The following is a 144179-nucleotide window of genomic DNA, read 5'->3' as shown; positions in this document are numbered from 1 at the left end:
AGCCTTATGAAGTAGATATTATTGCCATTACACAGATAAGGAAGCTGAGGCTTAATGAGAAAGAATAAGTTGCTCATAGTCATGTAATTGGTGCATTTGGAATTCAAACTCAGTTTTAACTCCAGGATCAAGGTATTATCCTATCTCCGCTCATCACAGTAGTACAGTTTTTGGTTGTCAGGTCAATATTTATCTCCAAAAGAACTCTTGTTCTGATTTTGGAGTGGACATCGTCATAAAATCCAACATTAGTAACTCACAGGCTTGTCACATGCCTCTTCCAGAGATCCCTGATCTGGTTCTGAGATCTTCCTTCCCTTGATGAGAACTTCCCTGTAATGAAGCATATGCTTAGGAAGGGAGAGCAAATTTCTGTCTGTTTTCCATTCTTTTTCTTACAGAAAAATGCTGGGATGAAATTTCTTCGTTGCCAGGTTCTAGAATGAGGTGGCGTCAGCTTGATTTAAAGTGCATGCCATCTGTTTTGTGCCTAAACGTCAAAACCATAGCCTCTGACATTAAAATTCAAGAAAAAAGATTTACCTGATCCTTTGACCTGTAAAAGTACACTGCTTTCAGATTATAGTGTTGAGGCTGTTGGTGCTTGTAAATTAATATAAAATATTTAAGCTTGCAGCCATCATTTGGGATCCTCTGCTTAAAAGGACGTCATTGTCTGGTTCTTTATTTAATTTTTTTGGATACGATATATTTGTATATATTTATGGGATACATGTGAAATTTTGCTACATGCATAGAATGTGTGATGATCAAGTTAGGGCGTTTAGGATATCTATCACCTGAGTATTTATCATTTCTATGTGTTGGTAACATTTCCTCTCTTCTGGCAATTTTGAAAAATACAACATATTGTTCTTAACCATAGTCACCCTACTCTGTTATCAAACATGAGCACTTATTCCTTTTATCCAACTGTATGTTTGCAAGCATCGACCAATCTCTGTTCATCCCCCCTCCACCCATTCCCCCTTCCCGGGTAGCTCTTTCACATACACCCAGAGCAACTTACCTTTTCAACTTGAGTATAATCAATTTTTCCGCGACAGGAAGGCAGTCTTAAATGCCTAAATTATCCCACATCCTTACCGTCAATATCTATTTTTAGTAAGAGTTAGTTATTGGGGGAAAATGTGCTGTTTGAGACTCGATCTGACCTGGAAAATGAGGAGGGCGGCTTAGGCTGCTTTCACACCATTTCTCAACAATATTCTTGACACATGTTGAGTGGGATAGGACTGTCCTGAGAAAGGGTTATCTTGGTGGAAGATGCCGTGCAGGGAAGCTCATCTGATTTAGAACTTCTCTGGCCAACCAGGAGAGAGTTCAAAAAGAGAAAGAGGGCAGATTGGGAAAGGGGGTTGGAGAGCTAAGATGCAGACTAGGAGCCCAGGAAACCCATCCTGCAGGAGGGATCCAAGCCCCGGCAGAGGGGAGTTCACACCTATCAGGAGCAGATGAAAGCGGTGTTTGATTCTGGATCCTGGCTCTGCTGCTGGCCCTGGTGGCATTATTCATTTAGTGCCGTTCCATACTTCGCAGGAAAAGCACAGCAGGCTTATAATGCTTGAGTTTTTAAACATTCAGAAGACTGTGATGCTATAAATAAACTTCCTGTGTCAGAGATTAAATCAACCAAGATGCCTGCCATGCCAACTTTATTTCTGAAACAACGTGTTTTCAACAGAAATCAAAATACATGTTAATCCTTCCCTTCTGACAGGCTAATATGAGCCTTGCAAATCACAGTGGAGAGCTACCTAGAGGACGTTAAGTAGCAGAAGCCGTGTCTGCACGGCTTATCTGTTGGAGAAGTCTGCGGCCATCCCTTGATTTGGAAGTTTTCTGCCTGGACTTGTGGCTTGGGTCTGCAGAATCAGGTTCAGGCTGGACTGTTTTTATCAGAAAAGACTTGGCTATTGTGTTTTGGCTAAAACAATACAGAGGTTGTGTCTTTGAGATGAGTAATAACAGGTTAGCAGACAGCCATCCAGTTCAACACCTATTCTCCTTTCTTTGGGTAACAGCACCCTGATTTACTATTCTCCTTTCTTTGGGTAACAGCACCCTGATTTACTATTCTCCTTTCTTTGGGTAACAGCACCCTGATTTACTATTCTCCTTTCTTTGGGTAACAGCACCCTGATTTACTCTGAGTAACCATCATCCTTCAACTACTCTTAATCCATGAGGTTCTGTGTGGGGGACTCCATCTCCAGCCCCTAAGGCTGGGCTCTGGGCTAACCAATCAGAGCCATCCACCTCCTTCCTTGGCCATGGAAATTGGTTCCAAGGTGAGGCAATGTCCAAAGTGGGATGATGGTGTGAATTTTGACCCTTGGCTGGAACTCCTGAGAAAGGGAAGCTCCTTTTTTGCTGGGGTGGCTAGCTTAGCACTGCCGAAATTCATCACTGTGACCTGATCACCTGAGATTGATGCCCACTCAGAGTAAAGCAGAGATGAGAGACAGAGACAGATTCCTGATGATATTGTTGGAGCACCTGGATAAAGCCCTGCTTGAAATTAGAAGCCCTCCTGGACTTGTTTACATGATTAGATTCTATTCTTTTCCATTGAGAATGAGCTGGCTTTCCGTTACCTGAAATTGAAATAGTCCTGATTAATTCAGTGGTCCAGCTGGTGAATTCAGCCAACTGGTCAATTCTGTGACAAAAGGTATTTATGGATTTATCAACTTGTTGTTAGATTAGATTTATTCTAACTTAGTGAGATTGATGGTAGGGCAGCCCAGGGCTGGCTCAGCTCTAGTAAAGAGTGTGGCCTAGGATCCCCAGCAGAGACAAAGAGTGGCCCTGAAAAGCTGGGTATGGCGGCTGGTGAGTTTCAGCTGGAGGCTGTGTTTCTAGAGAGAAGTGACCTCCCATCAGGGATCCTTGGCCTTCTGAGTACCTTTAAGGATGTGAGGAGGCTGTATTCTTCTCCCTAGAGAGATTTACACATGCTCTTTCCCACCAAGTTTTCCACATAATTTTAGGTGATTCTCTGAATTGCAGAAAGCCAGCCATGGGCCCCTTGGGGATTCCAGGTTATACAGTAGGAACCTGGACAGGTGACTTGCTTTTTACATCTTACAGGGTCTCTCATGGATGCTACAAATATGCTGGCTAAGATTTTTGAGTACTCACCAGGTCTCAGCCACTACACTTAACATGTAGTATTTACTTATATTTTTACAATGACCCTACTGGGTAGATGTTATCATTATCCTAACTTTACAAATGAATAATTTAAAAGATGAAAAAGTTAGGTATCTTGCTCAAGGTCACCCAGCTTATAAGTGAGTAAAATTTAAATCTCCGTCTAGAAGACACAAGAGACCACATTCTAAATCACTTTAGTGACTTTAGAAATTACTAATGGATCACACTGACTACCAGTCCGTAATAATTTGGATCCTTACATCTAACTTAAATCCACCACGATGTAGTGTAAACCCATTGCTTCTTGTAAGTCACATGGGATTACATTGTGCCAATCTCAAAACAGGCATGTGATTTACAGTAAATTAGTATCTGAGACTCAGGTTCTTTATATGGGAATCATGGTTAGTAAATTATTATTTTATTTTTTCATTTTCTTTACTTTGTCAAATTTTTGAAAATTACAAAAAAAAAACATGCTTATAAAAACTTGACACAGAAATAGAGAGCAGTGAGTAGGAACAGCATGAAAATTCCCCTCAGTGGCTTCTGCTATGGATTAGTTTTAAACTTGGGTGTATAATCTCCCAAACTGTGTCCATGGATTTACAGTCTTCTTACAGCACGTGTAAAGAGTTTCTTTTACTTTTTCCAGTTTTATTGAGGTATTATTGACAAGTAAAAATTGTATATACTGAAGGTGTGTAACTTGATGTTTTGATGTACATATACATTGTAAAATAATCACCATAATAAAATTAATTAACATATCCAGTACCTCACATAATTACCATTTCCTTCCTTCCTTCCTTCCTTCATTCATTCCTTCCTCTTTCTCTTCTCTTCAATTTTTTCTTTCTTTCTTTCTTTCTTTCTTTCTTTCTTTCTTTCTTTCTTTCTTTCTTTCTTTCCTTTTTCTTTCTTTTTCTGTCTTTCCCTTTCTTTCTTTCTTTCTTTCTTTCTTTCTTTCTTTCTTTCTTTCTTTCTTTCTTTCTTTCTTTCTTTCCTTGTGACAACACTTAAGATCTACTCTCAGTAAATCTCAAGTATACAATACAGTATTGCTAACTATAGTCACATTGCTTATACAGTTTATTTTAAAACAAAAATAGAATCATGTTTTGGCATCTTTCCACGTCAGGGTACATATAGATCTACTATTGTGCTTTTGATAACTACATTTAATCCACAAATATGAGCATATGTATTTAGTATTGTCATTCCCTGACTGATGGACATTTCAGTTGCCTCCATTTAAAAAAAACTATTATTTTAAATTCTGCTGCAGTGAATACACTTGTGTATATATCTTTGCCACAAGGCTAAATATTTCTATAAAACAGATCTCTAGAAGTAGAATTGCAGGGGCTAGCACACTTCTCTATTTTAAAGTAAATGCATGAAAGACCATTTTTAGCACCATTAAAGGGATTCCAGTGAAATATCCTAGAGCTTGTTAAATTTGTCTGTTTTTCCTGTGCTTAGGATCATTTGGGCACGGAGACAACGTGCCTTCTTGGTTGCGCTGGTTGTCACACTCCCGCTGGAGCCTCCTTTATATTCAAGAGCTCATCTGAGTCCCGTCTTCCCTTGAGCGGTCCAGGGCTTAGGTTTATTGTGGCAGATTTGGAGCCAGCTTCCCAAGCTGTGCACATCTGTCCTCTGAACACATGCTGGCTACCTGCAGACATCAGCTGGGGCTTGGGAGCCACTGCCCAACAAGCAGTGACTGGTTGTATCCTCAGCGATACCCATGGCCAAAGTCTGAAACCACTGTCTGTTAAGAGTACATGGGATCCAGAAGAATGGTTGCCTGAAATGGAGAGGCTGAAGGCTTACAGCCTTTGACAAAATCTCATTAATTGGTTCCTTCCTTTAACAACTATTTTTTGAGCCTTTATAATGAGCCAAGCACTGTGGCCAGAGTTAGAGATACCAGAGATCACCAAAAACACATGCGGCGACCCTTCTCTCATGGTGACTCTAAAACATGCCAGTTAGGTATATTCTCTTCTCCTGTACAAGTCTGGTTTTATGTCTGGGAAACACTTCAAATGAAAAGTAGGTTTGAAAAGGTATTTTAGAAGCCAGAACGAATCAACCCAAGCTGGGTGACGACAAAACTTCCTTAAAAACTGCAGCAGAGAGTTGGCAGGACACTGGGATAAAAAAATAAATCAAATGCTGTTAATCATTTTGCCTCCATCTCCCTCTCCTCCCTCCTGTAGCGTTGTTTCCTCCACCCCAGCTGAGTGAACTATGTGACCACTTTACTCCCAGCACAGCTGATTGGACCAGGACTGAAGCCCTGACTCAGGCTCAGTCAATCAGATCCTCTCTTGGGGTGCTGATTTTGTAACGTCATGACTCAGGACAGGTTTTTTAGGGCAGCCTAATTGGAAAGCATTACAAAGGTGGAACCCGTGGTGAGATGGAGCAGAGAGGACCACACTGCAGAGAAAGCAAGAATTAAACTGGTAAAAGAAAAGAAGCAGGGAAGCAAACCATGAAGCTTCTGAAAGAAACAGAGCTGGAGTGAGTATCTCCCTTTATGTCAGAATTATCTCCAGAGATCCAGAGCACTTCTTATTCTTGGATTCCCTCAGCCTTCCAACCATTCCAACAAATCCCAATTTTTTCTTGAGCTAACTTGATGGCTCCTCTTTCTGATAACCACCCTCATCCTCTGGGATAAGACAGTATTTACTTCCTTCTTTGTACTATTGAGAAAAAGAGCAATAGAGAAGCTTCTTTTCATCCTGTTCCTCAAGGCTGAACTTGATATGTTCTTGGGAGATATATTCTCTCTGACTCTATCTGCCATTTTTCGAATGGCCTGATTGTTTTGGAGACATGATGAACTCTGTCCTCAGGGACTCCCTAATGAAGGCTCAGCCTGGAGAATTCATGAATCCATTTGTTCATCAATTAGGGAGCCCTGGAAGCAGACACACTGGGCGAGAGGCTCCTCACTGCTCTCTGCTGGGTGGAGATGGGAGACCAGGCACATCCCCTAGAGAAGCTTCCCCAGAAATGTGGCTCACTGTGGAGGCCAACGAAGCCTCTGCTATTTTCCCCTGGAGAAACTGACAACATGGACAAGCCTGTGTAACCAGAATTATAACGTAAATCCAAGCCTAGAGACTCAAAGTCAGTGAGGAAATAAGCAAATTCCCAAAGAGTTTCTGATCACTGGGTGGTGGTGGAGAGCAGGGAACACAGGACTGTCCAGAAAAATACTTCCCTGACTAGGGAACCCCAGAGAGATGAAAACAAATTCCTATTTTTGCTTTAATTACACACAAATGTACGCATACACAAACACACATGTAAAAAATTTTATTGCTGGATCACTGTGGAGTGAAACATATACACACTTATCATAGGAAAGCTGGAAGAAACTGGATTAAAAAGAGTGGCTTGTGTGGCTGGGTGAGTTAACAGTTAGGTTCAGTATCCCCATGAGAATCTCTGCCAAGATGAATCTCTCCTTTTCCCAGAAGCTTTGAAAGAAACAAAAACTTAATAATCTTGATAGATGAATTTGACTCAAAAGACCTGTTAAAGGACAGGGAAGCATCTTCTCTTGTCTCCCCAACCCCGACTGCCTTGTCCTTTGCCCATGCCAGTTGACAACACAAACCCCCTCTCTCTACTCCCCTTGAGGATTCAGCCTGGATGCCTTTGCCCCCTAAATTTCCATTGCCTCTAGGTCTCCTTTGTGGTTTTTCTCACTCAAACTGGCATTTTGCATACAGTGGAGAGCAGCAGGGAACTCAGGCTGGCATTAGGAGCAAATCCGGTTTCTTTCTTTGTCTTTATTCCTCCACTCCCTTCCCCCCACCCCACCACCCCCTTCCTTTAGATAGGCGCCTTCAGCTGTGTATAAATTAAGCACATTCTTCTGCCTTTGCAGGTCACATCTGGGATATTCTGGACATCTCTGGTATAAACCCTAAATTTATGAAACCAGTAATTTGCTGCTCCCAGCTTATAATGTCTGACATTGTCACTGTTTGCTTAGAGTTTTGGTATCTGATGTTCTTAATGTTAAGGTCAATTTTATTGATACTGAACTCCATGCCCTCATTTTTTCCCCATTGCATTTTGTTTGAGGCACACGCAGAAAGGGTAACTAATCTTAATATCTTGTGTTCACAATTCTATTTAGCATGAAATCAGTAACTGACATATTAATTATAATAATCTGTTAAATATACTTTACCTACATGTTAATTATGGGAGACCATTCTCATTTATTTCTCTGGGTAGCCTATTAATTCAACCCAGATGGTACAGCTTTGTGAGACGGTAACACTGAGCATTTGCAGAATAAATCATGTTGCCAAGATACAGCAGCAAAACGTTATCACATCTGAATAAGCTTTAGGATGATATAACCATGAAAGAAAACCTACCTATTACTTGCAGACTAGAGCTTAGTTAAAAACAGGATCCATATACCAAATGTTTAAAAAAAATTTGAGGGAACATGCAATGGTTTCCTCCAAAAGAGGGGATTCTTTATTTAAGCCCAGTGCCCCATAAATAATTCCAAGAGGGAGAAATGGAATCCTGACCCAGGGAGTTCATCATAACTTGGGGGGAGGGGAAGGAAGGCAGCTGTGCTCTTCTCAGACATTCTGATGTGAAGGCTGGCATTACTGGGGGAAGTGCTTAAAGACCCCTTCCTGCTTTCTCCATTTTCTTGCCTTCTTTAAACTTCTTCCTGGATGTGAATAGAACTCTGGGCTTCATCTCTTGGAGGCTCTTTAGTTTGGACCATCTTTACATCTGGGAGGCTGACTTATCTCCAAATGGAGATGATTTCAATGATAAAGCTTGTGATCAGCCAATGGGATGCCAATATAATCTTTCTGGGGAAGATCTAGTTCCACTGGCCAGAGATACTTTCAGTTCAGCAATGTAATTCAACAATTTAATTGGCACTCACTCTTTATTTGTTTCTAAGTAGACCTGTGCTAGTTCTTGGGAGCTGGTGTGGACAAGCCGCACATGGGCTTTGACTTCACAGAGCTTAAGATCTGTTACAGGCAGTTATAATGAAGCATGATGAGGGAACTATGGCTGTTAGAACACATGCAAAGGACCTCAATCCAAACCTGGGCAGAGGCTCAGAGAATGCTTCCCAGAGCAGAAATCTCATCACTTGCCTCTGAAGGAGGAGCAGGAGGTAGGTAGTCAAGTAGAAGGCTAAAGAGTAACCCAGGTAGAAGCAACAGCATCTTCAAATAGCATATCATATGTTCATGGAACTGAAGGAAGCTGGTGTAAGTGGACATAATCTAGTGTGGAGAGGGGGGTTGTGGGGACTTTCAAGAGATGTGGCTGGATAAGTGTGCAGAGGCCAGATTCTGAGGGTCTCTGTGAACTATATGAAGGAGTTCAGCTTTCATCCTGAGGACAGTAGGGGTCACGGAAGGGTTTAAGCATTGAGGTGACATTGCCAGATTTATATTGTAGGAGCTTCATTCTGGCTTCACATAGGATAGCAGGTAGTAGGCTGGAGCTGTGGTCAAAGCTAGAGATGGTGGTGTCTTGGACCAGAAGAGAGACAGGGCCTTTTTCATCTTCTTATCCTTCTCAGCCTTACCTAAATTTCTTCGTCTCTTTCTCAAAGCCTTTCCTGACATCTCCAGTCTTCTCCAAGATCTTTATTTTTTGAACTTCGCTAGCAATGTTTTAGAAAGGATTTAATTTCAGAATCTCAACTTGCTTCTCCATTCCCTTGAACACTGGTACAGGTGCATCTATCTCTGCCATGATGTTTAAGGTTGCCTAATAACTTCTCTGCCCTATCTCTCCTCCATGGACACATGGCTTTTGCATTTGACCAACTCATTGCTCATGATGCCCATGGATACTTCTGCTACATATTTATTGTGAGATTATATTTCGTGCTTGCTCCTTGACCACTCAATCTAAAAACAGCTGTCTGTCGTTCTCTCTCAGATCTCCCCTGTTCCTCTCCTTCATAGCATTGACCACAATGTGCAATTACAGGTTATAATTTGTTTTGCTTTGCTCTTTATGCTTTTTTTCTGCCTCATCTGCTAGACTGATCCCATCAGGGCAGAGACCGTGTCTGTTTTTCCTCATTGTATTCTAAGCACGTAGCACAGAGTCTGCCTGGCACATAATAGTCGTGCAACAAACTAACATTTCTTGATTGAAACACGGTATTAGTTTTCTAAAATTGAAGGCCCTTTAACTCTTGAAGGGGAGCACTTGAATCTCAGAACACATTTCAAATGTGTGCACTTTTAAGCTTAGAGGAAGAAATGAAAACCAGGGGTGCAGAAATGGAAACCACAAGCCCAAAAATGTGGCATTGTCTCGAAAGTGGCCTTCTATAGCAATGATTAGAATGTATATGAATGACAGAATGACTTGGGCACAGGATAAATTTGACAAGCCCATTAGAGAGAGGTTTACCTGAAGAGGGAGACTATAGGATAGCTGAGAAATTCTAATCATCCAAATAACTACTATAACAAGCATGTGAATTTCAGAAGGACATGATTACTTTAGAATCAGTTTTGAGTTTTAGATTCTGTCTTGATTTGTTTTCTAAGAAACAACCAACCTTCCCTCCTTCAATTCTTTCTCCCACCTACCTACCTTCTTTTGTTCATCCATTCATTCATCAAATATTCCTTGAGGGCATGAAACATCCCAAGATCTTGCTGGAAAGTGACTATTAAAAAGGCAGTGAGTAAGCCTCAAGATACTGAGAGTGAAGTACACCTCTGTATTGAAGGGCCAAGAAGAGGCCTCAGTAGAAAGGTTCCCAGCTGAAAGACTGTGTTTAGCCAGGTTTGACCCCCTTGGCTTCTCTTTTGAAAAAGATATTGAGAAAGGATTGAGGGCTGACACATCTGCTGAACCCTCTGAAATCACAGCTGAGCCCCACTCTCTGGACTGAACATCAACCAGAATTCCACATCCACTACATGGTTAAGAGGAACTTCTAGCTGGGGAATATAAAATTGTAAATGGCACAGATAACGTCAGTCTGAGTTACTGTTTTCAGAATGACACAGATGTTAGGATAAGGGAGCATAAATGGAAATTAAAGAGAAACAAATTCAGAACAGATGTCAGGAAGCATTTTTTTTCATGCAGAGAATCACAAATGTGTGGAATGGCCTACCAGGCTCGATTGTTAAGGCAAAGACACAGGGGACATTCGAGGACTGATCAGATGGCATCACGGGGGAATTAAGCAGTAAAAGAGGAAATGAGCATGCATACGGCAACTGGCTTTCAGCTAATCCTCAACCATGTCAATGTTCTTATGTTCCTGGTGCTTACATACTTACCTTGGATAAACACACATAATTTCTTTGCTTTTAGTTTTCACAGATTGCACCAATATCCAAATGGATATTTTCACATCATAAAGATGACATTGGCAGAGAAGGGGAGAGAGAGAGAGAGAGAGAGAGAGAGAGAAAGGGAGAGAGAGACAGAGCCTTTCCTGCAGTTATTTTATTTTTGGAAGGAAGGTGGTGTTGTTCATGAATCATGCATGAAAAATAACATTTACAATGTATATCTCTATCTAGCACCAAAGATCACGGTTTGGTCATAAACCAGACAGGCCTGTGTACTGTCTCCTGGAGGTGGAGTTCTAATTTTCACTAAATTCATGGCCCACAAGGTGTCCCTTGAAGTCCTCCCCAGCTAATGGTGTCATGGTGCTCAAGTTCTTTAAAGAATATTATATGTAGGCTGGGCACGGTGGCTCATGCCTGTAATCCCAGCACTTTGGGAGGCCGAGGTGGGCAGATCACCTGAGCTCAGGAGATCGAGACCATCCTGGCCAACATGGTGAAATCCCATCTCTACTAAAAATACAAAAATTAGCTGGGCGTGGTGGTAGGCGCCTGTAATCCCAGCCACTTGGGAGGCTGAGGCATGAGAATCGCCTGAACCCGGGAGGCAGAGGTTGTAGTGAACCAAGATGGCGCCATTGCACTCCAGCCTGGGTGACAGAGTGAGACCCTGTCTCAAAAAAAAAAAAAAAAAAAAAAAAAAGAGTATTATATGTAAAAGAAAATGAAGCCAGTTGTCAGCATCCAACAGCTACTTACTGAAAAGAATTTGAACCAAGAATGAGGTAACAGGAAACCTGCAGCTCCATAGCCACTTGTCTTTCTTTGCATTGTGCCTTCAGAGCAGCCCTGGTGAGACTGTAACCAGGTGCCCCCTTACGGGAGTATCACTTGGAGGATATAGCTTATGATAATAGGGAAGGAAAGAGAGGAAAGCAAGGGATCTATGCCTCAAGGGAAGGTAGTTGAGGATAAAAAGTAGAGTAAAACCTCATTAATCTGGACCCTGCTAATTTGGAATGTATGAATAATTCAGACCCTCTGGCTGGGCTGAAGTTTACCTTTGTACTAGATATGGAAAAAAGGGTTTGCTAAGCAAATTAATAGTGTAAACAAGATTGAGGGTAGGGAATATATAACCTATTTGATAGAACAAATTGTTTTCACATACTTAGTAGAACCATCTGCATAGGAGCAATGAATAGGTCAATTATAAGTAATCCGGTCTATTCATTAATCTTGGTCTGCTGGGTATCCATACTTAGCAGAATTTTGTGAGCATTAGAGGGATGAAATTGAACAAGGTGGGGAGGGAGTTCTTGAAAGTTCTTATTATTTAAGGCATGATTTGGTTGATTTACATTGCCTTTTATGTCATAACTTACTTCAGATTTATAAGACCTTAAACAACTCTTGACAACCCTTCTTTAGATGCCGTCTGTCCCCTCTTTCTGTTAGAGTTGAGATGATAGAAAGACCAACTTGTAAAACACAGTCCTGAGTAGTTTTGGCACCAGGACAAGTAAGAAAAGCTTGTTTGGGCAGCTTTTGCTTCATAGCCACTTAGCAAGAATAGGGTGCCACAGGTTAGAAAGCCTGAGTTCTAGTCTGGTCTGCCAATAATTACCCATTGGATTTCAGCAGACCTTTTATTCTCTCTGGGGCATCAGTTTCCACATTTATACAGTAGAATAAGATTGATGGTATCTGAAGACTCTTTCAACCCAACAATTCCATTAAGGCCATTTATTATGTTCTCTGAGACAATTTCTCATCAGTAAAAAATATATAGTAATCCTCATGTTGTTTTGATAATCCAATAATACAGCAAATAAAGGGCAGAGTACAATATATAATATAAACATTAAGTAAGAAAAAAGTCAATCAGGGGAATTATCTCATCTCTGCTGCTGTCATAGGCTAAGAATGCACTCCTTTACCCTCTCCTTGGGACATGCTCACTGTCTTTTCTCCTTCCTTACTCGTGGACTTTTTTTTTTTTTTTTTTTTTTGAGATGGAGTCTTGCTCTGTTGCCCAGGTTGGAGTGCAGTGGCACGATCTTGGCTCACTGCAACCTCTGCCTCCCAGGTAGCTGGGATTACAGGCGCCAGCCACCATGCCCACCTAATTTTTGCATTTTTAGTAGAGACAGGGTTTCACCATGTTGGCCATGCTGGTCTGGAACTCTGGACCTCAAGTGATCTGCTCACCTTGGCCTCCCAAAGTGCTGGGATTACAGGTGTGAGCCACTGCGCCCGGCTCCATAGACTTCTTAATAACATTTCCCATTAGGTAAGACTGGAGCTTTCACCAGTTCCGCCCCCCACCCCCTAATTTCTTTTAGCCAGTTTTCTCATCTCTTCTGGATATGGAAACCAGAGAGACAGAGCACTTCATGAAATGCAAGATGCAGAAGCAGGAGGGTCCTCTTGTTCAGCAGATCAGTGAGTGGTGAATTGGAACAGGGGAGGATGGTTTTCTCTCAGCCAGAGGTCTTGTTGCCACTCCCCCAGCCACTCTCAAACATACTACACGGTTGTCCACAAACATATGAAAAAATGCTCGATATCATTAATCATCTGAGAAATGCAAATTAAAATCACAAGGAGATATCATCTTTCATCAGTCAGAATGGCTACTGTTAAAAAGTCAGAAAACAACACGTGGAGAAAAATGAACATTTTTACACTGCTGGTAGGCATGTAAATTAATACAGCCTTTATGGAAAACAGTATGGAGATTTCTCAAAGAACTAACAATAGAACTACCATTTGATCCAGCATTCCCACTACTGGGTATCTACCCAAAGGGAAAGAAATTATATGAGAAAGATATCCACACTTGTATGTTGATTACAGCACTATTCACAATAGCAAAGATACAGAATGAACTTAAATGTCCATCAATGGATGATTGGATAAAGAAAATGTGATATATACACCATGGAATACTACCCAGTTATAAAAAAGAATGAAATCATGTATTTTGCAGCAACACTGGTAAAACTTGAGGCCATTATCCTAAGTGAAATAATAGAACATCAGATTCTCACTCCCATGTTCTCATAAGTGGGAGCTTAAACAATGGGTACACGTGGACATACAGATGGAAAAATAGACATGGAGACTCCAAAACAGGAGAGTGGGAAGGAAGTGAGGACTGAAGATATCACATACTGGGTACAATATATTCACTATTTGGGTAATGGGTACACTAAAAGCCCAGACTTCATTCACCACTATGCAATACATGCATGTAGCAAAAATGCCTTTGTGCCCTCCAAAAAAAACCACAAAACACACACAAAAAAATAGTTGTGCCAATTTTAGTTCTAAAGCTGGAGGTGGATATGGAGCAGCCAGTTGGCACAAGTTTGGTTTCCAACTTCAGTTCATATCAGTCTCTGTTCCTCCCAGTCACTGACTCGTAAAGTGAATTAATCAATTAAATATTGATTTGATGTACCATTTCTATTTACATGATTCTCAAATAATGTTTGGTCACTGTACATTCAAAATCTTTACTGCTTAAACAAATCGTCAGCTAGATCTTTTCAAAGGTGGACTGAAAGACCAAGATCATGTTGGGCTGCCTTATCTGTGCTTGGCTGAAGACACTTATCTCCTTAAAAGTGTTTTTGACACATAAAATCAGTTCTTTATTCTGGTATTGAGAAACTCAGTAGCAGAATAGCTTCAGAGTTGCTAAAATCATACTAAATATCATTTGTATGAGTATGTGGAGATTATGTACTATGTGCAGATTTGGGACCCTTTTTAGAAAATGAGACAAGACTGAGGGAAAAATGTGGTGCGTGCCATGAGAAGATTTTATGGGGTGAGGGTTTTTAATCAGAGCCTCCAGTCCTGCTACATTCCCCAGGCAGTAGGACCCTGCATCGCAGTTACTGTTTGGGTGACCTTTATTTAAGTGAACACACAAGTCTTAGAAAGTCAGCCTCTTCAGAACCACAAACTTTGGTTAAGTCAAATGATTTTGGCGAAGTCATTTGACATCCTTGAAAACTAATCCAAATTGATGCAATGCCCTGTGCAATTGCTGTTGCAGCATTTGTTGTGTTTCTAACATTTGTCAGCAAGACTTACTTTATTTATCTTTTTTATTGACTGCTTGCCTTAAGTTCCACCCTGTGGAAAGTGCTTTAGGTTTTGCAGAAAAATATCTAGTTCCCCTACATTTTCAAAAGTGTACACTCCTGATGAAGAGCAAGGCACAGAGACCAAAGGCTGCAAAATGGTGGATGTGCTCTGCAGATGTATTTTCTTTGGTGTGTTTAGTCTCTGACCAAAAATAAGTAAATATATAAAATAAAAACTGTATTTTTTGTTGCCGATATTTAGAATTTGGGACGTTTCAAGAGTCCAAAGAAAATCAAGAGTAAGGCTAGTCTTGAAAAATATCAGATGATGAAGAAACACTCATTCTGAATTCCCTCATGGCAACGACCAGCTGGACCTGAGTAGTGGCCACTTTTATGTGCTGTGAAATATACTGTCTAGTTCACCACAGTCCCTACCACACCCTGTTGTCTTACTCCAGTCTGGCTCACTCATTATATTACCTGCCTTGCATTAGCAGGCATCTGTATTTACAATCCTTGAAATAGTTATTTAAGAAAGACACAGAAACAAAAATGTAACGAAGTATATGATTCCATGATCAAATGAATGGTACAGATAAAGACTGTGGGTTGGATGTTAAGATGATTGAATTATGTGACCTTATTTACTTGGAAGTTTCTGTTGGTCATGACTGGTTTGGGAGGTGTCTTGCAAAATGACTAATAATTAGGAATTGAAATTTTCAAATGCCTTGAAAAAAGAGAGAGAATTAATGCTGTCTCTTTAATAATATTGTTCTCTGTGGCTATTCCTGTATGCTTTGGTAAGAGAAGAGAGGGTGGCATTACAGCTATTGCTAATTTGGTAGTAATACCAAATTTTCGTGGGAAACGAGTCACTACATGTACGACTTCTGTCACGTAATATAGACGGAGAGGCTGAGGTCTTTGCAGTATTTAGTATCTGTGAGGCCTGGAACATGACCCAGGGATAGCCGTGGAACAGATACCTAGATTGTTTTCTTTCTTTTCTTTTTCTGTCTTTTCTTTTTTTCTTTTTGAGACAGGGTTTCACTATGTCACCCAGGCTGGAGTACACTGGAGCGATCTTCGCTCACTTCAACCTCCGCCTCCTGGGTTCAAGTGATTCTCCTGCCTCAACCTCCCAAGTAATTGGGAGTACAGGCATGTGCCACCACACCCAACTAATTTTTGTATTTTTAGTAGAGACAAGATTTCATCATGTTGGCCAGGTTGGTGTCGAACTCCTGGCCTCGAGTCATCCACCCACCTCGGCCTCCCAAAGTGCTGGGATTACAGGCGTGAGCCACCACGCCTGGCCTGTTTTCTGATGATTGGTATGATCCCAAGATCAAGCCCTTGTCGAAAAATCAAGTAGAAGATGGTCAGCTGCGGGACATGTGCGGGGAAGGACAGGTCAGAGGAAGACTGCGAAATAATTGTTACATTTGGCAATTAGGATAGCCACAAAGTGAACATCTGTTTTTTGTGTGTGTGTTTGACATGCATTCACTTTTCTTCTGGAAACAGTAGGATGGCTTTTCTCACTCAATTCATGTGGTTCAGGTGGGCTGACTTTGCCCCCATTGCACCAAGGATGGGCGTGTAATTCAGAATCGCCAAATGAGAACTTCTGTGTCTTCTTTCCTAATAGTTTCAGGGATGGACATGTGCCCAAGCTGGGACATTAAAAAGTCAGCCTTGGGGATGTTGCTAATGCTACCAGGAGAGAAGTGTTCATTCTACTGGGGTCATGCAGCTGGTAAGACCTCAGCCTGGAGTGCAAAATGTCATTCTTCTGGCCACTGGAGGAGGCTCTGCCCAACCCTAATGCCAATAGATGAAAGGAGAGATGGGTCCTGTTTATGCTACCTTGCTCCAGCCATGCCTAAACCAGACAGCTGTAGTCATTGTTTCTCTTCTTTGGCACTACACTACTCTGCTTTAGTTCAAGATTCTCCAACCCGTTGCCCATGGGCCGCATCCAGCCTAGGATGGCTTTGAATGTGGCTCAACACAAATTCATAAACTTTCTTAGAAACATCATGAGATTTTTGAAGAATTTCTTTTTTTTTTTTTTTAGATCATCGGCTGTGGTTAGTGTTAGTGTATTTTATGTGTGACCCAAGACAATTCTTCTTCCAATGTGGCCCAGGGAAGCCAAAAATTGAACACCCCGCAATTTGACTGGGCACTGCATTATCCTGCTGGAAGAGAACTTTGTCTCTGATGAATCAAGAAAATGCTTACTTTTCTGCTTACTTTTCTGCTTACTTTTCTACTGTTGCTTTATTTTTTTTTCTTCGAAGTCTCAAAAACTGTCACCTGGGCTGGAGTGCAATGGCGTGGTCTCAGCTCACTGCAACCTCTGCCTCCTGGATTCAAGCGATTCTCCTGCCTCAGCCTCCTGAGTAGCTGGGATTACAGGTGCCTGCCACTACACCCGGCTAATTTTTTGTATTTTTTTTTAGTAGAGATGGGGTTTCACTATGTTGGCCAGGCTGGTCTCGAACTCCTGACCTCATGATTGGCCTGCCTTGGGCTCCCAAAGTGCTGGGATTACAGGCGTGAGCTACGTGCCTGGCCTACTGTTGCATTTTGAAGCTCAATACATGTGCCTCAGTTTTCCTTCTGCTGCAATAACTCCTGGACTTCCCTAACCTGGGCTTTTGCCATTGCCTACAAGCCTCAAGCCAGTAATCCTGCAAGGTCCTTGCATTCACAAGCAGCTGTGTCTCCTCTTTCTCTCTCTCATGGCTATGGTGGAAGGAAGAATAGGCCACTGCCCCTCAATCAGAAATTGCTATTGTTTGGTCTGGAAGCTCTTTCCCGCACTTTGAAGTCTATGGATACTTTTTTACCAAAAAAAAAAAAAAAAAAAAAAAAAAGGGAAGGAGGTAATGTGGCTGTGGGAAGTTTCTGGAGCCAGGCAGGGCAGAATCAGAATGCCCTTTCTGTCATGTAATAACTCTTTGATCTTAGATGAGTTGCTGAACTTCTCTGAATCTCAGTTTCCTAAATCTGTAATATGGGAATGATCATAACTACTTTGGAGGGTTGTTTTGAGGATTAAAGGATTAAATCTGGAACTCACCACAAGGCAGCTTGTGATGGTTAGTTTTTGTATGAGTGACTAAGAGGAGGTACATCATTATAGCTCATGACACAGCTTCCAGAGTCAGACCACCTGGTTCTCATCTCATCTTCACTTCTCACATAGCATCTTTAGGCCTCATCTTTCAAAATGGGGATAACAGTAATAACAAAGTTTCTACTTTGTAAAGTTATTATGTGAATTAAATAATTTAATGCATGCAAAGCACTTAGTGCAGGGACATTGCAGCCAATAGTCTCCAATTTATTATAAGTGTGAGTCTCGTATTTAGTGGTGTGCCCAGTGTCTTTAAAAACCTGAAGCAGATCATTTTTAATCCCTCTTCTCTATACAACCATATTATTTTCAATGATAATTATGTTATAATTAGTAATAATCATTATTTTATGATTTTTTCCTTTAGCTTTAAAACAAACAACAAACAATTTTAAAAAATACATTCCAATTTTAAAGGTATTTTTCAATTCAGTAAAATATTTCACATATGAACTAAAGTTTGCTTTTACCAAACAAAAAATTACATCTAGTCATTGGTACTGTTTCATTATTTTAAACACCAATAAAAACGCCCATTGATCACCAAGGATGACAGAACTCAACTCAAATTTCTCATTTTTACATTTACTATCATTGTTTATTTTAAATCGACCTTATAAATGCAGGAATATGTCACACTACAGGGCTTAGAGACACAAACTATGCTGAAAGCAAGCTCAAGGGATTTTGAACCTTTACAAAATTGTCCCCTTGAGACATACTCTGTAGCTGAGTCCTCAAGGGACGGGGTCCCACTGCATAACTGGGAGTTCTCCAAATTACCTTGTATGTAGAATGCAGTATTTATTAAAGCATAGTGATAAAAATGTGCTAATTTGAAGCTTACATATATGCTGTTAAAACTTAACAGATAATGCAACAATTGTTTAGAACTTAAACTGAGAAAATTTTTTTTTCAGAGAGGAGTATTTATCACTGACACTGTTTAGACTGGATGGTACATGTTGATATGAAAAAAAAACACAACTTTTAGTCAGTTTTATTGTTGTTTCTAATATCTCTACAACATGTTTCCCTACAGCTGCACCCAAGGTGGGTCATCCCCACTGCCCTGCCCTTGGGACATTCCTGCTTGTAGATCATGGAGGTGGTCAGAGAACACTTTTCGGTGACACATTATTATTGGCCACTGTCTCTCACTGATCTTTGGGTCGTTTTCATTCTGGCTTTTTTTTTTTCCTTTTTGATTAGATGGAGGGATCAGTAGCTCGGCCATGAGTAAATAGAGATGGGGTCAAGTGAGTTTCCTTGTCAATGTCAGGAGAGAACAACAGGAAATGAGGATGCTAAAAAGAAAATCAAGGATGGCTGGCCTAGGAGATATCACACTCATGTTTTGTTCAGCTGTTATTGATCGAGTGCCAGATATGAGCTAGGAAGTATGAATACATACTAAGCAAGACAGGTGTAGTGGCCTGAGTGGTAGGCCCAAAAAAGACAGGTCTATATTGTGTTCTCTGGAACCTGTGAATATTGCCTTATATGGTAAAAGAGTGAATATTACCTTATATGGCAAAAGATGGAATCAAGGATATTGATAGAAGCTTATCCAGGTGGTCCTAAATCCAATGACAAGTGTCCTTCTAAGAATGAGGCAGAGGGGAGTCTTGACAGACAGAAGAGGAGGTTGCAGCCTGGGCGTGGTGGCTCACGCCTGTAATCCCAGCATTATGGGAGGCTGAGGTGGAGGATAGCTTGAGCTCAGGAGTTTGAGACCAGCCTAGGCAACATGGCGAAATCCCATCTCTACAAAAAGTTAGCCAGGCATGGTGACATGCACCTGTAGTCCCAGCTTCTTGGGAGACTGAAGTGGGAGGATCCTCTGAGCCTGGGGAATCACAGCTGCAGTGAGCCATGATTGCACTACTGCATTCCAGCCTGGGTGTCACAGTGAGACATTATCACCAAAAATAAAAAAAAAAAAAAAAGAAAAAGAAAACAACAACAACAAAAAGAAGTGGTTGCGATGTGACCATGGAGGCAGAGGTTGGAGTGATGCAGCTGCAGCCAAGGAGCACTGCAGCCACCAGGGAAGTGGCAAGGATGGGATCCTGCCTTGCAGGCTCCAGAGGGAATGTGGCCCTCCTCCATTGCTGGCCTCCAGAACTGTGGATAATTAATGTCTGTTACTTGAAGCTATGAAGTTTGTGGTCATTTGCTGCTGTCAGCCTCAGAAGACAAATCCAGAAGTTGTGTTATTAACTTCACAGAGCTTACATTCTTGTGGATAAAACAATTAACCTATCAACCAGTCCTCATAGTTTGGTGATTGTGTAGCGTCAGTCTCTCCCAGTAGACTGTGTTCTCCATTCAAGAAGAGACTGCATTTAGTTCTTTCTTGTATCATTCCATTGCCTGGTACATAACAGATGCCCACCAAATATTTATTGACATAACTAATAAAGTAGGGCAAGAGCCTTGATGAGGGAAATACCTGGTTCTAGAAGGTTCTAGAAGGGGCACCTAATCTAATCTAAGATTAAATAATCTAAATCTAAGATCAATTAATTAATTAAAAGTAGGGCAAGAGCTTTGATGAGGGAAATATCTGGTTCTAGAAGGTTATAGAAGGGGCACCTAATCTAATCTAAGAGAGTAAAGAGGGCTTTCCATGGGAAGTGACGTTTAAGATGAGCTTTGAATGATGTGTAAACATCAGGCCAAAAGGGTGAGAAGCAGCACTGTGACAGAAGAAGCAACATGCACATGTGCAGAGGCCTACAGGCAGAAGAGAGAGGATTATAATGTGTCTGGAAAGGTCAGGTGGTGGAGGGGGAAGGATGAAGACAGGGAAGGGAAGAGAGCGTGAGAGAAAAAAAAAATGAGAATGAGGCAAGAGCCAGGTCAAAATGCTTTGTGGGAAACTTGTCCTGAATGAAGTTTAGACATCATTCTTATGGAATTCAGAACAAGTTTTAGATATCATAGGTATTGTAGAAGGATGGTGATTAAGAGATCAGATTTCCTTTTGGAGGGGCCACTTTGACTGCATGGTGGAAAATGGATTGAAGAGAGAAAAACCTGGTGATTTGATAACTGGTTAAGAGGCCATTGGAGTAATCCAAACAAGAGACAATGGTAACCTATAAAGTGTAATGGCAGGCTGAGCACGGTGGCTCACACCTGTAATCCCAGCACTTCGGGAGGCCAAGGCGGGTGGATCACGAGGTCAGGAGTTCGAGACCAGCCTGGCCAATATGGTGGAACCCCATCTCTACTAAAAATACAAAAATTAGCCAGGCGTGGTGGTGCACGCCTGTAGTCCCAGCTACTCAGGAGGCTGAGGCAGAAGAATTGCTTGAACCCGGGAGACGGAAGTTGCAGTGAGCAGAGACTGTGCCACTGCACTCCAGCCTGGGCGACAGAGCAAGACTCCATAACAAACAAACAAACAAACAAACAAACAAAGTGTAATGGCAGGGGTCTAATCATGAGAAGATGGCTTGAGAGATATATAGGAAATAGAACTGGTGTGTGGTTAGGGACTGGCAGCAGTCAAGGATGGCTCCCAGGTTTCTGGCGCAGGCCATGGGCAGACCATGGTGCCAGGAAATGATGCCGAGGAAGGCATGAGGAGGAGCAGGTTTGGCAATGGTAATTGGAGTAGGGGGATGAAAGCAAGTTCACTTGTGGTGAGTTTGAGATGTCTGTGAGATATCTGGGTGGAGGTAACTAGAAGAGCTAGGTGTGTGCATCTGAAGCTGAGGACAGTGCTCTGGGCGGGAGAATCAGATTTGGGAGTTATCCACACACATGCATTGAACAGTGCCAGATAGAACTGACTAGGAAGAGCATATAGACTGAGAAGAAAAGAGGCCAAGATAGAACTCTACAGAACAAAGCCTTGTTGGGATAGGTATATTTCACTAGGAGGAGTGGGAACACCAAAGGTAAATTTCTTTTTGCTTTTTTCTAAGAGTAGTCATCTCTGTTACAGAGAAGCACTTGGGATTGTTTTGTAAGCGAAACTTTCAGCCACTACCTGTTTAGATGGATGGAAAAAATCTCCTCTTGAAGGCTTGCTGTAGTTATGTAAACATAAGGTAAGCAGGCACTCCCTGGAACAGATACTGCAGGATTTCTTCTGACCTGGCAAAGGCTGCTCCTCCAAAGAGTTTGTAGTGGGGAGGGAGGTGGGTATTTGGGCCATTGGGCTTCTTGGGAGAGAGTCGTGTTCTAGAAAACTTCATAGACACAACCCCCTTTGCGGTACAACATTACTAGAATCTGCCTGATAGTCTGGGATAACCCAACATGAGATCTGTAGGTATAACTCACCATGAGGCAAGATCACCTATGATCATATGAGCTTGGGGTTTTGCATGTATGTTTTTAATATATATATCACAATCTGACTACAAACTAGGTATATGATTTTGTAGAACTGGTGTTCAAGAGTGACGCTATTCCCATGTGACAAGGGGACTTACCTGATTCTCCAACACTTCCAAATAGGCCCTGGTTTTCATAGACAACTAAGTAGAAGCATTTAGAAGAAAATACTGGACTCCTTCTCAATATGAGTAGATAAATGCTCAAGCAAACATTGGCAAAAGGAAACAGATTACTGTTACTGTATTTGAATCCCAAGCAGGCCAAAAAGGTCACTGAACATGAAAACCATCATGAAGACCTTCTTCAAGATCACTGTCCCTTGTACTTTACCTCCCCTAAAACCTCAGTTTTACCTACATGGAAATCTGGCAAACATTTAACTTGGACAATATGGGGACTCTTGAATATAGCTAGGAATATATGGCAGACCTTCTTTGCCCTTAAATGAATCCCACTGGATTTTAGAGTACCTTTTTTCCTCTTTGTATGTGATCTCTGAAAATTTTATAAGTATTATCACACTATATAGGTCTTGGAAAAACCTAGAACTAAAAAATGGTGTTTTTTGAAGAAATTTCCTAGAGATGTGGGTTGTGTTGTGCAGTTTCAGTTACTGCTCCTTCACCCTTTGGCAAACCTTCTTAATTAATTAAAAAGAACTTTCTACTCTGACTTTTCACCATTTCTTCATGTAATGAAATATGACTGACGATTCTGAATGCATCATGGGACTATATGATATATCGTCCCTTATAGTTCCTTAATTAGGAACACACTGGAAACAATATTAATTCATTTTTATTTGTCTATAAACTTAGCGATCATTATTTATAGTACTTTTTTAAAAAGTTGCAAGATTTTTCATTGATTCAGAGAAAATGATTAGGAGTAATGCAACAGTTAAACTTAACAGATGTCCTTCTTTCCTCTGGGTGCCTGTCATTTCAACATTTTCATTTATTTCTACTAAAAATTTTAAAAGGATTTTTTAATTGTCCTTTGTCAGTAGTTATAATAGTCAAGATTTCTATTAGTTCTTAAATGTCCCATTTTATTTCCTTCATTTTTCTCATTAAAGAGATTGGCTTAGAAAAATGAATTCAATTCACTAGCCAACAACTGCTCATCCACTGTAGATTCCACATATAAATTGAGTGTTGGTTCTTGTATCACTCTTGAGACTCCAATGATAATCTTGAAAAATCAAAGTTGATTGAAAAAAATTATCTTTAAATGTGATTTCTTAGAGAATATTGAAGACCTTAAAGAACAACTTTAAAAACACACATTGGATAGGATACAATCAAGACAGTAGTTTTGGATTAATGTCATTTATTTACATATTTCAGCCCTGCAGTAGTTGAAAAACATTTGAAACCACTCAAATGAATATAAGAAATAAAATAAAATAGAAATAAATCAGGGACTTGGGAACTGTAGATATAATAAAGGATAAGAACTGGGGGGAAAGTTAATAGAAATAAACCATATTAAGATAATATGGTTAACAAAAGTGGGCCTGATCAGGGAACCAGTTTTCTCTGTTCATCCACTTTCCTCTCTATAACTTTTGTGGAGGCACAGCAAGAGAGCCTGATAAAATGGAAAGTGAAATCACCCAGTCTCACAGTGCCTAGAGGTAAAACTTCCACTAAAGAAAGAGGCCAAAAATAAACATGAGACAGGCTTCTGGCCTCAAGAAAATTGAAATTAGAGGTGGATTAAAACTAATTAATCCACAACTCAGCCATAACCCATCTTAATCCCTGATTGAATCAAAGTGATCAGCCTTCAACCCATCTCTTTGACAATGGAAAGGGAATACATTAATATTAATTCTACATACTTTTATATGAGCATCTGACATATAATAAAAATTGAACACATGAAAAGGAGAGGGAAAATATGATCCATAATTAAGAGAAAAAATAGCCAATGGAAACAGACCCACAGACGACTCAAATATTAGAACTAGCAAACAAGTACTTTAAAATAATGATTAAAGATATGTTGAAGAAAAATGAGAAAAGTGTAGAGAAATGATTGGAAAAATAGAGAATTTCAATGGAGGAATAAAATTTCTTAAAAAGAACCAAATGGACACGCTAGAACTAAATACAATCATCCCTCAGCATATGCAGATGATTGGTTCCAGGAACCCTTGCATATATGAAAATTTGTGTACATTCAAGTTCTACAGTCAGCCCTGAGGAACCTATGTATAGGAAAAGTCGACTCTCCATATACACAGGTTTTGCATCCTACAAATACTGTATTTTTGATCAGCATTTGGTTGAAGAAAATCCGTGTGCAAGTGGACATGCACTGTTCAGACTCATGTTGTTTAAGGGTCAACTGTAATACATCATATGAAATTAGGGATGTAATAGGTAGACTCAATAGCACACAGTAAACAACATGAAAAAGAATTAGTAAACTTCACAATAGGTTAAAGGAAATAATCTAAACTGAAGCACAGGGTGAGAGTAAAAAAGACAAAGTAGGAACAGAGTATGACAGACACATAAACCATTGTCAACTGGTCTAACATATATGTAATTGGAAATTTAGAAGTAAAGGAGAGAAAATGAGACAGAAGTAATAATGATGATATCTTTATTGACTAGGAATTTTCCAACATTTATGCAAAATGTCAATCCACAGATTCAATAAACTTAGCAAACCCCAAGCAAGATAACTACAAAGAAAATATCACCTTGATACATTACAGTCAATCTGCTGAAACCAAACAAAGATCAAGAGAGAAAAATCTTACAGGCAGGCAGAGTAAGTAAAAGAACATATCACTTTCAGAGACAACATTAAGAATTATGGCTGACTTCTCAGCTGAAGGTATGGAAGTCAAAAGATAATAGAATAACATCTTTAATACATGAAAAGGAAAAAATCTTCCAACTTATTCTACAGTAGCAAAAAAATAAATTCTTCAAAAATGAAGGAAAAGCTTCTCTTCTCTGAGAAATACCATTATGAAAGTGGAAGGAAGCCACAGACTGAAAGAAAATAATCATAATATATATTGGATGCAGAATATATAAAGAACTCTGACAATTCAATAATAAGATAAAGAATATAATAAAAAATGGGTAACATGTTTGATCAAACACTTCATAAAAGCATATGTGCAAATGGCTAATAGACATGGGAGAAGTTGCTTAACTTTGTCAGTTATTAGGAAAATGCAAATCAAAACCACTATTCACTCACTAGAATGGCAAAAATTAAAAGGACTAATACTATCAAGGGTTGATGAGGTTGCTGTACAATTGCAACTCTCAGACGTTGCCAGTGGGAAAGTAAAATGGTACAACTCTGAATAACATTTTGTTACTTTCTTATATATTAAACATGCAATTACCTGTCAGAAGACCCAGAAATTCTATGCTCAAGTATTTACCCAAGAGAAAAGAAGACATATATCTCAAGAGATATCACAAACGTTCATAACAACTTTTTAAAAATAACCAAAACTTAGAAACAATCCAAATATTCTTAAACAGGTGAAAGGATAAACAAGTCATTCAGGCTGAAGCAAAATATTTACAGTTGAAGGATGAACTGAGAAAAGGAACAAAGAACTCTCAAAAGGGTACATATGTAAGTATATGTAAAAGATTATGACTGCTTAAAGCAACAATAATAACAATCTTATGGCATTAATAACATAAGAAGTAAAATATAAAACCACAATACATAAAGTATGGGGTGGTAAATCAATTTTAAGAAAAAAAAAATATATATATATATTTTGAGATGGAGTCTCACTGTGTCACCCAGGCTGGAATGCAGTGGTGCGATCATGACTCACTGCAACCTCCACCTCCTGGGTTGAAGCGATTCTCCTGCCTCAGCCTCCCGAGTAGCTGGGATTACAGGTGCCCACCACCATGCCTGGCTAATTTTTGTAGTTTCAGTGGAGATGGGGTTTTGCCATGTTGGCCAGGCTGGTCTTGAACTTCTGACCTCAGGTGATCCACCTCCCTTGGCCTCCCAAAGTGCTGGGATTACAGGCATGAATCACCACGCCCTGCCAATTATAAGATTATCATTTTAAAATTAAAAAATTGACACTGAACCTCCTGGGAGTCAAAGCAAAATGTGAAATATTACTTTCTGAAATCATATTGTTCATTAAAAAATCCATTTTTATTCCTCAGAAGACATAAAACTTTCTTGTGATTCCTAAAATACAATTTTAATTTGCCATTTACAGAGAGGACAATGAATACAGTGGGTGATATATTCAAAACCCCTCCTATAATAAATGAAGTAGTGGATTTATTGAGCAGTTTATTGAAGCATCTCACAACATAAGTCAAGAGTGTAATGTCCAGGCATAACTAGGTGAGGGCTACTCTATTGATGGGCAGTAAAATGTAATTTATCACTCAGCCTGAAATTGTTATCTGATTTGTCAGAAAACCATTTCTTCTAACCCTTAATCTCACATTAATATCTTGAAATGACATTCATGAACATATTTGGAACAGACTTAAACCCTGACATACGAACAATTACCTTAAATACAAATGGTCTAAATATACCAATTAAAAGACAGATATTGACAGAACAGATTTTATTTTTTATAAGAAAGTCTTCAGGATACAGAATGAATTTTTAAAATACCATCCAATAGATGCTGTTTATAAGAAACTTATTTGAAATAGTCAATACTAGTAAAATTTTGAAACACCAAAAAACCTGCCAAACTTATACTTTGCTCAAGTCAATAAAAATCAGTTCAAAGCATTAGTAATCTAACAAGCTGTTTATTAAAGTCTAAAATCCAAAACAAAATCAATGTAAGCACGGGCTAGTGTCAAAATTACTGTTCATTTCTCAACAACTTACAGATAAAATATATTCATGAAGTGACTATTTTGGATCAAATTGTGATCTTTTTTCTACCTATGTGACTAAAAATCCTTAGCATATTCAATCACATCAGCTCTGCAATTGATCCAGTTTAGTTATTAAGGCAAAGATTTGAAAACATTGAGTTTTGAATAGAAAGCTAACTCCTTTATTCCTAGGACCATGATTATCATTGAAACTAGAATTCAATAATACAGTGAAAGATAAATTATATTTTTGAACTGAAGAAGAGGAGAACTAAAGTTAACCAGAGCTCTGATCTGCTGGCATATAGTATAATACCTTTATCCTCTTACCACTATTCTACTAAAGAAAAAAAATGCTTGCATCTACAATTTTTAATATTTTCATTTCCTTTATCTTTTCATGCTGAAGAAAATTTAAACATTTTATTTCCCATTCCTCTCAGGAATTTCTAATCGGTAGAAGGTTTTGCAAAACAGTCAGTCAACATGTTACTTAGTAGTAGAAATAGAAGTAACTTTTTAATCAATTTGAAGATGTTCATATAATCTTAATACTAAAACCTGCTAAAAGAGCACAAAATAAGAAAATCAGCCTCAATTTGAAATATATAGACTATAATCCTGAATAATATATTAGCAAATATAATATAATATCTTGAGCTCAAATCAGGAAAAAGAAAATCTCTCAGCATGAATTGCTGTACATATCTAATTACCTATGGCCTTAGACATATTGATGAAAAGATTCCCAGAAGTTGGAATTGTCAAAACATTTTATTCCATTGTTTAAAAAAACACTTTGGAGGTAGCTAGATATTTTGAATAATGACATATAATCCTGTCTGCTAACTGCTTTTCTATTTTTTATTGCTACAGTAAATTATGGGCATCTTTGTAATGAGATTCTTGATTTATTTTTTAAAAGATGTTAGCCTTATTATTTATTAATTCTAACAGATTTCTTCTATAAATGCTCCATAAATATTAACATATCTAATGGATGGTGACAATCTGATGAAAGTGAAGAAAACATTATGTCTAAGATATGGTGATGATTTGACAAAATCTTCTTTTTATGTTGTTTGTTCTTTATTGTTTTTGAGAGCAAAAAAATGCAATTAATTAACAGCTCATGTCAATGAAAGAAAAAGGTGTAGTGCTAATGTTGAGAGCTTTAGATTTTTTCCACCAGGAATAAATATATTATTATTTCTAGAAGTTTCTGGTTTTATTTTTTGAAGTTTTCCTAAATTCAAATTTATAAAAAGTTTTCTTTCATTTGTTGCTAAAATTTTCAGTAGAATCAAAGTTTTTATTATTAAGCTAGAGAAATGATGAGTGTTACACAGTTATATCTTCCCTGTGGGAAAGTATTTTGAAGATGAGACAGATCTGGGGCTTCCATCTTTAAAGAAGACTTCCATAGTATGCAAGTATTAATTGAGTGTTCATTGTGGTGACAGGCTGTGTGTGTGCACATTAGAGAGAAAGAGAGAGGGACAGAGCTGGGGGAGCTGAAAAAGTAGGAGACATGATCTCCCCCTACATGGAGAGTAACAGAGTAGAATAATAAATGCAGAAATCTATGTAGCAGAGAGTGCTAGTTTTAAAACGTCTTTTAGTAACTAATCCTATTTCTATATGTAGTCCAGAAATTTTAAAATTAAAAAGTCTGCTAACAAGTTAATATTATAGACCATTAACTTGTCATGGTGACTTCCTCTTTAAAGGAGTCCTCCAGCAATTTCAACATGTGTATAGAAGAGGTAAATGACAAGAAACCTATCTGTAATTTCCCCATGAACAAGAAAAATGTATGCATATATTTTACATTTTAGCTAATATTTCTTGAGTGTCATCTATAAGCCTGGCCCTGTGCTAAGAGTCTGACATAAATTATTTTGCCTATCATACACCCAAATCTATGAGGTAGGTGCTATTATTATCTCCATTTTTTATATATGAGAGAATAAAAGCTTAGAAACAGAACATTAATGAAATTGAATTGCACATTGAGAAAGGTATTTCCTTTTAAATTGCTTCATTCCTTATGATTCCAAGGAGAAAGTCTCAGCTAGGTGCTAGTATGTTTTTAACACCTCTGCAACATTTGCTAATCAATTTCTCTCAAGCTCTTTCTCTTTCTTTCAGCAAAATAGAGCAAGCCTCAGACTCAGAGCCCTGAAAAACCCATAGTTTGTAGCCAGCTTGTACCATGTTGTTTTGCATTTATTCAATTTTGAAATGTTTATTTTCAGTTTATGGACAATGATATTGGTACTCCATATGTAATAGTACCCCAAGTTGCTTTTTGAGATTAAGTAAAAAAAGCAGTGGGTCATTTAAAGATATAAAGTAAATAATGGCAACTCTTATAAAAGGGGTAAGCAAAAAAGGAAGTTTGGGAAATAGTATAGAATGTTCTACTATTTTAGTAATATTGACAAAAGTTCATGCATACTTTAAAATCCACTTGCATCAGAGGCACACATTTTCTGCAGATTTTATAATGAAGTATATAGTGCTGGGATTTGCCATACTTGAAATGATCAATGGTTCTAAAACTTACATGTCTCTGAATATATAAATCTAAGATGACCAAACCAACGTGAACACTATGAACATCTGTGACTTTTATTTTTGAAGGAAAGAGACATGGGAAAGAAAGAAAAAGTTATTAAAATTTTTGACACCTTTGAGTTAGTGAAGACAGTTCGGAACATTAGTTTTTGACTATGTAACTCCTGACATCCACATGTCATGGACATTCTCTCTAATTTTTTAACAACCATCCAAAGGTAAGTATTATTAATGCAATAATGAATGAAAGGAGTGGCTCAGAGAAGTTAAGCAACTTGTCCACAAACATATAGTTTATAAGTGGCAGAGTTGGGATTTAATCCTAAACTTCACAAATTGCATATGGTTGTGAGTTCATCAGTTTTCTCTGTTTTTTTTCTCCCTTTTTTAATTTCTAGGGAGATTAAGAGAAGAAAAAAATCTAATCTTTTATATTTATCCTCATATTCACCATTTCTGCTACTCTTCATGCCTTCCTATAGATCTAAGCTTTTATGTGGATCATGTCCATTAAGTCTGAAGAATTTCCTTCAGTATTTTTTGAAGTACAGGTTTGTTGCTTGACCAACTCTCTCAGCTTTCATTTATATGACAGTGTTTTTATTTCACTGTAATTTTTAAAGAGTATGTTTCGCTGCACATAAAATTCTGGTTTGACAGTGTTTTTCTTTCAGCATCCTGAAGATGTTAACCTATTGTTTCCTGGCTACCACTGTTTTTCATAAGAAGTTGGCTAACATTCATGTCACTATTTCTCTGGATACAATGTGTCATTTTTCTCCAGCTGTTTCAGTAAGTTCATTTTTAAAACTTTTCATTTTCAGGAGTTTGAGTAGGATTTGCTAGTTGTGGTTTCTCTGTGTTCTTCTTGTGTAGGATTTGTTGAGTTTCTTAGATCTGTTTTTCATGAAATTTAGGAAATTTTACGCCATTACTTTCTTTTTTTTTGAGGCAGAGTCTTGCTCAGTCACCCAGGCTGGAGTGCAGTGGCTTGATCTCCGCTCACTGCAAGCTCCACCTCCTGGGTTCACGCTATTCTCCTGCCTCAGCCTCCCGAGTAGCTGGAACTACAGGCACCTGCCACCATGCCCAGCTAATTTTTTTTTTGTATTTTTTTAGTAGAGATGGGGTTTCACTGTGTTAGCCAGGATGGTCGCGATCTCCTGACCTCATGATCTGCCCACCTCGGCCTCCCAAAATGCTGGGATTACAGGTGTGAGCCACCGCACCCAGCCGCCATTACTTTAAAAAAATATTTCTGTGTCATTCTCAATCTCTCCTCTCTTTTTGGTAGTCCAGTCACACATGTGTCATGTCACACTGTTGCTATTGTCCCAAAGGTTACTGAGGCTCTATTATTTTTTTCAGTTTTAAAAATACGTGATATTCTTGGATTATTGCATTTGCTATTTTTAAAAGTCAGTGACCATGCTTCTTTTATTATCTCTGTTGTCCAGCCCATCCACTGAATTTCAGATATTGTCATTTTCAGTTATAGAATTTCCATTTAGTTCTCTTTATAGCTTCAATTTTCCCAGAACCCCCATGAGATTCCCTTTCTGTTTATTCAGTAAGATCATATTTTCATTTAAGTCTTTCAGCATATTTATAATTGCTGATTTAAAGTCCTTACCTGTTATTCCAACATCTGAGTTATCTCTGCCTGTTTCTATTGATGGCCTTCTTCTTAATTATGGGTCACATTTTCCTGTTTCTTGAGGGGATTTCCACATCTGTTTTTTAAAAATTGTGTTGCTGAACATAGTAGTTGATATATTGTAAGGGGTTTGAATTATGCTACCTTCCTTTACAGACTGTTGAGTTTTGTCCTGGCAATCAACTTACTGTACGATCTTGAGTATCTCCATCACTCTCAGTGCCATAAGCAATTGTACTCTGCAAGGCCTTGTGAGGTTGTGCCTTGCTCAGTACAGTCTAGCCTTTGAACAAGCACACAGAGTTTCCCCATACAAACTTCTGCAACACCCTCTTTGTGAAGGAGCTTCCTCTCCAGAACTCTGTTCAGCAAATGCCCGATGCTTCATTCATCTCAAATTCTAGTCTTTGTGTCCTCATCTCGGCAAGACCATCATGTTTGGCTTGAATCTTCCTGTGCTAGGATCAGGAAACTGTCCCCATAGGAAAGTACAGTAAACATGGGGTTCACTCATTTATATTCTTTATTTTTTACATTCTTATGCTATATATTGCTCAATGTTTAAAAATAGTTGTCTTACATAATTTATTCAATTTTACAGCCATTTATGCTGGGCAGACAAGCCCAATATTGGTTTACTCCATCAACAAAAACAGAATCTCCTTTTTTTTCCTTCCTTCATCGTCTCTGCTATTTTTCCTCTTCCTCTCTTAGTTTTTTTTCTTATTCAAAGAGGTTGATGTTGCCAAAGGCCTTATATGTATCATCTTTTGTACTTTCTGAGACATGTCACCGTCACATTTCCATCTTCCAGTGCTTCTATTGATGGCATTCCCACTACCCTGACTTATTTAACATTGATCAAATAAAAACATATTAAGTTTTTATGTGGGCTGGTCACTGTGCTGAATGGTGGAGATGCCAAGATAAATCACAGTGTCTGCTTTCCAAGAGTTCATGGTCTAGTGAAAGTGAGGCATAGAAATAATTAGATGTGGGCGAGATAATTGCTATTGCAGGAACAGGTAAAATATGTTACGAAAGAAACTAACTGTAATAGGGACAGAATCAGAGACCTCTTCCTAGACAGGGAGTGTTGGAGAACAGTTCTGAAAAAGTAGCAGGAGATAAACAAGAGGCAGAGAAGGCATCCCGGGCAGAGGATGTCATGTGCAGAAGCATGGTGGCATGACAAAGCATGCTGTGACAGGGCAGCCACAGTTAGTCACAGGGTCTTATGCTTTTGTGGAAAACAACAGGTCACTAGGTTGGAAAAGCAGACTTAGCTTCATTTTGAAGAACCTTTACACAAAGCTTCAGTACAATTATATAAATATAAATACTCATATTTTTCTGCTCTGGTGGCATGTTCCAGATAAACCAGAATTTCTCTCTCTATCCCATGCTGGCTTCCTAAATAAAAAAAAAAATCTGCTGGTCTTACATCAGGATTAAAACTCGACAGGTGTAAATTAGATATTGGGAAAAAAATGTATTTACCCTTATCTCACATCATACAAAAAATTAATCCCAGATAGATTGCAAGCCTAAGTGTGAATGGCAACATAATATAAGTTTTAGAGAAAAATAGGATAAAATACTTATGACCTTGGAATAGGCAAAGCTTTCTTAAACAGGACACAAAAATTGCTAACCCTGAAAGAAAGACAATTGGTAAACTGGAATTTATTAAAGATGGAAAATGTCAGTCCATCAAAAGATACAGTAAAGTGAAAAGGCCACCTCCAAAACGTGGATATCCATGAGATTCACACAAAAATACACTTAAAACTCCTACAAATCAATATGGAAGAGAAAGATAAACTAATGAAAAAGTGAGCAAAACACTTGTACAGATAATTCACAAAAGAAGGGATCCAAATGACCAATAAACATATGAAAATATGATGCATTTCCCTAGCCATCCAGGGTACACTGATTAAAACTACAGTGCAGTATCACCTATACATCAATCATGTGGCTCAAATGGCTCAAGTGGAAAAGACAAAAAAATGCCTAGAGTTTGTGAAACCATGTGTCAACTGGAACACTGCTAGTTAGAGTGTAAATGGAAATAACCACTTTGGAGAACAGTTGGGCAATATCTACTAAAGCTGAATTTACATATATTCTGCAACACAGAAGTTCCACTCTTGCATATATATTCAGGAGAAATTCATACATGTAATTCATACCAAAGATATGTACCAAAGTGCTTACAGGAGCACAATCTGTAAGAGCCAAAAAGTAGAAACTCCTCAAATGCCCATCCACAACCACATACATAAATAAATGTGTGTGGTCTCACAATGGATAAGTAAATGGTATAGTCACACAATGGGATAGTATGCACTGAGGATGAATCATCCACAATCATATGCAACAATATGAATGAATCTCATAAGCATAGGATGAAAAGAAGATACCATAGAAATATACATACTGTTTGATTCAAATTTCTATAGAATATAATAAAATGAAGCAAAAAGTGGGGGAGGGGGAATTCTTGTTGTTGGTTATGATCTACTTTTTTTTTTTTTTTTTTTTTTTTTTTTTAGCGGCAAGGTCTCTCTCTGTTGTCCAAGCTGGGGTGCAGGGGTGTGATCATAGCTCACTGCAGCCTTGAACTCCTGGGCTGCAGTGATCCTCCTGCCTTAGCCTCCCAAGTAGCACAGGAGTGTGCCACCATGGCTGGCTTAATTTCTTTTTACAGAGACGGGGTCTTGCAATGTTGCCCAGGCTGGTCTGGAACTCATGGCCTCAAGTCATCCCTCCACCTCAGCCTCCCAAAGTGCTGGGATTACAGGCATGAGCCACTGCACACAGTCATAGTCTATTATTTTTATCTGGGTGCTGTAATAAGTTGTTGAGTTGTATACATATGATTTAGGTATGTATATGTGTACATATCAAGTCCCTCTGTCTCTCTCTTTCTCTATCTATCTATCTATTTATCAGATTATGTTTTCTTTGAATTGGCTGGTGGCAGAACCGGCAAAGATTAATGTTTTGGTTTCTATTGATTGAATTGAGCTGAATGAGAATTTTATGGTTATGACTGCTCTTCTGTCTTGAGTGAATGATCCAGTTTATTTTTTCTACAGCCCCTGTAAGTGCCATTACAAGAACCAGAGTGGCTTGCAGTGGGCTTGGCATCTGTCCCAGCTTCTTTCTTCAAGTGGAAGGTGTAATCTGAATTGCCAGCAAACATATCTTGGAAACAAGATTGTTCTTTGGCTAAGACCAATGAGCTTGAGAGCTGCTCAGCTCTGCGGAAGGCTTACTAGATGCACACAGACTTAGAGAGCTGTCATGTGGAGAAGAACTGGCTCAGATCTCCCCTTTATCAGTGTTTTTAACTCTAGAAGAGTCCAAAGTTCCCCTGAAGAACTCCAGAAAAGTCAGCTCTAGGTGCTGCCTCTCCTGAACAATAATTATTCCACAGGACACAATTTGGAGAATGCTTCCCTAAGTTTATTTAGATTTGCTGATGACTTACCTTAAGCCATCTTTACAATGCCATGGTCCATAGCTTTACAGGCTGTACTGGGCACAATTTTAGAGGACATCATTCATGGTGCAATCTGCCCTTCAATAAGTAGTGATCCTAGTTTTGTACCACGTATTCTGTTTTCTAAGTAAATTGTAGTTCTCCTAAGGGCAGAGAATGTATTGTTCTTTTCCTCTTTCTACTCCTAGCACAAGACGAGCTTTCTTTGCACAATGTGGAAGTTCCTTTTGGACTTATCTCAAAAGATGATGGCTTCTCCAGTACACCAAAACAGGTCAAATTGTGATGGAGGCAGATATTTTTTTTCTATTTTGTTCTATGTCTCTCTTCCAATCTACTGCATGAATTATCCCATGACATTGCTATGGTTTGAACACTTGTGTGCTCCTAAATTTCATATGTTGAAATCTTAAGCCCTAAAGTGATGGTATTTGGAGGTGGGGTCTTTTGGAGGTGTTTAGGTCATGAAGGGGAAGCCCTCATGAATGGGATTAATGTCCTTACAAAAGAGATCCCTTGCCTTTTACTATGTGAGGTTACAGTGAAGATGAGCCTCTGTGAGGAATGGGCCTTCTCCAGGCACTGAATCTGCCAGCACCTTGAACTTGGACTTTCCATCCTTCAGAGCTGTGAGAAATAAATTTATGTTATTTATGGGCCACCTGGTTTATGGCATTTTGTTATAGCAGCCCAAAAGGACTAAGACAGATACCTTTTCCTTTCTACCATAATCAAAATAAATGTTTGCATCAGCCATTTACTCCTCTCTCCCAGAGGTATTTGTATCTCAAGGTTTATCTTCTATTATGAAAATAAAGCTTTTGCTAAAGTTATCTCAGGCACTGGTGAGTCAGGAGGGGGCCACATTTGGGGGCACTGCCCCCACTTGCCAATCATAGGCAAATTGCCAATTTTACCTGTGACTAGGCCTAGACCTGCAGAGGACATCTATTGTTTTTGCAGTTCTGTTTCCTTTAACCTTTCTTCTGCAAGCATACCCTGATCTTCCTTCCTCTACTTTTAGCCCATGTACCAGGATAGAGCTCCATGCCTGGTCATGAATTCAGCACATCACCAAGGCCAGTCTACAAATAAGATTCTTTTGGTCATAGCAATTGGTTCAGGGATGATTTTATCAAAGTCAATAAAAAACAATCAAAGCCAATGAGACATGATAAAGTTTTTACTGGGAACCTTGGGAGAGTTATGGGACCCTAACATTAAAGCAGAGAAGATATAGGGTCTGAAACAACTGGTACCATCTTGCTCCTATATGGAAACAAAGGATGAAGCCAATACAACAAGGCTCAGTTGGAAGAGAGAGGAACTGAGTCTTCATGACACATTTTCCTCTCCCCTACTGCTTGGATATTTCTGAAGAAAGGTTTGAGCAGAAGATCTTAGTGTTTTCCAAATGGTGAGTTATACTTGTGAAATACATTCAACAGGTCATCACCAGCATTTAACAAATGAAGCAGAGTGGAGAAGAATAACTGAGTTACAATGAAATGTATGTATTGTTGAGGGTCAAAAAACATTTCAAAGCCACTGCTAGTAAGTGATTAATTTTGGTAGCCTTTTCTTGTATACAAAACAATTATTCACCAGAAAAAATCAGAAGGACTTAAAAGATAATAAATAACACATTTCTCATATATATATACACATATATATGTATATATATACATACATATATACATATATATACATATATACACATATATATACATATATACACATATATATACATATATATACATATATATATACATATATATATATATATATCTCCATGCTGCTACTGTAGCCAGCCTTACCACTAGTCTTCTCAGTTGGGTTTGCCCAATAATTTCCTTTTTGCTTAAGCAGCCATGAGATGGATTTTCTGTCAGTTGTAACCAAACAAAATCTAACTGAAATATTAGCCAAAAAAGGTGCTCCTGGCTTTGTGGGATTTATGATTCCCCTAACTACTTGGCCTAGGGATGCATTCAGTTCATGATTGTCAAAAAAGTAATAGAAAAAAGAAAAGAAAAAAAATTGGAAAGACCTATCCAACTTCATTACACAAGTGATACCTCTGGTGGAGATATAGGGGCTGACTTTTCTTTGGGGTCTACAACTATTTCATCCCTAATGCTACTTGTAGGAGCAGTACCATTTCCTCAGAAAAATCCAGGAGAAACTTAATTAACCCTTGTGCATCAACACACATGTTCACATGTTCAGTCAACACAAGAGGGAAGATGGATAGAGTGAAAGAATGCCTCTGGCATGCTTATAAAGCATGTGGTTTGTGGCTGAGTGGCTTTAATCACAGAAAGTGTGGTCATTTGTCCTGAAATCTCCATCAGCAAGGCTTCATTGCTATTACCAGTTGAATCTACCCAGATGGACACTGTTAAAGTGAACTAAATACGGCCTGAGAAGGACTCCCTACTTATATATTTGAGTCCTTGTGGACGAACCATAACCTAAATAGGCAGACGAAATTGAAAACTTAACTTAGTAGTATGCATCTGTAACAATAGCTAAGTGTTGGCCAATCCCAGCAGCCATACTTCAACCACTCATAGACTGTTCAGAGTTCAAACTGAGTTCAAATAAGGCAAATGCTGAGCTGTAACCAATCGGTTTCTGTACCTCACTTCTGATTCCTGTATGTCACTTTACCTTTTTTGTCTATTAATTTATTCTGACCGTGAGCCACCATTGGAGTCTCTCTGAATCTGCTGTGATTCTGGAGGCCTCCCAATTTGTGAATCTTTTAATTTTTTTCTCAATTAAGCTTCATCAAATTTAACTTGTCTGAAGTTTTCTTTTAACAATCTGAATGGCTACCCCTGAAACCTCTCCTAGGAAAAGGTCACCACCCTCCTAGAGACCATGCCCAGAGTCTTCTGAGAGCTTCTCCATGTCCCTGTGTATTCAGTCCACCCTCAAGTTCCAAACATTGGGGTGGATTCTTATAGGGGAGGGTAATGGGACCCCCAAGCAGTACAGAATTACCCCTCAAGAGGATGCTAGGCTCAAAAGTGTCTACATGGCTGAAAGAAGGGGGGTTTTGGAAGAGATACAAACAAATGAAAAACTCTGGGTGACATTGTCTTCTGTCTTGTCTGTGTAATGAGTGGGGGACTGGAGGATGGGAAAAGGGGCTATTTTTCTAGTTCCTCATTGAAAACTTCATAACACCAGCTCTTCAAGACAAAGGTACAAAGTAGGAAGGAGTAAAAGGAGTTTTGAAATAATTGGCAGGGAGCCCAAAGAATCAAATATTATTACAAAATCCTTCTCCAAGTCTAAGCAATATCCTGGCAGGGCCCACGTGCTGCAGCTCTGTTTGTTCTGTAGTTGTTTCATTATGTATTTTTATAGATTATTTTTTCCCTCTCTCTCCTGTTGATGGAGGGCACTTAACTATTTATGGGTCTGCTTTAAGGTGATGTTTTAGATTTCCTGCCCAGAATTCTAAGTGATTAGGGGTGAGTGGGGCAAGAAGAACAGGTCACTAGTATGAACTGGGCTTGTAGGGGGGACTGGGGTCAGGCGACAGGAGGGTGAAGCTTCTGGTATCCTCTCTTGAGCCTGGCCAGTGCACATACATTATGTCACCCTACCCAGCTGCTTAAATGCTTTGGTGGTTCCCCACTGGTTCAGGATCTATACCTGAGGCCTTGGTACAGCCTATATGGTCCCCTGGGATCTGGCCCTACCTCTCTTGCCCACTTGATCCCATTTTTCCCATCTTCTCCCATGCTCCAGCCACTCTTGTCTTCTTTCAGTTTCTAAAAGCAGCCGTGAGTTCTCCCGAGTCAGGGGTGTGCATATGCTGCTCTCATTGCCTGGAACACTTCCTCTGACCTCATCTGACTGGATGAGTTTCCCATTCTATGGCTTCATGACTCTCCTTCATAGCCCTCGGTTTCAGTTTGAGTTTCTCAGAAAGCAGAACCAAGATCAAGATTTGTGAGGCACCCCAGCAAATGTAGAGAGGGAGTGGTAGAAAAAGTCTGTGAAGGAAGGAAGGAAAGACAATAAGTAGTGTGTTGATGTGTGTTACGGGTGTGGGCAGCTGGGTCCATTCCTCCTAGGCACCCTCTGAGCAGCTCTAGAACAGGGGGCAGGGGCTACCTGCCTGTTTGGAAATAAAGTTGTATTGGAACACAGGCACTTCCACTTGTTCATGTATTGCCAGGAGTATACAGTCGTGACAGAAACCATATAGCCTGCAAAGTCTAAAATATTTATTTCTGGCCCTTTAAGAAAAAGTTGGCTGAATCCTGCTCTGGAACATAACTCAGAATTGTCCTACCAAGAGGCAAGGGAGCCAGGGTTTTTATCCACCGGCTTCCTTCTCTTGTTGGCTGCAAGCAGTTCCTGGGGCTATTGTTTCCCAGCACCTCTGAATGAATGGTTGGTAATAGACATGGAAACTGAGACTCAGGGTGGTTATGTGCTTTTGCTAAGGTAAAAGAGATCTGTACCTAGACCTTTTAACAACAAACCTTGTGCATTTTCCTTTTTAGAAGACAAACTATGATGAATTGCCTAATGTGTATGAATGATGAATCAGGAAGGAGAAGGCTAATAAGGGGTTAAGTTATCATGAAGGAGTGGGTTAGGTTGAATAAATGATCTTGTGTAGAAAGAAAAAAATCTAAGGGATCTGCTGAATTGAGTTTTCAGGAAAGACAGGAAAAGGCAGATGCAACTGCACAGAAGGTAGACTGCACGGAGCGCTACGTTCGTGGGGTCCTGGGGTGAGTCATCTCCAGAAAGCAGAAAAGGTATGCAATAAAGGTTGGATAAGTGGAGGAAGCCTGGCCACAGTGAGTCTTGCTTGTGAGACAGCACTGGGTCTTCATCTGAAGAATCAAAGTATCACTCTAGGGAAGTACCTCCCTTAGTTTACTTTTCCAGCAGAGCTGGGATTCTACTGGGGTGGGCCACCTGGACAGGTGTGTACAAGGACCAAGGTACACCAGGAACAGACTCTAACCTACATGCAAACTCATGCATCTTGATGACTCTGTGTAAATTACTGATTTGCACTGTGGTTCTGTAAATGGCAAAATGAGTCCTGTAGGAGGAGAGTTAGGCAAACTTTGATAAATAACACCTTACATTTTTTGGGTGCTTATCCCACTGTCTCTTCTTCAATATGTTAATAATAATACTATATTAGTAATAATACTAGTATAATAGTAATAGGTAATACTTATTTAGTACTTACTATGTGCCAGGCACTGTCTAAATACTTCATATGAATTAAATTGTACTTACAACCACCTCATGAGGTAAACATTGCTATTATCATTATTTTACTAAGGAAAAGAAGTCAATAAGGGGTTAGAACTCAGTCCAACATCAAACAGCTTGTAAGTGCTGGAGCCAGGATTCAAACCTAAGGAGTCTAAGAGCAGATTTGAGTTGCTCCAAACACCATAGAGACCAGCATTTCCTTCCGAAGTCTCCGCTTGGGTCGTCACTTTAAGTAATGATGTTAATCATCATAAAGTCATAAGACATTGTATTTTTGAGTCAGGCCCAGTGCTCTGTGCTCCATGTGAATGATCTTATTGTGTGTCCACAGCAACCCTGAGAAGTCAGAGCTCTTTTCACCTCCATTGTGCAGAGGAGGGAACTGAGGTTTACAGAAATTAAATAACTTGCTCAAGGTCAAAGTGCTTAAGTGGTGGAATCCAGGTGAAAACCCAGGTCTGCTCCTCTCCAACTTGACTGCCATATGTTACTGTAACACACTACCTTGAATGGATGGGGGTGAAATCATACCTATAGGCATTGGTTTGAATTCTCTGATTGTACCCTTTAGTGTATCAGGAAGTGCTAAGTCTATAACTTCCAGGCATAAAAGTTCTCATGAAACAACTTTCCCTTGGGGAAGATTTTACCTGCAATAGCATTTTCTGCCAACACATGAAGGTGGTTGGGAATCCTTGGGTAACTAATGTTGGGACCAAAGTCACTGGGACTAGAATTACCAGAAGTCATTGTTATAATTAGGGAGCAACAGGGATCATTCCAACAAACATCCTTCCCCAGTCCTCACTGGGCACAGATATTAATTAAGATATTAATCCCAGGGAGAGTTTTAGGGAGACCCTGTTTCAGTTTAGATTACCCCAGAAGTGACTTTGAGCAAAGATTTAAGTGAAAGTAGTTCATTTGGGAGGTGCAGAGGACACTAGTGGGATAGTGGAGAAGTGGTACAAGGAAGACAAGGCAGCCAATAAAACGTGCATTGTTTGTAAGCTAGCAGAGTGGGTGGCTAGAGTCTAGCCCTAGAAGGAAATATTGAGAAACACTGTACAACACAGGACTCAGAAGTATCCCACTCAAGGGGCCAGGAAACTGGGATGTTTATATGTCAACTCTCAAGACTCATTGGTTGAGGTCTTCTTCCCGGGTTTAATCCCTAGCACTTCTGGTCTGCTCTGCAGGGACAATATAGCCTTCTGCAGACCCAGAAAAGCTCTTCAGAGAGGCAAACACTGGCAGTTGGAAGTCAGCCACCAAACAGCTAGGGGCAGGTGATTCTCTGACAGCATCTGTGGTATCCTTTAGCTATGGCTGAAGACAAATGGTATTTCAATACTTTGGAGGAAGCAGACCTAGTTTTTCACCTGGGTTCCACCACTTAAACACTTCGACCTTGAGCAAGTTATTTAATTTCTCTAAACCTCAGTTCCCTCCTCTACACAATGGAGGTGAAAAGAGTTCTGACTTCTCAGGGTTGCTGTGGACACACTATGAGGTCACTCACATGGAGCACAGAGCACTGGGCCTGACTCAAAAATACAATGTCTTATGACTTTATGATGATTAACATCATTACTTAAAGTGACGATCCAAGAGGAGACTTCAGAAGGAAATGCTGGTCTCTATGGAGCTCGGAGCAACTCAACACTTGCCAAACAATTTAGAGCTGTCAAAAGAATTCAAACTGTATGAGGCATCTACAAGCATTTTCTTCTTTTTCCTCCCCCAAAAGGTCAAACATATGCTTGGAGTGGGACATTTCCTTCAATCACTTTCAAAATAACAATTTGTTGGAACATTTGTATTAACCTTGAAACTTGTCCAATCTGCTGAGAAATAAGAAGCTACACTGACATGTATGATAATAAAGTCCCCAACAAACCTGGCCAACAAATGACACATGGACCCTCTCTTTGCACATAATTAAATGATTTTTTAAATGCCAAATGTAATCGGCACACAGAGCTGGTCTTCTCAAGGGGGAGTGTTCATATGGCAAACTGCCAAAAGAGGATGCACTGCTTTGCTTTAATAAAGAGGTAACAGCAACAATATTTTCCTCCTTAGCCATGAGTCAGGTGTGGACCAGCATGTGGGATGGTGAGGGGTCCAAGAGCTAAAGGCCCAAAGGGGCCGAGTGCAGTGGCTCATGTCTGTAATTGTAGCATTTTGGGGGGTCAAGGCAGGAGGATCCCTTGAGTCTAGGAGTTTGAGACCAGCCAGGGCAAGATAGGGAGACGGCATCTCTCCAAAAAAAAAAAAAAAAAATTAAGTCGAGCGTGGTGGTGTGTGCCTATAATCCCAGCTACTCGGGAGGCCGAGGTGGGAGGGTGCTTGAGCCTGGGAGGTCAAGGCTACAGTGAGCTACGATTGCACCACTGCACTCCAGCCTGGGCAACAGTGACCCTGTCTCGAAAAATTAAAAAACAAAAGATAAAGATGCAGAAGGACTACCTGCAGGGAGACATTTCATTGGTGAAGACCTTAGGTGCTCAATTAATCAGGTGTGAGAAGGTGGTTGCCTTGTACTTGGTCTCCTGGGAACAGATTTGTATGTGGAAGGCTAGTAGGGGCGTGTTCCTAGGCAACACTCTTATAAGGAAGTAGGGAAGGCAGCGTCAGGCAAAGGGGGAAACTGATCTCCAATACGGCTACAACTGGTGCCTCTGTCAATCTTATGGGGAGCTCTGGAGCTGAGATGGTCCTTCAGGGGTATCCCATGTTGCGGCAAGGCAGCAGGAAACGATATCTTTTTAAATTTTTTTTATATGTTGTTATTACATTTTGGCAAAGTAGGAGAATAGGAATAGAATGTACTTTATTTAACAGCTTTTAGCTACATTTATAACTTGCAGACATCCAGAAACAGGCTATGTGTGCCTCTACTTGTCATCCTGCCCTGGGACCTACAAATGTTGGAGGAAGCATCAAGGAAGGTGTCCAGTCTCAGAAGCTTTGAATTCACATGCGTGATTACCTGTGTGGAGTTAGCACAAGCAAGGAAAGAAAGTTCTACCATTTTCTAACTATGTGATTTTGTCTGCCAAAAGTGGGCACTGGTTTTATGACCCTCTTTCTCAGATGCAGAAACTGAGGATCAGAGTGCTTTATTCTCTTGCTCAAATCATGCAGCTGTTGGTAAGTGGTAGAGCCAGGACTGAATCTAGACAAACTGATCCCAGTGCCTGTACACTGAACGACTCTGTGTCCAAGGCTGAGCAGGAATTTGATCAATTCTGAAGATGCTTGCACTGGGTCCACCTCTCCACTTTCTGAAATTCTGTTAGAATTTTAAGGCACAAATGTCACCTCCTCCAATGAAGCCTTTTCTGATTTTCTTCAGCCATATTTTTTTCTCCATTTAGCTTGTCTTTCTCACACATAAGCTTATGTACCCTGACTAGTATTAAAATTACCTTATATGTATCTCATCTCCCCCCAGGACTTGCATATAATTTCCTTGATGTCAGTGAGCCTGCCATATTCCCATATCTGCATCACTTTATATTAGTTTTTTCTTGCACCATAAGAAATTCTCACAATTTTATCAGTTTAAAACAACAGAGAATGAGAGAAAACATTTGCAAACTACTCATCTAACAGGAGACACATATCTAGAATATACAAGGAACCCAAACAGCAGAAAAAAAAATTTCATTAAAAATGGGCAAAGGACATGAGTAGATATTTCTCAAAAGACATAAAAATGGCCAACAGATATATGAAAAAAATGCTTAACATCACTAATCATCAGGGAAATGCAAATCAAAACCACAATGAGATATCATCTTACCCCAGTTAGAATGGCTATTACTAAAAAGACAAAAAATAACAGATGTTAGTAAGGAGGTGGAGAAAAGGAAATTCCACATGGTTAATGAGAATGTAAATTAGTACAACCTTTATGGAAAACAGTATGGAGATTTCTCAAGAAAGTAAAAATAGAACTATTGCACAATCCAGCAAGCTCACTACTAGGTATGTATCCAAAGGAAAAAAAATCAGTCTATCAAAGGGATACATGCACTTCCATGTTTATTGCGGCAGTATTCACAATAACAAAAATATCGAATCAACCTAAGCGTCCATCAACAGATGAATGGATAAAGAAAATATGGTAGAGGTATACAATGGAATACTATGCAGCCACAAAAATGAATGCAACCCATCATTTGAAGGAACTTGGATGGAATGGGGAGATATTATGTTAAGTGAAATAAGCCAGGCACAGAAAGACAAATATTTCATGTTTTCACTCACATATGGCAGCTAAAATCATTGACTGTGTGGAGATAGAGATTGTGTGGAGATAGTGAAATGACAGATACAAGACTAAGAAAGAGGTTGTTTAATGAATACAAACATACAATTAGGCAGAGGGAATAAGTTATAAGATTTGGTAGCATTGTAGGGTGAGTATAGTTAACAACAATGTATTGCATTTTTCAAAATAGCTAGAAGAGGAGACTTGAATGTACCTAACACGCAGAAATGATAAATGTTTGAGTGATAGATACCTCAAATACCCCAAATAGAATTACACATTCTTTGCATGTAACAAAATTTCACATGTACCCCATACATATGTACAAATATAATATATCAGAAATAGGTAAAGGGTAAATCTAAAAAATAAAAATAAAAGGTAAAAAAATAATAAAACAACACAAAGTTATTATCTCATAGTTTCTGTGGGTCAGAAGTCTGGGCTCAGAGTCCTCTTCCAAATTCGCTAGTTGGCTGAATTCATTTCCTTGCATTTGTAGGACTAAGGTTCCCATGCTCCTGCTAGTTGTTGGCCAGGAACTGCCTTCAGCTCCTAGAATCTGCCCATAGTTCCTTGCCACATGGCTCCCATAAGCAGTTCACAGCATGGATGTTTGCTTTATTCCCAGAGAGCTGGAGTGCATCTCTGTGACTTTCTTTTCTGCAACCTGCTGAAGAAAATTTGATTTTAAAGCACTCACGTGGTTAGGTCAGGCCCCCAGGATAATCTCCCTTTTGCCGTAAAATTTAACAGTCACAGATGTGATACAGTTATATTCACAGGTTCAACCCATACTTTAAGGGGGAGGGATTTTACAAGGATGAGGGCCCTTGGGGATGTTATAATTCTCCTACCATACTGTCTACCACCTGAAATATATCCTGTGAAAGTTTGCAGTGTAGTGAGTGATTCCTCATTTAGTTTTCCTCATTGATTGCACGTGGCATGGAAGCAAAGTGGCATATAAGCAAAGAATAACCCAGGAGCCCCACATTCTTTCAGTCTTGGAGATAAAAGAAGGAACTTATATCAAAGGGGGCAGATGTGATTTTGGTCACTCTTATACCTCGAATTCAATGTTTCCACCAAATAAGTATACAGCTGAGGGGCTGCAAGATGATTTTTAAGTGTTGCATAGGCATGATAATAAATAATATTGAAGCACAGGGTGAAAAATTTATTCCCTTCTAATTTCTTTGCCTGTGCCTCATATTACATTGAGGAGAAAGCCTCAGTTTGGTGCCACTATTTCTTTTAAGACCTCCTACATTTGGGAATCTCCCTTTTAACCAAGAGAAGGATGGCTCAGGCTCAGAAACTTAAAGAGGCAATATTAACAAAGTAGCACTGAACAGTATTTTTGTTTATATTGGACCCATTTTTAGTTCTTTTTAAATTATGGCCATGACACCAACTTTTACTTATAGTACTGGTAAAGTATTTGCTTATTAAACTTTTAATTAAAGAAAAAAGTCAACATTAATTTAAATAAAATTTTTATGTAAATAATAGTATGGGTGGTTTATGGATATGGCAAAAGTCATTGATATTGGATGTGAATGATGGAAGTTGGGAAAGGATGCTCAAACCCAGGGATAACACTGGCTGCAATACCTGTGCTGGGGCTAAACCTGCAGGTGAGAGTTAAAGGGAGGCTCAATTGCTAGCACTTGGGAAAAGAGTGGGACAAGACCTTGTGAATAGCCTGGGAACTGGGAGCCTGGCTTCTTATCTTAGCTCAGCCATTTACCAGCTGTGTGACTTTGTGCAACTTTGAGCATTCACTTTCCGGTCTGGACTTGTAGGGTCCTCATTGTGAAATAAGGAGTTTGGATCTCATGGTCTCCATTGTTCCTTGGAACCATGATGTTTTGTGATTCTGTGAATGAGGCAGGCCATTATAGTCATTTTGACCCAATTTTAATATGTCGTTACGAAAAAAAACCCTCTTCATAGCCGATCATGTAAAGCGGAGTTTTTCAACCTCTGCACTATTGACACCGGGGGCTCAATAATTATTTGTTGTGGGAGCTGTCCTGTATATTGTAGGACGTATAGCAGCAACCATGGACTCTACCTGCACATAGCAGCCTACCAGTGGTGACAACCAAAAATGCCTCCAGATATTGCTAAATATCTCCTAGTGGGCAAAACTGCCCTGGTTGGAAATCGCCAGTTTAGTGAAAACTCGCCTGTTTTTGTGCGGCATCTGTTCCATTGGTTCTAATGGTATAATGCTACTCAAACTCCACCAGCAATTCTTTTAGTCGCAAGTTGCCTTCCATGGAGCAATAGGAGACACTAGGCCACTGGATTTATCAATTGATTCATTGATTAATTCACTCATGAATCATTTATTTCGCATGTACATATTGAACACCAGGCATACAATGGCGAACAAGAACTTTCAAGAACCCACAACTGGCCACCATTGATTTATGCATCATTTCTTGCAAAACATATTAATGTATTACTTGTGTGCCTATTCTACATCTAACACGTATTTCTTGCATTTCTAGTTTTTATCAAGCACTATGATGAAATACTGACACAATAAACAGAACACACATGCTACATGCCTTTAAGAAGATTCCAGCGTGCAAGGCATTCTGCTAGACATTGGTTGGCACTCGACTATAATGAACGCATATGAATATGATGGATTGAACGCTACTTCAAGTAGGCTTCAATGCAGTGAGGACAATCAGGTGCACATCTAATTGAGTCTTTAGGAAGACAAGAAATGGAGAGATTTCTTCTTGGGAGGAGAGAACTCTGTGTACTCTGGCTGGGAAGAGTACATAGACCTTTCTGGATGCATTTGAACTGATTAATTAAATACAACATTTGTAAAGTGTTACTATATACCCCTTTGAGAGATGAAAAAACTTCTTCAGAAGGTTAAAGAGGTTGTCTAAGCTTACCTAGTGGAACACAGTAAATGAAGGGAGGCGTAGGGGAAGGAACTCAAATCCAGGCCTATCTATCAGGCACCAAAACCCCATGAATGTGTTTACATTGACAGCCAGATACTAAAGGGTGTGGGGAAATTTCTCAGAGAAAGACAGATAGAAGTTATAGAAGTGTGAGGAAGCAACATCAGTAACTAAACATCTACAGATAATCATCACTAAGAAGGCTGTGTAAAAGTAAACGTATGACTCTTCCTGGTTTCAGGAGTCTAGGCTTTCCAAAAAATCCAGTCCAGTGAGAAAGACATGACATGGCTGAGATGGAGAGAATATGAGGTGGCCACAGCAGAAAAGTTGAGAACAATTTGAAAGAGGAAAATTTGTGGCCAAATTCAAGGTGAGCTGCGTGAGACCTTGCTTAGTATTATCTTGCTTTTGTTGTTTTAGATCTTTGAAACCCTCTTTATGAAACCTATGAAAGTAAACTTTTTCTCATTCTTACTTTTTTAGTCTTGGTTTTTTCCCAAAATTTACGTGGAAAACAAATCCAAATCTCAAAGACTTTCCCCATTACTGGAGAAAGAAATCTCTGCAAGCTCTTTACTAGTCTCACTACTGAGTGAACTGCCTTACCACAGAGGTCATTTTACACATTTGGCTAAGGAGCAGGGGAATATTTTCAGTACATGCTGTACATAAGTGAAGCATGGGTTTCCACGACATGATTTTATGTCTATTTGCTGCCCTTCCCCAGTGATTTGTGATTTTTTCATAAATAATACAAAATCTGAGAGCAAATGAAGTAATTTTTATCTTGTTCCATCAAAGGATTTCTGTTGAAGTGAGTCCTACTCTTTTTTTTTTTTTTTTTGCTAATGGTCTTTAAATATCTTGAGAGACTAGTTATGTCTAGCCACAAATGCCGTAATGCTAAATAGAAATTACCCAAGAATCCTACTACAGTGTGGGTCTTTAAAATGTAATAAGGTAGAACATTTGGAAGAGATGGTATTATAGCTGCATTGTTACAAATTGTCAACTTTTCAATCTTTGAGAATTGAACCTTTGGGAAACTCACTGTACTTACCCTGACGGGCTCCAAAGAACAATAAGTACTAATGCTGATGTGGATTTCTTCTGGAAAAAAGCGAAGCAATTAATCAAAATGGGTATGTCTGTGTCTCTACTAGAATGTAGGCTCAATGAGGTCAGGGAGAGGGGCTTTAGTATCTCTCATAGCACTTGGCATAGTCACTTGTATTATGGGGTGCTGGTACTGCCTGGGTATCTGTATTTAAAAGATGCAGTGATTTTCCAACCAGTTGCAAAACATTTGGTAGTTTGAAATTAGCCATAGTAGGAATATTTACTTCATAGAAATTGGTAAACACTACCAACCGGGGTTTGTGTGTGTGTGTGTGTGTGTGTGTGTGTGTGTGTGTGCGTTTGTATGTGCACTTGGTTGGTTTGTTTTGTTTTGAGAGGTGGTTTACCAACACACTGAAGCATATAATCCAGTACCCAGGAACTGTTTGCTCATTTACAATTTAGAAGCCTCCATTTTGGGGAAATAACAACAATGAAATCCTAAACTAATGGTCAATTTAGTTAGAATTTTTTCCTTTGTTGCCTGGAACTCACTCTGTACTTCACTTCTCCCTCAATAACTTTGTTTCACAGTATGTGTGAAGAGACGAGGGTAGAGAATTATCTCAATTTTCCAAACATAAAAAATACTTGTCATATAGGCTATGTCTATGCAAAGAAAGTATTTCCAACTTTACTGTATATTATACTCTGTTCACACTCTTTCCTCTTTAGAATTAATACTCTGATACGTCCCTCATTGTAGTTAATACTCTGATTCTATTTTGGAACTCAACAGCACACAAATCACTTTCCCAGGAACCAAAGGATGCTTAGCATGACAAAGAACTAGTTTATGCTGTTTGATATTCCTTATCTGGCAGGAGGAAGAGACGATAGCATTTGAGAGAATCTGGGTATGGCCACTCTTATCTTGTTACCCTGATGTGTGGAGTCAATATCCATAGGAAGTGATAGGTCAGGGCCAGGGTCACCTCTTAGAGCTAGAACAAAAAGCATGAGACAAGGTGTAAAATCAAGTAAGGTATAGATCAGGGAGTGTCAATGCAAGAAGAGATTTGGTGGGGATGGTGAGGAGCTAGACTCAGTAATTCTAGAACAGAAGTCTGGGCAATGAGATAATTCCAGTATTGAGCTGTAGGCATGGGAATGGCAATTGTTCCAGTCCTGGTGACTGTGGGCATGGGTGTGTTGAGACCATGGAGCAGGACATTAGTAAAACCTATGACTGCAAGGGGCTTGCAGCTGGCTTGAAGAGCCATTAAATATGCAGGAAAATGGATCTTATAATGGAGTCAAAAGAAGAAAGTGTTAAGTATGTGGCAAGGATTGAAATGCAGCACATCTCTGGATTAATGACTTCAAGGATGAGGTAGGATTTTAAATGGTCTTCAAAAGATGGGTAGAAAGAGGCAGTAGGTGAAAATGGTTTGAGTAAGCACAAATGAGAAAAACGCTTAATGTGATATTGGCAGATGCGGATGGTACCCGACGGACTGGAGTACAGGAAGATTTACCATGGCTACATTTGGATAGTTACAGGTTTTGGTTAATAGGGTCACCAAAACATTGATTTTTATTAAGAATTAAAATGCCATAACATTTTAAATGTTAAAAGAACACAAAAACATATACTTGAGAATGAAACTAGATTCAACAAAACTGTGTTATCTAAAGTCCTTAAATGTGTGCACTTCATCGTGATCAACATTTTTTGTACACTTTACACATTTCTGAAGACTAAGTTGGAGGATACCAAGATAAACCATACATGGTTTTGCCTTAAAAGGGTAGGGGAGAGAGAGCTAATATATGGGTGATGGCAACACAATGAAAATCTGAAAATCATAAATGCTTTTAAGAGGAATATGGATAAAACACTGCAGACATTATTTTTAAAATTCTTTAAATTGTCACATAACAATTGTACATACTTACAGGGTACACAGTGATGTTGCAATACATATGATGTATAGTGATGAGATTAGGGAAATTAGCATATTCATAATCTCAAACATTTATCACTTCTTTGGGCTGAGAACATTCAATATCCTCCTTCTAGCTACTTGAAACTATGTAATATATTATTGTTAATTCTAGTCATTCTACAGTGCTATAGTACACTGAAACATTCCTCCTATCCAATTGTAATTGTGTATCCTTTAACAAATCTCCTTATTCCTCCCCTTCCCCCACTCTTCCCAGCCTCTAGTATCATCTATTCTTTTTTAGTTGTATAAGATCAACTTTTTTAAAGCTTCTATATATGAGTGAGAACATGCGATGTTCAACTTTCTGTTCCTAGCTAATTTCAATTAATGTAATATCCTCTAGTTCCATTCACGTTGCCAAAAATGGCAAGATTTTTGGCATTCTTATTTTATGGCTGAATAGTATTCCATTGTGTATATATGCCACAGTTTCTTTATCTATTCCTCTGTTGTTGGACACCTAGGTTGATTCTATATCTTGGCTATTGTGAATAGTGATGCAATAAACATGGGAGTACAGGTTTCTCTTCTAAGTACTGATTTTCTTTCGTTTGGATAAATGCCCAATAATGGAATAGCTGGATCATATTGTAATTCTATCTGTAGATTTTTGAGGAAACTTCATACTATTCTTCATAGTGGCTAAACTAATTTACATTTCTACCAACAGTGTATGAGTTCCCTTTCTCGGCATTTTCTCCAGAACTTGTTATTTTTCGTCTTTTTGATAATAGCCATCCTAACTGGGGTGAGATGATACTTCATTGTGGTTTTGATTTGCATTTCCCTGATGATTAGTTATGTTGAGCATTTTTTTCATGTATTTTTTGGACATTTGTATGTCTTCTTTGAGAAGTGCCTATTCAGATAATTTACTCATTTTTAAATTTTATTGTTTGTTTTTATGCTGTTGAGATGTTTGAGTTTCTTGTATATTCTGGATATTAATCCCTGGTCAGATGAATAGTTTGCAAATGTTTTCTCCCATTCTGTAGGTGGTCTTTTTACTCTATTGATTGTTACCTTTGCTGTGCAGACACTTTTTAGTTTGATATAATCTCATTTGTTTATTTTTGCTTTTGTTGGCTGGGCTTTTGAGGTCTTAGTCATAATTTTTCCCCCAAACCATGTCCTGAAGCTTTTCCCTTTTGGTTTATTCTAGTACTTTTGTGCTTTTGGGTCTTAGGCTTAAGTCTTTCATTCATTTTGAGTTGATTTTTGTATAGGGTGAAAGGTAGAAGTCTAGTTTCATTCTTCTGCATGTAAATATCCAGTTTTTCCAGCGCTATTTATTGAAGAGACTATCCTTTCTTCAGCATACGTTCTTGGTGCCTTTGTCAAAAATCAGTTGGCTGTAGATAGGTGGATTAATTTTGGGGGGTCTCTATTCTGTGCCATTGGTATAAGTTACTGTTTTTATGCTAGTATCATGCTGTTTTGGTTACTACAGCTTTGTGGTAATTTTGAAGTCTAGTAGTGTGATGCCTCCAGCGTTTTTCTTTTTGCTCAGGATTGCTTTGGCTATTTGGGGTCTTTTCTGGCTCTATATAGATTTTAGATTTTTTTTTGGTTTCTCTGAAGAATGTCATTGGCATTTTGATAGGGCTTTCATTGAATCTGTAGATTGCTTTGGGTAGTATGGTCATTTTAACAATATTAATTCTTCCAATCCATGTTTTTCTATTCGTTTGTATCCTTTTCAATTTCTTTCATCAGTGTTTTGTAGTTCCACTTGTAAAGGTCTTTCACCTCCTTGGTTAAATTTATTTCTATGTATTTTATTATTTTTTGCAGCTATTATAAATCAGATTAACTTCTTGATTTCTTTTTCAGCTAGTTCATTGTGTATACAGATGCTACTGATTTTTGTACGTTGATTTTGTATCTGGCAACTTAACTGAATTATCTTTTGTATCTGGCAAGTTAACTGATAACTTATCAGTTCTAAGACTTTTTGGTACAGTCTTTAGTTTTTCTCTGTACATAAGATGATGTCATCTACAAACAAGGAAAATTTGACTTCTCCTTTCCAATTTGGATGCCCTTTATTTCTTTCTCTTGCCCAACTGCCCTGGCTAGAACTTCCAGTACTATGTTGAATAGAAGTGGCATCCTTGTCTTGTTCCAGTTCTTAGAGGACCTTTAACTTTTCCCCATTCAGTATGATGTTAGCAGTGGATCTGTCACATATGGTCTTTATTATGCTGAAGTACTTTACTTTTTTTTGTTTTGTTTTGTTTTTTTGAGACGGAGTCTTGCTCTGTCACCCAGGCTGCAGTGCAGTGGCACGATCTCGGCTCACTGCAAGCTCCACCTCCCGGGTTCATGCCGTTCTGTCTCAGCCTCCTCAGCAGCTGGGACTACAGGCACACGCCGCCATGCCTGGCTAATTTTTTTGCATTTTTAGTAGAGACGGGGTTTCACCATGTTAGCCAGGATGGTCTGGATCTCCTGATCTCGTGACCCGACTGCCTCTGCCTCCCAAAGTGCTGGGATTACAGGCGTGAGCCACCACACCCGGCCAAAGTACTTTACTTCTATACCTGATGTATTGGGAATTTGTATCACAAAGGATGTTGAATTTTATCATAAGCGTTTTCTGCATCTATTGAGATGCATATGGGTTTTGTCCTTCATTTTATTGATGTAATGTAAGATGTTTATTATATGTTCAGCCATCCCTGCATTCCTAGGATATTCCGCTCGATCTTGAACTATTATCTTTTTGATATCTTATCAGATTTGGTTTGCTAGTGTTGAAGATTTCTGTGTCTGTGTTTATTAGGGATGTTGCCCTTTAGTTTTCTATTTTGTCGTGGGTTTCTCTGGTTTTGGTATCAGGATTATGTTAGCCCTGTAAAAGTGGTTGGAAAGTATTCCTTCCACTCAAGTTATCCGAAATATTTTGAGAAGATTGGTATTAATTTTTCTTTAAAGTTTCAGTAGAATTTAGTGGCAAAACCATTGGTTCTGGGCTTTTCTTTTTTGGGAGACTTTTTATTACTGATTCAATCTCATGACTTGTTATTGGTCAGTTCAGGTTTTCTATTTCTTCTTGATTCAATCTCGGTAGGTTGTATATGCCTAGGAATTTATCCATTTCTTCTAGGTTTTTAAATTTATTGGCATATAGTTCATCATAGTTGTCTACATAATACTTTGTATTTCTGTGGTATCCATTGTGACATCTTCTTTTCATTTTTTGTTTCATTTATTTAGCTCTTCTCTTTTTTCTCAGTCTAGCTTATGGTTTATCAATTTTATCTTTCCCCAAAACCGTTTTTTATGTGTTTTTGATTTTTTGTATTTTTTTAGTTTCAATTTCATTTATTTATCTCCTTATCTTTATTATTTCTTTACTCCTACTAGTTTTTGGTTTAATTTTTCTTGCTTCTCTAGTTCCTTGAGATGTATCATTAGGTTGTTTATTTGAAATTTTTCTAGTTTTTTTTTTTTAAATGTAGGCATTTGTTTTTAAGAGGTCTCTTGCCTCTTTATACTGCTTTTGCTGTGTCCCATAGGTTTTGGTATGTTATGTTTCTATTTTCATTTGTTTCTAGAAATTTTTAAATCTTATTCTTAATTTCTTCCTCCACCCACTAGTCATTCAGAAGTATGTTGTTTAATGTTCAAGTATTTGTAGTTATATATATTCCTGCTGTTATTTCTTTCTAGTTTTATTACATTCTGGTTTGATAAGATACTTGATATAATTTTGATTTTGAAAAATTTTTTGAGACTTGTTTTGTGTCCTAACGTATGGCCAATTCTGGAAAATGTTCTATGTGTTAATGAAAATAATGTGTATTCTGCAACTGTTGGGTGAAATCTTCTATAAATATCAGTTAGGTACATTTGGTCGATAGTACAGTTTAAATTCAATGTTTCTTTGTTGATTTCTGTCTAGATGATCTGTTCAAAGCTGAGAATAGGATGCTTTGTTGAGTAGGATGCCAAAGTCTTCAGCTATTATTGTATTAAGGTCTATATCTCCCTTTAGATCTAGTAATATTTGCTTCATATATCTGGGTGCTCCAATGTTGGATGCATATATATTTACATTTCGTATAGTTGCTTGTCAAATTAATCCCTTTATTATTATATAATGTCCTTCTTTGTTCATTTTTACAGCTTTTGACTTAAAGTCTGTTTTGTGTGATATAGATATAGTTACTCCTGCTTGCTTTTGGTTTCCATGTGCATGACATGCCTTTTTCCATCTCTTTACTTTCAGCCTAGCTGTGTCTTTACAGATTAGGTTGAGTTTCTGATAGGCAGCATATAGTTAGGTCTTGTTTATTTGTCCATTCAGCTAGTCTGTATCTTTTAAATGAGAAATTTAATTCACTTACATTTAAGGTTATCACCAATAGGTGAAGACTTATCCTTGTCATTCTGTTCATTTTTTTCCTGGTTGTTTTGTACATCCTTTTTTCCTTACTTCCTCTCTTATTGTTTATTTTTATAATTGGGTGGAGATTTTGTAATGAAAAGGTTTGATTCCTTTCTCTTTCTCCTTTGTATATGGGATCTACCAGGGAGTTTTATGGTTTTACATTCTCTCATGATGATGGTTATCAGTTTTTCACTTCCAGATATAAGACTCCTCTGAAAATTTCTAATAAGGCCAGTGTAATGCTGATAAATTCTTTTATTTTTTTATTGTGAAAGATTTTATCTCTCTTTCATTTCTAGAGGACAGCTTTGCTGGCTGTAATATTCTTGGTTGGTAGCTTTTATTTCTCCCTTCAGTGCTTTAAAGATATCATTCCCTTCTCTCCTGGCCTATAAGGTTTCTGCTGAGAAATCTGCTATTAGTCTAATGGAGATTCCCTGATATATGACTTGATGCTTTTCTCTTGCTGCTTTGAGAATTCTTTGTCTTTGCCTTTTTTTTTTTTTTAATTTTCTGAGACAGGGTCTCACTTTGTCACCCGGGGTGGAGTGCAGTGGTGCTATCTCAGCTCAATGCAACTTTGACCTCCCAGGCTCAAGCAATCTTCCCACCTCAGTCTCTCAACTATCTGGAACTACAGCCTTGCCCCACAATGCCCAACTAATTTTTCATGCTTTTTGTAGAGACAGGGTTTTGCCATGTTGCCCAGGCTGGTCTCAAACTCCTGAGCTCAAGCAATCTTCCTGCCTTGGCCTCCCAAAATGCTAAGATTACAGGCATGAGCCACCACACCTGGCTGTCTTTGACTTTTGACAATTTGACTATAATGTGCCTCAGAAAGAATCTGGTTTGGTTTAACCTATTCGGAGTTCTTTGAGAATCCTGAACCTGGATATCCATCTCTCTCCCCAAACTTGGGAAGTTTTAAGCTAATAGTTCCTTAAATATATTTTCTATCCCTTTTCTCTTCTCTTTTCCTTCTGCAACACCCTCTTTTCCTTCTGCAACATGTGAATATTTGTTTGCTTAATGGTATCCCATACATCCTGTATGCTTTCTTTCTTTATTCTTTTCTAAGTATTCTTTTTTTCCTTTTCTTTTTTATCTGCCTGTGTCATTTCAAAGGCCTGTCTTCAAGTTTAGAAATTTTTTCTTCTGCTTGGTCTAGTCTGTTGTTGAAGCTCTTGATTTTATATTTTATTTCATTCTTTGAATTCTTCAGCTCTAGGAGTTCTGTTTGACTCTTTTTAAAAATGATTATCTTTGTTGAATATCTCATTCAAATCATGAATTGTTTTCCTTATTTTGTTGAATTGACTATTTGTATTATAGATAAACTCGTATCTCATTAAATTTTCTTAAGATTATTATTTTGAATTCTTTTTCTGGCATTTTCTATATTTCCTTATGATTAGGGAATTATACTGGAGAATTGTTGTGTTCCTTTGGAGGTGTCATTTTTCTTTGTTTTTTCATGTTTGATGTGTTGCTACCTTGATTTCTGTGCATCTGGTGTAAAATCGCCTCTTTCAATTTATGGAGTAGGTTTCATAGGGAAAGATTTATTTGTGTAAATAGGTCTTGGGGTGTCAGTTTGGTGAGGTGTGTCAGCTTTGGCTCCAGGTGGATGCAGTAGTGTAGTCTTCATGTTGTTTCTTCAGCTGTAATTCATGCTACTGACATTTGCAAGTGTCTCAGTGGCCTAGGCTGAGAGAGTTTGTGGCAATGATGGTGTGGGTTCATGAGGGTTAGGCTTGCCAGGCTATTTCTCAGGTTGGAGGTGCATGTGTACACACAGTGGGTTGGCCCACTTGGAGCTAGGGTTGGGGAGCTGGGGTTATTATTCTGAACAGCAGCATGCATGTGCACATGGCTGCTCAGCAGGCCTGGGGGCATGCCTGCCAGGAGGGGCCCATGAGGCTGTTTCTCAGGCCTGGGACTCGGGCACACAGCTGCTCAGTTGTATGTTTCTTAGGCCTGAGACATGAACACACAGCTGCTCAGCTGCTCAGGGGTGTGTTTGGCAGGGTGGGCTGTGGGGTTGTTTCTCAGGCCCAGAACATGGCTGCATGGCTTGTCAGCTGTCATGGGTACATGTCTTCTAGGGGTGGTCCATGGGATTCTTTCTCAGACCTCAGATGGGGCTGCATAACTGCTTGGCTGACCTGAGATGTGCCTGCTGGGGTGGCCCATGGGGCTCCACAGGCTTGGAACATGAATGCAAAGCTGCTCAGCCTGACTGGGGGGCTGTCCCTGCTGCGGGTGGCCCACAGGGCTGTTTTTCAGGCACAGGACATGGGCTCACAGCTGCTCAGCCAGTGTGGGGGCTGGCCCATTAGGGGCAGCCTGTGAGGGCTGTTTCTCAGTCTCAGGATGCAGGCACAGAGCTGCTTGGCTGGCCTGGGGCAAGTCTGCCGGGGCAGCCCACATAGCTGGTTCTCTGCTGTTTGCAGTTGTAGGGCCACTGGGCAGGCCAGGGGCTTGTCTGCAAGGGGTGGGGCACCACAGAGCTATTTCTGAAGTTCTGGACATGGGCACATAGCTGTTCTACTGGGCTGGGAGCCTGTTGGTGGCTTGAAGTCTTGGGGGCCTCTCTAGCTTGGGAGAGGACATACAGCAGTTTGGCCCACTCAAGGGCAGGTTAGCCCTGGCACTATCAGACTGTTCCTCTAGCTGGAACTGAGAATGGCAGAAGTTGGTTTTCCTGTGGTGCAGGACCTGAGCCACAGCCAATCCTGGGCCCAGGCTCTGTGCTACGGGGCTTGTGGTGTTCAGCCACCAGTGTGGGTTTGGCCGAATAAAGATGGAACCCCAGGACTGGAGAGGTGAAGTGGCTATTGGTCCCTAGAGGCGGGCACACTCCAGAGTGGGCTCTGGTCTCAAGAGAGTGATGTGCTGCAGCAGCTTGGCTCACAGAAGGTGGGTAGAGAGTGGGGAGTGTGCACACCTTGTGCTCCTAATCTGGGACAACGCAGCCGCATCAATTCTTGGCAGTTCTTCAGACTGGGCTGAGGGCTTGTGAGGACTGTGGGATTCTCCTTTGTTAAGGACTGTAGTGTTTGCAGTGGCAATGGGGGCTGGTAGAGTTCTTCTGCTTACCTTTTCCCTGCCGTGGGAAGTCACTCCTGACTCTGGGCAGATCCAGTCCAGGTGTCTGCAGAGGCTGAGTGTCTTCACACTGCCCTCCTAGACTTCTAACCACCAAAGGGGAATCTCTACTCCCCCACCCACTGCATTCCAATGCTCTTCCTTTGACAGTCCAGTCAAACCATACCATATCTGTTTATTTGTTGCTTTGGTCTTTCTTTGTGGTGAGGATGAGCACCAGGCCTCTTTAGTCAGGCATCTTGCTGACATCATTCTCAGTTATGCACTGTAGACATTATGAGAAGGAAGAGATTATCTGTGACCAGCAGGAATCAGAGATGTTTCATGGAGAATAAGAAGAATGTGTGACATCCATTCAGCTTAAAAGTCATCTCCAAAGAGAGGCTTTCCTCTGCCACCTTAGAATCTAAAGTAGATCTTTTCTACCAAAACATGGCAAAAGTGTGTGTGTGTGTTTTTTTTTTTTTTTTTTTTGAGGGACTGGTTCTTTATTTCAAAAAGACACTTGTCAATATTCAGTATCAAAACAGTTGCACTATTGATTTCTCTTTCTCCCAATCGGCCCCAAAGAGACCACATAAAAGAAGAGTACATTTTAAGCCAATAAGCTGCAGGATGTACACCTAACAGACCTCCTAGAAACCCTACCAGAAAATGGGGACTGGGTAGGGAAAGAAATTTTAAAAGATCAACAAACTGCCAGCCCACGGACTGCAGAGGCTGTCACAGCCAGATGGGGTGGCCAGGGTGCCACAAACCCAAAGAAGCAAAGTTTCAAAATAATATAAAATTTAAAAAGTTTTGTACATAAGCTATTCAAGATTTCTCCAGCACTGACTGATACAAAGCACAATGAGATGGCACTTCTAGAGACAGCAGCTTGAAACCCAGAAAAGGGTAATGAGATGAGTTTCACATGGCTAAATCAGTGGCGAAAACACAATCTTCTTTCTTTCAAGGAGGCAGGAAAGCAATTAAGTGGTCACCTCAACATAAGGGGGACATGATCCATTCTGTAAGCAGTTGGGAGGGGGTAGAGATGGGACAAAGTTTTGGTCTCAGAGGTCTTAACCATCTTAATTTGGTCATTTCTAATGAAAAAAAATAAAAAATAGAAATAATATTATCCAAAGATATCTTAAAGCTGAAAACTTGAACAGCACATTTTTGTTTTTGTTGTTGTTGGGCTAACTCCTCCTGAAATCACCTTTCTGGTTTAGCTAGTACTTTGTACAGAGCAATGAGGTTTCCCACAGTGGAGTCTCCCTGGGCTCTGTTTGGCTCTCAGCAAGGCAAGCCTATACCTTTTCCTCTCCTCTATGGAGAGGGGAATATGCATTAAGGTGAAAAGTCACCTTCCAAAAGTGAGAAAGGGATTCCATGGCTGCTTCAGGGCTGTGGAATTATTTGGAATGTTTTACAAATGGTTGCTACAAAACAACAAAAAAGGTAATTACAAAATGTGTACATCACAACATGCTTTTTAAAGACATTATGCATTGTGCTCACATTCCCTTAAATGTTGTTTCCAAAGGTGCTCAGCCTCTAGCCCAGCTGGATTCTCCGGGAAGAGGCAGAGACGGTTTGGCGAAAAAGACACACGGAAGGAGGGGGCGGTGAAAGGAGAAAGCAGCCTTCCAGTTAAAGATCAGCCCTCAGTTAAAGGTCAGCTTCTGTCAGGCTGGCCTCAGGCGGAGTCTGGGTCACAGGGAGGAGCAGCAGCAGGGTGGGACTGGGGCATTCTACATCTCATTCAGGTCAAGCAGAGTCTGGTCCAGCATCCTTTGTGTACAGAGGTGCTCCTCTTTGGTGCATTTCAGTTTATCTTCCAAGTCATCAATTGTCTTTTCCAGCTTGGCTACCGATCGCTCAGCAAACTCAGCACAGGTCTCTGCCTCCTTGGGTTTATCAGTAAAAATCTTGATTTCTTCCTCATATTTGTCTTCTTTTTGAGAGTACTTTTCTTCAGCAGCACTCAGACACTTCTGGTTCTGGTCCATCAGTCTAATCTGCTCATCCATCTCTCGGCAACGGGACTCTGTCAGCTCAGCTCGTTCCTCTGTGCGTTCCAAGTCTCCTTCAATGGTCACCAACTTACGAGCCACCTCTTCATACTTCCTATCTGCCTCTTCTGCAATGTGCTTAGCTTCTTTGAGTTGGAGTTCCTGGAGTTCCATCTTTTCTTCATCTTTTAAAGCCCGGTTTTCAATAACCTTCATACCTCTCTCACTCTCATCAGCAGCTTTTTCTGCTTCTTCCAGCTTTTGCAGGGCAGTGGCCAGGCGCTCCTGAGCACGGTCCAGCTCTTCTTCAATCAGCTGGATCCTACGGTTCAAGGAGGCCACCTCAGCCTCAGCCTGTTCCCGGGCCCGCCTTTCTCCCTCAACTTCTTGCTGGAGGCGCTCAGCTCGCTCCTCTGCATCATCTGCCTGCTGCTGCAGAACCTTGATCTTGCGCTTCACCGCCTCAATGGTGGTGATCCCAGCCGTGGTGCCCACCCAGCTACTGCTCGTGCTCCGGTTCCTGCCTCCTCCGCTCGGTGTTGCAGCCTCCTCTCACCGGCAAAAGTTTTTGCCATGGGGAAAAATCCAAGAAGAATGAAACATTAAGGGTCTTCCATAGCCAAGAGCTGTGTCTGGAGGTTACCACCCCCATTCTATATCCATACATATTGGTTGGTTTGATTGCACTAATTTATTCATTAAATATTTTCTGAAAGCCTTGTGCCAGATGCAGCTCTAGGAGCTGGGGATAAAGTGATTAACAAAACAGACAGTGTCCAGGCACTCATGGAGTATATGTTCTGTGAGAAGACAGACATCAGTCAAATAGCCATATGAATACACAGTGTCAAACCGCCAAATACTATCAAGGAAAAGGAGCTATGAGAACATGGAGCTGTGATATCTGGCCAGGTCTAGCGGCCCAGGAAGCCTTTGCAGATAACTAACCACAGTAAAAGAATGAGTAGGACTTTACGTAGCAGAAAAAGACAGTGGGTAGAAGTTTTAGGCAGAAGGAACAGCAAACACAAAAGCAGTGAAATTAGAAGGTCAGTGTGGTCAGTGCGCAAGGAATGGGAGAGTGTGGGACCTACAAAAAACACACATCTAACATCATATTAGATGTAACATTGAATACTTTTGACCTAACATCAGTACTAAGACAAAGATCTCTGTTCTTGCCATTTCTATTCAACATTGTACTGGTTCTAGCCAGAACAACTGAGTAAGAAAAATAAATAAAAGGCATCATATTTGGAAATGAAGAAGTAAAGATAACTTCATTTGCAGATGACATTATATTCAACATAGAAATTCTAAGGAATCCACAAAAAAACTGTTAGAAATAATGCACAAATTCAGGAAGATTGGAAGATATAAAATGAAGATATGAAAATCAGTTTTGTTTCTATATACTAGCAATGAAAAATTTGAAAGTGAAATTAAGAATACAATTTATAATGGCGTCAAAATAACAAAATACTTAAGAATAAATTAAACAAAAATATAAGAATTGTACATTGGAAAATACAAAATATTATCAAAAGAAATTTAAAAACATTTAAATAGATGAAAAGATACCCCATGTTTATGAATTGGAATATTTAATGTTGTTAAGATGGCAACACTCCCCCAATGTGATCTACAGATTCAATGCAATCTTACCAATATTCCAGCGGCCTATTTTGCAGAAATTGACAAGCTGATTTTAAAATTCGTTTGGAAATTCGAGGGTCCCAGAATAGCCAAAACAAGCTTGAAAAAGAAAGAGTAAGTTGGAGGACTCGCAATTCCACATTTCAAAACTTACTGCCAAGCTTCAGTAATCACGGCAACGTAGTACTATCATAAGGATAAACATGTAGGTGAGTGGAATAGCAAGCAATAAGAGTCTAACAACAAATTCTTATATTATGGTCAGTTAACTGTTAATAATCTTTTCCAAAAATGGTGCTAAATTAAAAATGGATGAAAGATATTAATAGATATTTCCAATATTTCCCCCAAAAAGGTATAAAAATGGACAAAAAGCCCATGAAAAGATGCTAAACATCATTTTTGATTAGGAAAATGCAAATCAAAAGAGGTATCTCATAGACACTACTTCACATTCATTAGGATGGCTAAAATTTAAAAGTCAGACAATAAGAAATATTGGTAAGAATGTAGAGAAATCAGATTTCCTGGTGGTGGGATTGTAAAATGGTGCAGCTGCAGTGGAAAACGGTTTGGCAATTCTTCAAAAAGTTAAAAATAGAGTCACCATGTGATCTAGCAACTCTACTCCTACGTATCTAACCAAGAAAAATGAAAGTATGTGTCCACACAAAAACTTATACATAAATATTTATAACAGCCTGATTCAAAACAGACAAAAAGTAGAAACAACCCAAATGCTCATCAACTGAATGAATAGATTAAGAAAATATGTATAGCCATACAATGGAATATTATTTGCAATAAACAGGAAGGAAGTACTGATACATTCTAGAGCATTAATAACCTTTGAACCATTATGTAGCTGAAAGAAGCCAGACACGTATTATATGCTTTCATTCACAGGAAATGTCTAGTACAGGCAAATTAATACAGACAAAAGTAGATTAGTGATTGTCATGGAATGGAGGGAGGGAGGAATAAAGAGTAACTGCTAATAGGTATAGAGTTTCTTTTTGGAGTAATGAAAATACTGTAGAATTAGACAGCGGTGTTGGCTTCACAACTCTGTGAACATACTAAAAACGCTGAGTTGTGCTTGAAATTGTGAAATTTTTGGTTGTGAGTAGTAGGGGGAAGTGGATAATGAAGAGTTTATTAGTGGGTACAAATATACAGTCTGATAAAAGAAAGACCTAGTGTTAGATCAACAGGGTGACTATTGTTTACAATAATCTATTGTGCATTTAAAAATAGCTAGAAGAGAATAATTTGGATGTTTCTAGCATAAAGAAAAGACAAATATTTAATGTGATCGATATCCCAAGTATACTGATTTGAGCTTTACAAATTATGTAAATGTATTACATTATTATGTATACCCCAAAACTATGTACGTCTATCAGGCATCAATAAAAATAAATAAATACATTTACAAAATGGCAGTAAAAAGCCAGTCTAACGTAATAGTCCTGGTGAGAGATGATGGTGGCATGGAAATAGGGTGACTGTGAAAATAAAGAGAAATGAGACATATGATGGAAAGCTATTCATAGGAATTTCTACTCACTGTCACACCACCCTGTACCAACCTAGCCCAAGCCCCAGCTGTGGGGAGTGGGTCTAGAAGTGATGGTGGAGTGGGTTTTATTCTGGCAGGCTTTTTTCTCCAGCCAGTAACCGAGCAGATCATAATATGAAGCTGATACAAAGCTGAAGCTAAGCAGTCTCGGTGACATCGAAGGTTGATGCACAGCACAGTTGCTTTATTTAAGGTAATTTGGACATTGATTCAACACCAGCAAGGCCAGGGTTTAATTAGTATCCCCCTCCAGCTCTCAGCTAAAATATGTCCCTCCCTTCTTCATGTCCTTATTTCACTCAACTTGTCTTGACTAAACAGCTAATGGTGTTCACTGACTGAGGCTGTGCTTCTCTTCAAGCAGTGAGCGTGGTACAAACATTGTGTCATTTAATCTCATAATAGCTCATTATTATGTCAGTTTTATAGATGAGTACACAGAAAATCAGAGGTTTAACTAACATGATCAAGATCTCCTAACCAGTTAAGTGGTGAAGTTGGAATTTTTACCCAAGTCTGTTTGCTAAATGTATGCTCTTCATCATTACATCTACATAGGACCAGCTACATAACTTGTAGCGCCCAGTGCAAAATGAAAATGTAAGTCCACTTCTTAAGAGATTATGAAGAATTTCAAGGGGATATCAGTGCATTAAACAGAGTTGGGACCTTCTGAGTTCCCTGTGTGATTGCATAGGTTGTACACCTCCGAAGCCAGCCCTGCTTCCATGTTTCTCCAGTTTACCTAATGATAAGAATTACCTTGGGAAGGTGCTTTGATTTTACAGATTTCTATGGCTTTCTCCAGGATAATCCAATAGAGGGGGTTGGGGTGGAGCTCTGGAATCCATTCCTTTTTTTCTTTTTATTAGAAATAGAGTCTTGCTCTGTCACCCAGGCTGGAGTGCCGTGCACAATCATGGCTCACTGCAGACTTGAACTCCTGGGCTCAAGCAATCTTCTCATCTTAGCCTTCCAAATAGCTGAGACTGCAGGTCTGGCTAATTAATGTGGTTTTTTTTTTTTTTTTTTGTAGAGATGAGGGGTCTTGCTATGTTGCACAGGCTGGTCTTGAACTCTTGGCCTCAAGTGATCCTCCCACCTTGGCCTCCCAAAGTGCTAGGATTACAAGTGTGAGCCACCACCCCTGCCCAGGAATCTGTGTTTTTAAAAGGTATCTTCAGTAATTCTTATTGCAAGCAAGTTGGGGAAATTGTAATATGCCGTGCATCCTGGCTGTTTTGGAGGACTTGTTTCGTGTGTAGCACTGTGCTAGGCACTGTGTGTGTGTGTGTGTGTGTGTGTGTGTGTGTGTGTGTGTGGTGGGCAAGCATGGGATGCTGGTATTGTCAGGGAATTCAAATGTATACATTATGTGGGACAATCATTTTCCAAATTTGCCCTCTCTGACACCTCCAAAACCAGGAATGGGGCTCCTTTATTCCCCCGTGATTGGAACTGCTTGAATTTTAAAGCAGTGCACAATTTATTCAGAGGAAGTCTTTCAAGAAGGAGTGGGAGCTAGGCCACAGGATTCTAATCTTGAATATTCAGGGAAAGCAGCATGTCCTATTCAACACGGCTGATCAATAATGAGTGCATTCACACTCTAAATGTGTGCATTATGTACAGATACAAAATATACAATGCCCCCAAAACGGGGAAAGACATTTCTGATTGAATTTTTTTGTTTGGGTTTATAAAAATAACTTGTTGTGCATCAATTACTCTCCATTTCCATGGATACAGGCAATACTTTATTATGTAACTCTACAGCTGTGCCGGTTTTTAATATAAAACCCAGATTTTTTCATCTATTTCTCTTTCATAGTTACTGAACTGAGATAATAACATCTTTTACCTATGAATGTATTCAGTTCCCCCTTTTTTTCAGCATCCTGCAAACCATATTGATTAGAATTTCATTTTGTGGCTTTTGTAATAAAATCTGCAGTAAATGTTACCATTGCAGGCAGTAGAAGGGCGGAGTGGGGGAAGGTCATTCTTGTATATTGTGTGTAAATATGTATGTATAAAGAATGCCGTTTGTGTGTGCACATTCTTCCAAGTCTAACAAGTGAACGCCTGGACATTGTACTGACTTCCAATTTGCTCTAGGGCAGTTTTCAAATGGCTGTTTATGAAATGTTGAGAAAATATTCCTCTACACTTTTTTTTTTAAAGACCCCATCACCCACTTTTTTGTGAACAGAACTTTATTTCTGCAGTCCTACAATTTGCAGTTCAGTACCATTGTTTTCACCCTCCTGGTGATGCTCAAAGTTGATTGATATCTTGTTGTTCTTTCCAGGTCTCCCTGCACAGAAATGGCTTCCCATCATCCTAGTGGGGATTGGAACAGAGAGTGAGGGGAAAGCAAAGAAATGACGTGGAATGAAAATCTGAGACAGGCCTAAAAGGGGCAGATTAGGGAAATGGAGCTGGAGGGGATTTGAGGGGCTATAGAAAGGGATTCTGCTTCTGCAAATTATCAACCATTAGGAATTCTTCTGCTAGCAATTCAAATCCTTTGTGTAAACAGGGTTAATCTCTAGGCCTGGAATGAGCACGAAGGGTCCAACAACTCCCTGGAATTTTATGTAAAAAACTGCACGTATGTGTGTCTGTGTACTTTTGGAGGAAAGGATCTGTTGTAGGTAGATTTGATGGTGATGGCCTGTCTTACAACAATTCTTAGAGAGGTCATTCCCCCTTTTGATGACAAAGCCAGCAAAGAGGTGGGGGCATAGCTAAGCCAGTCATCACCATCCTGATCACAGTGCTTGACTTGAGGGATGAGCACCTGACTCAAGCAGGGCCAGTTAGAGTCCTTCCCTGGGACATCTCCAACTCCACTTGGAGGAAAGAACATACTTCCCACTTTAGCTGATGGTGTGAGGATTCAGCCATGCCTTTGCCATGTGGCAAAAGCACATCTGTAATGGGAGGGAAGTAAGCTGTCAATCAGAAAAAAGCAGAGATGAGAATGAGAACCAGGGAGAGAGAATATAAGAGATTGCTGACAGCACTCCACTGATCCGGTTACCCCTTGGACCAGCTCCACCCATGCCCTTTCGAAATTTGCATATTTGAATCACTAAACGGACCTTTTTGTCAAAAGCTAATTCCACTTGGTACCTGTCACCACAGCCAATAAAATCTTGATAAAACATAATCCACAGCTCTCATCAGATTTGTGTGACCGCCAGATGAGGTGAAAACAGCCATGTAAGACCTCCTCTCCCAGTAGTTATCTTAAATTGTCATGGCCTCTGGGAGGGATGGCTCAGAAAGTGGTAAACCCTGGTGTGAATGGGAAGGAGTTGATTATGTAGTTTTCCCATTGATAAAAGATCCTAGGAATGAAAGTGGGGGCCTCCAGTGACCCACTTACTTCACAATTTTGCTTGGAATAGTCCCTGGGCTGATGGTGCTGACTGTGAGTAAGCACTTATTAAGGACCACTACATGCACAGTTACTGTGAGATGAAAAAGATTGAGGCTATGACCCATGCCTCCAACTTATATGAGGTTGAGGCTCAGAGAATATTTTCCAGGTATGTTGCAAGCAGGAGTGTGAGATGAGGTACAGCAAAGAGCTCATGTGTGAAGGAGGAGGTGGGGCAACTAGCAAAGCCACCAGAATTATTGCTGGAATATTAATTAAATTACTTAATTGATTAATTCAAGAGATCATCACAGAATAGGATGGTAATAGAACATCATGTATTGCTCAGCATTGGGCCTTTCCCTGTATTTGTGTGGTCCTCCTTCTCAGGAGAAATCAAATGCACAGGAATTCTGCTTCAATGACTTCTTTTTAGAGGACCTCCATGTCTCAGTCTTTCTTGTCTATCAAATGGTCATAATCATTTCAGTCCCACCTACTTCACTGAGGTGTCATGAGGACCTAATGAGATCTTTAAATGTTGTTCAAATGCCCCAAGTAGCTGCATCTATACCTGCACTAGTGTGTCTTGGCCCTGGGAGACAGACATTCCCATATAGAAGGCCATGCCTCCTTTCTACCTGTGGAAGACATCATCAATCGATCTTAGCAGTCTTTTCTGCCTCAACTTGCTTGAGCTCAACCTCTCTGGCTCAACTTTAGAGTCTTTTTCAACACAACACTCCATGAAGCCTCTGCCACTGATGAGAGCTGGCATGTAAAATGCTATTTGCAGTCCCTGATATAGGTTCTCAAATGATTGGTATTAGGGTGGCAGGTTGGGGATGAATTTTCTAACTAATTATGGAGGAAGGATGAAGATATCATGATGTGTTTGAAAAGAACCAAATGGCATGACTGTTAGGCAAACATAAACAGGAATTTAGGAGTTAGGAGAAGGGCTTGCCATTTTAGTTATTTAAACATCTATGTTATCGTTAAAAACAGAAAAGAGGAGTGTTAGCTAAAATCAACCTAATTACTTCTCCCCAGGTACCCTAGGCTGTGATCCTAGAACTGAACATCTGATGAGTCAATACAGGGCACGGAGTAGGTAAGTCATTATTACTTTTTGCTCCTGGGGATATAAGACAGTGATATAAGAACAACCTGATGAACAGGGAACAAAAACAAATTAGCAGATTTACTTAAAAGTAAGTTTTGAGTAGTTGAAGATGAGAGCATTTGCATTCTTATTGGTATGTTTATCCAGAAGTGAGCAACCACATGCAAAACCATAACTCATCTACCACTGATTAAAAGACACAAGTGGCCTCTGAGCAGGGAATAGAAGCTTTAGCCAAACATAATTCAGAGACCCAGAGCTACTGCATTGCCTCGGGCTCTCCCCATATAGCCAGTAGCTTCTCAGAATACTCTGGACAGTGCTAATTTCCTGATTTCCACAGTGACTGATAGGCCACTGGAGACTCCCTCCAAGGCTTGTCTCAATCTTAGGGATGCTTACCCCCAGGGGTCACACCCCTACTGGCGCTATGGTCAACTGAGTCAGGGCTGGATTTCTCACCCACCCTGGCCAATCGGATTTTCTTTCCCCACATTCAGTATTAAATGACTGAATCTCTAGCAGGTGTGACTAGGCTTAGCAGGTCATTTAGATGTGAGGGATAAGAGCTCAATCTTGCAGGTGGAGCAGAGATGCTTTTCTGAAGAAAGGGGTTGGGGAGAGAATTGGCTGTGCTTTCTCAAGATAAAGCCCCTTTAATTTCATCTAGCTTCATTGGGCTTCTGTTCTCTGCAAGCAAACTTGCCTTGAACCAAACTGCTTCCCCAAATCTGGAATGTGTACCCCTGGGGTGCACAAGCTGATATTTAGGCAGCAGGAGAGATGATTTTTACATGGTGCATAGCTGCAGCCTTTTAAAACATCATCATCGATTTCCATTCTGAGAAAGAAATTCCCTTTCAGTCCTTTTGATTATCTCAGTTTGGTGCTTGTCTTTAACACCTAAGACTTGCTAATTTCCTGTTTCAACAAAGAGAGGATAGGGTTTAGGTTAAGAGCCTTCAGCAATCAACATTATCTTGCTAGACTTGAATAATATTATTTTGCATTTATTTTTAGGTTGTCTTTTTTATGGTAGTTCATCTTACTTTTTTCATTTCCCTCATTCTGACCTACAGAATCCGTGAGAGATATTAAAATGATTGTTGTTGTTTAAAGCCACTACGTTTAGGGGTGGTTTGTTATATGGCAATAGAGAATGGGAACAGAATCCATACCAGATAATTAAATAGAGGGGAATTAATACAGAGAATCAGTTTTTAAAAAACTGTGTTACCAGAAAGGGTCCCAATCCAGACTCCAAGCCAGGGTTCTTGGATCTCATGCAAGAAAGAATTTGGAGCAAGTCCATAGAGTAAAGTGAAAGCAAGTTTATTAAAAAAAGTAAAGGAATAAAAGTATGGCTATTCCATAGGCAGAGCAGCAGCCTGAGATGCTGGTTGGCCATTTTTATGGTTATTTCTTGATGATATGTCAAACAAAGTGTGGATTATTCATGAATTTTCTGGGAAAGGGGTGGGCACTTCCCAGAACTGAGGGTTCCTCCCCTTTTTAGACCATACAGGATAACTTCCTGACGTTGCCATGGCATTTGTAAACTGTCATGGCTGGTGGGAGTGTCTTTCACATGATAATGCATTATAATTAGCATGTAATGAGCAGCGAGGATGACCAGAGGTCAGTCTCATTGCCATTTGGTTTTGGTGGGTTTTGAATGGCTTCTTTACTGCGATCTGTTTCATCAGCAAGGTTTTTATGACCTCTATTTTGTACCAACCTCCTATCTCATTCTGTGACTTAGAATGTGTAACCTCCTAGGAATGCAGCCCAGTAGGTCTTAGCTTTATTTTACCCATCCCCTATTTAAGATGGACTTGCTCTAGTTGGAACGCCTCGGACAATTAGAAGAGTGCAAAAAGCAAATAGGAGATGGTGAGGCAATCCAGATTTAGCAATGGCAAGGAAGCATTACTGCTCATAGGACTGGAGGGACAAAGAGAGCAGGATGTGTTACAAGTGTCCAGGAACCAGAGTCACCTGTGAGAGCTGGAGCCATGGTAGGGACTGCCTGGTGGGAGCTGGAATCCAAGAGGTGATGTAGCTACTGCCAAAGAGAGTCCCAAGGAGATAGGGGTATATCAATACTTTAGCTCTATCCCTTCTCCCAGTCTTTAATCTCCTGTTGGGGCTCCCATGAGACTCCTACCAAAAGCTTGTTGCTATGGAGCCTGGGCATCATAATTGGCAGGGGCCAGTCCCCTGGGATACAGAAGAGGGCAAGGCCAAGGCGGGCAAGGGATTGAAGAGCAAATGGGGCAAGTGACCAGTACACAGGACCATGTGACACAAAGCAAGGCAAAGCACTTCCCAGGAATGACTGTGACCACAATGGCTGAGTGCAGAATCGAGGACATGAAAGGCATGTGGAGTTTCATAAATTGCCCTTCAGCCAGTTCAGGTGGCACCTGCTCAATAGCCATGCCTGATTCCTGGAGATCTGACTTAATTCTTTCCACACAATGCCACTGTTCTAGTAACAATCAGGGCTCTTTTCAGTTGCAAGTGGCCCACTTTTTAAAAATATCCAGGGTAAAAAGGCTTCAGGCAGAGAAGGAAGCAGATGTTCAACGATGTCATCAGGTAACTGTATTTGTCCATCTTTTAACTCTGCTCTCCTGTCTTGTTTTTATTTTCAAACAAAAGCTCCTCATGTAGGAACAACACACCTGCCAGGAACTCCAAGTTTGCATCCATTGGCTGCATAACCCCAGTGAAAATTCAACACCTCTTCCATAGGAACTTCAATAGTTCCAGCCAAAGTGCTGGAGTTGAGTTTCACTGTCCTGGCTTGGGTCAAGTGTCCATGCCTGAGCTGACCACTAGGGCCAGGAGAGTGGAGATGTTCTGATTGTTCAGACCTGGAACGTGTGCCCAGCTCTGCAGCCAGGGCATGAAGTAGGGTGGTGTAGGAGTCATCCTCATCTGAGTGGAAAGGCATTTCATCTAAAGAAAAAAAAGGTTTTTGTCTCCAGAAGAGGGGATGCTGGGCAGGTACAAATAATAGACATCTTCCCTAACCCCTTCAGCACTTCTGTTACCAGCCATGCTCAAGCTTCCCTTTGGTCTTGAGTGGTCAAACTAGTTCTGACAACACATTATACCCCCTTCATCTCCATATCCCCACAATGTCTGACATGGTGCCAGGGACATAGTAAGTGCTCAGTAAACATTTGTGGAAATGAATTGGGTGCAACTGATTGGAGTCTGCATTCATTTCTGGGGTGCAATGGGCATTTCCATATCCTGAGGATGCAGGCTGTATTTCTCGTACTTTCCCTAGGGTGGGTAGTGGGCAGAGAAGAGGGAAGCAGCAGTGGCCCAAGTGCAGCCTCCCTCCCACGTCCTGCTGCCTGATCTCTTGGGAACCCTGGCCAAACCAGCTGAGAGCTCATCTCCATTTGCTACAAATTAGAAAACCACCATTTTCCCTTCAGTTGGCCTGAGGCACAGTCTTTCCTTTCCAATTTGAATTGCATATAAGTCCCATTTCTTCCTGTTGGACGTTTAAGAACAATCTGACACTTCAGTTGTTTGTTCTTGTCTTTCAGATTTACAGGAGAAAATACATTTTAGAGCCCTGTTTGGTATTCTAGCCCCTTTTAGAAAGTTCCTTCAGTATCGCACCACAAAACTGAAGTTCTTCAATCACTCTGCACAAATTAGCTTCAGACTCAATCTTTGCACAGGGCCACCACGTAAGCCCGGACTCCTTTAGTCACTGGCCTCCAGACCAGCCTCCCACTAAGCAGAACCATTATGGAGTCTGTTTATAACAGCACCATTAAAAATGAAGAGCTGTCAAGAATCCCTTATAATGATGTTGGAAGCTGTATTCGCAAAGATTTTTTAATGACTAGATGGTTTTTAAAAGGCAATAGAACACTTTAAATGAACTGTAATGTAATAAATCAATCACAGTTTCTCTGACTTGACTACACTGTCTTTATATTTCTTGCAACTTATGGAAAACCACACAATTAATTCTTTCCTAATTTCCCTTTCCCACACCATACACCTGCAAAACTCAAGCAGACATCTAGGTAAAGCGTATTTATATTTTAAGAGATCTAGGTTTGCCATGAATATTGTTTAACAAACTCAATCTTTAAGCTACCTATTGGAACATGGGCTCTTTTAAATTTTAGTTTTAGTGTTTGTTCTTTTAAGAGTGTAGTATTAACTACAGCATCCTAGTCATAGGCAAAAGAAACTAAGTCCAACTAACTTAAGAAGTGAACATTTATTGGAAGGATATCAGAAGCTCACAGAATTGCTGAGAGCTTTGAGCTTGACTAGAAATGGACAGGAACCAGGACAACTCTGAAGGGCTAGAAAATAGGAATTACAGAAAGTATCTTGTAGCAGAACAGAGGGACGAGAAAGCTACTACCACCTCCAAACATGAAAATACCTCTCTCCTGGTTTCACTCTCTCCTAACACAGTATGCGATTGGTTGAGTTTAAGTCATGTTCCCTGGCAGCTCCCTGGCTGTGCTGAGGAGAGGAGAGGAAAAGATAGGGTCTTTTTGGCTTCCATCATGGGAAATGAGCACCTGATTTGCTGTCTCATCCAGTTGACACACAACGGGCAAGGTAATTTCCCAAAAGGAAATCATAGAACTGCTCAAAAGTGGTATCAATGAAAGGAATGCCAGCTGCCATACAAGATAATATCCTCAATTTTCTGTATTGGCTTAACACAGTACAAGTTTATTTCCAACTTACATAATAGTCCATTTTGGTTGTTTCTAATTAGAAGGCTCACTTTCAAGGGGTAATTCAGGGATCTAGGTTATTTTGTCTGATACCTCTGCATCCTGACATGTAGCTCCCAAACTTACACTGTAGGTCTTCTATATTCCTGGGGTAAAGAGTTTTTTGTTTTTGTTTTTAGAGACAAGGCCTGTTGCTCAGGCTGGAGTGCAGTGGCACAATCATAACTCACTGAAACCTTGAAAACCTGGGGTCAAGAGATCCTCCTGCCTTAGTCTCCTGAATAGCTGAGATTATATGCCAGGTGCATGGCACCATGCCTGGCAAATTGCTTTTTTAATTTTTTTTTTACTTTTTGTAGAGATGGGGTCTCTGTATATTGCCTAGGCTGGTCTCGAACTCCTGGCTCAAGTGACCCTCTCACCCTGGCCTCCCAAAGCACTGGGATTACAGGCGTGAGCCATCGCACCCAGAGTTTCTGCCTCTTTTTAATGGGCTACATCTGAAGTGGTGGGCATCACTTCTGTTCACATTCCATTGGCCAGAACTCACATGATCCCTTTTGAATTGCCAAGGAAGTGAGAAATACAACCCCACCTGGGAGAGCTGTTTCCTAGCAATGCTCTGCGTCATGGAATGGGAAGCAGGAACCTTTGGAGGATGGAGACTAACCTTTGCCACAGCAGAGAAAATGGGAGATGGAGATGGATTGACAGCCCCTCCAATGGATAAAAGTTCGCTATGGAGTTTGGGAAGGTCATGGACTTTCCTAATTTGAGCACAGGTAATTTCAGGAGGGAGAATTTTTCTAGTTTTGCCAACTTATATTTCCCCCCTACAACGGGATTCTGATGCAAAAGTTCCCAGTGAGACTGGAAAGGTGTTGTTATTCCCAATTTTGCACCTGAAAATTTGAGGATTAGGGTTGATGAGGGCTAGCACTTAGCTCTTTTGACTCCTGAGAAAGTTCCCCTTTTATTACACAACCCTGTGTCCATAGCATTTTGACATCTTATTGCTTCCTTGAGTAGAGCAAAACAGAAAGTTCCATACCAGCACTGGAACCAAAACGAAATCCCATTCCCCACTCTAATGGAAAAGATTGCTGCGTACTTGTAATATCTTAAAGTAAAGCAAACTTTCCCTCATCTTCCTCTCCACATAGCTCCCCTTTAACTCAGCTCCCCAATTCAACTCTCTATCTGGGCTTGTCTCATGAATTTATTTTTTTCCCCAGAGACAAAACTTCCTTAGAACAACAACAATTCTAAAACAAAGATCTTAGTTGTTATGCAAACACAGTTTCATTTCCACAAAAGAACATTTCACAAAAAGAAAAATAAATGCACATTTTAAAATGTCAGCTAAAGAAATGGAAAACCAAACCAAACCAAAAAAAAAAAAAAAAAAAAACAACGTAAACGTGCCATGGGGAATACACGGTATAATGCCATGTTGCCCAAAGAGTGATTTTACCAATGTCATTGAGGTAAGTGAAAGAGACTGGCCCTTGACCAGGAACATTCTGACAATTTAAAACATGTGTGTGTGTGTGTGTGTGTGTATTTGTGTATATATCTACATCTATATTTATTAATATAATAGTGTGTGTATGTGTACACACATTATAGATACACTGTGACATATATATATATATAAAATATGAAAATACATATCATTTAAACCAATGCAGTATATTGGATAGAGTGGTAGGCTAGGAACAGAGTAAACAGAATAAGTCACAGAGTGATTGAGGTGTCTCAGCCACCACCACCATTACCCCATCTCCTAATTTCTTGCTTCTGTATCATGGACTTTTAACGGTAACTCCACTTAAATACATTATTAAGCAAAGTAGTAAGCTGGAAATGTAATTCTGATAAGTGCCATGCCATTTCATGGTGAGGTGGAGAAGGTCATTATTCCTGTGGCTGGAGTGTGCCTGAGTGGTGTGTGTGCTGGCTTTCAGGTTGGTAGAACTGGGTTCATGTCTCAGCCATGCCCGTGACTGTGTGCACAGATCTTTATTTTTCTGGGACTCAGTTTCTCCTACCATAAAATGAAGGAGTTAGAGGAGGTGATTTTAGCATCACCTTCCAGCTCCGAATTTGTTCCCTGATTCTCAGTGCCAGAAAGTTGTGGTAAAGCAAGTGTGTTGTTCTTTTCCCAAATCACAATTTGTGGCTAATTATATATCTCCCCATTTCCTCTTGCCATAAATTTTCATTTCAACTCAGTAAGTTGTAGACCTTCGTCAGCACCGGTGCGGGAATGAGTGGACATGTCCTGTTGGATTTGCTCGCTCCTGCTCCTGCCTGCTTCCTAGATCTGCAGATCCACGGGATGGAAATCCTGCATTACCTGTCCTGTCTCTCATTCTACAAAAGAAGGAATGGAGGTGATAGAACAGCTCAGATACAAAAAGCTTCAGCATGGGATGGGGTTTCTCACATTACTTACTGAGCCTGTTAGTGTACAGTAGAGGATATGGAGGTGCCTCAGTCTCCACCACCATCACCCCATCTCCTAACACTGTTGGCCGCCTCCGCCTCCCCTAGGGGGTGAAGCTGCATTGCAGCACGATCTCCATTGTCCTTGTCTTTGTTCTACCCCCCGTGCTCAGTCTAACCAGTTTGGACCCACAGAATGCAAAGAGTGGAATGCATGTTGGAATTGTGGAGGAGTAAACACTTTGTGAAGCACACTCTATCCAATGAGAGGAAAGAGATGGCAAAAAGTCTGCAAATAAACCCCTCCCTCTTCCTTCTTCTCACAGACAAGTTGCAAGTTGCAGAGGTTCCATAGTTTCTTGAGAGATATCCTACTTGACCAAGCAATGGGTTGTGTTTCCTGCAAGGCTGTGGCCAGCTCAGTAAAGCACCTCCTGGTATTTTTTTCTTCCTTCATCCCTGATGCTCATCTCTTTTTCCTCACTTTTGGTGTCCTGGTGTTGTGTGCTCCAGTAAAGCCCCAGCCCATAAGCTTTGCCTCAGGCCATTCTCCAGGGAACTGTGCTAGGACACCACCTGTCAGCAGCATCTCCCCCAATACTGGACGCTACCACCAGTGTTTGGGAGATGGTTTTAGATGTTACAGCAGATACAACGTTGAATCTGATGGCGAAGATGTTACTTCTGTCTCAATTTGCTTTCAATCCTTTTAATTGCCCCATGGAGAAAGTTTCTGTTTAAAGCTGTTTTGTCTTAGGTAATTCTCTACCACTCTTAATAAATTCCTCTTCCACAAACAGACACCTGCTCTCAGGAGGAAAGCTTTCAGTGAAAATCATAAGCACATATCATTTAATCACATTGTTTCATTTCCAGTTTATTTATTTTGTGTTTAGCTTCTCTTTAGGGAGATACTTATTTTCTGGTTATAAGTGATACACATCTTTCTTTCAAATAAATTTAACTACAAAAAGTCAATTAAAAATAACTAACCAAATAACACAGAGAGGTGATCAGGGATAGTACAGAAATATACACATGGTGTATAGGACAGGGATATGGCCTAACCCATGAAGGTGAAACGTGATCAGCTGGAATTTGGGAAACTGCTTTAGAGCAAAGAATTTTTCTTCATGCTTTAGGAGCAACAACAATTTGCCTCAACCTTCACTTCCAAATCTGTTTTGTTCCTTGTAGCCTTTCCCTGAGATCTTCACACACTCTAAGTGGCCCCTTTCCTCCCCAGGGTACAGACATCCCCTAGTCTTTAAGCAGATTATGGCAACTGTGTTTCATACAGTGCAACAGTGAGATTCGTACTTCCCACTGTCCAGAACTACAGGCACTGAAATAACTAACAAGATTGCCAGAGAACAAGTGGGCCCCCACAGCCACCCCTGAGTTTTCTCCCTTTATTCACATGTTCCCCTACCACTCTGATCCCTAGCAATTTCTCTGAACTTGGTCTGGTTGCTGGTGTGGCCCCAGTCTTACCATCTCAGCTCACGCTGCAAGGCCTACTGCAATCCATTCTTCATCTTCATTCCAGTTTAGTAGACCCAGTGTTGGCCCCAAGGATGCCATTATATTCCTATAATCTTTATTGCCCCACCATTGTTTGAGATGGTAATTGATGGCCTCTTAGTCTTTGTATACAGCTCTGTAACATAGTTTGGATATTCGTTCTTGCCCAAATCTCATATTGAATTGTAATCCCCAATATTGGAGGTGGACTGGTGGATGGCATTTGGGTCATGGGGGCAGACCCCTCGTCATAGCTTGGTGCTGTCCTTGCAATTGTGAGTGAGTTCTCTCGAGATCTGGTTGTTGTAAACTATGGCATTCCCCCACCCACCCAACTTTCTCTCTTGCTTCTGCCTTTGTGATGTGACATGCCTTCACCTACTTCCCCTTTCCCCATGAGTAAAAGCTCCCTGAGGCCTCCCTAGAAGCTGCATCAATTACTGTCCCATGCTTGTACAGTCTTCAGAACCATGAGCCAATTAACCCTCTTTTCTTGTTTTTTGAGACGAAGTCTCACTCTGTCACCCAGGCTGGAGTGCAGTGGCACCATCTGGGCTCACTGCAATCTCCGCCTCCCAGGTTCACACCATTCTCCTGCCTTAGCCTCCCGAGTAGCTGGGACTACAGGCGCCCACCACCACGCCCGGCTAATTTTTTGTATTTTTAGTAGAGACGGGGTTTCACTGTGTTAGCCAGGATGGTCTCAATCTCCTGACCTTGTGATCTGCCCGCCTTGGCCTCCCAAAGTGCTGGAATTACAGATGTGAGCCACCGCACCTGGCCAATTAACCCTCTTTTCTTTATAAGTTACTCAGACTCAGATATTTCTTTACAGCAATGCAAGAAATAGCCTTACACACTCTGAAGGCCATCTTTGAGCCCTCCTTTCTGCCAGCCTGCTTTTCCTAGACTCCTCCTATCTAGAAATTCTGTAGTTTCTGCTGAATCCTTTCCTCCGTTCCTGTGGCTCATTGCTCTAGCCCACCCCTGCTATCTGCCATTTCTCTAGGTTCTTTCCCTTCCCTCCCTCTTTCACTCTAGACCTCTCTCACCTGGTTTTCTTCTTTCAGGTTCTCTGGGCCTCTTTTTAGGTTTACCCAGTGTCCTGAAAGCATGATGTTTAAATGCCACCTTTCTTCCATAATTCATGGAGAGAGGATTCTCAGGGCTTAGAAAATGCCATTGCAAAGGCCCTTCCCCTAATACCTCATCACTTCCTTCTCCTGCACCCATGCCTTGATCCAGATGCAGAGTTCCTCTTTGCATTTCAGGAGAAAAAGGTTTGTCCCCCAAGCAACTCCCCCTCTGCCAGACCTGGAGAGGACTGTGGCTAGCAGGGCAGTGCCATCTTACCTTCTGCTACTGCACACTGGGACTAAGGGGCTAGAGGCCTCACCAGAACAAAGGCCCAACCGGGACCCAACACAGAAGGAGCTCATGTGATCCACAGAGGGATATCCACTAAGAACCACAGGCCACATTCGTATGTCTGAGATGCCCAAGAGAGTCTTCAGGACATACAACACCTATCCTGTGGTCCCAGTTCCTTTTTTGAGAAAGAAGCCAAAAAACAAAAGGAAAGAAAGAAAGGAAAGGAAAAAAAAGGAAAAGAAAAGATGACAGAAAGGAAGGGGAAGAAAGAAAATAAAAAGTAAAGGAGGCCTCGGCCTTGTGCTTATCATGGGAAATGCAGGTCTTGTGCAACGTAATGGAGAGCTTTGGCTCTATCAGCTGTTGCCTTTAGCACCCTGGATTGACAGAACACAGCATCCAACTCCGCTCTAAATCCAAGGGGGAAGGACCTTGGTTGCAATTTGCTGAGGCCTCTGTGGAAGTTGGAACAGCAACTCTGAACTCCAGGATTGGAAAGAATGAAGTCTTCCTGCCCTGGGATGGGCTCCCCAAAAATCTGAGGACAAGAGTTGAGGGTACATCTTCCCCCATGTTCATATACCAAAGAACCAGGAAAGAAAGAGCCATTTTTCTGTACCCTTCTTTTAATGTGGGCCCAGCACTACATCCTAGAAGCCTTCCTGGATGACCTTAGCTTGTACTGAGTTTCCTTTTTGTAGGAATGGCACAACTCCTAATCTAATTATAGACCATCCTGTTTTTCTTTCAGGGACATTGCCTTGTTTTTCTTTCAGCTCTGCCCTCAAATATGCATGTTTCTCAGAAATTCACGTAGTAGGTGCTTAATAAAGACTATCTGTTGAGTAAACAAACGAGAAGAACTGTGATCTAGGTAGGAAATACCGTGGAATTCTTTGGAAACTGTTCCATTTTCATCTACACCATTTATTTAGCTGTATGGTCCCCTGTAAGACTAATTCTTTGACCCTGAGTTTTCTCATCTGTAAAATCAGGATAATACCTACCTTGCAGGGAAGTTAAAAAACTTACAAGTGTGGTAGGCAGAACAATACCTTCCCTACAAAGATGTCCACATCCTAATCCCTGGAACTTGGGAATATGTTATGTTACATAGTAAAGAAAGGGGAATTAAACATGCAGATGGGATTAAGGATGCTAATCAGTTAACCTTAAAACAGGGAGATTATCCTGAATTATCTTCGTGGGCCCAATGTAATCATGAGGATCTTTAAAAAGGGAAAAGTGAGGCAGAAGAGAACCAGAGAGATGGCACTACAGGAAGGTGCTATAAGACTGAGATTGTTGACTTTGAAGATGGAAGAATGAGGCCACAAGCCAAGGCATGTGGGTGTCCTGGGAATTAGAAAAGGCTGGGAAATGCAGCTTGGATGACACCTTGCTTTCAGGACAGTGAGATCCATTTCGGATTTCCAGTCTCCAGAGCTGTAGGAGAATAAAGTTATGTTGCTGTAAGCCTCTGAATATGTGGTAGTTTCTTACAGCAGCAAGTGGAAACTAATACACAGGTGTTGTGTGGGAAGCACCTGGCATACAGTGGGTGGTTGAACAGTTGGTAGGCAGAGACTGTTAGTGTTTTCCCACTAGACTATCAGCAACTTAGAGACAATGTTTCTTACTCCTTTTTTTTTTTTTTTTTGAGACAAGGTCTCACTCTGTCACCCAGGCAGAAGTGGAGTGTCAATCACAGCTCACTGTAGCCTTGGATTCTGGGCTTAAGCAATCCTCCAACCATCATCCTCCCACATAGTTTGGATGACAGGTGCACACCACTATGCCTAGTTAATTTTTTTTTTTTTGAGATGAGGTCTTCCTATATTGCCCAGACTGGTCTTGAACTCCTGAGCTCAAATGATCCTCCCACCTCAGCCTCCCAAAGTGTTAGGATTACAGGTGTGAGACACTGTGCTTGGCTGTTTCTTGCTTCTTTTGCATTCTTCTCAGCGCCTACCAGGTTACTGGGGACACACCAATGCTCAAAAAAGTTTCCAGACTCAGATTTAATTTTACATTTGGGCATTGATTCTGGCAGGAAGGATGGGAAAGAGATTCAGTGTAGAAAGGGAACAAACGGGTTATAGAAGGCAAATCGGCTTTCTCTCGAAATGTGGGTTTAGTGAGTGTAGGTTGCCTTCAAAGGCATATAATACAGAAGCCAGATTTAAATATACCCAAAGAAAAATAAAGTATCTAACAAAAAGACACCTGCACTTCATGTTCATCACAGCATTATTCTCAATCACAAAGGCATGGAATCAACCTAGGTGCCCATCAACAGTGGATTGGATAAGGAAAATGTGGTATATATGCACCATGGAATACTATACAGGCATAAAAAGGAAAAAATCATATTGTTTGCAGCCACATGAATGCAGCTGGAGGCCATTTTCCTATGCAAATTAATGCAGAAACAGAAAACTAAATATTGTATATTCTCACTTATAAGTGGGAGCTAAACACTGGGTACACATGAACATAAACATGGGCACAAAAGACACTGAGGATGGATGGAGAGAGAGGGAAGGGGGAAAAGGCTGAAAAACCACCTGTTGGGTACTTTGCTCACTACTTGGGTTATGGATTCATTCATATCCCAAACTTCAGTATCATACAACATACCTTTTTATAACAAACTTGCACATGTATCCCTGATTTTAAAAAGCTGAAAAATATTACCGCAAAAAAACAAAATACAAATAAATACCACTGTGCCCTGAGATTCCAGGCAAAAATGTTTGGGGAAGATGTGGGGGAAAGACCTTTCACTCTTTTCCACAAAACACAAGAGGCCACCTCTCTGGGTGAGAGATGCTATTCATCAGGGGGAAAACGTGTATTATGAGCAAGCCCGTTTCTATTTACCAACACTGTTTGCAGATGCATCAGTTTGAAGTCACCAGTGTGTCCAAAGGGCTGGGCCCTGGCATAGGCTAAGACAGTGAAGGCCATTGCAGAGCAGGATTTTGCAAATTTTCTTCATGTATTTGGCTCCACCCAGAACTCCACGTTCCAAATAACAGAATCTTGGTTATGGGGATACTGCTGATCAATTGATCAGTATGATGCGGCTTCAAATCCCTGAATGTCTTCCTTCATTTTTAGAAGAAAGGAAAAAATTTTATTTCAGTTCTGAATGCATGGGGTAAGAAACCCAGAGGTCACTCTCTTTTTCTTTCCAGCTCTCTCTCACTCTCTTAAATAAGGAGAAAGGCTATATTTTTCCATGGATTAAGTCCAACACAGAGAAAACTGTCACTGTGAAAACAATAGAATTTATCTCCACTGATATAGCTTGACACTGGGACAAGTGCCTGAATTGTTGCCATAGCAATAAATGTGTCGGACTTATGCATGCGTTTTCTGCTATAGGATTTTGATTAATGGCATTGACTAACTGGTGTGAAGGGGGAGAGGCCATTCAGAAGGCCCAAGGAGAGAGAGCCAGGCTGCACAGGACTTGCTGTGGCCCACTTTGGAGGGATGTCACATAGCGTTGGCTAGAAACCAGTTAAACAAGGTGCAGAATCTCTTCCGTGGAGCAGAATCCACTTGCCAGCAGTGTCTTGTGGCAGGGGCTTGGGAGGTGGGTGCAAGACACTGAGGCCAGAGCTTGATCAGAGCCAGAAAGCTATTGAAATCTTACAGGTATGGTTGCTTCCCATATGCCAGGCACTGATCCAAGGACTTTGTGTCTCAACTTATTTAATCCTTACATGAACTCTATGAGTTAGATATTACTATTTTTTTCTGATAAGAAAATTGAAGCACAGAGAAGTTCATTAGCTTTTAAAAAGTCACACAGCTAGTTGGTGACAGAACCAGGATTTAAACCCAGTCAGCCTGGCTTTGGAAGGCAAGCTTAACCACCACACTGTGATTTGCTCTAGAAACAAATACTGCCCTCTTGACCTTGCTCATAGATGCTGGCAATGAGGGTAGAAGATAAGAGAGAGAGAGAGAGAGAGAGAGAGAGAGAGAGAGAGAGAGAGAGAATGGCTCAGTGAAAAAATCCCCACCCCTGGAAAATCAACTCAAAGCCCACACAGCTCTCTGAGGGAAGGCAGCGTATATTCCTCATTGCCAGCATTATAGGCACCCATTTAGCACCTGGGCCTGCGGTGTGCTTCCTGGAAGTCTGTACTGAATCTTTCACATTAATCAAGAAGCAGACTGGCGGGATGGTCAGAGCAAGGCCTGGGAGCCAGGGAGGCTTGAAACCTGGCTGATGGCTGTCGACGTGACCTCAGGCTGTTCACGTGACCTCTCTAGGTCTCCATTTCCTCATCTGCAAAATGGGTATAATAGTACAACCTTGCCTATGGTTGTGGGGATTAAATGAGATGATGTATTGTGACCACTGAACGCAGTGACTGGCACACAGTAAGTCCTAAAATTAAGTCAGATTTTTAAAAGACTCATTTTTACTAATATGCCTGGTGTTCAGAAAACCTTTTCAGTTTGCAGATTCAGACTTTCCTTTAGCTCAAACAAGTTTTCTATTATTATTTTCTTTGTTTTTTGTTTCTGCTTCCTCTATTCTTTCCTTTTTGATCTTCCCTTTACTTTTAAACCGCACCTCCTTAGGGTGCCCGCTCATCATTCTTCTCTCTTGTTTTCATTTTCAAACTCTTTGTTCTCTTTGGAGATGAGGCTGCTTTTGTCAAGTTTGTCTTCTACTTCACTCATTGGATAGTTTTCTTCATTATTCATCCTATTGTTCATGCCTTTGAAATTATTTCTAATTTTAGGTTATTTTTTTGACTAGTCTAATTTCACAGATTCAAAAATAGTTTTGAAATCACTACTCAGAATTCAATTTTTCAACAATAAATCTGTATAGGAAAGGCTGCTTCTCCAAAATGTTCCTATTCTGTTGGACCACTATGTTACTGATCGGATTTCATTCATTCACTCACTCATTCACTACCTCAAGAGTAGTTTACTGTGTGTCTGTTATAAGTCCACATCATTCATCATGTCATGGGCATAAGGACTCTGAAGGAAGATACAGCAGACTAAGGGAAACCAAGAGTGACAGGGGTAACTATTTCATGTGAAGTGGTCAGGGGAGGCCTCTCTGCACAGGCAACATTTGAGCAGACACTTGAAAAAAGTAAGGGAGTGAGAGATGTGGTTATTGAGAGGAAGAATATTCCATGTGGAGGGACATCCAGTGCAAAGACCCTGCTGTGTTTGCAGAAGCAAACCTGTTTGCTGTGGAAGACAGCTCAAGTGGAAAACTCCAAAGAGATGGTTTTCACCTGGGTAACTCTTTCTCTCTCATGGCTTGCCTGCCCTATAGATTATTGCTTTTAGTGTTTTCTTTAATTCCCAGAAATAAAGTTCTTTCCTAAGAGGGGAAATTTTGAGTGGTCCATGATGCCTCCTACAATAAGATTCTATTCGTACTCCAGCAGAAATCCTTTGAGTTTGGCATGTGGATGTCATCTGTCCTACTTTCAGGGACTGTTACTGAAATGCTAATGGCTTGAAAAGGGGACTGTACCCCATACCCCACTGCAAGAGATCAGGGATGGCAAATGCATGACACAAATGCCTTGATTTCAGAGTAGATGGCACATATCGACTTAGCGGTCTTTCCTGCTGAGACAAGAAGCCACTTCAGAAATCTCTCAACAGCCCCAATCAGTCAAGGTTGGCACCCAACATGAAACCTTTTGGCCAACCTTGATGATGATTTCTGATGAGACACCTATAAATTACATTTTTGTGTTAGGTTGAGCCACATGAAATTGCTGATAGGCAATTTTTTTATCCTCAGAAATGACTATTTTATATGGCTCAATTTAATGCATCGAATTAAATACATCTCTGTTCAATGGACCCTTGCTGGGAAATCTTTTGCTAAGCAAAGGTCTCTTTGTCTTCTCAGAACACTTAAGCCATAATATAAACTCGCTTTTCATGTATTGAATTTTCTTGCAGTGGGACTCACTTGCATTCATTAATTTGCTAACACATCTACCACAGCACCAGCTCCATTTCTGGACCTTGTCTAATTTTTTTCACCTTCTGGGACCATGAGGTGGCTGAACCTAAAATAAGAAGCCCCTGAGCTTGATGCTGTGGCTCACACCTGTAATCCCAGTACTTAGGGAGGCCGAGGTGTGTGGATCACGAGGTCAGGAGTTCGAAACCAGCCTGGCCTATATGGTGAAACCACATCTCTACTAAAAATACAAAAATTAGCCAGGCATGGTGGCACACGCCTGTAATCCTAGCTACTTGGGAGGCTGATGCAGGAGAATCGCTTGAACCCAGGAGGCGGAGGTTGCAGTGAGTCGAGATTGCACCACTGAACTCCAACCTGGGTGACAGAAAAAAAAGGAGCCCCTAACAGACATACCAATAGACCATAGCTTTCTCCCCTAACCTCCATGTAGTTTCTGTGTTATTGTTCTCCTTTATTCACTCTCCTCCCTGTAGGAGGTTTATACTTTCCCCACCCACTGCCATGTGACTTGCGGTACTCCCTGAAGAAGTGTACTTTCCTGCCCTCTTGACCTCAAACTTGGTCATGTGACTTGCTTTGGCCAATGGAATGTGACACACAATATCTGTGTGCAGAAGCTTTAAAAGACTTTGTACGGTTCATTCATAGTGCTCTTCTCCCTGAGCCATGAGACCTGCATCTCAGGTTGCAGAAAACATGTGGAGCAGAGGTACAGAGCCTTCACTTTGCTGCAGCAACAAATAAAGTGAGTGAGAAATGGACCTCCATAAGGCAATGAAAAGTTGGGGAATGTTTGTTACTGTAGCCTTACCTAGCCAAAGCTGACTGATATACCTTGTCAGCATTCAACACCATGTTAAGGAATAATTTTCCCCAGGGACTTGCCATGGATAAGGGTCATATAGCTGTAGAGCTTGCTGGAGAGTATGTTGGTTTTCATACGTTGATATGAAGGCCATGGCCACCCTTTCTAAACATAACAAATGATGGATGTGTCAGAAACCTGTAAGAGAATGTATCCAAATCATGGAAGGATCACAGATGATTTGCAAGAAAAAAAAAGAGGTTTAAGGCTCAAATAAGCTTGGAAACACTGGATTCGATGAAGTAAAACAGATTTATTTCCAGCAAGACTTCTCAGAGCCTTTAGTCTGCTAACATGCATTGTGAAACTCCAAGAAAAGAGGGTATACATAAATTCACTGTTTTCCAAAATTGTTTGATCATAGAGTGTTTTATGGGCTTAACACTCTGCAAAAAAGTTGGCAAATGTTGCCTCTGGTGGCGGCAGAATTTTGCGTATTTCTCTTGTATTTCCCATCTCTTCTAACCATCTTTTACACTGCTTGTCTTCTTCTTCTCCTCATTTGTCTTCTTGCCTCTTCTCCCACCTGTTCTTCTGCCTCTACCTGCTCTTCCACATCCTCTCATTATTCTACCTTTGCTTCCAATTTCTCCTTCTCTTTTCCTCCCTCTTTTCTTTATTCTCACCTCTCCTCCCTTTCCTATTGTTCCCTCCTCCCCTCTGTTCACTCTCCTCATCCCTTTTCTCTTGTTCTCTTTGGCTTTTCAAGAAGCCAGTGAGTTTTCTTGGACTGGACGACCCAAGGGGATGTCCTGCCTGATTGACAGGTGTCATTCTTGAACAGGAAAGCCAGTGATGGTGCTGCCTGCTCTTCCCAGGTGTGTTGTCAATTTTAGAGTGATGGGCTTTAACATCGCATCAGCCTCCTTAAGGGCCGATCCTTTGTTCTAGATTCAGACAAAGCAGCACAGTCGGCCTTAAAAGAAAAAAAAAAAAGCTGTTTCATTTTATATTGGAAAAATACAATGTGACATCTGGAGAATAAATTGTTCAGTCAGCCAGAAATATGCCTTGTAAAAATTGCTTAGGTTTCTGTAACAAGATTATTTACTGCGAGTGTTCACCTATAATACAGCACACTTTTGAAATGGACCTTTTATGAAACACATCAAGAACTGTAGAAATGTATTCAGTGCATTAATCTACAACACTGCACACTTTACCACACTTTTAGAGCAGATTTCAAAACTCAGACCATCTAATGAGATAGAAAAAAGTTATTCTCGTCCTGTATTCATTCCAGTCATGTTCTACACCGAGCCCTTGGGATATTTAACATAATGCAATAGGTTTTTCAACATACACACACCCACACACACACTCACACACACTGTCACACACAGTCTCATGCACAAACAAAATATATGACTGTTCAGATGAGTATTCAGTTTAGAATGCACCAGGCCCATATTTCAACAGCCCACGTGCAAGGCAAAGACTGGCTATTTCAGATACCAGAACTTTATAAATATTTAAAGAACTTGATTTAATCCAAATGAGAGATCGCTCAGGTGCTGTCAGTTACTTACATAACTCCTTCTTTTCTGATCAGGGGGTGACAGTTTGGATAGCGATCTCCTGGCAATTTGAGGATCTGACTCCACTGGAGTCTGGCAGCTGAGATCAGGCCTAAGGTAGCTGAAGCAGGTGGATTGTGGAGAAGTGGGTCAGGTGCGGGAGGCAGAGAACAGACTCCTGCTTTTCTGACCTTGACTGTTTTTTATGTATTCTGATGACAGCAATAAATTCTTCTAGCTAGGCAGCTCAGGAATAGGTGATTCAAGCCCTTCTACCTCAAGGTCAACTCAACTGCCCCTTTGGTTCAGTGGATATCAGCTCTAGAAGACAGAGAACAGAGACCTTGCAAACTGGTCCTCCACGTATCCAATGAGAGGCCCAGACTCTCCACAAAATTCTAATTGGCCTCTTGACCTTAATGTTGTTGCTGGGAGAGCTAACCTGAAGGAAAGAAGCTAGCACAGAAATTCAGGAGAGAAGAAATAGAACCTTCCCTAAATTCTCTCTCCAGTGTCAAAGATTGACTAATTTCTCTGCTACCACTTCCCATCCTCTAGTCATCACCACACTACAAAAGTTGCATTATACTCAAGGTAGGGCTAGTGGCAATTGTGCATCCTCTGCACCTTGGAGGATGGAGTGCAGGAGATAGCTTGCCCAGCCCTGCTTCCTGAGGATCTCTCTCTCTCTTTCTCTCTGAAACAGGGTCTCGCTCTGTCACCCAGGCTGGAGTGCAGTGACATGATCATAGCTGCAGCCTCAATCTCCTGGGCTCAACTGATCCTCCAAACTCAGCCTCCTAAGTAGCTGAGACTACAGGTATGTGCCACTAAGCCTGGCCAAAAAAATTTTTTTTTTTGGTAGACACAGGCTCTTGCTGTGTTTCCCACGCTGGTCCCGACCTCCTGGCCTCAAGCAATCCTCAGCCCTGAAGATCTCTTCTCTTCTTTAATTTATTAATTTTTATTTTAATAGTTTTGGGGGTTACAGGTGGTTTTTGGTTACATAATTAAGTTCTTCAGTGCTGATTTCTGAGATTTTAGGGCACCCATCTCCTGAGCAGTGTACACTGTATCCAATATGTAGTCTTTTATCCCTCAACTCCCTTCCCCTCTGAGTCCCCAAAGTACATTATGACATTCCTATATCTTTGCATTCTTATAAATTAGCTCCCAATTATAAGTGAGAACATATGATATTTGATTTTCCTTTTCTGAGTTATTTCACTTAGAATAATGGCCTCCAACTTCATCCAAGTTTCTGAGAAAGATATTATTTCTTTCCTTTTTATCACTATATAGATGACATTTTCTTTATCCATTTGTTGGTTGATGGGCATTTAGGTTGGTTCCATATCTTGGCAATTGAGAATTGCATTGCTATAAACATGCACGTGCATGTGTCTTTTTCATGTAATGACTTACTTTCGTTTGGGTAGATACCCAGTAGTAGGAGTGCTGGATCAAATGGTAATTCTACTTTTGGTTCTTTAAGAAATCTCCATACCGTTTTCCTTAGTGGTAGTACTAGTTTATGTTCCAGAATAAAAGTGTTCTGAGAGCCTCTTCTTAATGGACTTCAGCATTTTCCATTTTTGTTTTTCTGAGTCTCATACTCTGGGAAACTAACAGCATCCTTGAGAAACTTTCTTCTTCTCATTGCTTCCATTCTTTTCATGGAAATGTTGTCTTCACTCTTTGTGGTCCAACTCAAGACACTTGTCCTCCTTCAAACCTTCCATGACCCTCTGGCTCCCCCTAATTTTTCATTTTTCTGCTTTTTTGAGACAGGATCTTGCTCACTGTGTTGCCAAAGCTTGAGTGCAGTGGTGTTTTCTATCATAGCTCACTGCACCCTTGACCTCCCTCAAGTGATCCTTCCACCTAAGCCTCCCGAGTAGCTGGGATCACTGGTACACAACCATGGCTGGCTAATTTTTATTTTTCATAGAGATCGGGTTCACCCTGTACTGCACAGGCTTATCTTGAGCTGCTGGGTGCAAGTGATCCTACAGCCTTGACCAACCGAAGTGCTGGTATCACAGGAATGAGCCATCACAACTGGTCTTCATTATTGATCCTCTCATGTAATCTACTGGACTGTGCAGTCTAGAAATCCATCAGACATAGCCTTGCCTTATTTTTTACAGCATGTCTTCTCCTGTAGGTTAAGCAGAGGCATAGAGGATAGAAAGACAAGTGCACCACGAAGAATCAAACTAGGATTCTAATTTTTCCTCCCTCACCATTTTTATTCATCATGTGAACCTTGGTCAAGCACCTTAACCATTCTGAGCCTCAATCTTCTCACCTATCAAAAGAAGGCATTTCTTATATTGCTTGTCTCATCAAATAGTTATTAGTATTAAGTGAACTAATTGAGTGAAAACATTTCACAAACTGAAAATTTTGGAATGTGTACGAGTATCAAAAATACTTAGCTGCTTGTCTTACATTTGCTTTTATTTCCCCCACAGAAGCTAGAAAATGGTTGAACACAGAGTAGGAAATCAACAAATATTTGTTAATTAGAATGTCTGTTCATTCTTCATGCCCCAAGTCACCCTTCACCAGTTCTGGCTTCTGGAAGGTCTACTAAGATACACAGAGCAAGCCCTAATCAGGATGAAAAGGATTTAATGACTGCATCTATACTTTTCACAAAGATTCAGAGAGGTGGGTTTAGGTTTTCCTTTACAATTTTCTAAGAGCCTAAGTTGAAAGCTTCATTATGGAATATTCTCTGGAAAGATTCTGGGTGGGGCTTAAAATTAAAACTTTAACACAAACTCTGAGATGATCTTTTCCCTTCTTTCAGGAACAGAGAATACTAATAAATTAGGAAGACCATTTGATAAGCCAGATGTCACTGAGTTATTTCCTGTAAGGTTGTGACATGTCTGTACTACAGGAAAGTGAGAAACATCTAAAATTTTGGGGAGAGCCTGTCTCAGTCTGTTTTGTGTTGCTATAACAGAATACATGAGACTGGGGAATTTATGAAGAACAGAAATTTATTGGCTTACAGTTCTGGAGGCTGGGAAGTTCAAGATCAAGGTGCTGGCATCTTGTAAGGGCTTTCTTGTTTTGTCATAACCTAGCAGAAGGCATCATATGGGCTCAAGAGAGGTGGGAGGAGGCTGAACTCATCCTTCTATAAGGAACCCACTCCTGCAATAATGGCATTAATCCATTCATGAGAGCAGAGCCCTTATGACCTAATAATCACCTCTTAAAGGTCTCACCTCCCAACACTTCTGCACTGAGGATCGAATTTCCAACACATAAACTTCGGGGACACATTCAAACCGTAGCAGAGCCCATTTGATTAAAAATTCGGTTGACTTACTCCTTGGTTTTGTTTCTCCACAAATGACCCCTCCTTTGTATTCTGAAGAGAGCAATGGATTTCACTGTGGACAACCCTATTTTCCTTCATTGCACTGGTGGCTTGGGAGAGAAATTTGGTTAGAAGGCCTTAATACTGGCCCTGAGGCTCAGAGCCACTCAGATGCTTGAAGATTTCATCTTTAGGCAGATGCTGAAATGTGTGTTGTGCCTGTATATGGTTTGGCTATTAAGATTGGGAGTAAAGGCAGGTGAATCCTTTCAGTCAATCTCACCTGGTAGTTCTAGAATCTCCATCTCATTGTGATGTAAAAGAAATAAGGTACAGGCTGGTCCAGAGAAAAGAGATAACATCAGGATTGCCAGCCCCCATGGGAGATCCTGGGTTCTGCACCCTGGCCGAACCAACTGTTTCCCCTTGTTCCCATGAACTGACACATCTCTAAACATAAACTAATGTGGGGGAAACTGCAGGCTCCAAACTGAAGCCCCATTCATAGAATTCACTCCATTTTCCTTCAAATGATGTCAGAAGGGGGCTGAGAAAATTGTATCTCAACATGAGCCACATACATTGGTGAAAATTTCCCCTAAAATTTTTTTTAAAGGCATTCATTGAAAGGATTGTAGTTTTAAGGTTTTGTAATAATAACTAAGGGAGAAATAGAAACAAGTAAGATGTGATCCTTTTCTCAAATGACTCACCATCTGCAGGTGGAGACAGCTGTACAAATTCAATTATGGCTCTAGACTAACTGTTGTAAGTGTAGTAATATATGTGCAAGTGAAGTTCACTCAAAGAGCAGGGAGGAAGGGATACGTGAGGGCTGAGGGGTCTAAGAAAACTTCTTGGAGGAGGAAGACAATCTAATGAGGGCTATCCATAGTGATGAAACCAATAGCTTCAGCCATTACATTTTAGCCACGGCTTCAGCACCAGATTGATCAATGAGGCATTTGAGGAGTATCTGGCAAGCCAGGTTGGAGAAAAGGTCCTAGAAATGGGGTGTGTTCACGCTATTTAGAAAAGAGAGGGGCAGGCACAGTGGCTCAAGCCTGTAATCCCAGCACTGTGGGAGGCCAAGTCAGGAGGATTGCTTGAGCCCAGAAGTTTGAGACCAGCCTGGGCAACAAAGTGAGACTCTGTCTCTATCAAAAAAAAAAAAAAAGAAAGAAAAATAATTAAAAAGTAGTGTGGCATGGTGGTGCATGCCTGTAGCTATTTAGGAGGCTGAGCTGGGAAGATTTCTTGAGCCCAGGAGGTCGAGGCTGCAGTGAGCTGTGTTCACACCACTGCACTCCAGCCTGGGTAACAGAATGAGACTCCGTCTTAAAAGAAAACAAAAGGCAGGTGACTTGTTTCAGCAATATTAGTACTTGAGACTTTTTCTCCTCTCCTCCTCCATATCTTCTTAGTCTTTATGATTCCTGGTGGCCACTAGCAGGTGGGGACTCTGATTTAGGTACTGTCAAAACTCTCTGGGTTTCAAGTAACAGAAGCCAACTTAAGAAAGCTCAAGCAAAAATATATCGATTTACTAAGAATATGAATGTCTCATGGAACCCGAGGTTAGGAATATATTTGAGTCTGAGAAAGAAATTGCTCTCAAAAACTGGGAAAGCAGCTAGGAGTCCAGGCAGTGCTCCCACTCATCTCTGCTTCTCTCTGAGCATCTATGACTCTTCTCTTTACACAGCAGTTCTTTCTGCTTCTTAGTCTATATAAAAAATATGACTGTTCCAGAGTTTCTAAGCTTTTACCACGTCCTTCAAAATCTCCCATTCACAGAGACTATGTGTTTATCTCTGAGTTCCTATTTTATTCACATTTCTGGTAAAGAGAATCTGTTTAAACTAACTTAAGCCATGTGTCTTGTCTCTCTTTGGTCCAATACATTTTGCTTGTAGGGTGGCTGTCAAGATCCTATCCTTGTGGGTGGAAATGTTGTTCTTAAAACATAAAAGGATTGCTCAAAGCCTGGCCACATCACCCCCTGCCACCCTCAGCTCTCAAAAGGGTATGCCATCTACCCCATCCCAAGCTCCTGTTCTGCAGGTGAATCACAAATCATCAGTTTAGGGAAAGCTCAGTTATAGGAAGAAATAAAAAGAAAAAAAGAATACGGCTGATTTGGGATGCCGTCCTTTAAGAAAACAGTGATATAAGCCTTCTCTTTTTCATAAACTCAAGCTTTCACCACATCGAGGTTGTGTTTCTGGTTGTTCCTGCTGTGCATAAAAGGCTATTTTCTTGGTCTCAATAACTTCATTTTCTACCAGTCTTATTACCCTGCTTCACAGATGTGTATATGATGCTTCTGAACAAGGCAGGTTCAGGAAGGCCCTAGTAAGTCCAAACTCTTGGTATTATACACAAGGCCATTTAAACTCTGACTCCTGACTACTTCTTCTGCCCGAACTATTACCACACTTGATCTTGCAATAAATGTTCCGGGCATTTATAATTGCGTTTAATCCCTGAAACTGCATGGTGTTTGTGACTCCATGCCTCTGAACATCCTGTTTCCTCTTTCTGAAGCCTCCTTCCCATCTGAACCTCTTTCCCATTAACTCCTACTCACCTGTTAGAACCTGGCTTACATATACCACTCCCTACCTCACTTCCAGAAAGCCCTCCCTGAGAAGGAGACTTTCTTTCTTTTCTGTCTGTCTTCTGTACTAAAATGAGATGATGAAGTGGCTTAACACAAAGTAGCACTCTGAGGCTGGATAACTCATTGCATAGCACCACCTTCCATTCCTCTCTTTTTATTTACTCACACATTATTCATATATACTAGACAACACTCTGAGCTCCCTTAGGGTATCTCTGTTCTGTTTATCTTCATATTTGTTTCTCTGCAAACACACACCTTTGTGCAAGAAAGTGTTATAGCTTGGAGATTAAGCATGAGCCCTCTCATGCCAGATGAACATGCTGGGGTTCAAATCTCAGCTTGTCCAATCCTTAGCTGTAACCCTGGGCAAGTTATCCTACCCTCTACATCCAGTTTCCATGACTATAAAATGATTATAATCATAAGACTTACCTGTAAGTGTTCTAATGTGGTGATTTAGCGAGGTAATGCATGTCATATAGTAAGCCTCAACAAACGTTGGGTACTATCCAAAAGTCTTCTGAGCAGAATTTCTCTTTTACTTGATGACTTAGAAGACACTCTATTTCAACAACCAAAAACGTATTGTGCATCTTGGGGGCCTTTACTAAAGACACTGATAAAGTATTGTTCAGTAGATGGGCCAAAGTGCTGGTTGCCAGAAGGTTCTGATCAATTAGAGAGTCTTTCTCTTACTACATTTTTTAAAAGCTTTGATTCCATTGCCCTTTTCCTAGATGGGGAAGAAATGGAAATCCAAGCAACTTTGATTTTGCATCTGGGGATCTCCTTCGACCACCATGAGACTGTTGGATGAAATGTACACCCAGAGCTGCTTGCCAGTCAAACCTCTGCCCAGTTCACCCCAGAAAAATGCTCATCTCGGAACAATAGAGGAGCTTTTGCAAAGTTCTAGAACTCTCAGTTTTTCAAGCAGAACTCAGGACAGAGGGGAATAACCTATTATTCTGAAAGAGAAAACAGAGATTAGGAAAGGAAATCTGCCCTGCTCAACACACACCTATGATTATGAGCTATAGGAATTTTGGATTTGTAAAAAAATACACCTATTTTCTAAGTCTGTGGTGACAGCTCTTCTTTCCAGATCTTATTGAGGGCTGTTCTCTGGGTGTCCCTACATCCTAAAAGGTTCAAGGACTGAAGGCTTGCAGTTCACTGCCTCCCTTCTCATCCACCTTCTCTTGCTTTCTCTCTAGCCCCTCAGGCACTTGCTCCTTGTTTCTTCTACTTTTTCATCTCAGTTCTCTCTGCATTTCTTCCCTCTGTATCTCCTCTCCCCAGCCCTCTCTTTTCCTCTTTCCTTCTTCCTACCTCCCTCTCTCTCAGTTATTCAAGAGGCATGTTCATTCCTGGTCATATTCTATTCTCAACTCTGGGAGATGAGATGCATTCTCAGCTCGACAAAACCAGCCCCCGGGGCTGTGTTCATCATGCGTGAGCACAGCTTTTGTGGGCAGGCATATGCCCGGAGGGATGCTGGCACTGGAACACAGCAGAGCAGCCTCTTGCCTCCTCTGTAGAATTTGGACAATACTGCTCCATCCAGAAAAGCCTGCATTTCCAGAGCTGCCACTTTCAGCCCCGGCCAAGAGACTCTTTGAGCTCCTTATTTGGAAATCATGTCTTGTTGGATTCTCCAACAGTGTGTCTTGAAAGAAAGAAAAATAAAAAAAGAAAGAAAGACAAAAAGAGAGAAAGAGGGTGAGAAAGAGAGAGAGAAAGAGAAAGAGAGAAAGAAAGAAATAAAGAAAAGAAAGAAGAAAAAGAAAGAAAGACCTGATTGCCGCCTATTGATTACTGACCACGAAACACAATAGATCTCTAACATGAGGCAAATAACCATTTTAAATCTGCTGCGACTTTTCTAAATATTAGCATTAGGATTAAACAGAAATTTCTCCTGCCAAAAAAAAAAAAAAAAAAAAAAAGAAGACTAGGTTTAGGACCAAAGGGAGTTGATTCTGACATTCATTATAGTATTTAAAAAAAAATTTCAATTTGGAGAAAAGGAAATAGGGGATGACTGATGACTGGGTACAGAAGAGGTTTTTCATTTATTTATTTATTTTTTTTGTGAAAGGGGGTTTGGTCTGAAGCTGTGCATATCAGAGAATTTACCCAGGAGGATGGCGAACCTGCGACAGAGTCAATTTAGTTACAAGATCAAAATCTCTTGACTCACAGGAGACAGTGTTAAAAGGTTGAGAACAGCTACAGATCTGTTAAAATCATGCTTTTGCAGCAAAATCAGATTCTGAATTGCTTTACAGGCTCTCCATTTATAAAGCCCCTTTCAAGCTGGCAGTTTTTGGTCCAAGCAGTCAGGATGTTTAGGAAGCCATTGAACCAAGGCATTGACTTCACACAGCTCTCCTCTTCCATCTCCACCCCAACTCCCAGCCCCTACCTAGGTCAGGTTCAGCTGCTTAAAAGACAAAAGGAAAAAGTAAAGTCCCAGGCAAGAACTGATTTTCTGGTGCTTATAGAATGACAGGTTGCAGAACTAATGTCCAGTGCTCCCTTGTTAATAGTAATAACAAACAAGTTAACAATAGCTAATGAACACTTACTATGTGCCAGATATTGTACCAAATATTTACAGACAAGGGTGGGCAAACTATGGCTCATGGGCCAAGTCTAATCCACTGCTTCTTTTTGTGCAGCCGGCATGCTCAGAATTGTTTTGACATATTTTAAAATAATTTTTAAAAATTCAGAAAAAGAATATTTTATGACTCATAAAAATTACATGAAAATCAAATCACAATGTCCATAAGTAAAGTTTCATTGGAACACAGTTATGTTCATTCATCCATTCAATGAACTGTGTTCATCTCTACCTATTATTTATGGCTGCTTGTGGGCTATGAAGGCAGGGTTAAGCTGTCGTAGTAGAAATCATATGACCCACAAAGCCTAAAATATTTACTGTCTGGACCTTTACAGAAAAAGTTTGCCAATCCCTGTTTATGTACAACACCTTATTCTTACAAATGTCTTGGAAAGTAGTGACTATGATTATCCCCATTGCTGCAGGTGGAGAGGAAACGGGGGCCAGAAAAGTCACTGCGCCTGAAGTACTTCTCTTAATTTCCTCCTTGAAAAGTCTCTTTTAATGAGACTATTCCAAAAGGAAGCACTTCCTTAGGTGCTAGGAAGTAGTGAAAAGTGACTGGAAAAAGTCAAAATCCACAAGAGTTTCAATCTACAGTGAAAGTCTATGGTAACTATAGCTAATGTAAATCTTCAAAGTCATAAACACTTTTTGATTTATTTAACAAGCATATATATAGAACTTAGTATGTGGCAGGTACTATTTTCAGTGCTTGGCAAATATTAACTAATTTCATTCTCTCAGCATCCCTATGAAATAAATCCTATTACTACTTCCATTTTATAGATGGGGAAACAGGCACAGAGGTGTTTGTAGGTAACTAGCAGTCACACAACTAGTCAGTGGAGAGACAGGATTTGCACTTGGTTGAACTTCGTTGGAATGCCAGTGCTCTGCACCAATGTGTTATGCTGTTTCCTCCTCTCAACCTATCGTTGGATCATTACAGCAACCCTGGGAGCAGAAGGCTGCTCATTATTCCCACTTAACAGATATGGAAACTGAGGACCTATGAGGTAAATGACAGGCCCAGGAATGAACACCTATTTAATTGCAAAGCCATCCCCTGCTTACTTCTCTCCACACCACTTTCTTCTTGCTGTTTCCCTTTAAGCCACTCTGACTTTCTTTCAGTTTATTGCACCTGAGATTCCTTCTGCCTGGAGAACTTCCCCTTCACTTTTCATGTGCTTAGTTCCTTTTCAACTCTCATATTAGACAGTCTTACTAAAAATAGGTCCTGCTTTCTCAACAAATAGATTTTCAAATAGCAGTGTTTCTTTCTCTCGCATGCAGAAGTGTGGGTTAAAGGGTGTTAGGCAGCTACACGGTCATGAAGGACCAGGCTCCTTCTTCAACATGGCTTCTGACTTGAAGTCCAGAAATGTTGCTGTAGCTCCTGCCATCACATCTGACTTCCAAACAATTAGAAGGAAGAAAAGAAAGTAGAGCAACCCTCCACTTTTACTCATATCCTATTGGCTAAGATTTAGTCAGATGACCACACCTATCTGCAAAAGAGTCTGAGGGAATCTAATCTTTTTTTGTTTTGTTTTGTTTTTGAAGGCTTTATATCAGCTAAAAAGTAGAGTTCTGGTGGTGAATGAGAAAGGGAGGATGGGCACTATACGGCAACTGTCATAGAACTTTGTATTTTTCCTTTATCACACTTCTCCAATTTGTAATTAGATCTTTATTTGTGTGGTTATTACTCAATGTCTTTCTCTCTCACTGGACCAAAACTATGACCTTCTGACTCATTTCTGCTGTGTCCCCAGCACTTAGCAGAGAGCCTGGCACATTGCACCTGATCAGTAAGTATTTTTAAAATGGCTGCTGTATTAATCAAGGTTTTCCAGAGAGACAGAACCAATAGGATGGATGAATGGATGGATGGATGGATATATAGATAAGTAGATAGATAGATAGATAGATAGATAGATAGATAGATAGATAGATGATAGATTAGATGGATAGATAAATTATATATTAGATAATAAATAATAGATGAATTGATAGATGTACAGATAGATGAATAGATAGATGGATAGACAAATGAACAGATAAATGGATGGATGGGTATATAGATGAATAGATAGATAATTAGATGGTAGGTTAGACAGGCAGACACAGAGATAGATGATAGATAGATAGATAGATAGATAGATAGATAGATAGATAGATGAATAGATAGATAAATAGATGGATAGGTTAGACAGAGAGATGAGAGATAGATAGATGTATGGATAGATAGAGAGATAGAGATATAGATGTGGCTATAGAGATACAGCTAGAGATAGACATAGATATGTGAGAGGGGACTTATTAGGGGAATTGGCTCACATGATTATGGAGGCTGAGAAGACTCACCATAGGTCATCTGGAGAACCAGGGGAGCTAATGCCAGCTCCAGAATCCAAAGGCCAGAGAATCTGAAGCTCTGATGTCCAAGGACAGGAGTAGAAGGGTATTCTGGCTCCAGAAGAGAGAGAGCATTCACTTTTCCTCTGCTTTTTTATTCTGTCCAGGCCCTCAGCTCATTAGATGGTACCCACTCACATAGGATGAGGGTGGATCTTCCTTACTCGGTCCACTGATTTAAATGCGTCTCTTCTGGAAACACCCCCACAGACACACCCAGAAATGATGCTTTACCAGCTATCTGGGTATACCTTAATCCAGTCAAATTGAGACCTAAAATTAACAATCACAGATGCCAAGCAGAGTTTGGATGCCAGACACTTATCCTATTTCCCCAGCTTTAAACCAGGGTATAGGCAAAGATCACCTTATCCTTGTGAAGCTACAAGGTAAGAGAATTCCAGGCAGAGTATAAAGGTGAGCACTCCTTTCCTGAACCGCTGGGTAATGTTGTTTCATCTGGTTAGTAATTGCCCACTTGGCGGGAGAGACATCCAATAAGAATGTGATACTTGCCTGTACAGGTCCACAGCAATGGCCTAACTTGGTAGCAAGGGGGCTGGTTTCCTGTGTGTAACCCTCTGCCCAAGTCATGCTTGGCAATTTCATTTCGTGATCCCCAGACAATAGGGAGTGTAAGCGTAAGTCCATTATATGGGCAAAATTAGCACCAATCCTCCTACTTTTGAATAAGATCTCTGCTAGCCAAGGTCATTTTTCTAGCTTTCTCATAGAGGAATACCTTTTAGAGCCAAATATAATTTTCATTTTGCAGAATGTTAATTAGAGGTACCATTTGTCAACTGCCCTCTATGTGCCTGGAACATCCAGTTCCTGGAACATACATGATCTCAGAGCCCTCAACAGCTATGAGAGATTGCCAGTGTAGCCAGTGGAAGAAACAGGTTATCTTTTCACCAAATCATTTCTTTTTTTCTCTTGGGCTCTCGGGAAGGGTATATTTTTAAGATATTCCTTTTGATGGGAAGATGGAGGTGTGTGTGACAAGATCTGATCAGTGGAATGTGGGTAGGAATGACATTTGCTACCTCCAGGCCTGGCTTTTTCTTTTTCTCCATCTTCCCCTTCCAGGGCATGGAGGCCATGGGTGAAGATGGTCAGGCTGTAATATGGAAGAAGCCTATACCCTTTGTACGCACCTCCCTGGGTCTCTACGCATGAGACATCTCAAATGCACCCCTTCAGATTCTCAAGGTCTCACTTGGACAATGCTCCAGCCACTGCTATGGTTGCCGGCTCTCCATGAGAATTCAGTCATGCAACTCTTATCTGTACACCAAGGGCTTCAGTGGTGTTGGAGAACATATGGAGGACAGACATGGGGACAAGTGGGAAAGCCTCGTTGGGGTAAAGTTTTGATCCAAGGGGATGGGAGCCAATGGGATAAATGCTTCACCCTTATCCTACAAGACATATAGTCTTATGGCCCATTTTATGATTTTTTTTGAGTCCGCAGGACCACACAGCCCACTGCCCTCAGTGGCAGACAATGCAACAAGGCATCCTTGTGCTCACTTTTCCTCTACCTGCTATACTCTCCTTGTTTTCACTGTTGTTCTCTGATACCATACTTCCTAACAAAGCACTTCCACATAAGCCTTTGCCTTTTCTCACTGTGGGACCCAGTTTAAGACACAGCACTGGGTAGAAAGCTATCTGGTAGAACCACCCAACCAGGAACATAAATACTGAATTTTGTGTGAGTGAGAAATTAATTTTGATGGTATTAAACTATTGAAATTTGGGGTTTGTTTGTCAGAGCAGTTAATGCTAATTACCCTAATAGATGACCCTCCTTTTACAGATAAGAGAGCTGAGTTCAAAGAATTGAAATAACTTTTGCATAGTCACACAGTTATGTTGGAACAGAGAGATCAAATCAAGGTCTGCTAGCTTGTAGTGATTTGTGGTAAATCACAATTTTCATGATCCATTTACAAAATGGTAATCTTTTGGAGGATGATTTCTTCATCTTTCTATCTCCCTCCTTCCAACTCCATCTCATTCAAAAGCTCATGTGTGTATTTGCTTAGCTGAGCTGAGTCCAGAAAGTACTTGTATAAGCAACCTTCCCTTTTCCATCAACGAATGCCCATTGATATATGTGGCTGCTTTTTAAAAAAATAGGTTGGGAAGGGGGAAAAACTTCCTTTGAGGATTACAGAAATAAGTGAGTGTGACTTTGAAGGGGTCTTAGTTCCTAATTTTCCATACTAGGATTGTTCGGACAAACAATCATTATTTATTATGTGATAAAAATGTTTTTTATTTGACACATTCAGAAAAATAGCAAAAAGAAAGAAAACCAATCTATAATATCGGGGTTAAATGAATTATTCAAAATGAGAAGGAAAGAATTGCCTCTCCACTCCTTACAAACTCCAGCACTATCAGATTCACCTTCCAAAGAAAAGCATTGTTAAAATTATGGAGCAAAGTTATTCCTCTATCTATCTACCTCCTATTTGCCCATCTATTTATCTATCTATTCAGATATACAATTTTGAGCAAGTTTTTCAACTATATGCATTTGAAAACAATATTTGGATGTTACTCAAAATGGCTAAATCTTTTCTCTTAATTCTATATCATTAAAATGTTTCAATTACCATATATTCATTAATGTATACAACAAATATTTAGTGATCACTGTCTATGTGCCTGGTGTTTTTTTTAGTGGTGAACAAGACAAAGCTTCTACTCTAGTGAATCATACAATAAAAATTTATATTACGATGTAATATTTCATCATATAGATGTACCAGATTTTACTTAACCAATTCCCCAAAGATGGGCATTCTAAATTGTTTCAATTTTATTTACTGTTACAAAAAATACTGTAATGAGAACACTTGCATATTTATCTTTACATACTCACACTATTATTTTTGTAGAGTAGAATCCCAGAAATAGAATTATTAGGTCACATGTAACATTTTAATAGATACTGGTAAGTTACCCTCCACAATATTGTACCAATGTTTTAATACAGTATGAATCTGCTCTCCTCTCCCTACTGTTTCCTGCACTTAATGTTATCAATGTTGGCTTTTGGTTTTTGGCCCATCTCTTTAGTGAAAATAATATCTTTTTTTGTACATTTCTTTAATATTAGTGAAACTGAGCGCCATTTGACATGTTTGTTGCTAAAGGTGCTTCTTCTGTAAGTGGCTGCTGATAGCATCTGTCCCTGTGTCTATCTGTTTATTTTTTCTTATGAATAAATATCGAGCTCCTACCATTGTGAACGTGACAGGTATATTCCCTCATGGAGCTTCCAATCCAGCTGGGAAGATAGACCTTGACCAATGGTAAAAAGACCCAGGACACATCTTATGAACATGTGGTATCAGGTTCTATGGGAGCACATAACAGTCTTGGGTGAAAGTGAGCAGGAAAGGCTTCTTGGTAAAGGAGATGTTCCATAGTAGGAGGAATTGGCCCCGTGGAGGTAGAGACGGGAATTAAATTAACAGGATGAAGAAGCACTAAGCAGTAAGGCGATTAGGAGTCTCTGGTTTGGCTTTATTGCTTTACATATTTATGTAAATGTAATTGCTTGTATCCACCGACTGATGAGAAACAGGTGATATTAGGATTATAATAGCAATTGTTACTTAATAATAATAGTAACTAACATTTTTGAATGTTCGGTTTATTCTAGATAATCTTATGAGCAATTTACATGTATTTTCATTTAATCCCTTCTCCATCTCTTGCACTAGCTACTCTTTCTTTTTGTTTTTTTGTTGTTGTTGTCGTTTTTTTTTTGAGACAGAGTCTCCCTCTGTCGCCCAGACTGGAGTGCAGTGGTGCGATCTCGGCTCACTGCAAGCTCCGCCTTCCGAGTTAACGACATTCTCCTGCCTCAGCCTCCCGAGTAGCTGGGTCTACAGGGGCCCGCCACTGCGCACAGCTAATTTTTTGTATTTTTAGTAGAGACGGGGTTTCACTGTGATCTCGATCTCCTGACCTCTTGATCCGCCCGCCTCGGCCTCCCAAAGTGCTCGGATTACAGGCGTGAGCCACCGCGCCCAGCCACTAGCTGCTCTTTTATTAGTCCCATTTAACTGATCAGGAAATTGAGGCACAGCTAGGAAGTAGTGGGGCCTATTCTTTGCAGTTGTATAGCAAGAATTCCCTGCAGTTAGAAAATTTCTATTTATGCTATATTCCCCTTGGTGTCCACTTTAAAACGTGGGCCTTCAGTATGCTTCCATCACATAATTGCTGAGTGATATCGAGACCACTACTCTGAGCTTTAGATTCTTCTTCTGTAAAATAAATTTAGTGATACTTAATATTGATAGATGACTTTCTGCATGGGTCAGGGGAAGCTGAGTTATACTTCAGTTGAAAAAAAAGCTTCTAGCAACAAAGTGTTATTTATTTCTCACTCATGTTACATATTGACTGGGCTGGGAGCTCTGTTCCATGTCTCCTTTCTCCAGGACTCCCTGTCTCCTTGCTCCAGCATGGCACACATGTCTAGAATCTCTGCAGCAGGGGCAGGGGCCACTTGCTTCCATTCAGCAGTGTTACATACTCTTCGTCTTTCACTGGCCAAGGCAAGTCACGTGGTCATAGCTGAGCTTCAGCAGGCAGAGAATTGCAGTCCTGTCCTGGACAGGAAAGAAGAGGAACAGGACTGTTTATGAACTACCATAATCCACGTGCCAGTTTCTGTTCTACCTGCTTTACTGTAACAATCCACCTACTTGCCAACAACCCTGTGTAGTAACTATGATTGCTATCCCCATTTTAAAGATGAAGTATCTGAACTCTCATGGTCTCTGAAGCCCTGTTCACAAGAGCCAAGAAATGGAATCAACGTAACTGCTCATCAGTGGATGAATGGACAAAGAAAATGTTACATATAAACACAGTGGAATACTGTTCGGCCATAAAAAAGAAAGAACTGTCGTTTGCAGCAAGATGGATGGAACTAGAGGTCATTGTGTTAAGTGAAATAAGAAAGGCAAAGAAAGACAAATACCATATTTGTTAGAGAGTAGAGTGATGGTTATCAGAGGCATAGAAGGGTAGTGTGGAGGGTGGATGAGAAGTTGGTTAATGAATACAAACATACAGTTAAATAGAAGGAATAAGTTCTAGTATTATAGTATTAATATGCTACATATTACTAATGTAATATAGTATATCTAATATTCTATAGAACAGTAGAGGAATTATAGTTAATAATAATTTATTGCATATTTCAAAGTAGCCAGAAGAGAAAAATTGTTCTATTTCCAACACAAACAAATGATACATGTTTGAGGTAATGGGTATCCCAATCCTGATTTGATCATTCTGGATTGTACACAGGTCTCAAAATATCACGTGTACCCCCAAAGTATGTACGGCTATTATATATCATTTTTGAAGATGAGGAAATTGAGGGAAATAAAGATTGAGTCACTTGCCCAAGGTCACTTGGCTAGAAAGTAATAGATCAAGTTTCTACCCAAGACACAGTCTCCAGATCCCATACTCTTAAACCACCCACTGTATTTACCTTATAGGGTTATTGTGAGAATAATAGATTAGATGGGACTTGGAAAGTGTAATTTACCATAAGGGAGCATTAGCATTATTGTTGTTGTTGCTGCTGGTCCTTCAGTGCGCTGGTCTTAGGAAGTCCTCAGGTGAGGAGATTGATTTGACTCAGCCTCTCCAGTGGCCGTCTCCCGCAACACTCTGCCAGAAAGACACAGGTTTTTGAAGGAGGTGTCACTGCCTTTGCCATGAATGATTCCCACACAAACAATCCTTTTCCAGTCCAGGTCCCATTAACCTAAAAATCATAGGCAAGTGCGGTGATTAGAATGAATCAACATCAGGCGCCGAAGGGCTGGCTCTGTGAATAAGTCATGTAGCACAATGTAAAGTGGGATAACACGTTGTAAATTAATGTTGTTAAAATGAATACTTGATAGTAATCCCAAGGAAGGCTATTTACCATCCGCACTTGAAGCGACAGGAGCTGTGTGGAAGCCAAAGCAATTTGCATTGCACAGAAACACTCAGGTTTGCTGCTGCTAATGAATTATCAAACACTTTGGCTTCTTTCCATGTGCAGTGCTGTTTAATGTTTACCTAAAAAGCAATGGGGCAGGAATGCGCTCTGTGTACCTTGGGAATGACGAGTGACAGAGGTCAGTGGGATGAACAAAACGAAGGACATCTATTTTAGTAGCCACCACCTTCTCTGGGCTATCACAACTGGCTTTCATTCTCTCTTGAATTTTGGATGGACCATTCCATCCTGGAGCTGGGTGAACAGAAGCACTGTCAAGACATCAGTAGTCACCTGTTCTTTCTGTCCAAGCTCACTTTCCTGGTCTGGGTCTTCTGATGTCCTGCCTCCATTTTTTAGGTGTTGGAATTTCTATATGCTTCATCAGAGAGCTGATGAATGGCACTGTCCATCAGTGCAAGTCTTGGGCAAAAATTATCTTTGTCTCTTTTAAAAAATATTCACCTCAGGATACTCAAGCTTACCTTGAATACTTTGAGTGCCACATAGAAAATAACACCCACTGTTTTTGACCTCCTCTCCTTCACGAAAAGTCAACATTACCCTGTACAATAGCTTCAGAATTCTGCTGCTTATGTGCATGGTTTATTTACATGATAGGCCCAGGAGACAACCAAAAGAAGGAGGAGAAAGAAAAATTTAACAGTCCTGATGATTTTACCCACAGTTCCACTCCATGTGAGGCTGAGAAGGGGAATAGGAACTTAGTTTCCACAGGGCATGGCGCTTGCCTTCAAGCTAACTACTTTGTCAGGAACCAGACCCAAGAATCCACAACCATTCCAGTGTTAGAAGGAGAACTTCATGTGTTGAACTCACTGAGCTTCTTCCTATGGGATTCTGAAAACCACAACTTGCTTTTCATTTTAAGAGGTAGAAACTATACTCTCCTGTAATGGGAGACTCCAATAATAAATTAACATAATTTAAGCCCATTCTTTTAAACTTAACTTTTAGCATATTTTGTACCTTCTGGGAGTTGTACCAGGAAGAATAAATGATTCCTCTTCCTGGTACTCCTTCTTCCTCCCTGCCACCACTAAAAAGCAAAATCATGTAGTCTAGAACAGGGCAGCCCATTGTTTGCTTTTTATTTCATTGAGACTAGGGTTTCTCAAACTTCAGTTATATAGAGACCCTTTTGAGAGGAAAATAATTACCATGGATCCCAATGAGTATATAAAAGACTTTTATTAAAATGTTAATATATAAAGTCAGATAGAAACTCTTTGTGCTTATTGTTTTAGTCAATTATGAAACCAAAACAAATTAGAAATTAAATACAAACACCAGTACAGATCTAATAAAATTGAAATTAACAATATTAAATAAATATGATGAATCATGTTGTCTGGCTGAAATGGAATCTTCTCTTTAAACGTGGCTGTTGTACTTTGGGCTTTGTTGCAAGTTCTCTTGGGGTAGGAGACCTAGACCATCGTGTATGAACAATGCTCTCATCTCTCTTCTCTAGTTCTCATCACTTGGCATGAATTGATCATTTCCTATGAGTTTTTGCACTGGATCTTTCTCTGTTCTTTTCTGCAGGTAACACAGGTAGTAGTATTAGGAGCCTAGAGGATGGCAAATTACAAAAGCAAAGTCTTTTCTGAAATCATATGGCTGAACTCAATGAGAAGGTGGCCATGCAAACAATCCACAACATGCTTCCATTGATTTATTCTTGCTTGTCGCTGAAACTTCATGTGAAATGAAAATTTATTTTGGAGAGAATGTGTGTGGACCCTGAGGGGCTGTGGACTCTAGTTTGGATGCAGTGTTCTACATGTATTCTCTTAATGACCTTCTTATTTCCCCACCAGTCATCTTCCTTTGTCCCGTATACCATCAGAGCATGGTCAGTTTAAAGGATCCAGCTGGACAATTAGGAGACCCAGGCTCTGGTTTTGGTTGTAGCTTTAACTACTGTCTGTCTGCAGTAAAGCCTCCTCTTAGGTCTCTACCAGTCCAAGAAAAGCCATCATTATCTCTTGCCCCAACTGGAATGGCCTCCCAACTTGCCAACCTGCTTCCATGCTTGGCCCCCTGCCCCATCCATTTTTCACCCTAGAGCAGAGGGCAGTCTTCTTAAATTGTGCATTAATCATGTCACTTTCTTGTTTTATACCTCTCCACTGAAGTTCCAATTTTATTTACAATAAAACCCATGACCTACTATGCTGTAGGTCCATTTTCCACAACCCCCCCTCTATTTTCTTCCTACAGCAGAGGGTAATCTTAAATTATAAATTAGTCATGTCATTTCCTTGTTTAATACCCTGCCATTGAGGTTCCAGTTTTACTTACAATAAAATCTATGACCTACCAAGTTGTATGGGATCCAGTCCCACCTATCTCTCCAGCTCCAACCCCTCCTCACTTCTTCACATTCTCCGTGCCCAGTCCTAGAGTTTCATTTCAATTCTTCAAATTGCCCAACTCTTCTTTGCATGAGATTTTTGAATGGGCTTTTTGCTCTCCCTGAAACACTCTCCATTTCTACCAGTCAGCTCCTCTCTCCCTGGTTTCTAATAATCCTTTAGAGCTTATTTTAATTCCTGCCTTTTCAGATCAGGCTCTTCTGATTACCCTACCTTGGTTAAATTTACCCTCAAACCTTGCTCTCTGTATCCATATTTTGTTGAACTCCATCATGCCACAATTTAGTTGTGTGATGTGGGCATACATTCCTCTTTGCATCTGTCTTCCTCCACTAGAATGTCAGCTCCTTGAGGGCAGCAACATTGTCTGCTCTTTTATCACGGTATCTCCCTGCACCTAAGACAGTGCAGGCATGGGGACTCTATTGAATTATTGAATTAATATTTGTGAAGGAATGAAAGCCTTCCTTCCACTGGACTCATTTCCTGGGCTTAATTTTCCTTAGCTATAAAGTGGAGCTAATAACATCTGCTTTATTTGACCTCCTTTATTTAACACAGAAAAGCCAGTTTTGTAGTCAGGCCCTGTGCTTGGTACCAGGGATACAGAGTGTATTGACAAAAGTTCAAGGGGTCTTGAAGAGAGTCAAGTGCTGGAGGTTTGGTATCAATAGCCAGGCAGAAAGTGTGGGGAGTCAGGCTGACTGCCTGGGGAGCTCCACCCCTTGGGCACCAATAGTCCAATGCCCCAGGAGCCTTCTCTCTCCTGCCAGGGATGGTCTGGCTGCCTTTGACTCAGAATGGAGCACATTTTACGTGTATTCACTGAAGGATCATGGTCAGGTACTTAGAAGCTCTAAGTCTTTCTACCATCTTTGCCCTTTATCTCTCGTTCAACATAGCTTCTTCCTACTTCTATTCGGGAGATCCTGATGGAGTGAGTTTAGCTTGGTTCATCAGTTTGTTCATTCAGTGCACACATGATGAGCACCTTCTATGTGTCAAGCACTAGGATTGTGAATTTTGCTTCTGCTACCACTGAGACAACACAGCTCTGGCCCTAACATTGGGGCTTGGTGTGCTAGTTGCTTTTCTGAAGTCCATCTTCCTTATAGAACTCTGCGGCATCATAACCACATGGTGAGCTGGAGTGGAATTTAGGAACTCAGCCTTCTTACCTCCTTCTACAGGAACAGTGTGACGTTGGGTGGGTTTCTTAACCTCTCTAAATCAAGGATTTCCTAACATGTAAAACAGGGCTATAAATTCCTGCTCCACCTACTTCTTTGGGTTCTTTTCAGACTTGAGATAATGAGCACGAGGGAGCTTAAAAGAAGCATAGAGCAAAATGAAAATATAATTAACTCAATGACTATAAAATGCCAAGAGAGATAAAGATAAGGAAACTAATGCTGATTACATATTTACCATGTGCTTGAGGCTTTGCTAGATGCTTCATGTGCAATACTCAAACTGTCATAAAAAGCCATTTTTCCTGGAGAGAAAACTGGGACCAAGAATGCCAGGTCACTTTTTCAAGACTGTGCAGCCAGTAAGCAATGAGGTTGGCTTTCCAACCAGATCTGGGTGACTTTTAAGGCCAATATGCCCACTGCTTCAGGCTGTCCAAAATGACTGAACATTGTGTATCATCGTGGAGGGTCGTTCAGCCTCTACCTAAATGCTTCCATATGGGCGTGGTCTGATTTCTTTGGGATACTTACCCTGGAGACAGATAGGATAGACCTAAGGTCAGAATATCTCTCTATTGGTAAAGTTAGATCTTTTGTCCTCCCTCCATCCAGCTGGAAGTGCGCTCTAGAAGTCATGGGCTTGCTGGCAATTTGGGGAATGTCTTAAAAAATCCCTTTCTTGGCCGGGTGTGGTAGCTCGTGCCTGTAATCCCAGCACTTTGGGAGGCCCAGGAGGGCAGATCACCTGAGGTTAGGAGTTTGAGAACAGCCTGACCAACATGGCGAAACCCCATCTCTACAAAAATACAAAATTAACCAGGTGTAGTGGCATGTGCCTATAATCCAGCTACTTGGGAGGCTGAGGCAGGAGAGTCACTTGAACCTGGGAGGCGGAGGTTGCAGTGAGCTGAGATCGTGCCGTTGCACTCCAGCCTAGGCAATAAGAACAAAACTCTGTCTCAAAAAAAAAAAAAAAAAAGTTCCCTTCTCCTTTCAGACAACTCAAGTTGCCCCAAGTCCTGGTGGTAGGCCAACAGCCTCACAATTCTAGAAATGCCTCCTTATCTGCTGAAAGCTCCAGCCCATTGACAACTGCTTTCTGAATTCTGAGGACGCTCCCTATCCTGTAGGTAATACAATAACAGGGTAGAGGCTGCAGCAAGAGAGATGAAGCCTGAAGCAATTTGGTAGCAGCTAACACCCCAAATACCCTGAGCTTCATCTGTACTCATTCTCCCCAGCACTGTGGATGGCTCCTGTGGACTCCAGTTTATCTCAGCCTCAAAGCTAATAGAGTTAAACCAGCTGGTCAATTTAAACAGGAACTGAAGCAGTGAGATGTTACTGTATTCTGAGATGGGGCTAATAAACTTTAATAGATTTCAGCTAACAATTTGGTATAAATTAGACATTGCACTGCTGCTGAGGTAATAACTTTTGGCACTAAATAACAGAAAATCAAGCTCTGTGATGTGCTTCAACAACACCTTCATCGAGCCTCCGAGATTCAGGCAGATTTCACTATTGATTACTGCTCACTCTTCCCCAAGCTTTAAGAAAACAGCAAACTGCTCCAAAATATACCCCCTCAAAGGGGCCCAGACTTTTTCTCTCACCTGCTCAGTAACTCATTTACGTTAAAGAGCCCTTGGGCTTGAAATAGGTACAAGGTGGCTGGAAGACTTCTAAGGATGAGTCAGGAGCCAAGATATTAGACAATCCCCTTAAGAGCACTCAAACACTTGTTCATGTTTTTCTGGAATCTTCCAAAATGTTCACCAGCTGAATGAAGTCATTTCCATTAGAGTCTGTTTAACAGTGGTTCCAATGTGAGCTCTGTGATGAGCATGGGTTAGGCACTAGAGTCAATGGAGTATGTGGCAAGAGGCCTGACCTGGCTTTAGGAGAACTTGCTTAGGTCTTGGCTATGGCATTAATGATCTGCATGACCTTAGGCAAGTGATTTAACTTCCCTGAACCAGAGTTCCCACACTCACTTGCCTTAAAAGGATGTGAGGTGGGAGGAAGTTTGAGAATCCCTGAGAAAGTGCGTTGTAGGCTGGGAAGTGCTATCCAAACATATGTTGTGAGATTCAATAGGTTGTGGGATGTTTGGGTGGTCTAGGGTATACTAGGGTTCTGAAGCTCTGTGACCTCGTCATGAGTCTCAGAAATGGCCAGAATGTTCCTTGCTGCAGACGCATTGGCCCCATCTGCAGGTCCTCTTTGACACCTACCTTACTCTCTCCCTCCACTCACACTCTGAGAACTGTGCTCAGGGGCAGCGCTACAACTTCCACATTGGTCTTTACAGGGCTTGAGTGATTATTTCAAGAACAGAACCCTGTGTTGAAAACTTTACCATATTTCGTTGCATCTAAGACACATTTTTTTTTTTGTAATTTAACATCTCTAAGGTTGGGTTATGTTTCTTCATCATTGTCAGGTTGGAGTTTAATTAGCAGCACTTTTTTTAATGTCACACACAGTAAAGGTGATGCATCTCACAATTGAGATCATCTTAGACATGATGGAATATGGAATCGTGTGCCTGTTACAAGCCAGGCTCTTGTCTGGGTTCTAGAGACGGTGGAAACCAAGACAGCACCATCCTCTAGTGGTGTTCACATCCCACCACAGTGGAGTCAGGTAAGTCAAACAGGAGCAAGTCAACAAGAGGATTTCATATGGTATTACATTTTGGAACAACATAATAGAAAAAAACAGATAATATGATCTAGAGTTTTAAGCTACTGTTAAGAGGACAGTCCATGGGGGCGTCTCAGAGGAGGTGAAATTTACACAGGAAGCTGAATGCTAGAAGGAAGATTACCTGGTAAGGTCCAGGACCAAGAGCTTTCCAGTGTGAAGGAATAGCCAGGTCGTCCCTACAATGAGAATTGTATTAGAAGGATGTTACTGGTAGAGTCCTTATGTGCGTAATTCTCTAAATATGTGCAAATGAGAATAGTCATAGATTTCCCCAAAGATCTTGTGCCTCTATCTTTCCTTGATTTTTTTTAAAACCAAGCTCCCAATCTACCTTCATCAAGGACTGTCTTAGTTTCCTAGGGCTTCTGTAGTAAATTACCACAAACTTGAGTGATTTAAAACAAGAGAAATTTATTTCATTATAGTTCTAGAGGCTACCAGTCTGAAATAAAGGTGTCTGTAGGGCCATACTCTCTCTGAAGGATGTAGGGGAAAATGTGTTCTATGCTTTCTCATAGTTTTTGGTGTTAGCTGGAAATCCTTGTAATTCCTCGGCTTGGAGTAGACACATTGCTCCAAGCTCTGCCTCTGTAATCACAGGGCTTTCTCCCCATGCATGTCTGTCTCTTTTCCTCTTCTTACAAAGACATCAACCATGTCGGATTGGGACCCACTCTCATTCCGTATGACCTTGTCTTCACTTGATTACATCTACAAAGACTCTATAAAAGCATAGTCACAGGTACCAGGGATTAGGACTTCAACATATCTTTTTAGAGGACACGATTGAACTCATAACAGTTATCCTAATAATACATATCAAGAGGAGGCCTTAATGGAAGTCTGATGCCACTTTGATAACATGAGACCCGAACCCTCTCACCACCAAACAGATCTCCCACATTTTGTTTACTGAGAAGAAAAGTCATGACGCCATCTTTAGGGTTTAGGATCCAAATGCCATGTTTCCCTGCAAGCATTTTCTAATCTCTCTATTGGCCTAGGTGATTTTGGTGATAAGGTAAAAGCTTTATTTTGGTGGAAGATGGTCATCACCCTAAACCTCCCTAATGGTAATCATTGACTGCAACAATTAATAACACTATTTTTGGAGTATGCGGGTGGCAGCCATAGCCAAGTGAGAAATTTCTAATAACTTGGTAGCCAGTTGCCATCAGGAGTATTAGTATTGAAATAGGTAGTTCATTCCTCTGTCTATTCCTGTTACGATATAATGCCACCTTTGGAAGTCATCATAAAATAATAGCTGGCATTTATTGAGTGCTTATCATGTGTTAGGTATTTGCCACATGGTTTAAATGTATTGTGAACCCATTTAATTATTGCAATAACCTCATGAAGTAGGTACTATTATTCCCCTCACTTTAAGTTGTGGGGAACGAAAGTTACAAAAGCTTCTGTGTCTTGCATACTGTCACTAAGCTGGTGGGTGATGTAAAGAAGATTCAAATTTAACAGGCCTGGCTTGAAAGCTTGTGGGTGTAACCACTCTCTCTACTGCTCTTCAACAGGGCAGCCCCCTCATTTTATACCAGACAAGGGAAATGATGTTCTCAAGGTCACACGGCTGAAAGATACCAGAACTGATTAAAGGACCCAGATTCTTCTGATTCCCGGGCCAAGTGCTTGCTCTGCTGCCCCTTGCTTTCCCAAGGCTTCATCAACATTCACAGCCCTGTGAAATTTCCCAGTGTGGTATCTGACCCCGATCCCTAAGAGCAAGCCCAAGATAGTCCATGAAAAGGTCCTGCTGGCAGAGGCTAGAGCCCTGACAGTGCCGCCCTGCACAGTGGACACCAGCCCCTGTGAAGTCCAGATGTTGCTCAGGAACGTATTGGTCATTGTAGGCAAAGGAGTGCCCCTCGATGTAAGTGTTTTCTGGACCTCTGTCACTGCTACAGAACTAAGTCTGCTCCATCTCAGCTCACTGCTGGCTGAAGCACAGTGGGGTCACTCTTCTGAAATGGAACTAGATTCTAAATCTGATCAGTTTCACCTTTCAAAGCTATTGGTTTCCTAAAATGCTGTCTCACAAGAGATTGAGACCAGGTACCTTGGTCTCCATTTGGGGAGGGGAACAGGGTGGTTTGGGGTCAGGGGTGGGAGGAAGGTTTCTCAAGTATATCTCTCCTTTTGTATTTTTTTTTTTGAATGTTGTACCCTGTGAATATATGGGCTATTGAAAAGACAGTCTGAAGTACAACCTTGGGTTGGTGAGAAAATACTAAATACATTGTAACCGATTAGCAGTGTCTGCCCTGAGTGGGGATAAAGCAGTATCAGTACATGGGCTGACATTTCTTACCTCTGGATACTTTTCATGAGATTCATAATTTATAGCTCATGATGATAGAGCTCCTTATTTCCCAGGGAGAAGATTGCAGGGCAGTTGTCAGTGTTTTGCACATTTCCAGATCTTTTTCAAAGCTCATCATAGCTACGTGAGTGTCAGAAAATGGGTTTTAACAACTTCTCAGCTGTGAGAGGAAGCAAGACCCCCGGGGATCTATTTCATGTCTAACCTCACTCCCTCTTGTTGACTGCATAAAAAATAAGGGGTGGCATTTTTTGTTTCCCCCCAGGGGTGTCCTAACCTCATGCTCCCTGGTGTCACCCCTTCCTCCTTCTGCAGGAATTAGATAGCTCTTCTTCAGGTTCCTCCCGCTACTCAGGCTCCAGCCTCCAGCAGAGGCTCACAGGAGTGAAGACTCAAGATGATCCCATTTTGGGCCAGGCACAGTGACTCATGCCTGTAATCCCAGCACTTTGGGAGGCCCCAGCGGTGGGCGGATAGCTTGAGTTCAGGAGTTCGAGGCCAGCCTGGACAACATGGTGAAACCCCGTCTCTACTAAAAATATAAGCATTAGCTGGGCGTAGTGGTGTGCACCTGTAATTCCAGCTATTTGGGTGGCTGAGGCAGGAGAAATGCTTGAACCTGGGAGGCGGAGGTTGCGGTAGCCAAGACTGCGCCACTGCACTCCAGCCTGGGAGATAGAGTGAGACTCTGTTTCAAAAAAAGAAAAGAAAAAGATGAGCCTGTTTTGATGTTTCTGCCTGGAAAAACTACCCTTTACAAACACATTTGTTGCTCATGCATTATCTGTTGGCTATCTACCCATGTGCCCATCTGTTGAGATGGCAGTGTGCCTGATCCCAGGCCCTGAAGCCAGCCCCAGTAAACCTAGGTGCCAATCATCAGTGAGCTGGCTGCAGGAGACTTTGCCCTCTGGGGATCCTTCTCCCAACATTACCTTGAGAAGACTGAGCCTGCAGGCATGCCTCCGGCTTTCTAGCCTGATTCTTGGCTGGAGGTATACTCCCTGTTGGAGATTCCCAGCTTAGGATGAGAGAGACTTGTCCTGTGGAGGATGAGGCCCAGTCTAAGCTGAGACTGTGTTGGAGGGAGAGGAGAGGTGGTGAACTTGAGACGTGTGCTTAAGTCAAATGGGATCCTGCCTGCCTACACTGTGGAGAAAGGCAGGGATGTCAGTGTAGAGTAGAACCACATCTCTTCCACTGAATCCCATACGTGTGAGTGTGTGTATATGTGGGGTGGGAGGACTAAGTTCATCTACACCGCCAGTGATAAGTCAAATGTCTTTATTTCCCTCCCTTGTTCCAAAATGGATTTGAAGAGACAGATAAAATATGCTAACAAGGGCACATTTCCATCTCTGGTGATACAGTTAGGCTCCAAAATGCACCTGGCAGGGTGGAGGTAGAAAATTAACTATGGCTTATGTCTGGCATAGCATCAGCCACACAGTATGAATGAGAATATGAATGAATGATAGAGGTTCCCTCACAGATGGCTTTGTCAATGAAATGTGATGACCTATTTGTTTACCTTATATTTTGAGCAACTACTATATGCCAGGGACCCTTCTGGGCTATTGGGAAGTAATACCAAGCAAGATAGACAAGCCCTCTGCTCTCAGAGGGCTTATCTTCTATCAGTGAACAGACAAAAACAAACAAATGAATGTGCAATGAAAACTGGGCAGAGCTCAAAAACTTTTCTCTTGCCCTGTGGAAAATAGCAGAATAGAAACTGGCATACATGTGTGTATTAATCCATTTTCATACTGCTATAAAGAAATACCTGAGACTGGATAATTTACAAAAGTAGAGGTTTAATTGACTCGCAGTTCCGCATGGCTGGGGAGGCCTCAGGAAACTTACAGTCATGGCAAAGTTGAAGGGGAAGGAAGGACCTTCTTCACAAGGCAGCAGGAGGGAGAAAGAGAGAGAAGGAGGAACTTTCAAACACCTATAAAAGCATCAGATCTCGTGAGAACTCACTCACTATCATGAGACTAGCATGGGGGAAACCGCCCCCATGATCCAATCACCTTCCTCCCTCGACATGTGGGAATTACAGGTCCCTCCCTCCACACATGGGGATTACAATTGGAGATGAGACTTGGGTGGGGACACAGAGCCAAACCATATCAACCTGTTAAGCCATCACCTGCATTTGCTAGAAGGTTTCCAAAGAGCCCCCTGCCACAGCACACATACTCATGTATGTAAACATATACACTTACATGTACACACACTGTCTTCTTGAACTTGGAATGCTGCTGAGAGATACATAATTTTTTCCTGTCAAATGTGCAAAAAGCATACCTCTATGACTAGACTGGGGGTCTTGTCAAGAATCCAGAGAGATCCCAGTTCGCTTGGATCTGTTGTAAGGTTTCTGTACCTCAAATCATAACATCTGGGCATCTCTTTGGAGCCCTAACACCTGCGTGCTGACTCTGGATATGTGTGGGAAAGGGCCTTGGCTTCTGGGTCGTGTCCCCCCATGTATCTACCCTGGAAAGCTGCGAAGGTGGGAGAATGGCTACTGTAGAATCAGGGCACATGAAATGTGACTTGGGAGAAATTACCACATAGGATCCTCTACTTCTTCTAAGATTCCATCTGCCTTAGAGACTGTGATTCCTGGAAGATTCCAGAGCTCTGACTTCCTTGGGTTGCTTGAATGCTCAGGGGTTTGAAGAGTGATGGGAACCATGGCTTGGTTATATGATTGAAGATATTTGGGTGTCAGGGAGACAATACCATCTAGATCTGAGGGATGGCAGTCAGAAAAAGGTAATCTTCCATGGGATGGAGACTGAGTCTCCTTTTTAGCATACAAGGGCCACTCTGATTATGTCTAATAACCAAATCATCCATGAGTAGCCTGGTATAGTGCTCAGTCAGCCAGGGTGGTTATCTCCAATTATACCCAGTAGGATTAAGAACCTAATGCCCATTAAGTTCTCCATGGCTGGTGAGTGAGTGCCTGTGAGAGAGATAGAAGAGAATGTGATAATGGGACTATCTCATGTGCTGAGATGGGAGTAGACTATGAGCCCCAGGCAGTCTACTATGTAAATGGTGGGAAGGATGGTATTGTCTGTCACCATATTATCAAGATCTACCATAACAATGCTGGTCCAAGGTAGGATTCAGTAATATTGGTGTGATGAGTGAATGAATGAATGGTAGTAACTGTTCTTTTCCTCAAAATGAAGTAAATGTGATGGGAACATTTTTGATGCTAGTACCCATAGTGCAGAGAAATTGGTAGTGCTGGTGGTGATGATGAGGGAGAGGGAAATTATTATTAGACTGAGAGACAACATGCTACCTTGGTGCTGGCTGCAAAATCCCAGCATAAATCACATTGTCACAGATAAAAAGTAATAATCACCATTGTGGGTGACAGGACGGATGGACAGGCAAGTTTCTGCAACTTTTGTACGAGCATAATTTGGTGTACTACCTCTCTGGAGATGCATGTTGGCAATAAGTTTCAAAAAAATTTAAATATGTGTGACGGTCCAGCTGGGCCCAGCTAAACTAGGACACATAAACTAGTTTACAGGTTTATCCTAAAATATCTAAGAATTTACATGGGTGCTTAGCTACTAGGGAGATCCTTAATACTTTGTTGAACATAGCAAAATATTGGAAATAGCTTAAACATCCTCCAAGAATGGGCTGGTTGAGTAAATGGTGGCCCTTGCATATCCTAGAATACCATGCTGCCATTTAAACAGCATTGTAGACATATTTGTCGACATAGAAGCTTGTGTATTTATTAGGATCTGGTTAGGCTGCAAGTAACAGAGAAGAAAAAAAGTGTTGCTTTAACAACAGAAAAAGAAGTTGGTTTCTACTGTGGCTTGAATGTTTGTTCCCTCCCAAATGTAGGTTGAAGTTTAATTATAACAGTATTAAGAGATAGGACCTTTAAAAGGTGATTAGGCCGTGAGGGCTCTGCCCTGATGAATGATTCATGCTGTTATCTCAGGAGGGAGTTCCTTATAGAAGGATGAGTTTGGCCCCCTTTTGCTTCTCTCCCTCACCCTCTCTGGCCATTCCACCATGGAATGATGCAGCTAGAACACTCTTGTCGGATGCGGGTCCCATGATCTTGGATGTCCCAGCATTTAGAACTGTGAGAAAATAAATTTCTGTTCATTATAAATGACCTAGTCTGTGGTTTTCTCTTAATGGCAAACAAACTAAGAGTTCCTCTCTTATGTGAGAGTTCAGGGTTATGTTGGGGGCTCTTCAGTCTTCTAGGATCAAGCTTCCAGATTTCTGCTGTCAGGATTGTTAAAAACAAAACAAAACAAAACAAAAATCCTTGGCACTGGGTAGCCATCAAAGTGTTATAAGCAGCACATGGCTTTCCTCCGCCTTCTTTGCAAAGATGTCCTCATTCTTCTCAATGAAGTTGGGAGTTGTTCTAGTTTGTAGGACTCATGCAAACTCAGACAGTGCTTATGAGGACTTTAGACAAAGAAGTAAAGATATGGGGCTCCACATGGTCATGACTCTGTATCCCTGAGTAAGCTGCTTTTAATTTTTGTTGGCCATTTCACTTCCGTTACATTCTCAGTTAATAAATAGTGAAAGTTTAGAGAAACATCTCTCTATTTTTTTTTGAGCTTTGAAGCCACAATAGCAAATGAAAGGCATATGTGAAGGATAAATCAGGTTTATTTTAGTACTTCCCAGCATATCCCCATGTGTAATTGTGTTGGGTGATCTCTAAGACACCAAGAAGTGTTTGTAAAGATTTTCTTTACAAGTCTACATTTGCAGCCTTCTGTGAAAGTGAGGCAGCATTTGCTCATTAGGATGGACCCTGAAGCAAGAAACACATCACCAGTCTTACTGGAACACTCAATTCAGTCAAATTAGATAGGAGAGCATCACTTCAATACCAGCTTTGCAAGGCCATGGCCTCAAGCCAAAATAACTACCACTAAGTGTTGACTATGATTACTTCTGGGAGGCAATAGAGTTCTCGGAAGCTGGGTGGGGTATGAGAATTAGGGGGTCCCAAAGGACTGAAGTCAATAGGGGAGGTGGTGACATGTTAGTGGTGGACAATAAAGCCTCATTTTACTGGGTTAGAAAGAGTTAGCACAGCATTGGTCTTGATAGAGGCCTTAGCAGTTTAGCAGTTTATACTTTATTTGATAGCAACTCCCACTCTGTTGTTTTTAATAGGTCCTTTAAATTTGCATTTTCACCAGAGACACTTAAAACTAAGATAGAGAGAAGTCAATGATGAGGGTGCTTTGTTATAGAAGGGACTCTTTGGGTTGCAAAAAATGGCAATGAACTTGAGTCAGCTAATGTACAGGGAGACTTCTATCAAAGAATCGGAGGTAGTCTATACACCCTGGAGCAAGAAGTTTGGTGGGAGAACTATAATGCCAGTAGAAGTCTGGTGAACTTAACTGACAAGTGCTCTCTGATTGTTGGTAGGAATACAGGGTCCATGGTGGCTATCACGAAATAGCTACCTTGTCCACCTTCCAAGTCTGCATCGTCCTATAGTTTCAGCATCCAAAGTTAACTGGTACTGTTTCTTCATGCTCTGATTCAGAAATCTGAAACAATCAAATGTGACTGGCACAGTCTAGGTCAGGTGCTTATCCAATCAGCTGTGGTTGATGGGGGTGGCAGGTCATGTGGGGCTCATGAGAGCTGAGTCTTTGAAAAAACGAAAAGGGCAGATACTCTAAGAAGGAACGTGGAGTGGTTATAAATAATCAACAGAGGACATCATTTGTGTCTATAACATATTTACCTAAAAAGAGAAGCAAATATGCTAAGCTCACAGCCTACACAGTAGATTCTTAGGAGACAGGAAGACAATCTGTGTGCTGTGCTGCCCCCCTCTTTGGGCTTCTCTCCTTACTTCTTTACCAGTTTTCTAATTACTACCAGCAGAGCAATCAATACAAGGTTATCAACAATAGGAACAAGTTAATTAAGATGAGCAAATTAATCAGGTAATTAAATGGCCTTCCCTCAAAAGGTGAGCCTGTCGAGATGTTAGTGACATTAGGTCACATCAAGTTGTCTTTCTGCAGGCATACAGGAATCGTGGCAACTGTGGATCATGCCAGCCTGAACCACGATTTATAATCCTCATCCGTGTGCACAGGATTTCTTTGGTCTTATCCACAGTAAGCTCATATTCCAGTGTAAACTCCCAGAACCTTGATTTTGTTCCCAGTGTATGAGCCCTTTGTGTCAGGGGCAGACCTGGGTAGCTTAGTAACCCAATACATATTCTTTCCTTTCACCTGATAAACAAAACTCCAGTCTATCATTGGTGTGCCTGCTTAAAGACTACATTTCCCAGCATTCCTTGCAGCTGTAAAGTAGCCAAGGAAATTTGGTGAAAATCATTGAACAGTTCTTCTGCACTTCTTTGAATGGCTGATCTGGCTAGGAGACATGCCCTTTCTATTTCTGTTTTATTTTAGAGTTTCTGCATATTTTAGAGTTCTGTGGTTTCCTTTTTTTAAAAAAATAAAAAACTATTTTTTGCCCAGATTTTATATTTTTTTCATTTGTTTCAAGAGAATGTGTAATTGATTGTTGAAGCATTTCTGTCTCCTTTAAAATCCTTGTTAGGCAATTCCAGCATCTGATTCATCTGAGCGTTGCTGTCAGTTGATGGTCTTTTTTAGTTCACTTGTGTTTTGCTTGGTTCTCAGTGTCATGGCTTTTTACTGTATACTGAACATTTTGGCTATTATATTAGGAGACTCTGGATCCTGTTTTAATCTTTTATTTTAGCAGGCAGTCAGCCTGTTTAGGTTTAGCACAGAGGTCTTGGCATACTTTCGTGGACTGTGGTTACAAAGACAGTTTAATTTTCAGAGCCTTTGTGATGTTGTTTTGGTCTGCTTGGTGTATCTGGTGCTGCTGCCTGAAGAGAAAGAGGAGTTTCTGCAGACCAGCAGAAAGGTGGCACTTGGTGGGGGAGGAGAACCTCAGGCCCTGTGAGGAAGAACAGCACTTCTCCTGGATGCTTATTTTCAAGGAGCAAAAAAGTAGAACCCTGGTCCTGTGGACTGGAACCCACCATACCAGCTTTAGGCTAAATAAGCTTTAGGCTGCTCTTTTCTTATGTAAGAGAAAAAAATTTGTAACTTGTTTTAGCCACTGTTATTCATGTTTTCTGCAATATACTTGATATGATTTGGCGGTGTCCCCACTCAAATCTCATCTTGAATTGTAGCTCCCATAATTCCTAAGTGTTGTGGGAGGGACCTGGTGGGAGAGAAATGAATCATGGGGGACAGTTTCCTCATACTGTTCTCATGGTAGTAAGTCTCACGAGATCTGATGGTTTTATAAAGAGAGATCCCCCTTTCACTTGGCTCTCATTCTCTCTTGTCTGCCACCATGTAAGACGTGACTTTTGTCTTCTGCCATGATTGTGAGGCCTCCCCAGCCATTTGGAACTCTGAGTCCATTAAACCTCTTTTTTTTTTTTTTTTTTTAAGTAAATTACCCAGTCTTTGGTATGTCTTTATCAGCCTCATGAAAATGGACTAATACACATAACTTAATCCTATTGCCATAAGAGGGAGGGAGATAGAACAGGGAGTCCCCAAAGTTGGCTGACTCTTATTCTTCTAGGCTAAGCAATTTGCCAGCCCCATGTCTATGGCCTATGCCACCATCCTTGGCTACAGGAATTCTCTCCTCCAAATCACAGAATGCTTTCCTATGTGAAGGGACAGAGTGACTATGTTTAGAGATTAAAGTATGGTCAGCCTGAGTCTGAATCCCAGCTTTATCACTGGCTTTGTGACCTCACACATGTCACTTCAGTTACAACTGAAAAAAGGATAATAATAACTGGTTGTTATGAAGACTAAAATATATAATGCACATTTGGCCATCACCGTCATCTTCTACTTGTAGCAAACATTATTTCATAAGAAATGGGTCACATAAAACACAGCATGTAAATAACAAAAGCTAACATTTACAGAGCACTTACTAAGAACCAGGCACTGGCTTACACACTTTGTGTTAACTCATTGAGTCCATACACACTCACGAGGTAGTTATTATAATTATAACCATTGTTCCCCTTTAATAAGCCATGGGACTCAAAGGAAGCTGAGAACTTTATCTCAGTTACACAGCTAGCAAGAGCTGGAGCTGAGATGTGATCCCAGGTCTGTCCAACTCCAGAGCAAAGTTTTAACAAAATAGATTATTAAACGGAGAGATATCTCTCAGATTTGGGGATACGAACAATTAATTCACTTCATTCATTCAGCCATTCAAGTAGTATCCATTGAGTTCTTATTCTGTATCAGTTCTGTGGTAGGCACTGCTATGGTTTGAATGTTTGTGTCTTTCTAAAATTTGTGTTAAAACTTAATCACCAATGCAATGGTATTAAGAGGTGGGGCCATTGGGAGGTGATTAGGTTATGAAGCCCTGCCCTTATGAATGGAATTAGTGCCCTTGTAAAAGATCTTAAAGAAGTCTGTTTAGTCCTTTTTGCTCTCTGTCATTTTGCTATGTGAGGATGCACCAAGAAGGCACCATCTTGAAAGCAGAGACTGAGCCCTTTGCAGACATCAAATCTTCTGGTGCCCTGATGTTGGACTTCCCAGCCATCAGGATTGTGAGAAATAAATCTCTATGATTTATAATTTACCAGATTTAAGGTATTTTGTTATAGCAATAGAAATGGACTAAGACAGGCACTATACATACAAAGATGTACAAAACATGGCCATGCTTTCAAGGGGCTTCCAGTATAATTGCAGGAGGTAGACATGTAAAGAAATGTGCGCCCTAAAAATTTAGAGGCATGATGAGGTATGTATATATGGAGTTCATTTGGAGCATACAGCAGAAAGAAGTCAATTCTCAGGGAATGAAGGAATATTTGGTCCCATATCCCAGAAAGCCAATTCTGCAACATTTCCTGAAAGGTCTATTTTCTAATAGAATTTTGAAGAATCCCTAGTTTCTTGTTTTGCTTGTGACAAAGAAGCATGACAGCACATGCCAAACATACCTGAACAAGGGCTTTTGTTACTTGTGAAGGAAAAGATCCATGCTTCGTTTAAAGCTGGAAAGTACTAGAAGGTGCCTCAGCAGACAAGGCACTTCCCTTTCTAGAGCACATAGGAAGCTCCAGGGCAGGTTAGGTTTGGCTTCTGTTTCTACTGTTGTTCCCTGACACCTCATTGGCCTTTACCCACTCACAGCTTCCACCAGTAGGCACCAGATGGTTGGGTTGATGAGGAAAAGTCCACACAGCAAGAGAGATGGCAGCCAAGTAAAAAAAACAGAGGCTGAGCAGGGGTTGAAAGGCAGGTGCTCTTGAATCTTTTCACTAAGCACCACAACATTTCTTTTTCTCAAAAGCAACTTAAGTTCAAAATTTCTGCACTTAGAAAGATACTATGATGAAGCCAGACATGGTAGCTCACACCTGTAATCCCAGCACTTTGAGAGGCCGAGGTGGGCAGATCTCTTGAGGCCAAGAGTTAGAGACCAGGCTGGCCAGCACGGCAAAACCCTGTCTCTACTAAAAATACAAAAATTAGATGAGTGTGGTGGCAAGTGCCTGTAATCCCGGCTGCTACATGAGAATCACTTGAACCCAGCAGGTGGAGGTTGCAGTGAGCTGAGATGGTGCCACTGCACTGCAGTCTGGGTGATGAAGTGAGACTGCCTCACCAAAAAAAAAAAAAAAAAGAAAAGAAAAGAAAAAGAAATAAAAGAAGAAAGAAAAGAAAGAAAGAGAAAGAAAGAAAGAAAGAAAGAAAGAAGGAAAGAAACTATAAACAAAATGAAAATGAAAACCACAGGTTGGGAGATAATATTTGCAAAACATCTGACAAAGGGCTTATATCCAGAATATATGAAGAACTCCTACAACTCAATGAGACAGATGACCTAATAAAAAAGGAAAAGAAGATTTGAATAGTCAACTCACAAAATAAAATACCCAAGTGGAGAATAAGCACATGAAAAGATGCTCACATTCTTAATTATTAGGGGAATGTAAATTAAAATGATAATGACATATCACTACACACCTGCTAGAATGGCTAAAATTAAAATGATTGGGAAACCAAGTATTGAGAAGGAGGTGGAGCAACTAGAATTTCCATACATTGTTGCAGGGTTGTAAAATGATATAATCACTTTGGAAACAAGTTTGGTAGTTCTTTATAAAGTCAAACATTTATTTCCGATATAATCCAGTTATTTTACTCATGGAGGGTTACCCAAAACAGATGAAAGCACCTATTTATAAAAAGAAAAACTATACAATAATTTCATAGTAGCTTTATTCATAAAAGTCCAAATTAGAAACAATCTAAATGCCTCACTATGGGTTTTATTAAATGTAAATATCCTAAATGTTTTTAATAATTGTGTAAGTTGTGGACCATCATTTAATTAACTGGTCTCTATTGTTTGACAGCTAGGTCATTTGTGATATTTTTGTCATATCATAAGTAAAACTACATTTTCACAGCTAAATTTGTGCACAAATCATAATTATGTCTTAAGATACATCCTAGAAGAACAACTTTTTGGTCAAAGGTTGGAAATGTTTTAAGGCTTTTGATATATTAATTTCATACATACATAGTTATTTGATAAATCACCTATAACTGGGGAGATCTGAACTATCTTCAAATGAAATATTTTAAAGCAAGCTTGTCCTGCATGTGGCCCAGGATGGCTTTGAATGCAGCCCAACACAAATTTGTAAACCTTCTTAAAACATTATAAGAAATTTTTTGTGATTTTTTTTTTTTTTTGCCCATCAGTTATCATTGGTGTTAGTGTATTTTATGTGTGGCCCAAGACAATTCTTCTTCCAGTGTGGCCCAGGGAAGCCAAAAGACTGAACACCGCTGTTTTAAAGTGTATGCCAATTGAGAAGAGGAAGATGGTATCTCATTGGTGCCTTAGTATGCATTTTTCTGATTGCTTCTACCACTCTTTTCTTGCTATTTTGGCTGTAACAGGATTGGACCCAGGAGTTTATCATGACTAAGTTCAAAGGGTGGAGCAGCAGCAAACATGGATGACTTCTGACTCTCTAAGTCACCCGACCCCAGGGTCAACCAGCTAATATCGGTCTTGACATTAAACAGATCCCCAGGCAACAGGAGTCTCTGAACCAAATCCTTAGCTCAATTGCAGCACTGGCCAGATGGGAGAAAAATGTCTCAGTGCCCAAGGATCACGGTCCAATTTCAGACAGCTAAGACCTGAAGAAAGTGAACTAATTCACACTAAAGGGATAAGTGCTACTATGTATGGCCAACACCCCTCCTATTATCATCTCCTTCACAAGCACACAGATCTGTTAAGACTTTGATCCAGTTACTAAGCTCTCCCTTGGGGAATCAACACCACCGAAAAGAAAAAAAAATGTAATACTCAAGGAGCATCTCTACTTCTCTATTCTCCTTCCAGATTTATCGGAGATGGAGACCAAATAAATGCTTTCTAATATTTATAGAAAAACAAAGATCTTACTGGTAGAGGGGTCGATTTTTCTTTTCTACAACATTCCAAGCGTTAGCACATGCCTCTGACTTTTGTTCGACTTTTCCTGGCCAGAGAGAAAGTCTGTTTATACTTCAGTCTGAAAGAAAACCTTGGGATGGGAATTCTCCATAAAGGCAGAATTGTCGGTGCTGGTAAAAGAACAATGTTGTGTATTGTGAACACGAAAATTGATGAGGTCAGAACCACCCCAGGGACATGAAAATATATATTTATGTAAGAGGCAGTGAAATTTGTCTGCAATTAAGTTTTACCAAAACTCTCAAATCTGTTGTTTGGTTTTAAGCAGATGTTGAAAAGGTTTATCCTGGATTCTGTCTTTATTGATAGGATGTCTTTTGATCTGCAGCCAAATAAGAAATCTGGATGTTATTTTGGATTTGGAAATTTCTTTTAAATAAACATATTAGTTAAGTATGTAAATCTGCTTATCATCACTTCGGGCATATTGCCAGAGTGGGAAACATCTGGGGCCTGGTGTCAGCCGACTTATTAATTCACACTTAGAGTATGTTTCACCCAGGTTACTGCTGAATACTGTTGTCTTGATTGCCTAAGTCAGCTATGTCTTGACAACAGTTAGTTACAAGTTTTGAGGCTTAAATTTTGACTCATGAGAAATTCATGGAGTGGGGTCTGCCTGGACCTAGCGATTTAGGCTTCTAGCCCCCTTCAGGATTGATTTTGGAAATTAATTGTTAACGTTTTGGATTATAAATGACAGAGATCTGGGTTATTTATCTGAACCGACCAGCATGTAATTCCGGGAAGGGATTATATGGCCTGCTCCTGATAAGCACTGAAGTGGGGTCATTAATAGAACTTTCTGCCATAAAGCTCTCACCACTTTATGGAAGTGCCTCTCCCTCCAGTTCAAAGGATACTCAATCGACTTCAACCTGTAAGTCTAGGGTGAATCATTTTGTCTGGCGGGCTGGTAGATAATGAATGGGTACAACCTAGCATTCTTATTAATACAGGTAATGTAGTATATAGATCCAGGGAGTGTGCTGTTCCTCATACGCTTCTATACCAAGAAATGAACACCATGGAATGAATGCGTTTGGAGAGCACCCTCATGAATGAAGACTTTGCACTCAACAGCAAAAATGATTCTAGACATTGGTTGACAGAGCAGCTGGAATTCACGTTCTGAGGCCCTGAAGAAGTGATTTGTGACAAAAAGGAATTTGAGCAAAGCTGTGTTTATGTGTGTCTTCTGGTTAGTCCTTACAAAGCATCGGAAAGACTTTTTGGTCTTCCTTGGCATTAGCTAGGGTAATTAATACTAGCTACTATAAGGAAGAGTCCTCAAATTTCTGTGACATAAGAGAAATGAAATTGTGTTCCTGTGTCACATTCTTGTGCAATGTGGGACAGCAGGGCAGGGAGTGGGAGCTCTGCTCCACATGGTCATTCATGGATGACATTCTTTCTGTCTTGTCGCTTTGCCATCTTCTAGGACTTTGAAGTCCTCCATTGGATCTTCTTGGAAGATGAGGGAAATGAGAGAGTGTGGAGAGAGATTTTGTAAGTCGGGTCTGGAAGTGGTCATTGTTCAGAATCCAGCCACTTGGCTACATGGAACTATAAGGTAAGTTGGAAAATATGCTCAAGTTGTATGCTCAACAGAAAACATTTGATATATATTTAGTCTTGCAGTAGGCATCTTGACCATAATCATAACAAAGATTATCATAACAATAGCTAACAGTTGTGGCATATGTAATACATGCCATGTTCTGAGCTAAATGTCTAGTGATGCATCATCTCATTTAATGTTATTAATTCCATTCTGTAGATGAGTAGTAAACTGAGGCTCAGGGAGCTGAAATGATCCTCACAGTCTGATAAATACTGCAGCTGAGACCTAAACCCAGAGTACACTTGACTTTGGGTCACATGAGCTCAGTTATTTTCTCCCCATGCACATCTTCAGACTCCTCTGTCCAGCGCTGGGTCAACCCTGTCTCCTCTCTTCCTCTTTCTCTAGGCTGACACAGGTCGTTTTACTGACCGAGACCTAAAAATTTTCATTTAAATCCCCTGTCACTACCACGAACCTACAGTAAATCCTAGTGGGGGAAAGACACTTGAATATTCAGTCATAAACAATGCAAACTTCCTGCTCTGGGATGAGAAATGGATAAAATTGGTACCAGACATTTTAAGTCCCAAATATCACTCTAGTTAAAATTTTCCCTTTATAAGTATTTTCCCCTTTATAGGTAGAAGTAGTGATGTTTAACAAACATTTAAGTGACTCCTCAAACTCCTCATAATTCTAAAAAATAGGGGTCTTTGTATTTTTTGTTTTATTCCAAACTTTTTTTTTCAAAATAAGAAACATATTTTTCTATAAACTGTTATTTCCTCTTTACTCACAGTAATTGTCCTAGCAGTTGAGTTTCAGGACAACTTAATTTCTTTTCTCCCTCCCGCCCCCTTTTCTCTAGCTCCCTCCTCCCTTCTTACCTTCCTCTTCCCTCTTTCTCTGTCTTCCTTTCATTTAATATTTTCTAACCAACAATTTCATACTAGATTTATTATAATAACAAAGATAGCCAAGGTTTCTCCTTTCAATGGGCTTACATCTGGTTTTCTACAACAAAATTAAGTTCTTAATTTCTGTAAGAGTTTTGTCCATGTGAAAACAGATGAGGACCACAAAGTAGCTTACAACATGAGTGTGAGGAAATTTCACAAATCTCCCCAGCAAAGCAACTTGCTTGCATATATCATGTATGTGGGATTTAAATCTGAACCATATGAAAAAAGAAATTGTATTTTTTGTGCACGAACAAATATATACTTTTGAATAAATGAAAAGTAATAATACAAAATTTGTTAGTGGGATAAAAGGAGTAGAGATCAAGGAAGAAATCAGATGGAGGTAGCATAGAGACTGGATCTTCATTATGACTAGGGAACTCTACTGGGATGGAACATAAGTGTCCGATGGCAGGAAGTAATGATGGGTCACTCACTTCAGTGCTATCCACGTACCAATTGCCATACTCTGTTAGGTGTGAAAGGGCCCGGGTAGAGATGAGAAGTAAGTGTGACTGTCTTTAGGTCTCTTGCCATCACGAGGTCCATATTACTGGGATAAAGAGACCAGTTCTCCTCCTACTCATTCCCTACTCTATTGTATCCTGGGCCATGTGGCTTTCCTGGAAGTGGGGAAGCCATGAGCCATTGGTTGGCATGGCCTGTGGACATGGATAAACAGAACTCTGCCTGCCCTCCAGAGAGTGGCTGGAATGAGGGAAGAGATTTCTGCCAGGAGCAGGTGGAGACAGAGGTAGCAGGCACAGGACAATTTATTATCAAGGTGCTTTAGTGGCCTGAGAGCAAGTGTTCTCAGGAGCCAGGATAGATTCTAATTTGTTCTGTGTTTGCGTATGTTTGTGTTTGGGAGGACATGTGTCCTGTCACGGAGCTGGTCCTCCCTTCAAAGATACCTGCTCTTCCAGTGAGTGTGTTCACTCAAGAAGGGGGAAGAAACCGGTGGAGTGTGAGGGTGGGAGTGGGACAGATGTGGGAAAACTCTCCTCACAGGGTGCAGGTAGTGAAGGGGCCATAGTCAGTATAGAATTAAAAAACAATAATCAACTAAAAGTTTTTTGCTTTTTATTATCACCATACTCCACCAATTCTAAGCCACTCTTCCCATCAGGGTGCCATGCCACTGAAACCACATGGAGCCTGCAGGCACCCATGGGGCAGGTAACCCCTGCAGGCCAGATTGGTTCCCTGCCCCCCTTCCCACACTACACCCCCACCCCCATTACTGGCCCCATGGGATGTGAAGATTCACAAAGCACAAACACCAATGACTAAGGACACATTCGTTGTAAAGACAATTAATATTTTATGAACTAAATTAATAATTAATATAAAATAGATTAATACTCTATTTTATTAAAAATCATTCAATGGTTGTTTTCTCTCCCAAGGCTGAGTTTCTTCATTTTTCTTTCAGTCAAGAAGTTTGCATTAAGTCCTATAATGTGCACGGCCAGGTGCTGGGCATGGGTGGTACGACACAGTAGACCAGACAGTGACAGGGAGCCGACCTCCTAGGGCTAGAGACAGGCAGGGGGCAAGTGAGCAATGCACAAACAAGATGGTTTTAGCTGGTGTGAGCTATCACGAAGGGGCACATTGTAGGGTCATGAGATAGAAAGTGATGGGCAGGAGTGGATCTGTATTGTACAAAGGTGATCAAGGCTGGCGTCTCAGAGGAGATGTTGTTTGGGCTGAGATTTCGTGTTTGGGAAGGAGCCAGCTATGGCAGAAAAAACAGTGAATGCCAAGACCGGGAGCCAGGAACAAGTCTGGCCTGTTAGAGGAAATGAAGGAAGGCTTGTGTGGCTGGCAATAAGGAGGAGTCCTTTTGGGGAAGAGGCTGAAGGGATGCAGAGGCCAGGTGCATTCAGTCATGTAGGGTCATAAGACTGAGTTTGCACTCGGTGAGCCATGAGAAACACACCTTTGACCACTCCCCCCTTATCATCCTAATTTGCACAACTGCTTGTTTTGTGTTGTGTCTTTCATGTTTGCTAGCTTCTGCTGACCCTTTTCCCAGCACTCCAGTCTCCCCACCTCCTCTGCACTTGCTTGCACCACCTTCACTCTGTTCATGCACCTTCGAATGTCTTCTCCTTGGCACCCAATTCCACAATATGGCATCTTCTTCACGCTGCAGCCTTGTCATCTAATGAGGAAGGAAAGTTTGATTGGTTCTGACCACAAGCAATTGTCAGAACTCACATCCATTGTTGAGGTTGGAGGAGATAAACCAAATTAACCTGTGCCTTCCTTTTCTTATAAATGGAATTTCTTATCTTGGACTTTTTCTTGAGTCTTCTTGGGGAAAGAGATGTGAATGAGGAGGAGGGAGAATGAAGAAAGGAAAGATTAGGAGCTGTTGAGGCCTGGGAGAGTTCAGAGAGAAGGGTAAATGTCAGTCTGTGATTCCCTTACCTGACCTCTGTGCTGAAAGGAGTTATCTCTGTCCACCAAGTATATTTCTCTTTTCAGTCTTCAACAAAATCTTCTTCCTTTGGACTTCGTCTGCAGATCTGAGAAAAAAAAAACAGCCATTTAAGAATTTAAAGTGTAAACTCACTTGGGTGGGAGAAAGCCTGGTTATCCTCTTATTTAAGAATAAAAGTGCTGGTGTATATCTACATTTTTTTTCTCTCTCTCTCTCTACACACACACACACACGCACGCACACACACACACAATTTGTCAATAATTGGAGAGAAATGGCTGCTGGATTCCACTCTGACATACAGAATAGGTCAGGTGGATTCTACCTTTTTACTAAAGTAGAGGATGAATTCTATAGAATCCCTGCTTTAGTTTTTCCTTCTTTTTTTGTGCAAAAAGAAGAAAATAAATTGCAGGAATAATGCATCAAGTTGTAGCAATAAGTGGATGGTGTCCTGGAGGACAGGAAAGGCAGATACATCTAGACCTCTTGCCTAGAAGCACTACATGCCTTTATTTTATTTTAGAAAGAAAAAGATGATGTCATTTCAGGTTTTTATAGCAAGGAGGGTAGGATTAAAGCCCAGATTTTTCTGGGTTCCCTTGAGGGAGATGGCAGAGTTGGGTTCCTTAGATACAATGTCTCAGATGTATTTGTTTTCAGCTATTGTGATGGTTGGAGAAGCGCCTTGTATCTTCCAAATTTCTGTTGAGGCTCTAAGCCAAATAAAGTACAATTGCCCTACAGATGACATTGGAGACTCAAGAGCAAATATATTCTTTGCTCTTCAAAATGTGATTTGTGAAACTGTCAATATGACATAGTCAATCACTAAGTAGTTATTGATCAATCACTCAGCTTTGGATCCAGATAGGGCAAGTGCTTTGGATAAGGATAAGACAGAATCCCTAATGATGCTATCTAGTGGGGGAAATGAAGACACATCTTTGATGTGTTAAGAATTGTTTTATTTCAAATCACAGAAAACCCATTCCTAACTGACAACATCAAAAATAAAATTATCGGTTCATATAAATGAAAAATTCAGGGATGGGATGTGTATCGGTTATTGATGAATAATAAATCACCTCAACATACAGTAGCTTAAAACAACTGTTTATTTCACAGAAAATCTGCAAGTCAGCGATTTAAGCTGGGCTCAGTTGGATGTTTCTTCTGGTCTGAACTGGGCTCCCTTATTGATCTGCAGTTAGCTGTGGGTCAGCTAGGCAACACTACTTCTGGCTGTTGGCTGGGATGCCTTGGCTGTCATCCACATTGTCTCTCATCCTCCAGCAGGTTCACCTAGGCTTTTCTGCATGGTGCAGGATTCTGATAGCAAAAGCGCACACCATCACTTCCACTGGAATGCATGGGTCAAAGCAAGCTACAAGAGCAGTCCATATTCAAGGAGTAGGAAGTAGTTTCCATCGCTTAATGTTCTCAATGGGAGAACCTGCAAAGTCACATTACAAAGGGTTTAGATAAAGGAAAGTGTGAAAACTTGTCTATATTTTTTCCCAACCAATACCAGCTTTAGGCATGGCTCTATGTGGGGCTTGAACAATGTCATCCTTCTACTCTGCTGACTTCGGCCTCAGGCTCCCCATATATCCACAATGGCTGCAGCAGTTCCAGCCCTCACATTCAAGCCTAGTGAGAAAGGACAGCCTGTCTAATCACTTTCCTAGAAAGTCTCATTGGCTGTAACTGGATCATTTGCCTATAATTAAACAAATCTCTCTGCCCAAGGGATACAGTATATTAATTGGTCTAGGCTTAGTCACATGTTCCACCCTTGCCACAGAGATGGAGCTCCACCAGAAGTGGAAAGTGTGAGGCTTTAAGTGTGAGAGTGAGGGAACCTCAAGTGAAAATGGGTGGCTTTTTCCAGGAGTAATGGATGCTACTTGTAATAGTCATAGTGGTGGAATGACAGCAGATGTCCACAACCCCACAACAGAACACATTACATTTGTTACAGCTCTATTTGCTGCTTCCATATGATAAAGCAGTAGGTTAGAAGTTCTATGAAGCCAGATTTGAATCCAGATCTTCAGATGCCAAGCCCTGCATTTTGGCCTGAATTATTTTTCTCAGCACAAAGCATAATTCTTACGTGATATGAGACATGGATAGCCCTGCCTGGAAGGGCTTTTACTTTGTAATAGAAATATCACCCTGATTGATGGCAGCATTGGCTCTTCGTGATCATCTTCTATGTGTTGCAGGATCAATAAACTTTCAAATACTAGCCCATTCACTAGAGCATTATCTCCCCAAACTTCTTTGTCCCTGCTTATATTTGTCAACTTTACAATCCTTTTATTACCAGCAAAAGCTTTGGGAAGCTACAAATAAAAGCAGGGATTATAAAAGGATTCTTATTAAAGCATGCTTTCTTTGAGGAACAGAGTACAATGTCGTCCGTTCTCCCCTTGTGAAAAGATGTGTTTTCTTGTTTAATTAGAATAGACCTCCATTCCATTAGAAGAGGACAAGTAGGGCAGCAGGGTTGAGAGTGCAGGCCCCAGGGGGAAAAAAAGGCTTATTTATTTCAGCTCCCATCAACTTTAAGAGTGTACTGCAACTTTGTGAAATATTCTATCATATTTGGGAATGGATGAATACATGTAAACACCACCACTTCCCTGCTACAGAGCAATTGGTTGTAGTCTCCATTTTGTTGTTTTTTTGTTGTTGTTACTTTGCAATTAAAGCCTGTGTTGGAGAAATGCAAAGCCAAGTGCATCAATTAGGGTCCTAGCAAGAAACAGATGGCACACTCAATTTGGATAATTCGAGGGGAGCTTAGTAAAGGAGCTTTTTGCAAAGATGTGAGCAGGATTAAAGGAAACCACAAGGGACCGTGCTGTCCCAGAGTAAGCAACCATGGGGAACTGTCTCACTTAGAGCAGGTGTTGGCAAACCATGGCCCATGGATCAAATCTGGCCCTGTACCTGTTTCTGACAATAAAGTTTTATTGAAACACAGCTGTGCCCATTTGTTTACATATTGTCTATGACTGCCCTCACATTTCAAAAGCAGAATTGAATACTTGCATCAGAAACTGTGTGGCCTACAAAGCCTAAAATATTTACTCTCTAGTCCTTTACAAAGGAAGTTTGCATCAAGGCCGGGACAAGGGTAAGGCAAGTGAGGTGTCCAGGGTGTAAAATTTAAGAAAGAATTGACTCTCAGGCCCTGCATTTGCATAACTCCGAGGGTAACCTTGGTTTCCGAGGCACTTTGCTTGCCACCCCTTAGTCTGGGCCTTGTTTGACAATCCCTGACCTAGAGAGTAGCTATAAAGAGAGTGCTGCTTGACAAGAGTGATGGCTTTGCCAAGAGAGAGGCTGCCAACACTTGACAATTCTGCAGATAGATAGATAGAGAACAAAACCCACAGCCTTCATCGCCTCCTGCTTTCCAAGCCACCTGGAGGCACAGGGTGAGGGAGGCAGTTGATTGGGTCCATAAAGGTCCACCTCCTGGGGAACAGAATAGAGATATCTTAGGGTTCTCTAGAGGGACGGAACTAATAGGATGGATGTATATATAAAAGGGAGTTTATTAACGAGTATTGACTCACGGTCACAGGATGAGGTCCCACAATAGGCTGTCTGCAAGCTGAGGATCAAGGAAGCCAGAACTGAAGAACTTGGAGTCTGATGTTCGAGGGCAGGAAGCATCCAGCAGAGGAGAAAGATGTAGGCCAGAAGACTAAACGAGTCTAGTCTTTTCACGTTCTTTGCCTGCTTTTATTGTGGTTACGCTGGCAACTGATTAAATTGTCCCCACCCAGATTGAGGGTGAGTCTGCCTTCCCCAGTCCACTGACTCAAATGTTAATCTCCTTTGGCAACACCTTCATAGACACACCCAGGAACAATAATTTGCATCCTTCAATCCAATCAAGTTGACACTCAATATTAACCATCATGAAGTGGAGAAGGGTGGAGAGAATATCCATGGAGTAAACTGAAATAACCTGCTCTAAGCTCCAAGGCAATCCAGCCACTATGGAATCACAGTCTGGAGCTGGTAAGGATGAAGGTGATCATTTGGCCCAAAGAAACTGCATTAAAAATAGAATACAAGGAAGAAGGCTGGTGGCTCATCTACTCAGACACTTACTTTACCATTCAGAAGTAGGAAATCCATCCCAGGTCTGAGTTATATAAAAACAGAGTGAACTCTGAATTTCTCCATAACGCACACCACAGTTATTATTAAATGATGATTCTCTAATTATTTAAAGTCTGTTTTCTCTACTGTTGGCTCTACAGTTCGTTGGTCTACGCCCAGGACCCAGACCAGTGCTTGGCACATAGTAATTGTTCAGGAAATATTTGTAGAGGGCCAGATGTGTTGGCTTATGCCTGTAACCCAGCACTTTGGGAGGCTGAGGTGGGAGGACTGCTTGAACCCAGGAGTTTGAGACCAACCTGGGTAACATAGGCAGATCCCATCTCTTTAAAAAATTTTTTAAAATAAATATTGTTGAATGAGGTAATTGGATAAAAAAAGATATGTGAAAGACCTCGCACTTAAAGGTAGCACAGAATGTCTGTGGAAGGGGAAATGGGAAAATGGCAAACAGGAAAAGTAATTATGTGAAAGTCCTTCTATCAGAAGCAATTGGGACAAATAGGTAGGGCTTGAATTCAGAAATGATTAAAAATGATCCATACTTTAAATATTTCATTTTATTTTAACACAAAACCTATACATTGTTTTGGGTTATCGTTTTGACAATCATTTGATATATGACTTAGGCTTTTAAAAAACATGGTTACATTTTATTGCTAAGACTTCTAGATTGCCTTTCTTGTATAAATCACACTCGCAATGCATTGTCCATGAATTTCAGTTTGTTTCTTTAACACAGAATGTGAAGCCTTGGGAAACTAAAAGAACATTCTGAGGGCAGGTTCCACACAGACCATAACTTTTCTCAATTTTTTGTTACAGGTCTGCCAACACTCTTTTTAGTAACTTGCTTTTATCAAATCTTTCCAAAGCGTTCTATCCAGTCTTCACAGAAATATGGGTTTTTTTCTGACTCACATTACATTAATGTACATAATGACAATAAGAAATACAGTGAGCATAAACAAGCCTGGGAATGAACCTAATAGACTCTTAGTAAACATAGCACTCAAAGATGGGAGAGCAGGACCTTGGACATGCTGGACAGTAGCCTACTTGCCAAGAGCCTTCAACCTGCATTAGAAGCGTGTTTTGTAGGAAAAAGGGAGAACTTTGGTTTGTTTAGTGAACTGGTTAAAAGGAGGTTATTTAGTTGAGATTCTTCCATATGCAAATTAGGAGACAATATTTTTAAGATCATATTACAAAGGTCAATCCTGCTACTACTAACTTTTGCCTTTCTATCTTGCAAAAACAATCACATGAAAGATGAACACAGGCCAGGCATGGTGGCTCACACTTATAATCCCAGCACTTTGGGAGGCCAACGTGGGAAGATCGCTTGATCCCAGGAGTCAGAGACGAGATTGAGCAACATAGGGAGACCCTGTCTCTAAAAAAAAAAAAAAAAAAAAAAAAAAATTAAATTTGCTGGGTGGGGTAGCACGCACCTGTGGTTCTAACTACTAGGGGGCTGAGGTAGGAGGATCGCTTGAGCCCAGGATGTTGAGGCTGCAATGAGCAGTGATTGTGCCACTGCACTCCAGCCTGGGTGATGGAGTAAGACCCTTTCTCAAACAAAAAACAAAAAACACTCAAACTGGACAATGAAGCTCCTTACAGTTGACTTCATTGAGGGTTATCATTGTGAACTTTCTCTGGTGGTTTCTGCCCCCTGCAAAGACCCAATGTCGTCATCTGCTGGCAACTGCATGTACTTGTTTTTCCTTGGCCTGATTTTTGCCCAATAACTTGGATTCCTCCTGAGTGGTGGGGGAAGAGGAGTGTGAGTACAAAGCTAGATATACCAATCTGAGTATACCCAAGGGCAGGTAATGGTGCTCCAGTCCTTTTTTGGAGGAAGTGTTCTGCATTGAAGAAAGATCAGTCATTACAAGCCTTGTGCTCCAAATCTAGCCCTTCCACTTATAAACTTTGTGATCTTGGGCAGGACACTTAAACTGCTATGTCAGTGTTAAATTATCTGTAAATAGTAATTTATAAATACGTAATAAATAATAGCCATTCCTTACCTTTCTCACAGGAATGCTGTGAGTCTCAAGTGAAAAAGTTGCGGTGTAGAAATGTTAACTGTTTCCTTTCACACGTCTTCCTAGCATCTGGAAGAGTGGGGATGGGCTCAGTGATGCTACAGCAGCAAGCAACCATCACACTTCAGGGGCTCAAAATAACACAAAGGTTTATTGCTTTTATCACTCTCATTATGTGTCTATCATAGGTTGGTGGGGGTCTCTGGTGAGCATATTCACTCACTATGGATACAGGTTTATGATGCAACCACCATCTTGAATATTGGCAATTTTCATGGCAGAGGAAAGAGAGATAGCTCTGTAAGGTGTCCACAAGCAATTAAATATTTGATCTGAAAACGAAACATGAAACTGCTGCTGGCAATTCATTGGCCAAACCTATTTACATGGCTCCCACCTACTTCTAAGCAGGGCAGGAAGTATAATCCTTCACATACCTCAGAGACTAAAAACTGGAGATACTTGGTGAACAGCACTAATGACTACCACACCACCCTTTTATTTCATCTTGATTTCCTTCCCTTTTCCTTTTTTTTTTAAGAGAAAATAGAGTACAGTGAAAGTGTAAACTTTGAATCCAAGCCAAATACCATTTCTGTTACCCAGCAGTGTGGGTGACCTTGGGCATATCACTTAAACCTGTCGTCAGTCACCTTATCTTAAAAAGGTGCTTGTTGTGAAGATTAAATGAAGGAATACATGAAAACCTCCAAGAACAGGGTAGAAACTTAACGAGTGTCTGTTTCCTTCCTTAATTCATCAGTTTCTCCCCTCTCCTTTCTCTCTATTTTACAAATTCTCTTTGGAAGAAAAAGGGGAAGATTTTCGGGTCTGCTGTGGCTCCAGAAAGAGAAATCATTTCTGCTTTTACTATGTCCTCTACTTCCAGCCCTGTCTTCAGATAACATGAAAATGGAAGCCAGAATCAACCTTGATCACCCAAGATCATCTCAAGGTCATCTCAAGGTGTTGCAAATTGCAAGGAAATGCTTAACCAAGTAGTTGCTGGGAGATTTGCCTGAGTCACCATTCTCTCAAAAGGCAGTGTACTATCCAATAGTTCCAGTGCTTCTTAAACTTCAGTGTGTGAGAATCACTAGAGGATCTTATAAAATGTGGAGTCTTATTCTGCAGGTCTAGGGTGAGGCCCAAGATTCCAATGAGCTTCCAGGTGGCGCCAATGCTCCTGGTTCCTGGACCACACTTTGAGTAGCAAGGTTCTAGGGGAATGAAATGAAGATTTAGGGGCTGTAGACCTAAATTAGAATCCTGGATCTGCTACTCATGAGTGGCAAGGCTTGGACACCATACTTTTCTACTCCATCATTCTGTTTCCTCATCTGTACATCAGGCACCCTCACAGTGTTATCAGGAGGCCTCAATGAAATCACACATGTAAAAAGCTTTATTAACTGGAAAGCACAGTGGAGTGTTAGCTTTTAGTGGAATCTCTTCAGCTGTAAAGCACTGGGCTCTCTCTAAACCAGAAGTGATTCTGTCGTCTCCCTTTTTTTTGCATTGCCTTACATACCAGATGCTGGAGGATGCCTCTTTCCCATATGCTGTGGTAAGCACTTCTCACTTCCAGAGAGATTTACCTTGTGTAACTGACAAGTGTCAGGGAAAAGTGGGAGAGGAGCGCTAAATCTAGACCAGGTACGCATACGTGTGGGCAGGGAGCATGACAGACAGCTGGGGGGTGCGTGGCCCCAAAGCTAAGCAAAGTGAGTATAAATGGTGGCCACAAAGGCATCTTAACCAAATAGAACCTGTTAAACCAGGCCATGAGCAGTGAGACCCTACTTTTTCTTATGGGATGCGGTGATAAAGAAATTACATAGTTATTTGAGAGGAACATAAATAAAGATTAATAGGTTAATGAGTTATTTTCCTTTCATTACTACACTATTGTACTTTATTATAATTGCTTTGCACTCATTTAATTAAATTTGAACTGGGGCCAACACAAGATAATTTGTTTTCCCTGTACTGAACAATGAGTATGCAGATTGGATGTACTGAAGCAGTAATCAGCCCTCTGTTTGCAACACTTTTCTACTCTGAGTAGACATTATAATTGATAATTTGATTGTTGCAGCACTCTGTGCAATATATTTTAAAGCAACATTAACATAATGGAAATTATGTTGTGAGCTTAATCTCAGCTTTTCACTGAGAGGCTATCTGGTTCCTCAGTGTAAACCAGTCAGGTTCTGACAACAGCAGGTTTCTCTCTCATTCCTTCTTTTTGTCTCTCTCTCTCTCTGCCTCTCTCCTTCCTTCCTTTCTTCTTTCCTCTCCTTTCTGCTTCTTCCTCCCTCGCTCCCTGCCTGCCATCTTTTGTCCCCATTCTGCCCTCCCTTTCTTCCTTTCTCTCCCATCTTTTTTCTGCTTCCCTTCTGCCCTGCTGCCATCCCTCTGTCTTTCCTCCCTCCTTTCATAATTGCATTATTTTCTTTTCTTGCCTGCTTCTCTAGCTCTATTGAAGAAAGAAAAAAGATGAAATAAGGGTTGTTGATAGCAGCCATTCCCAGCTGCATTTCCTAATTTTGAGACCTGTTCACATCCGGGACATTTGAGAAAAGCAAACAAGAGCCTTTCCCGCAAACACCTAAGTGAGAAATTATTCCTGGTGGTCAGTGTGGTAGTCAGCACCACTCTTTGTGTTGTTGGTCAACATAGGGAATTAATTCGCAAGGCAGTCATGAGCTCTTCAAGGGCATTTCTGCACGTATGGGCAGATGAAGAAAAAGTCACTGGTGTTTCCTTTGTCCAAAGTCCATTCTTCCTTGGAGCTGCAAACACTTCCTTGAAAAGATGAGGCCTTTATCCTTAGGAACACATTCTGCAGACTGATTCTCTTTGGCTCAAAGATTTCCTGTCCCGTAATGGAAAGTAGGTGTGACGTTCTGTTTGATAATCCCAGGCCAGAGATCTTGGATGCAGGTGAGGAAATTTGTGCCCCTGTGACTTCTATTGAATTTTCATAACTCTGTAAATATTTGTTTCTGTGTTTGTTTTGGGAAGAAAAACACCTGTGAGTGGTTGGAAATGACTGTGTTTGTTTGGAAAAGCTGAAAGAGAGGGGTCTGAGCATTTTTTATTCTTCATTAAACTGTCCAGGCCCTGAATTTGTTGCAAAAAATCAAATTTATTTGAAGAAAAGCCTATTCTTTAATCTCTTTGTTCTAAGGCGTGGGCACTCACACTCTAGTCGGCTGCTTTACTTTCAAACTCTCTATCAGTGTGGAGGAAAAATCCTACAACGAGAAGCATGTTTTTTTTGGAGGGGGCAATGTTTTGGAGAAGGCAGATTTTTCTCTGACACATATTAAATTTCTCCAGTGAACACTTGGGTGACATAGCTGCATCTGAGTGGCTTTTCTTTTCTCTTTCTCTGTTGTTATTTTTCATAGAAAATTGGGCTAGAACTTATTCATGAATCAATTACTGAGTTGAGAAGTAGCACTCTTAAATTTTACTTTTTAGCTCACTATTTCCTTATCTGTTTGTGGGAGAGCGTGTTTTAGTCTCTCTTGTTATTATGAGACAGACTTCTCTCAGCTGGGTCTATTGTTCTAATTATTATTATTTTTTAAAAAATGTTTTTAACAGAAACAGGACCCAGAGAGTTAAGTTGGGTTTTGCTTTGTTTTGTGTTTACATTTTAACCTCTGTTAAAGATACAAGAAAGAAAACTTCAACTTGCCTGGATGGAGGGTGCTTCCTCTTGTGCACAGATGTTGCGTTTAAATTGAGAAGCCCACAGCTGTGATGCTGTCACAGCCTAGAGACACAACTGCAGTTTCTTGCATCAGCCCACCCATGGCTCCCTGCCCCCAGGGACATTGCTAAGCAAGCCTGTTGCCAAATAAGAACTCGAGGGTAGATTTGGAGCACAGGTATCAGACATACAGCAGCTTTCCACTGCGGGAAGCCGGGGAAAAGGACCTCTCTCCCAGTGGTCCCAAACACAAATTCCTGGCACTTGCCACGTATCTGGACATCATAGCACTTCGAAAGATTCGTCTTGGCACTTCAGTTTATATCTGTCATAATTTGGTTTCCCCAAAGCATAACTTAAGGCAAGGTTTCTTAAGGTCAGCAGCAGAAAGATGGGTCACGACAGTGCACATGAGCAGCAATGCTGAGACCAGATGGGTGGCATGGGCAGCACTGACTACAACTTTGCTGAGAAAAATCTCATGTGCACCTATTCTATCTGGACTGTAAGCTCCATGAGGGCAAGTGCTGAACTTAAGTATCAGTCTGTGTTCCACAGTGCCCACCTGGATGATAACATCACCCAAACAGCATCCATCCTGGTCCAAGCATTGTGCTGAGCACATTATAAGGGTGACCCCTGTCAATCTTCCCAACAGCCCAATGAGGTATCTCCATCTTACAGATGAGGCAAGAAGCACAGAGTTTAGTAACTTGCTGAAGTGGTAGAGTCAGGATATTTAAACTTAGGCAGCCTGGAGCCTACCCTTTTGCCACTGTGGGGACCATGTCTCATGGCTGTCTGGTTAGGAATCTGAGTCTGGAAGCTTTAGAGACCATCACCACCATAACTAGAGCTGTCCTTTGTTGAATACTTCTCATGTGCCTTGTCTTGGGATAAGTGCTTTACATTTGTTATTTTGTTTTAATTTGCTCATTGAGGCTGCTACCCCCATTTTAGAGCTAGAGACACTGAAGTTCAGAGAGATTAAACCACGCAGCTCACAAGTGGCTCTGTCCAAACTCTATCTACTCCCTGTCACCAGGCACCAAAGCCATGACTTCAAGAAGTGACATTTTCCACTTGAGCCTCTGCAGCAGTAGCAGGCAAATGATGATGGAAATCAAGAAAGTTGTGTCCCCTGACTCATCTCAGAGGTAGCAGGTGGGCCACGGGTCATTCAAGAAATGGAGGTCATTGAGGACACCTCCCCCCCAGATTCCTATCACAAACCTGGCACAATCAGGTGAGGTCATTGCTGTTTTTTTTCCCCAAATAACCTTGATAATATTCAAAGTGTTTTACAGTCTGCTTCCCCTTCACCTGGTGCAGTGGCAAAGATACCGGAAAAGAGACAAACCTACCAGGCTTGCAGAAGTCACTATTCCAACTCACCTTTGAAAATTCTTTTCTCCCTATCTGTGCTCTATCTCCGCTCCATGCATGGGGGCAACAGTGAGGGTGCACAGTTGTTATTGGTGGTGGTGGGCTGTAGCAGGCAGGAGAAAGGGGTACCCACCTGTGTTCCTCTGAAAGGCATGCTGGGCACTCCCTAGGTAATAACAACTGGGGACCTTCCTCTCTCTTCCTCTCTTTCCTTCACTAGCTCTTTCTCCTCTTTTGTCACTCCTTTTTCCATGTCCTTTCTAGCAAAGGAAGCCCAGTGTGGTGGAATAAGGTCTGCCTAGGAAGCTAGGCAACCTTGCTAACCACAACAACCACGGTCACCTTGTGTTTAGCAAAGAACAATGAACACTGCATTCGGACTAGATGGCCCCAGCTCTGCGTTTCGATTGCTAACCAGTCAGGCAGCCTTTCTCTACTCCCTAGATTGCAGGCCCCAATCTACAACAAAGGGCAGATGCACTCGATTATGGTTTTCAGCTCTTTTAAGAAAAACAATAAAACTTGCCCTGTGCAGTGTTTACAATTATTCTTGAGCCTGTATTTTGTAAATGGTAGATTTTATATTAAAAACAATCAGTATCACTGGCATTCCTTTAGAAGTCAGATTTGGACATCCTGGACTCAGAGTCCTGCATGGTGCCTGTTCTTTGGCTCTGAACTCTGGCTTCCCCTTCTACCAGAGGCATGCATTTCCCATCCAGTGCCCACACAGTTTGTCCTACAGTCACCTTGCTTTCAGGTTTGCAAGAGGCTAAGGAAAGATATAACCCTAAAGGGATCTTGAAAGTTCCTGAAGTGCACATAGATAGAGAATTTACATGTCTGCATTTTTAATTTGCGAGAAAGATGGAAAACATAGCAAAACAAAAGGCCAGCAATAACCTGGGATTGACCTTAGTTGATGGTAGAAATGATGTGCCCTGTATGTGCAATTTCAAGGTGCTGACTCACGTGGGATCCCACAGGATCCTCCAACCTGGAGAGGTTCTGCTTTCCACATTGCAAGATGAGGAACCTGCAGTGTGGAGAGGTGAAATGACTTGCCCAAGGTCACAAAGCTGCTGATCATCCAAGCCAAGGTTCAAACGCAGATTTGCTCACTCATGGCCTGGTGTTCCTTCTCTCCACCTTGATTTTAATACTACTTGATTTTCAAAATAAGTTTCCCCATTGTCTTATCTATCTGGCTCTTCTAACACCTTGGACAGGTGTGCAGGGCAACTGTTCCTAAACACATTTTGACAGATGAGGACACTGAGGCAGTAAGGTCATTGATATAAAAGCAGAGTGAGTTGTTTTCTCTGTGGCAAAATTTGAGGGATAATAGGAAGGATATTTTTACCTCTCTTTTTCCCTCTCTCTCTAATTCTAGATGGGGTAGGACTCTAACACACTCATCCCCCTTTTTTTTTAAGAAAAGGAGAGATCAAAGAGTACCAAACACCAATCTTGCTCACTTTGGAAATTTGAAAATATCAGTCCTGAATTCTTTTCTCTTTTTCTCCTCTCCCTTCCTTCTTCCTTTCTCTTTCCTATGAAAACAAAACAAAACCAATCTAACAGTATTTTATATTTTCAAAATGCTACATGGACTTCTCGGTTATTCTTATCAAAATACTTAAAAGGAGGAGTGGAATGATGAGTTCTATTTCCCAACTTAGGATACTGAAGTCAACACCAGAACTAACATGTCCAGTTTCACTCAATGGCTTAGAAATGGGTGGAGAGTGAACCCTAGATCATTTGAGACTTCAGCCTGAGCCAAGCTAAGCTTCTAAGAACTGTTGCTTTGGTTTTGGGAGCACTTACAGTGTGCCAGGTATCTGCTGGGGACTTTATGTACAAAATCTCATAAATCCATGTGATATTTCTAGGATGATGTATTATCTCTATCTTACAAGCTGAAGTGGGCCAAAGCTGCCTAGACTGCTTCCCAGGTCATCCTACAGGCCTGGGCCTGACTCCAAAGTCCATATTCACTCTATCATGCCGATTCTGCAGTAGAAACAAAATTGTCTATAATTCTCCACCCCGACCCCCAATAATCCCATAAATCAGGCCATTTCCTTAATCCATTTGTTGCCAGTGACCCCTCTGGGGTGCTTGGTGGTTTCCTGCAGATCCTCTGGGATTGTCTGAAGGTTAGATAATGTGTGGGCCATGTTGCCATCAAGGAATCTTCAACAATATAAAAGGAAAGACAAAATCTTGCATGGTAGTCAATCGCGTACTGGAATCAGCTCCTGTTTTTCTGTGAGCTTAAAGGGCTGTCACTTTTATGTCACTTTGAAAGAGAGTAAAGCTGGTTGAAACTGAGTAACAAACATTCAGGAAGTGAAAAGCCCATGCCACACCCTTAATGTGGTGTGCTAGGGAGGAGGGAGTAAATATTAACCAGAAGGCAAATACGGAAACATCCTAGAGGCAGTGCATGGAACAAAAATCAGTGAAGCTGGGTAGCAGCAGCTAAGCTTGTGGACTTGGAAACCAGCCAAGGCCTGGGTTCAAATCCCTTCTCTGATACTTACTAGCTGCAGGCTACTAGGCCAATTACCTAACATTCTTAGCCTTAATTTTCTCTGTGAATCTGGGATGGTAATACATTTACTCTGTAAATCTGGGATGGTAATACATTCCTCTGAGTCTTATTATGTAGATTAAATGATGTAATGTGTAGAGCATATTTAGGGGAGTTACTAGTATTATTATAGGCTTAATCAATGGTAGCTCTTATTAGATACAATTAAACTACTATTAACCTATTTTCAGGCTCTTCTCTCAAATGTCTTTGCTATACTCATATTTCAAGCAAAAGTTGCATCAGGGTTTTCATTATATTATGTACTTTCAACTTCTAGAATATGTTCTGTGGACACTACAGATGCAGAATAAATCACCTGCAAAGTGAATCTGTCAGCCCTAACAATAAGAATAGCTCTTTTATGATGAGCAGGTGAGACCAGGTAATTACTGAAGAAAGAGAGTGATGTGTTCATTGAAGTCTACTCATGGAGGAAAGAAGGTAGGCAGAAAACCAATAGGTTTTCAAAAATATATGCAGAACAGGCTTTGGGGAGAATGCCAACCCTCAGTTAACCCAAGTCCCCGTCCAGGGTACGGGTATGCCAGTCAACTGATGTCCCACAAAAATGGAAACTTGGCAGAGGCTGGAAAACAGCAGCCCCAAGATACAGGGAGAAAAAGTTCCTGGTTCATAAGAGGCAGGAGGAAAGCTGACACCAGCCCTTCCTGAAAAGAGAAAATGAGGGTATCCAATAGACAGCACATGGTATCTGCGATGAATGTGGTGATTCTGGCCAGGTACAAAAGTCTACTGTGTCATGTGGGATACCTTATTATGAAAAGGATGTTGTGCCATTAGCAAGGCCCAGTGCAATACAGCCAAAGTGATTGGGGCACAAAGATCTGTGGATATTTTACAAGGGAAGTGAAACTAGGCTGGTATTCTCCAGGAAAGAAGAGATTACGAGGAGGGGATTCACTGATGACACAGCACTCTGAAGCGAAAAGAGAGAATAAAAGTGAAAAGGCTATTTGAGTTCATCAGTCCTTCTTTCTCCCTGACCCACATCTGCTTCCTCAAGCAAGACAGGACAGTCTGAAAGAACTGTATATTAGCAAGGATTTATAATGTATGAGCATTTTTAAAAAGACTAAAAATTTACCTTGGATCAAACAAGGGAAAGTGAGAAACAGAACAATGCAATATGTAATTAAGAAAAGGAGTGCCTACAGGAACAATTCTGATGATTTTGGCATAGCACCAAATAATTGGAGGAAAAGAAAAGAAACCAAGAAATATGCAATTAATATGCTGCAGAACTGGCTTTGGAGTCAGACACATGGGTTCAACCCTCGCCCATTAGCTTTGTGACTTTGGGCTGGTCCCTTCAATACTCTAAATGTTGGGAGCAACACAAGCCCCTAACTCATTGCATTTTTTGTGAAGATGACGTGGCCAGGTGCAGTGGCTCATGCCTGTAATTTGGGAGGCCAAAGCAGGAGGATCACTTGAGGCTAGAAGTTTGAGAACCAGCCTGGGCAATATAGCAAAACCTCAGCCTCTACAAAAAAATGAAAAAAAAATTAGCTGAAATTTGTAGTCCCAGCTACTCAGACAGGAGTCTGAGATGGTAGGATCACTTGAGCCCAGGAGTTTGAGGCTACAGTGAGCTGCAATTTCACCACTCCACCCCAGCCTGAGCAACAAAACGAGACCATGTCTCAAAAAAAAAAAAAAAAAAAAAAGAAGAGAATGTGTATAAAATGCCTAGAGTCAGGCCTAGAGTCAGGGAATGGACACCCATGACAGGGTAACTGGTATTACTGTCATTATTATCAGTGTTGGTCTACATATCATCCTTGCAGGAGGGTTCATTTTATGCATGAGGAGAACAAGGCACCAAGGCTCAGAGAGGTTAAAGAATTTGCCCAAGGTCACACAGGCAGCAAATGTTGAAACTGGTATTTGATCCCTGTTTTGTCTGATACATTCAGTCTCCATCCTGCCTTAT

At 40.8% G+C, this 144179-nt stretch overlaps 1 protein-coding gene and 4 long non-coding RNA genes across 5 annotated transcripts; 2 read left to right on the top strand and 3 right to left on the bottom strand.

Annotated features, from left to right (window-relative positions):
* Positions 1 to 59200: 59200 nt before the first annotated feature.
* Positions 59201 to 60247, bottom strand: LOC101135754 (tropomyosin alpha-3 chain-like). Its single transcript, XM_055364680.2, has 2 exons — positions 60180 to 60247; positions 59201 to 60045 (listed from the first exon to the last, which is right to left on the bottom strand). Exons 1-2 carry the CDS (start codon positions 60245 to 60247, stop codon positions 59565 to 59567), a joined length of 549 nt encoding a protein of 182 aa, XP_055220655.1. The 3' UTR covers positions 59201 to 59564.
* A 3303-nt stretch (positions 60248 to 63550) lies between these two features.
* LOC129527444 (uncharacterized) lies at positions 63551 to 66208 on the top strand. Its single transcript, XR_008672424.2, has 3 exons — positions 63551 to 63663; positions 64100 to 64237; positions 65375 to 66208. It is a non-coding gene; the product is annotated as an uncharacterized lncRNA (long non-coding RNA).
* Positions 66209 to 84749: 18541 nt separating this feature from the next.
* On the bottom strand, positions 84750 to 92854 carry LOC129527443 (uncharacterized). The gene is made up of 2 exons (XR_008672423.2): positions 92432 to 92854; positions 84750 to 85432 (listed from the first exon to the last, which is right to left on the bottom strand). It is a non-coding gene; the product is annotated as an uncharacterized lncRNA (long non-coding RNA).
* Positions 92855 to 100580: 7726 nt separating this feature from the next.
* On the bottom strand, positions 100581 to 108785 carry LOC129527442 (uncharacterized). Its single transcript, XR_008672422.2, has 3 exons — positions 108307 to 108785; positions 102652 to 102776; positions 100581 to 101698 (listed from the first exon to the last, which is right to left on the bottom strand). It is a non-coding gene; the product is annotated as an uncharacterized lncRNA (long non-coding RNA).
* Positions 108786 to 108869: 84 nt separating this feature from the next.
* On the top strand, positions 108870 to 142652 carry LOC129527441 (uncharacterized). Its single transcript, XR_008672421.2, has 4 exons — positions 108870 to 109339; positions 124771 to 124902; positions 139283 to 139483; positions 142503 to 142652. It is a non-coding gene; the product is annotated as an uncharacterized lncRNA (long non-coding RNA).
* Positions 142653 to 144179: the final 1527 nt, after the last annotated feature.

The sequence above is a fragment of the Gorilla gorilla genome, chromosome 18 (assembly GCF_029281585.2).
Source record: "Gorilla gorilla gorilla isolate KB3781 chromosome 18, NHGRI_mGorGor1-v2.1_pri, whole genome shotgun sequence".
Taxonomy (NCBI): Eukaryota; Metazoa; Chordata; class Mammalia; order Primates; family Hominidae; genus Gorilla; species Gorilla gorilla.
The sequence above is the reverse complement of the archived record's forward strand: the minus strand, read 5'-3'. Positions and strand labels throughout refer to the sequence as shown.

Bases quoted from the DNA above. Each gene is read 5' to 3' on its own strand.
- LOC101135754 (XM_055364680.2), bottom strand. From the start codon at position 60,247: ATGATGCAGAGGAGCGAGCTGAGCGCCTCCAGCAAGAAGTTGAGGGAG. The intron at 60,046-60,179 runs GCTGAGGCTGAG...TGAGAGTGAGAG, and splicing joins AAAGGCGGGCCCGGGAACAG to AGGTATGAAGGTTATTGAAA.